Consider the following 121,896-nt stretch of genomic DNA (forward strand, 5'->3'; position numbering starts at 1 on the left):
GCACATCCATAGCATAGATTTAAAGCACTCTTATGCCACTTTAACAGTCATGGCTTCCCCCTTCCCTCAATGAATTGTAGGAACTGTAATTTTCTGAGGGTGCTGACTTCACAGAGCTACCATTTCCAGCTCCCTTATCAAAGTTCAGTTCCCAGGATTCTCCATGACTGTTGAAAAGGAGTAAGAATGTTTTAAAAGTATGGTGCGTCAGTTCATGTGGGACATTGGCTAAACCGCTTGGGCCTTGTGTTTCCTCACATCAATAGTAAATTTGGCTTACTTTGACTATGGGGTTGCGGCGCTCATCTCGCTTTCAGGCCGAGGGAGCCAGCGTTTGTCCACAGGCAGCTTTCCAGGTCACGTGGCCAGCATGACTAGACTGCTTCTGGGGCAACGGGACACTGTGATGGAAGCTAGAGCGCATGGATACACTGTTTTTATATACATTTCGATCGATGATCAGTAGAGAAGATAAGAAGAAAACAAAACACAGTGAAATACATTACGTAAACTATTACATGTGCTGATTAAAAACAATGGGAGATGTTAAAAGGCAACGAGAAATATAAAACAATTATATTAAAATGGCTTTAAGAAAAAGAAAAAGCAAGGTCAGGTGTTAATAATTCTAAAATTAAGACGAGATCCTGCACTGACAAGGCATTGCTGCTGCACAAAAAACCAGCTACCTTGGCAGTGATCTCAGGAAACTGGTCAGCCGAAAGGTAATCAATATAATGGTTGGTCCATTTGTTTTCTATGTGTTTGGCCACCTCTCAAGATATCACCTAATTCAGCAAGAGGGTTCCTGAGATGTACACAGCTTTGCAAGTGAGGAAAATACCCTTCCTGCCCCCCAAAGGCTATGCCATGGCCAGATGTACTTTACCCTGCTCTACACAAAGAAAAACTATGAACCATCTCGCTTGTCATTATTTGCTCTGACCAGAAGTTTATTTCCAGAAGTTATGGATGAGAGTCGACCCCCTTGAATCCTGAAACCGGGAATCCTTTTTAATTGTTGGTGCTAAGGACCGAACATCGTCCTGGGACGTATTCTGTTTTTTGCGGGTTGGGGATTCAAAGTTTAGTGATGAAGAATATGCATTACGTACAGTGGGCTGCATTTAAGTAACCAGAATAGAAAATGTAAGCTAGGGTTGAGCCTCTTGGCAGCCTAGCTAAGACCAACCAGCTAACCAACCAACCATTTTTTTTATCAAGTGAAAGGCTAGAGGGTGTATAGAGTGTTTCTTCATGCCTCTGTAAGACTGCCTTGGCTTCTGTGGTAGTCAAGGAGAAAGAAGCTCTATTCTCTTTGCAGCTGGCGTAGAAAATGGGGGGCGACTGGAGAGAAAGGACTAACTTACATGGACTTCTTAGGCACTTACGTCTGTTAAAACACTTGACATTGGACTACTGCAATGCGCTCTACGTGGGGCTAGCTTTGAAGGTGACCCGGAAACTACAACTAATCCAGAATGCAGCAGCTAGACTGGTGACTGGGAGTGGCCGCCAGGACCACATAACACCGGTCCTGAGAGATCTGCATTGGCTCCGAGTACGTTTCCGAGCACAATTCAAAGTGTTGGTGCTGACCATGAAAGTGCTAAATGGCCTGGGTCCGTATACCTGAAAGAGCGTCTCCACCCCATCGTTCAGCCCGGACACTGAGGTCCAGCGCTGAGGGCCTTCTGGTGGTTCCCTCACTGTGAGAAGTGAGGTTACAGGGAACCAGGAAGAGGGCCTTCTCGGTAGTGGCACCCACCCTGTGGAACGCCCTTCCATCAGATGCCAAGGAAATAAACAACTAAACAACTGAAATAGACATCTGAAGGCAGCCCTGTTTAGGGAAGTTTTTAATGTTTGATGTTTTATTGTGTTTTTAATATTCTGTTGGGAGCCGCCCAGAGTGGCTAGGGAAACCCAGCCAGAGGGGCGGTGTGATAATAATAATAATAATAATAATAATAATAATAATAATAATAATAATAATTTTATTGACTTGACTGTTCTCTGCTCACCAAAAATTACCTGAATACAGCCCAGTATGCCTCTAGCATTTCCAGCTGAGCATCCATCCCAACTTATCTGCCTGGAGGTTATACACCATTGCTCTTTACTGAGCATTAATTCAGTTCGCGTGAGGGTTATATGCCAGCATCTAACCAACGTTGCTGTTATCCTACAGTTTCCAGTACTATTTTCCCAACACTTTTCGTCTGGGGTGGGAGGCAAGCGTGCATGTTTACCAATGGCGCCAAATCCATTTAAACTGAGCGGCCTACATCGGCTGGTGGGTATCAACGCTCCAAGCACATGCGCACACATGTTAAGAACATGTATGAATTGTTGGGGGTGGGAATCACACCAAAGATCAGTCACTGTATAGCACTTGGGTGCTGCTGGGAAGCTCAGAAGCAGGGCTTTGACGGTAATATATTGTCTGTAATCTGCCCTGGGTGCTGTCTAACTATCAACTGGATTTTAATTGGGAAGCCCCTTTGCGAATCAGTTTTGACTGCGAAGGGGGACATCATACACCTTTCAAAAAATAAAATAAACTAATGAGCAAGCATTAGTATTGTCCTATAAAAGGATGATGATGATGATGATGATGATGATGATAATAATAATAATAATAATAATAATAATAATAATTTATTTATACCCCACCCATCTTGGCTGGGCTTCCCCAGCCACTCTGGGTGGCTTCCAACAAAATATTAAAATACCGTAATGCATCAAACATTACAAGCTTCCCCAAATGATACGAATGCTCTCTATTCATGGTTTCATAACAGTGACCCACTCCCCACCCCCACCCCAAAATAATGTGGTCTACAAAAATGGAGACAGGAGAGCATTGCTGTGCCACGGTGGAGCCAGACTTCTGGGGTTATTCGTTTGCTCTCCTGGGGGGGTGGGCGGTCAGGCGCTCCTAATCATTAGGCTAAGCCCCTAAAACCTGATTGCCTCCTCCTCCCCATTAGATTGGCAAACAGCTTAAGCAGCAGGAGCCGAGATAGGCCTGGCTATATAAACTTTCCCAGGCATCCTCCCTGGACCAATCTCCTTTGCCAACTGTCCTTCAGCCAGAGCCATCGGTCATCCATCGTGGTCGTGATGAGGAGCCAGCTTTGCCTTTTCGTCTTCCTCCTCTGCCGTTTGTCTGCGGTGCAAGGCTCCATCTGGGCATGGATGCACTCTCTGCCACACGCTGCCAATGGGGTGCCACCTCGCAGGGACCCTGGGTCATCATCCGGCCAGGAGCTGAAGGTAAGCATCTTTCCCCAACCTTAGAAAACAGGTCATCTTTGCCGTTTCATCATGTGGGCTCTCTAGCTTCTAGCAATGAGGAGGGAGGTCAAGTGAGTGGAGTGGGGAATCTGTCCTATTAATCCTGGGATAGGGAACCTGTGGCTTTCTGGGTGTCGCTGGCCTCCAATTCCTTCCCCCCCCCGACCATTTGGCCACTTCGGGTGGGGCTAATGGGATCTGATGGGATCCAACAGCATTTGCAGGGCCACACCATTAATCTGGCAGCGACTTGACTCCCACAAATCTGTTTCCAGCTCCAGCCCTCACCTAGGCACTTCCAGTGTAGTTATAAAGCAGAGAGTGCTTCTGAGCATGTTCAGAGTGCCAGACTTTATTCTTCTAGAAGAGAGAGGGGGGTGCAAGAGGAGAGGTGGAATCATAGGGAGAGAGTGTGCAGGAATGAAGAGGAAGACTAGATTGCACTGAGCAATAAATTAGCTCTGATAATTTTTTTAAAAAGAAGGCTCTGAGTTCAGGTCCACCTGGAAGCTATACTTTCTGCCCTAGAAGCCCTCTCGTTGAACCCATATAAGTAGGGTGCTGGTTTTAGTTGCTCTGGAGTGAGAGATTTGTAGACACAGAGGCCACCTGGTCACAGATTTTCCCACTAAAAAGAGATGCATTGTATTTTTTTTGTTTGAATTATATCAATTATTTCTAAATTTGCATCTGTATAGATAAGCATATGCTTCTTTTTTGCAGATATGTTACCTGTTTTGTCCTCTCTTTTTTTTTTTGGCAAACACAAGCAGCCACCCTAACGGGGAGTGAATACTAGCAAATCTATTTTACACCTCCACATTTAGGCTTGCCCTGTCTCCAAAAGTGAAAATCAGGACACAGTTGAGCTTTTTTTTTGTAAAACTTGAATTTTGGAGCTTTTAAAAAGGCATTTCCAGCACAATTTAACCCCCGTCACCAGTTTTCCAGGACATTTGCCTGATTTCCGAAAAATAATCCAGGAGGCCATTTTTTGAGGCAAATCCCAGGACATGTCCTGGAAAATCAGGACGTATGGCAGCCCTACCCACATGCATCTACAAAGTCCAGTGTGGATGCCATTTTTTGTGGGTGTTAGTTGATGCTCCCTAAGAGCTGGAATCTCTCTCCAAAGGACCCAGCCTCTGTGCAAATTTCAGCAAGCTTCAAACTGGTAGTTCTGTCCAGCTTTTCTGCCATTGACTCTATCAGGCTGCTGGAAATCCTTTGCCAGCAGCCGCTGCCATTGTTTAAATCATGGGTAGGCAAACTAAGGACCGGGGGCTGGATCCTGCCCAGTCGCCTTCTAAATCTGGCCTGCGGACGGTCCAGGAATCAGTGTGTTTTTACATGACTAGAATGTATTCTTTTATTTAAAATGCAGCTCTGGGTTATATGTGGGGCCTGCCTGGTGTTTTTCCATGAGTAGAATGTGTGCTTTTACAGTGGTACCTCGGGTTAAGAACTTAATTCATTCTGGAGGTCCGTTCTTAACCTGAAACTGTTCTTAACCTGAAGCACCACTTTAGCTAATGGGGCCTCCTGCTGCCGCCGCACCGCCGGAGCATGATTTCTGTTCTCATCCTGAAGCAAAGTTCTTAACCTGAGGTACTATTTCTGGGTTAGTGGAGTCTGTAACCTGAAGTGTATGTAACCCGAGGTACCACTGTATTTAAAATGCATCTCTGGGTTATTTGTGGGGCATAGGAATTTGTTCATTGCCCCCTCCCAAAAAAATATAGTCCGGCCCCCCACAAGGTCTGAGGGACAGTGGACCGGCCCCCTGCTGAAAAAGTTTGCTGACCCCTAAGCTTAGCAATTGGCACTGCTAGATCATGCATCTGACCCCCATCTTTCTCCATTCGCACTGCAGGCGGCCGTGTGCAGCCACGAAATAAACTGCCCCCGTGGATTCTTCTGTGACCACCACTTTGGGCTCTGCCTGCCCTTCAGGCAAGAAGGCGAATTCTGCCGACGGGATGCCCACTGCACCCTGGGACTTAGCTGCATGTTTGGCAAATGCCAGGAGACTCTGCCCGGCGGCCAGGAAGGTAAGCCATGGAGGGGGCGGCCTGTTTTGCAACGTTTCTTTTGCACCTCGCAACAAAGGTTAGGCCTTTCAAAGTAAGGAGCCTAAATATCTAATTGGAGCTCTAGTAGCTCAGGGAACAGGCATGTAGTAAATATCATTTGTGCATCATGTTCTCTCTGGAATTAGGAGGGGCAGGGTTTTCAGACTTGGCTGAATGAAGACCCAGTAATTCATCAAGCTAGAAATCTGCGCTCTGCTATGCAAAGTCCGAAAGGACAGGTCTCTGCCCCAAGGAGCTCACAATTTGAAATCCAGCACAAGGGAGGCAACAGAAAAAAGCAAGGGAAATTGAGGCAGAGGGGTAAACCATGGAGTGAATACATTTTGGGTTAGAAGTTACAGTACCATTGACTGTAACTATTATTTATGTATCATCTTGTTCTTGAGGGCTTGGGAGGAAATGGACAGTTTAATGTGGGTCCGTTCGTTCCTCCCCCTCCCGAAGTTGGACTCCCATCTCCCATCAACCCTAGACAGCAAGGCCCATAGTTAGGGAAGCTGGGAGTTGTAGTCCTATAGCATTTATTTATTCCCCCTTTAAAAAATGCATATGTTTTCAGGTACTTTCATTTTGAAACTAATTCGGGGGAGGGAAACTAATACATCACAGATTAGCAAAGTGTGCTAGATGTCTAAGACGCCTGAGAAACAGTTTCTACGCAAATGCAATTCTGGTTCTAAACGCAGCAGAAGGGGTCTCTATAGTATAGTGTTTTTTATAGTATAGTATAGTGTATTTTAAAATGGGGTTTCAGAGTTTTTAGGGGGTTTTGAATGTTTTATGTAGTTTTTCAATTTCATTGTTCTGTATGGGACAATGACAATAAAGATATCTATCTATCTATCTGTCTATCTATCTATCATCTATCTATCTATCTATGTATCTATCTATGTATCTATCTATGTATCTATCTATCTATCTATCTATCTCAGGTTTGCAAAAAATGTGCTTGATGCTAATGATTAAGGGCAGCTCAGGTTTGCAAAGTATCATGCCGGATTTTCAAAGATTTCAAGGCATCTCGGCTTTGCAAAATGTGCTAGCTTTCGAGGTCCGTATCGCCACCCTCAAATGCGTTTGGGTTCTCAATTACTCTCCTTTCCTTGTCTCTTGGAGGTGCCCGCTGCCAGGACGATTTGGATTGCTCTCCCGACGCCTGCTGTGCCCGCCAGCATGGAGAGAAAGTCTGCAAGAAAAGGCTCCTCTTAGACGAAGGATGCTACGTTCCCGAAGGAGGGATTGCATTCAGCGTCAACCAGGTGTGCCCCTGCCTAGAAGGACTCGTGTGCAAAAAGATGTCCCCTAACCGAGAGTAAGTACACTGGTGTGGACTGGAAGGGGGGGGGTATGGCTAGCAACATATCGTGAAATTGCTTCCCCTCCACCCTTAAGCAAATAATTGCTTTGCAGAATGTGGCACGAGAGCTCCTCCCAGATGGGTGCATTCTGCAATCGTGCTTTTCGTACCCATAACAGGGCATCATCGATGGTTGATTTATCCCTGCTTTGTTCTGCAATGTGCCTCCACACACTGTCGCTGTCTCGAGCGGGAAGGGTGCAATAAAAGCGAGACAAAAATTAACCGAAACATTTGTGGCATAAAAAAGGTGATGGGGTTTCAGCGGAGAGTTAAGGGGTATATAGAAAAGAAGCAGTGCCAACGCTGCCCCAACACTTTTTCACAGGCGTGAATGGCATTGAAAATGGGAACGTGGGCGTGATAGCCCTGAAAATATTGTGAGCACAAATCATCATCATAATAATAATAATTTATTATTTATACTCCGCCCATCTGGCTGAGTTTCCCCAGCCACTCTGGGCGGCTCCCAATCGAGTGTTAAAAACAATACAGCATTAAATATTAAAAACTTCCCTAAACAGGGATGCCTTCAGATGTCTTTTAAAAATAAGATAGCTGCTTATTTCCTTCACATCTGATTTGAAGGCATTCCACAGGGTGGGCGCCACTACCGAGAAGGCCCTCTGTCTGGTTCCCTGTAATCTCACTTCTCACAATGAGGGAACCACCAGAAGGCCCTCGGTGCTGGACCTCAGTGGCTGGACGATGGGCGTGGAGACGCTCCTTCAGCTATGCTGGGCCGAGGCCGTTTAGGGCTTTAAAGGTCAGCACCAACACTTTGAATTGTGCTTGGAAACATACTGGGAGCCAGTGCAGATCTCTCATGAAAAGGGCATGTTGGAAATCTCAGGTTCATGGCCCGAACCAGGCCTGCCAGATCTCCCCATGTGGTCTACCACACTGGTTTTTTTGGGGGGTGTCAAGCCCTGCCCTGCTCCTGATGTCATATATGATGTCAGAGGTAGGGCAGGAAAAGTCATGCAGCACCTCACAGAAAGCAGGGTTTTTGTGACGCCATTGTTCAGATTATTGTTGGCTCTTTCAAAAATCTTTCAAATGCACTTGCTGATGATGAGATGAGTTGATTTTTGGCCCTTGCAAAGGCACCAGGCTTTGCAATTGCTGGCATTGTCAGCTGATCAGCAGTTCCTGCAGAACCCCGAGCCTAGCAAGTGTTGCTGGTGTGCCTTTGTCCACGCCGCACCATTTGGTTTAAAAGGAAAATGGGTCACTTGGTGTCATTATTAATGTCAGGGGGTGGATAGGCTGCCAGCCCCATCCGTCTATCAAAGTTGGCCCATGGGCAGTGGGGCAGGGGGAAATCCCTCTGGCCAGGTCCACTTCCTTTCCTCTGCACTAGATCATTAGGTGTGCTTGATTATTATTATTATTATTATTATTATTATTATATTGCTCGATTGACAATACGTAGTACGCACCTGGCTAGGGTACGCACTAGCCTACATCTTAATCACAGAACCTATTTTAATCTGAGCCACAGCCAACTCCAGAGGCTAATGTGCTCTGTCTCCTTTTGCTACCTGTCGAAGAATGCTGTGTGACATGAAAATCTGCTTCAACAGTAGACACTCCTATTAAAAAAATTTCTCTCTCTTTCCTCCCCGCAGGGCCTCATTTGAATACTGGTCGGATAAAATTGTCTGGAGATGCCAGAAACAATAGGCAAGCAGGGAGTGTGGATTAAAAAAGCAAAACAGAGCTGTATTTATTCCATGTAAATAACACTGTACATAAAACTGTTTTTTGCCCTCCTCTTTCTATTGGACATTTGTAAATAAAAAATATCTGAGTTGTCGCCAAGTAATGCAAGGACCAGGTCATCATTCCACCCCGCACTCTGTAATTTTTGTTTTTATTTAATGAATAATTTGTACATGAAAGTAGTACTTGAAGTTCGTGAATATGCAGATTTACAATAAACTGAAAGCATCATAAGGTTGTATGTTGTCTTGAAATCAGTTATTCCAAAGTCTTTGGAACATAGCCCCCTTTCCCATAAAACTGTTTGACGGGTTAACGTGTATTGAGTTACATTATGCTAATCTAATCATTAACAGTGATTAACATTGGCCCTGCCTGCAATCTGGCTGGACTCCAACTCCCATCATGCTTTGGGCTGATGGGAGTTGGAGTCCAGCAACATGTGGAGAGTCACAACATCCCCATCCCTGGTCTAGACTAGAGAATGATATTCTTAGGACTATAATAGGTGCAACAGCTCCATCTCTTTAAATGCAGATCTATCCGCAACCATGGTGTCTCCATGATTTGTAGAATTTACTTCCCCTGGAAGCCCATTAAATTGTGAGCTGGAATATTTTCCATTCTTGAAATACTTATTTAGCACTTGGGTTTTTACCAGATATACATCTAATTCATCTGGATTATACTTTTAAAAAAAATTATTAACGAATATTCTGTCAAATAGGTTTTGGTGGGTTGTTGGTACTTTAAACTGTAGTCAGTTTTCCAAGATCTTAGGATGAAGGGTGAGATATGCAAATGAAATGAAGTGAATACTTGTGAGCACTTAGCTACCCTTTGCAGAGAGAGCCATTTTTATAAGGTTGTTCGTCACAGCAGGAAAGGCAAACACCTTCAACGCACACATGTATCTTCCAGTTGTGTGTGCTTTAAAAGCAGTGTGGGTGTTTACTCTGAGGCAGAAAAAGAGTACAAGCAATCCTTCTGGGCAGCTGGGGGTATAGCTCAGTGGTAGAGCATTTGACTGCAGATCAAGAGGTCCCTGGTTCAAATCCAGGTGCCCCCTCTTTTTATGTCTAATTCAGGAGTTTCATTTTTCAGTTAACAAAATAAATAAATCATGTTCTGTCTCTGCAAAAGAGCACAAATACGCTGCTCCAGGCTACGTTCTTTTCTGTTTGTTGTTCCCATGACGCAGTTTAATAGCGATTTGTTAAATCTCATAATCTGTGTAGTGCGAGAAATTAAAGATTTCTGTTCAGCTGGTTACAGGAAGGGTGGGAAGTCAAAAGAAGAGATGCAAATATTAATTTTTCAGCTCCGTAAATTCTAATGTTAATTGACTCATGCAGGTTTTCCTGCAAGGCTTGATTTGCTGAATTTTGAGAGATAACTCTGACAGAGCATTTGAGATCCAGGGCTATTTACTGATCACGATTCTGCTTCAAAAGCCTTATGGCTTATCTGCAAAAATTTTACCGGCAGCAATCATATCAAAATCACTCGGTCTGTCGCAAAGGTCAGGAGTTTAAAAGGACAAGAATGGGAAGAGACAGGACTAAGTATGGCTGCGGTGGCGGGGGGAGGTAATCAAAAAGCACACTTAAAGCACACACAAAAATACACACACACACACACACACTCAATCCTGGGAATTGTAGTTTATGTCACAGCTAAAATGGCCGCTGTTTCTTTAATGCTTAAAAAGCTGGGTCAGCATGAGTCAGCGGCCTACACCGGGTTGTATATATAGAGTGAGAAATGTTTGGTGTTGGTTTGGTTGGTTGGTGGAAGCTGGTAGTGTTGTTGTTTGTCAGTCGCTTTTGCAGAAAGACCTTAAAGAATAAAAGCAGAAAGTACTCTACAAGGATACTTTTCTTGTGGAGTCTTTTATGCCGACAAGGGACCGAGGACCAGGCTGAGGCGACAAAGGGAGGTCAGAACCCTTTCCTTTTGCTTTTTGCAAACACTGACAGGTTATGGGCCCAGTGTTTCTGAGCATGTGCAGAGTGCAAAACGACTGAAAGCATCTCAGCAGGGAGCTGGTGAGTCCCAGTGGTGTATGGAGCCGGCGGCTGTGCGTTGGAGCAGTTGGTGGCAAGCTGTAACTGTTTGCAGTTGGAGTGGCTAGGATCTGGCAGCAAAGGCCTGGGTGGCGAAAAGGCTCTCCTTCAGCACCAGGCACTCAGCTCCCAGGCGGGCCTTGTATACAGCAAGCACAAGAAAGGAAAGCACAGTACCTGCCTGCCTGCCTGTCCGGCCTCCCACTTGTCTGTCCATTTCCCAACAGCAAGGGCTGGCAGACTGGCTGGCTGGACTTCCTCACCCACTTGCTTGCTTGCTCCGAGGCCGTCTCAGCTCCTGGCATCAGCACTCCCTGGCCAGCCCCAGAGACATCATTTGCCTGGGGAACTTATCGCCAGGGCTGCTGCAACAAACTGCTTTGGGAGGCAGAGACGTGAGAGGGCATCAGAGGAGGGAGGGAAGGAATGAGGGATAATAATAATAATAATAATAATAATAATAATAATAATAATAATATATTTATACCCCACCCATCTGACTGGGCTTCCCCAGGCACTCTGGGCGGCTTCCAACAAAGTATTAAAATACAGTGGTCTGTTAAACATTAAAAGCTTCCCTAAACAGGGCTGCCTTCAGATGTCTTCTAAAAGTCTGGTGGTTGTTTTTCTCTTTGACATCTGATGGGAGGGTGTTCCATAGGATGGGTGCCACTACCAAGAAGGCCCTCCGCCTGGTTCCCTGTAACTTGGCTTCTCCCAGTGAGGGAACTGCCAGAAGGCCCTCAGCGCTGGACCTCAGTGTCTGGGCAGAACAATGGGGGTGGAGATGCTCCTTCAGGTATACTGGACCAAGGCCATTTAGGGCTTTAAAGGTCAGCACCAACACTTTGAATTGTGCTCGGAAACGTACTGGGAGCCAGTGTAGGTCTTTCAAGACCGGTGTTATGTGGTCTCGGCAGCTTCTCTCAGTCACCAGTCTAGCTGCCGCATTCTGGATTAGTTATAGTTTCCGGGTCACCTTCAAAGGTAGCCCCACGCAGAGCGCATTGCAGTAGTTCAAGCGGGAGATAACCAGAGCACGCACCACTCTGATGAGACAGTCTGTGGGCAGGTAGGGTCTCAGCCTGCGTCCCAGATGGAGCTGGTAAACAGCTGCCCTGGACACAGAATGGACCTGCGCCTCCATGGACAGCTGTGAGTCCAAAATGACTCCCAGGCTGTGCACCTGGTCCTTCAGGGGCACAGTTACCCCATTCAGGACCAGGGAGTCCTCCACACCTGCCCGCCTCCTGTCCCCCCAAAACAGTACTTCTGTCTTGTCAGGATTCAACCTCAAACACACACATAACTCTACAAAAGCTGGGGATCCAGTCATGGTTGACAAGATGCCTCCAAGGGCCTGAAGGCAGCAGCTCCCTTGCTGCTATTGTCCGCCTCCCAGAATTGAGTTTTCAGTGATATAATAATTGAACATGGGAGTTCTACTGAGTCGTGTTCACTTATATTCGTACCGCCGCCCCCAGACAGAACCCACAAAAAGCCCTTTGTTGAAGACCTGGACCTAGGCTTCCAAAGAACAACACCGACAGCTGTAGGATTACAAAGCCCACCATGCAGCGCGACTGTGAATCAAGCGCAGATGCGCAATGACAGACCCTGATTTGTATTAAATACAGGCGGGGTTGTGCTGTGAAGGAAGAAGCTGGGAAACCAACAGAAGGGAGGGGGGAACCAAGAAGTCCCCCCACACACACACTGCGGCCACTTCATTCAAGGCAGGAGCAGAAGGTTAGTGTCAGGTGTGCATGTAGGAGCCAGGCCCTGTGATCAGTAGGACTTTGCAGGACTGGGGCCTTCCTAAATTTGTTCTGAAGAGGCAAGGCGTGGCCGCACACGTGAGGCCGCTTGGTAACTCACAGCACCTGGTGGCAAGAGCCGGGAAGGGATATAAAGTCAGCATTTCCCTTCGGCTCTTTGCCACAGCAATATGTTCCCTGCTTTGCTGCGTTTGGCTCCTTGACTCCTCACTTCTTGATCCTTGGACCTCTGACTTCGTGACTCCTTGCTTCCTGACCCCCGGACCCCTGACTTCCTGACTTCTTGCTCCTTGATCCTTAGACCCTTGACTTTGTGACTCCTTGCTTCTTGAACCTTGGACCCCTGACTTCATGAATTCTTGCTCCTTGATCCTCAGACCCTTGACTTGGCTTCTTGACTTCCGTCTCTCTGACCCTCGGACTCTTGGCTTCCTGACTCCTGGCTTCTGGACTTCCATTCCTGCTCCCACCCCGCTATCTTGCCCCGGTCCCGACGTCCCCAGCTGGGACTTAGATCACCCGTGAACCAGACCGTGACAGTTAGTGGTCTGGGGTCATGTCAGGATGAAGACCTGTTGCTATTTCTGCAGCAGGGTCCCTGTCTCCTGCATCCAGTCAGCATGAAAGGGGAACTTTGGGGCCACAGGGGGCGAAGCAAAAAGTGCCAACCCCTGGTTTAAGGTATGGCGGCAGATGCCTATGCTCCTATGGAAATCAGTTCTTCATTCAGAATTATGAAGGCTGGGGTCTGTATTTTTGGAGGGAGGGCTGGGGCTCACCGGTAGAGCACCTGCAAAAAGCCCAGCTTCAATCCTCGGAAAGCACAAATGCCCCACCTGAATCCCTAGAGAGCGGCCGCCAGTCAATGCTGAGACAATACCCAGCTGGAAGGACCAATGGCATGACTCAGCATGAGTCAGCTTCCTAGTCTCCTTCCCCTACTCCTGGAGCCAATCCCTAACAGCATCTGCTCTTGGGATGATCAGAAAACAGCTCAGACTTCAACAGGAGCCTTCTGCCCCTCCATCAGCAGGGAGGAAGAGAGAGAGAGGATGGCAGGATGAGAGAGATTGGACAAAGTTTGGACCAAGTTCCGTGGCCTCACCTCTTTCTTCCCAGGGAGATGGGCTGTTCTCTGCCAGCCCTTGTGTGTCAAAACCCAAAGGCAAGATATCTTGAGTAACCCATTTTGCAAGAGGCGAGGAGGCAATCGATCCGGGACAGGAGGGATGTTGCTGCTGGAAGTGTCTCAAGTTTCGACCAGTTTCTTAACAGGAAAGTTTAGAAAGAGCAGCCCAGCACAGAGTCGAGAGAAAAAGGCCAGGCTAGAACCAAGTGTCATTTTTTCCACTATTTGACTATTGATCAAAAAACCTTAACTGTATTTTATATAATTGACTTTTTATTTGTATATTGTATTGTTGTTTTATTGCTAAGGCCAGTGGCTGATGCAAATAAAGATTCATTCATTCAAAACCAAGTGTCACCATCATCATCATCATTATTATTATTATTATTATTATTATTGGCAGGCCAATGCTGTCCACAAACATGACATGAAGGCTTGCAAAATCAACCCTGCCGGTTGGGAATCCCTTGCAGATAACCACAGTGCCTGGAGACAGGCAGTCAAGTCATGTATCAATAGCAATGACCAGAGGAGAAATGAGTGCTGGGAGAAGCTCAGAGTGAAAATGCCATCGTTCATCTGCAATAGCACAACCAGATGCCTTCATCTGCCCCAGCTTCAGCGAAACATGTCTCTCCCGCATAGGTCTCTACAGCCACAGCAGGAACTGCAACCTTCCAACAGCTTGACCTCACCCCCAAAGGCACCCTCCTCCATTTTCTCCTGAGATGACGGATGCCAGCCATCATTATTAACATTTGTTGGCCTCTCTATGCAAAATACTAGAAACGGTTCAGTAAGACAAAATAAGGATGACATTAATTAAAAGCGAAGGACAAAAATGCTAAATGGGTCTCCATTTGCACTGTACATTAAAAGCAGTATCATACCCCTTTAAGGACTCAACGCCTCCCCCCCAAAGAATCCTGGGAACTGTAGTTTGTCAAGGGTGCTGAAAGTTTTTAGGAGGACCCCTCTCAGAGTGCAATTCCCAGAGTTCCATGGGAAGATGGATTGACTGTTAAAAGGGACCCCTGACCGTGACCGACTCTGGGGATCATCTCGCATTATTGGCCGAGGGAGTTTCTGGGTCATGTGGCCAGCATGACTAAGCCACTTCTGGCGAACCAGAGCAGCGCACGGAAACGCCGTTTACCTTCCCGCCAGAGCGGTACCTATTTATCTACTTGCACTTTGATGTGCTTTTGAACTGCTAAGTTGGCAGGAGCAGGGACCGAGCAATGGGAACTCACCCCGTCGCAGGGATTCAAACCACCGACCTTTTGATCGGCAAGTACTAGCTTTAACGTGCCACCCACGTCCCTCATCGCTAAAAGGTGTATATAACAAAAGAACAAGTACCTGAGCTTGTCTTTCCACCTCCTCCGAAGGCTGCATTTACTATAAATTTACTATAAATTTGCTATAAAATACACTCTGAAAATGCTCTGCAGTGCTCACAGTGGAAAAAGCTCTGCAGCGCCGTCGTCACCGATATCGTCACCGTTATCGTCACCGTCACCGTTATCGTTACCGTTACTGTCATCGTTATCGTTATCGTTATCGTCACCGTTACCGTTATCAATCCTGGGAACTGTAGAACCCTAGAAGAGCTACAATTCCCAGCATCCTGAACAAACTACAATTCCTAGGATTATTTTTTGCAGAGGGAAAATGTGTTTTAAACAGTGTGCACACAATTCCTGGGTTCTCCCAGGTCGCGAAAAGAACAGTTGAGCGTTATTTCATGGTTGCCTGACACATTTTGAAAAATAAAACCACCCACAGCCCAATTAAACCTTCCACGTGATATCTGTGACTGGATCTTCCCAAGTAATGTTTTCCCCCAAAAGCAGCTGCGGCTCTGTGTGTGTGTGTGATATTTTGATCAGGGTTGTGGTGTTGGGGGAGAGGGATCTGATATTTTTCCCAGCCACCCACCTGCCCACCCCCACCCTTTCTGCAGCCCAATTTCAAATCCCTGCCCAAAATTGCTATTAGCTATGGAGGGAAAGCATGTCTGGATTCAGCCCATTTCATCCATTCATCCATTGCAAATCGTGGTTCTGGGGTGGGGGGCAATTTGAGTGGGAGCTGTAGTTTGTAGTTTGACACACCACACCAACACCAACACACACACACCAAAGCTCCATGCTGCTTGCTTTTAGGAAAATATTATTTGGGGAGATTCAGTCACAGATATCTCCCAATGTAATGTCAGGTTTGCGGGGGGGACGACAAATTGGATTTCTAGTAAGAAATCAATCTTCAGATAATAATCATTATTTTCAGGCCCCTGTCTGAGGCTTTGCCTCTCCAGCTTTTATCCTGAGTTAGACTGTGTTTTAAATTTCATTTAGGCTGCGGGAATGGCTCTCTGCTCATGTTCAGAGGCTTTGCAGTGATTAACACCTGGAGCCTGAGGTTCCAAGGCTTGAGATGCAGCTAAGATTCTTAAGGCAGTTTTTTAAAACTTCTGAAAGAGCACATTCCACCGGACATGTAAGACCCATCAAAGTCTGGCTGATTCCAAGAGACAGGAAGGGAAAGACTCAGTGTGGTGAGATGCCCTGGGTTCAAATCCTCCCTCAGCTATGAAGCTCACTAGTGACCTTGGGCCAGTCACCTTCTCCAAGCTGAACCTACCTCACAGGGTTGTTGTGAGGGTCACCATGGGGAAGGGGAGAACAACGCAGACCACTTCAATTTTATTGGAGGAAATAATTTTTTTTAAAAAAAGAGAGTGGGTTTGTATTTATTTTCTTAGCGTGCATTTTATACGGTCTCTACTTTCCACAGGACTGTGGGGGAAATAGAAGCTTAACGTGTTATTGAGCAGAGGAAATGGCCACTTCCTGCCTTGTCAGAATCATACCACCACAAAACCGTGACAAGCTGTTTAATTCCACAAAGAACATGCAGAAAACAAACCAGGTTTATGGTTTTGAAAAAGGTTTTCTGCATGGTCACCTTCCAGATTCCAGGATATTTTTTTAAGAAATAATATTGTATCGTTGGCTTCTTGTTCACCAAGTAAGCAGCAATTGTTGCCTTGGTCCCAAAGGGTACCAAATAGCCAGGAAGGTTTTTTTATATTTATTTTAAACCCACCTATGTATATGGGAGCGTGGCCAACCGGGGGACGGATTTGACCTAGGCCTCAAATTTAGACAATATGTTTTTAAGCGTGCTCTCATGTTTAGAGCTGCACATTTAAGTAAATAAGAGATACGTATTAGTAAGAGACTTTTTTTTTGTCAACTGATACAGATTTTGTCATTTTTGAAGCATTTGAAATGTCCATCAATATTAAAAAGAAAACAGTTCTGCTGCCTCAAGGTTAGACTGAGCCAAACATGTCCCAACAGACCAATAATTAGTGCATATGCACAGAAAAAGCATGAGGGGGAAGGGGTTTTTTTTGTTTTTAAGAAACAATTCAGATTTTTGGTTTTGTCTTTCATATTTTTTTTATTTTTTATGACTGCTTGGGGGCCTCAAAAGCAGGAAGCGACCCAGGCATTTCTGAATTTCTGAGTAAACCACAGTGTATTGTTATAGTTAATTTATTTAGTATTGCTTTTCAGTTCACAGGGCCTCCTACTCTGGACGTGGGTGGTGCTGTGGTCTAAACCACTGAGCCTTTTGGGCTTGCTGATCAGAAGGTTGGTGGTTTGAATTCCCGTGACGAGGTGAGCTCCCATTGCTCTGTCCTAGCTCCTGCCAACCTAGCAGTTTGAAAGCACACCATTGCAAGTAGATAAATAGGTACTGCTGCGGCGGGAAGGTAAACGGCGTTTCTGTGCGCTCTGGTTTCCGTCACAGTGTCCCGTTGCGCCAGCAGCAGTTTAGTCCTGCTGGCCACATGACCGGGAAAGCTGTCTGTGGACAAACGCTGGCTCCCTCGGCCTGAAAGCGAGATGAGCACCGCAGCCCCATAGTCCCCTTTTACTGGACTTAACCATCCAGGGGTGCTTTACCTTTTCACCTTTAGTGTAGGGAGATGTCAGTTGCCAGATGTCTCCCTGTGGCACTTTAACGCACACATTACCATGGGCAGGACTTCTGCACTGTAGCGGGTTGGGCTAGATGACCCTCGGGTTCCCTTCCAACTCTACAATTCTACGATTCCATTATTCTATGCCTCTAGTCAGCTTTCATATCGAAACCAAATATGAGTCTTGCGGCAACTTAAAGTCATGGTTTGCCCAGACCATGGAAAAATTAATAATTACAATTTGGATTACAATTAATTTATTTTAGTTTATTATTTTTAATTGGATTGTGATTCGGATATGTTGATTGGCTGTTTTTATTGGAAAATCAATAAAAATGATTTTTAAAAAGGTCATGGTTTGCCAGTGTTTCTCCTACTGAAATCAGGTTCCATTAGCCAATATAAGTCCAGCCAAATCTTGGTATAACAGCAATTGCTTACTTTTTCGGGGTGGGGTTTGTACAGCTGGGGAGGGAACAGTTGTAGCATTTGTGTGGTGCCTATGACAGTTTCTCCGATTTGCCAATGTGCCCTAAAAGGCCGATAACCTCCCGCTTAAAACCCCAAAAGCCAGAAGGATCATGAGCAAATAATTGTGAAGGTCAACAATACCAGCACTTTGGATTGTGCCAGGAAACACACAATGTTCAACACTGGTAAGTGTGCAGCTCAGTGCAGCTCACTCTTAGCCAATGCACTTTGCACAAGTTGAAATATTTAGGGAGTCTTCAATGTGCTGCAGGAGCAGCATGAATAATTTTATACTACACACAACACAAACACACTTTTAAAAAAATGTACCGGCATTTTCTTCAGCCAAATAAAAGCAAAGAGAGGGTCCCAGATTAGCTTACCAGCGTCAGTGATAAAACACCCCCTGGCCTAAGGCTTAGAATCTAAAAGGCACAGCAGAAAAGGAAAAGTGATTGGGAGGGATGAGGGGAGAGGAAAAACCCAATGCGATAAAAAGCCAATACAATGTGCACGCCCCTCCACCCGCTTTAAATACCAGACTTATTCCTTTGATGGGAAGGGTAAGACATTCCGGGGGTCTCCTTCTGTTCCAATAATTTTGTAGCACTAAAGACAGCAGGGGAGCCAACCTGAATAAAATATTTGGGTGGGGATAAGCCCCGCCTCACATAATCGATCACACACGCTATTTGAATGCCAATGTCCATCAACTTGGGGGGAGGGACCCGGGCATAGCTGTCAACTGTTCCCTTTTTTAAAGGGAAATTCCCTTATTCCGAATAGGATTCCTCGCAAGAAAAGGGAAAAGTTGACAGCTATGGAACCGGGTCCCTCAACTATTTTGTGGTTGTTGTTTAGTCGTTTAGTCCTGTCCAACTCTTCGTGACCCCCTGGACCAGAGCACGCCAGGCACTCCTGTCTTCCACTGCCTCCCACAGTTTGGTCAAACTCATGCTGGTAGCTTTGAGAACACTATCCAGCCATCTTGTCCTCTGTCGTCCCCTTCTCCTTGTGCCCTCAATCTTTCCCAACATCAGGGTCTTTTCCAGGGAGTCTTCTCTTCTCATGAGGTGGCCAAAGTATTGGAGCCTCAGCTTCAGGATCTGCCCCTCCAGTGAGCACTCAGGGCTGATTTATTTCAGAATGGATAGGTTTGATCTTCTTGCAATCCATGGGACTCTCAAGAGTCTCCTCCAGCACCATAATTCAAAAGCATCAATTCTTCGGCGATCAAAGAAAAGGAGGGGACATTTTATCATAGGTGGTGGGATTGTAAGGTAATTTTAAAAATTTGGGAAATGATATATAATGAATTGAAGAAAATGTTCCATTTAACATTTGTTAAAAAACGTGAAGCATTTTTATTAGGGTTTGTAGGGAAAGATCTGCCAAAAAAGCTGGAAAACATCTTCATGTATGCGACAACGGCCGCAAGAGTTTTAATAGCACAAGGATGGAAGATTGAAGAAACCCCAACTAAAGAATCATGGCAAGAAAAATTGATGGACTATGCAGAACTGGCAAATCTGTCATACAAGCTATGGGACAAGGATAACTGTGACTTTAAAGATGATGGGAACCCTTTACAAAGTATTTGAAGATGCAACAAAGCGAACTGGACTCCTTGGCTGGTTTTGAATAAACATTCACAAACTTTTTATTGATAATTATTACTTAAATAGTTTGAGGATCTATACAACTTTGTAACATGCAGAAAACAGCATTTTTAGAGAAATCAAGGACTGGAACTGAGGGAAGTGGGGGGTGGGGGGGGTTCTGTGGGGGGAGGGAGGGGGAGGGACGAAAAAAGGGGGAAAATATGGATGATATGTTTCTGGATAATATGTTTTGTTTTAATTTTGAATAAAAAAGTAATTAAAAAAATTCTTCGGCGATCAGCCTTCTTTATGGTCCAGCTTCCATACATCACTACTGGGAAAACCATAGCTTTAACTATACGGACCTTTGTTGGCAAGGTGGTGTCTCTGCTTTTTAAGATGCTGTCAACTATTTTATGGGGGGTGGAAAGACTCCTAGCAGTTGGTTCCTAGGACAGAGAGGGGGGGTTACAGGAGGCGAGCCCCGCGCTTTGCCCGGAGCAAAAGCACTTTGCACATGCTCTCCTCCCCCCCCCCCCGGAAAAGAACTTTGCCCTTCCTGTGCGCCGTTCCCCCCAGTATTTGCCGTTCTCACCCTCAGACAGCTGCCCTTGCCCGGGGTTCCCTCGCGCCGGAGGAGTTCCCCCACTTTGGAAAAAAGAAGAAGACAATCCCTCCAGAGAGGGAGGCGCGCAGGAGGAGGAGGAGGAGCCGGAGCGCGCCTCTCCCCTGGCCGCGTCACCGGCCGAGGCTATAAAGGGAGGCTGGCGACAGGGCTCGCTTAGGCGGCTGCGGGGCTCCGATATGGGGCAGCTCTTCGCGAAGCTGCTGAGCGTTTTCGGAAGCCGCGGTAGGAACCCCCCGCGCCTTCCCACGCTTTCTCGTCGCCCCTGCGCCTTGCCTCGTCCCCCCTCCTCCTCCCTTCTTCTCCTCCCGTCCCCTGTTTTCCTCTCTTTCCTTGCAAACTTTGCATCCATCCTCCTTCCTCCACCTCTTCTTTTTATTGACTTTCCTTTGTGTGGTTCGCTTTTTCTCCTTCCCTGGCGGCTTTCCCACCCCCCTTGCTTCCATTCCTCCTTTTCTTTTGCTCTCCTCTTTTGGTTTCTTCCTAGGCTGCCTTCGTTTCTCTTGAGTTGCTCCTCTCTGTTTTGTTGCTTCTCTCCCCCTCTCGCCAGTTTCGCCTTCATCTCTCTCTCCCCCCCCCCCTCGTCTTCTCTCCGCGTTTGTTTTGTTTTGGTGTCCTTTCTTCAGTCACTTTCTCTCCCCTCGTCGTCCCCTTTCATGGAATTTAAGGCCATCTGGGAGGGTGAAATGGAGGGGAGGGGGAGACGAGCCCTGACCTTTTCAACACACCAGAAGGAGGGCTGCTTGGGCTGCTGTGGAAAGAATGGCTTTTGCTGCGAGTTGGGTGCAAAGAGAGTTGGCACGGTGGCCTCGTTTGCACTGCACATTTAAAGCACTATGATGCCACTGGATTCCCCCAAAGAATTATGGGAGCTGTAGGAAATTTCAGGACCATTTGAACAAATATGGTAATATTAAAAAATTAGAAATTGCTTGAAAGAAACAAATAGGCCTAGGATTAAACTAAGTTATAATTAAATAAATGGGATTTAGAATATTAAGAAATGTGAATAAGACGGACTATAATTGGAAGTTGTTTTAGTTTAATAATGATATTGGAAAGCTGTTACTTTCAACTACAAGGAAACTCAGAAGGGAGGGACTGGAGGAAGTCGACCAAGATGTTTAAAAGGTTGGATTTGTAAAGAATTAAGTTTGTTGTTATTGTTTATCTGTTTATTGTTCCTTCTTTGTGTGTGTGTGTGTGTGGTGCCTGAATTGTGTTATCGGTGGAAAGAGATTGCCATGTTATGAAGTGGAAGGTGGCAGAATGACACTTGTGTGGGCATCTTCCGTCCAACGATCTACTTGAGATTCCTGCATTTCAGGGGGTTAGACTAGATGGCCCCTGAGGTCCCCTCCAACTCTACAGGGTGACTGATCCTGAAAGCTTGGAGGGACGTTGCTGTTGATCATCTATAATGCAGCGTTTTCTCTGAAGCAGTTAGCATCTTTCATGTTTCCTTGTGGGCTGCGGTGTACAGAGTCAGCTGACGTATGCATAACTCAATATGTGCCTGGCACGATTGCTAGGTTAAATAACTTCTGTCTGGTGAGGGCAAAAAAACAGTGACTGGATTTGTGTTATTAAGAGGGCAGGCTGGGGTATGTGTGAAGTGTCTGGTGTGTGTGTGTGTGTCTTAGATGCAGAGGAGGAGAAAGTCTGTTGGGGAACAGATGGGATAAGGGAGCGAGCAAAGGCTGCCTTTGACAGCCGCGTTTAAATGTGAAGTTATTGGGAGGAGGAAAACCTGTAGCTCTTGTACCTCTCAGTGCATTTTCCATTTGAATCCAGACGGACAATAGAGCAAGTGGATCTAGACCAGGCATGTCCAAAGTTTGTTTCAGGGGCCTAATCTGGCCCTCTGGTTGGTTTAATCCAGCCCCTGTGACAGTTTATAGTTTATTTCTTGAGGTAAAATCCTAAAAAAAACCTCAACAATTTCAATCCTAAAAAAAGGTTAACAACTTTGGTCGGCCCTCACGGCCCTTCACTTCATCAAATCTGGCCCTCTTTGAAAAAAGTTTGGACACCACTGATCTAGACAAATCCATTTCCTTGGGGAAGCCACCACCCTCCTCCTGGTGACTACAGGAAACTGTGGAAGGTTCAGAGGTTTTCTTTTTTGTGTGAGGGGGACGGCACAGACCCTCTTGTTGTCTGTGTTTGGTACAGCTCGCTTGCTCAGGCAGGTGTTTGGTGGCAAGAGGATTTTCCATCCTTTGTTCAGACCATCTTTCATGTTGGTGAGGCCCTTTTGTCTGACAATGAAAAAACTGCTTCTGCTCAGAGCCTTTTAAGACCTTGGGGGGTGGGAAGTGATAAAGACCTCTTTGTGAGAGATTCGTGTCTTGCACACCACTTGCATGCTGGCAAGTTTTGCATTTCCGCTTCTAAATACACGTTTATACGCAGAGGTTCCTTCACGCTCCTGTAGAAACACTTGTGATCGCATGTGTTAGTAGGAGAATATTTTCCTGTGAATATTTTCACAAAGCAGGCACAAACCTGCATGTAAGATGCACGCATACTTGCAAATGTGTGCAGGCAGACCTCATTCAAAGTGCTACAAACTGGTGTGTGTGCATGTATTGAACACACAGCTGTCCTGAGCCAGAGAATGCAGCCTTTTTCCAACCTGGAGTCCTGCAGAATTACAGCTCCCAGCAGCCTCCACTAACAAAGCCATGTTATGGCTGATGGAGGTCGTAGTCCCAAGCCCCAGGTTGAAGGAGGCTGTCAGTGTTCGAAATTAGCCAGGTGTGTTTTGCACCTGACACCTCCACCATCTGGAGGTGCATGCCTGGGGATCATTGGATCGGGACTGTTTTTACCCACTGACACCACATCCTGTAGAATTCTGTCCGTTATATTTTATCTGCACGATCGGAATGAATTTCTGGAACCAAAATGCTTTTTCTGTGCAGCCTGAGCAGGAGCAGTCGCCATTAATAATAGCCAAATATACGTATATGTGGGCTGTTTCTGGATCAAGCGACTTTTCTTCTTTGAAGATCTCAGAGCTGTTAACCTAGCTCCAGGTTGTCATCTGAACTAGCCAGATGTTTAACTGAGAATCAATCACAGCCAGTTCATCATTTGGAAAATAAAACATTGGAGCCACCTTGCCCCAAAATGGCAACTATACATTCTCTTGCCCTGCTCCTCACCCTCCCTGGGTGCTCTTCCTTAGCTAGATGTGTCTTTGAAGTGTGATGATGCCTCTTGCTTGCAATGGATGGAGAGATTTGTTTGTTGAAAGCTCTGGCTTCTGCGCAGCTGGAATTTAGCCTACTGTAGGCAAGAGTCTCATCCATTGCTGTACAGTTGTACCTTGGAAGTTGAACAGAATCCGTTCCGGAAGTCCGTTCGACTTCCAAAACGTTCAGAAACCAAAGCGCAGCTTCCGATAGATAGATGATAGATAGATAGATAGATAGATAGATAGATAGATCGATCAGCTAAACCTCAAGGAATCTGCATTCTGGGATCTGAGAGGACCTAGTGGGGATTCAGCTGAAATCAACAAAGTGCTTTCTCTTGGGAGGACTTCCCCACCCTACACTTGTTTTAGAAGTCCGTCATTCTCTCTCCCTTTTGGTTTAATGTAGGTCAGGGATGGGTAACCTTTGGCCATCCTGCTGTTCCTGGGCTCCAGCCCCCATCACCCCTAGCCAGCATGGCCCAAGGGATTATGGGTACTGTTGTTCAGCATCACTGTGAACGCCACAGGCTACATCCCTGATGTAGGCGTCACTGTGTTAGCTTGTGTTGCAGTGACAACAACAAAGATTACAGTTGTACCTTGGAAGTCGAATGTTTGGGAACCAAGGTGCAGCTTCTTGCAGCCAATCAGAAGCCACAGCGGACATTTGGGTTCCAAAGAATGTTCGCAAACCAGAACACTCACTTCCGGGGTTGCGGCGTTCGGGAGCCAAAACGTCCCAAGTACCAAGGCATTTGGGATCCAAGCTATGACTGTACCTAGTTTGCACCTGGCCCCTGGGAGGCTCTGCACGAGCACATGTGGCCCTTGGCTGAAAAAGTTTCATTAATTCCAATTTTTGGTTTGTGTGTGTGTGTGCATACATGCCTCATGTGTTATTTCTGACGTTTGAGACCATGCAGTTAATTCTTCACTTCTTCACTTTTAATTTGTAAACCGCCTTTCTATACAAGGCGATTTATAAGCTGAAGAAACAACAAAATACACAGCAAAGACCACACACCTCATAACAATCTGAGCCAATGCAAACAAGTTATAATAAAATCATAACTTTAAAATAAACTACATGTGTATATCAAATAAAGCAATATCCATCATCCATTAGAATATAATAAAGCAAACAGTAAAATTAAGTTTCAGCAAATAATAATTGAACAGTTGCAACAAAGAATTACTAAGCTACACTTAATTAAAGTAACAGCAAGTCGTAATGCATAAAATACCACAGAACATAACAAAACCACTAATGGAGTCTGTTATGTGAGGCCAGTCTTGGGCTATGTCTCTGGAGAAAACCAATTCTTCCATTGTGTTGATTCTTTACCTTGCAGTAGAATTTCCTTCCTTCTCCAGAAAGCAATTTAACTGTTTATCTGATGGAGCCACCAAACACTTTCTTAATAGGTAGGGAGCTGATATTTTAAAACATGGCTCTTGGCCAAAAACAACAAAAAAGCCTTTCTTGTTACCTAATCTGGCCATATATGGAATTTTTACCCTAGCCGTATGTGGGAGAGGGGGAGAGACAGCTTATCATCTACAACTTGCAGCGTAAAACAAACTTTTCCTGAAATGTTCATGAACTAAAACACTTGTCGGGTGGGGAGTTGTTCACTGGAGTCTTGGCTTTTAACCTCGGCCATAACCAGGTACAACCTGTTCGTTTTGTGTCCCGATTTCTTCTGTGTACTCTGCTGCAAAGTTGGTTTCTAAAGTGCCCAAGGGATGGAACGGAGGAAAGTGAAATTCCGTTCGTACCTGATTTTTTTGCTGATAGGAATAGAAAGAAGCATAAAGGCCATATGCAGCTTGTGCCAAACTTTTCCCTTGCTCCAGGCATCCTTTGGACTTCACAATTGTGTGCTCTGATGCCTTTGCTACACTGGCTGGGGGGTTGCAGGAAATGCAACATTTGCTTCCAAGTCTTTGCTTTGTTGTAGCTTAAGTTCAAATTGTGATTCCTCTTTGAGCTCTCTAAGGTTCTTGGTAATGCAAGGGGCAAGTACAGTGATACCTTGGTTCTCAAATGCCTTGGTACTCAAACAACTTGGAACTCAAAACTGCAAACCTGGAAGTAAGTGTTCCGGTTTGCGAACTTTTTTCGTAAGCTGAACATGCTCTGTTTTGAGTGTTACGCTTCCGATTTGAGTGCCACACTTCCATTTTAGAGTGTTATGTTGAGGTCTGTCTGTTTTTGCTTTTTATTTTGCGTTTTGGTTTTTGAGGCTCTTTATGTTTTGTTTTTGTGACTGTGTGGAACCCAATTCAGCTACTGATTGATTGATTGATTGATTGAGTGTCTGCAGTACATTGTTTATTGCTTTTGTTTTATGGATCAATGGTCTCGTTAGATAGTAAAATTCATGTTAAATTGCTGTTTTAGGGGTTGTTTTCAAAAGTCTGGAACAGATTAATCCGTTTTGCATTACTTTCTATGGGAAAGTGCGCCTTGGTTTTGGAACGCCTTGGTTTTGGAATGGACTTCCAGAACAGATTGAGTTTGAGAACCAAGGTACCACTGTAATGAAAAAAGGGAGCGACAAAGTAAGTGCACACACTGCAGTCCATGTGTTGGTTTGCTTGGCTCCTAATACTAAGTCATGGTTTGTTTTTGAAACCAAACAAACCATGGCTTAATTACCCCAAATTTGGATCCCGCCCCCCAGCTCTTCTTACCTTATTCCTTTGTAGTTTGGTGAAAAGTTTGGTGGGGTGGTCGTAGAAACCATGGTTATGGAAGGCGACTGGGGTCACACACATAATGCCACAGTTAAAACAATCAAGGTTCATAACCCAACAACAAACCATGGCTTCAGATCATGGTTTTCATAGAATTGTAGAGTTGGAAGGGATGACAGGGGTCCTTTGTTGGCAGTAAAGACACCACACTTAAAGAGGCTGGACGGGATTCACACAACACTAAGCTAAGGTTTAGTAAACCATAGCTTGGTGTTATGTGCAATAACAAAAGATTGCTTGGTCGGTGTGGATGCCACAGCTTTGGAAATATAGAAACAGAGCTGGACCCATCCTTGAGAGAGACCCCCTGGTGGACCCACTCATACATCAGTGCGAGTTTCTCCAGTGTTGGTGCTCCTCCGATCTGTGCCAAACAGTTGCTATTTGAGTTTGATTCATTGTTAGTAATTTGTAATGACAGCTCCCCGGCGGGAGGGCGGGGTGTTGTGTGAGGATGCAAGGCTGGGTTGATGGGGCCCTGGCAGTTGCACAAGGATGTCTAGAGAGGAACACATTGGCATGGGGAAAAGCTGAGTTTGGGATGCTCCAGGACATATTATGCCTGTTGTTTGTTGTCTTCCAGTTAAACTATTCATGTATAGCCATTGTTTCAGCTGCAAAAGGTTATGCATGTATGACAACCAAGCGTCTTCGCATAAGAAACTTTCTGTTCCTGTTTATAAGAATGCTGAATTGCTCTTTGTCGCTCAAACTTGGGCAGCATGGTGGTAGTCTTCTTGTGCACAGGGGAATATGCTAGCTAGAGGATGATAGGTTTCTGTTTTACTGCCATTGCTGCCAAGGAGAGTTTGGGTCTTGCAGTTTCCTTTCCTAACTCTTCCTTTTTCAGTTTGCTGCTTTGAAAGTGTGCAGAAAAAGGGGCACTTTGCACTCCAAGCAAGGTTAGGAAACACATCTCTCTCTCTCTCTCTCTCTCTCTCTCTCTCTCTCTCTCTCTCTCTCTCTCTCACACACACACACACACACACACACACACCCTACACACACACGCCACAAACAATATTAGCACATGCACATTTATGGCATAGATGCAAATCTAGAAAGAATTACTGTAACCTAAATAGAAATTCAGTCTATTGTGCCAGAACAGGGAAGATTTTGATCAGGAGAACCCAACATCGCTGCTCGGTCTACTCTCTAGCTGCTAACTATTGATGATTGGCAGGTTCAGCCCCCCTCCCTCCCCCTTTCTGCCTTCTTGGGGTGATTGACATTTCAACTGGACTTAGATAGGCAACCCTTCAAACGAAATATACCAGAGGATGAGGAAGTAAAACTCATGGTCACCTGAGAGAGGTGAGCTCCTTGGAAGAGTTTGAGAAAAGTCACGTTCACCTAGTAGTCAAAAGTCGAAACCTGATTGGGATGACTGACTCAGACTGGTAGAACTTTCAGAATAGCTGTGAATAAGCATGTTTGGTACATGTGTGGAGTCTAAATTTGGTAAAAAGAGCAAAGTGTTACTGAAGTGGCCCATGACATTTCTGAGGAGTGGGGCACCCCTGGAAATCTCTTAATCAACTACAGTAGTACCTCAGGTTCGTTCCGGAGGTCCGTACTTAACCTGAAATTGTTCTTAACCTGAAGCACCACTTTAGCTAATGGGGCCTCCTGCTGCCGCTGCGCCACCGCTGCACGATTTCTGTTCTCATCCTGAAGCAAAGTTCTTAACCTGAAGCACTATTTCTGGATTAGCGGAGTCTGTAACCTGAAGCATATGTAACCTGAAGCGTATGTAACCCGAGGTACCACTGTACAGGTGTTGTTGTTGTTGTTGTTTAAGGTTGTGCATGCAAATGATTCTAGGGTGAAGGTAAAAGTACCCCTGACCGCTAGGTCCAGCCGCGGACGACTCTGGGGTTGCGCTCTCTGTAGGCTGAGGAAGCTGGCATTTGTCCACAGACAGCTTCTGGGTCATGTGGCCAGCATGACTAAGCCGCTTCTGGTGAACCAGAGCAGTGCACGGAAACGCTGTTTACCTTCCTGCCGGAGCGGTACCTATTTATCTACTTGCACTTTGATGTGCTTTCGAACTGCTAGGTTGGCAGGAGCAGGGACCAAGCAACGGGAGCTCACCCCGTCACGGGGATTCGAACCGCTGACCTTCTGATCAGCAAGCCCTAGGCTCTGTGGTTTAGACCACAGCGCTACCCACTGAGTCCATAAAAACAGTATAAGGCTGTGCTCCCCCCCCCCAGCCATGATTTCATTGGTGATATTGGGCAAAAAGCTACCCTTCAACTTTACTTTTTCTCTAACTCCCCGATCACAGTTCAGTGTATGGACCAGTTAAATAAATCTCAAACTGTATTTTCCTTAGAAACTTGTTTATCAAAATCTTGAACATCTGTTGTGTTTTATTCCCCTCCAGAGCATAAAGTAATAATTATTGGCTTGGACAATGCTGGGAAAACCACCATCCTCTACCAGTTGTGAGTACCTCCCTCACACATTGAATTTTTATTTATGTTCAACTTACTGGTTAGATATGAGGGATTCTGTGAAGCATGCACACCATACATTTAATGCAACCACACAAAGAATCCTGGGAACTGTAGTTTAAGGCTGCTGGGAATAATAGCTTTGTGAAGAGTAAACTCCAATTTTTGGGGGGCGTTTGCTTTAAATGTGCTTTAGATGTATGGTGCATACACAGGTTGCATTGGAACTTGGTGCAAGACTGAGCCTGTTTCAAATGTCAGGGCTAACCTGTGCCTCACACATGGGGAGAGTCATACAGGAGGAGCAGTCATGTTTGCACATTGCAAAAAGCCACTCTTATCTTGATGCAATGCCTGCTGAGCAGTTGCTCCCACTTTTCTTCTCACGAGATGGGGAGTAACAAACCAGGACGCCTTTGCTTCCTGTTATGTCTGAACCAGGACTCATGGTTTGTTCGGCTTCCTGATAGCAGCCAACAACTGACTAATAATCGTTGCTTGATAAGGAGAAGACAATTACTGATTTGGACATAACAGGAAGCCAAGGCTTCCTGGTTAGTTTCTCTTGTTCACACCCAGTAGAAGTGACCAGGCAGTGTACACTTGCATGTTGCTTGTTCACAATATTGTGTGACGCGCAGATATGGGCCTTTTGTACCTAAATGGTGCAGTTTAATTCACTGTGGGTAGCACTTAGTATGGGATCTAAGAGGACCTAACAGGGATTCAGCTGAAATCAACAAAGTTCTTTCTGTCGGGAAGACTTCCCCATCCTACACTTGTTTTAGAAGTCCGTCATTCTCTCTTCCATTTGGTTTAATGTAGGTCAGGGATTGGTAACCTCTGGCCATCCAGTGGTTCCTGGGCTCCAGCCCCCATTACCCCTAGCCAGCATGGCCCTAGGGATTATGGGTACTGTTGTTCAGCATCACTGTGAACGCCGCAGGCCCTTCATCCCTGATGTAGGCGTCACTGTTGATTTTTCCATTCCACCTTAAGGAACAGGCATGAGATTGTTGCATGTCACATGTCTGTTTACATTCCAGCACAGTATGCTGGGAACTTCCGTTTGTGTATAGCTTATGCTTTTGCTGTTCTCTCCAAGACGACATGAGAGAGAGACGATATGTTCTTCCTGGGCTCCAGCCCCCATCACTCCTAGCCAGCATGTGGCCCACATGTAGCCCTCAGGCCTTGGGTTGAACACTGTGATGTGGAATGTTATTCCCAGGGAGATTCTTCTGGCACCTTCATTATACTGTATACCTCTAGGAGCCAGGCAAAAGCATTCCTCTTTAACCAGGCTGTAATGGCTTTAGGGGTTGCTTGTGCGTAAGTTACCGCCGCTCTGGGCTAGGTTGGCTGGTTAAACCGTTTCTCGCTGGACAGCCATCCACTCCGTGGCTGTTCAGTCGCTGGCAGAATCCGTCAGTGGGCGTTTCTTAAACCTCTTCCAGCAAAGAAGCTCTTTGACGCCAAGTCGCCGCCTACTTTCCCTGCGCGGAAGTCTTCTGCGCAGGGTGGGTGTGGGCAGCGGAGGACCTGTGCTCTCCTCGCTGGTCTCCTGCGAAGAGTCCTGGAGCCCCCTCTCTGCTTCCCCCATCGGCCCCCCTCTATCCCTGGTGTTGCGCTGATTTTCTTCCCCAGCCGGAGACCTGCCTCTCTCCCTGCTTGGCCCCTCTCCAGCATCGCTGTGGAGCCTTGCCTCCTCCGCTAGTTCCGATGGCAGTTCCCTGACACAGGCCTTTGGCTGATTGACATCCAATGCGCTTTAAAAAATGTGTTTGGGAGGGGCAAATTCTTGAGTTTTTTTAAAAAAATGTGTTTTGTATTTTTATATTGTGATTTTATCTTGTGAACCACCCTGAGACCTGCAGGTATAGGGCGGTATACAAATTCTAACAACCACAACAACCTTTTCCCATTGGCCTTTGTGTATTGCACAAAGCTGTGTATTGCACAGCTTCCCAATGCCAAGGCAGGGTTATTGTTGCCGGAAATCAGCCTTACCCTCCAGTCTGGACCCTTCCAAATGTTGGTGGCCTCCCGTCAGCTTCACCCACCATGGCCAATCGCCAGGGAAGATGGGAGTTGTAGTCTAGCCACTTCCATAGAGACTCGGGTTGAGGAATCCTGTGTCACAAGCCTTCCCAGCATCTCCAAGGTGTTGTAGATTGTTAATCGGAGCCAGGGGAGGAAGGCCAACGTGTCTCATAAGCCCAGCTCATTTTTGCAGGTTGGAGGGTGGCGAGGTAGCTGTTGAGGGCTCAGGCGGCTTACTTCTCTGATCTCCTTCCAGCCTAATGAACGAGGTCGTGCACACATCTCCTACGATTGGCAGCAACGTGGAGGAAATCGTCCTGCGCAAGACACACTTCCTGATGTGGGACATTGGTGGGCAGGAAACCTTGAGGTCTACTTGGCACACCTACTATTCCAACACAGAGGTGAGCTGCATGGGCTCAGCCAAATAACGCGAAAGTAAATTAGGGGGTTGGGACGCGGGTGGCGCTGTGGTCTAAACCACAGAACCTAGGGCTTGCCGATCAGAAGGTTGGTGGTTCAAATCCCCACGACGGGGTGAGCTCCCGTTGTTCGGTCCCAGCTCCTGCCAACCTAGCAGTTTGAAAGCACGAAGTGCAAGTAGATAAATAGGTACTGCTCTGGCGGGAAGGCAAATGGTGTTTCTGTGCGCTGCTCTGGTTCTCCAGAAGCGGCTTAGTCATGCTGGCCACACGATCCAGAAGCTGTCTGCGGACAAACGCTGGCTCGCTCCCTTGGCCTATAGAGTGAGATGAACGCGCAACCCCAGAGTCGTCCGCGGCTGGACCTAATGGTCAGGGGTACCTTTACCTAAATTAGGGAGTTAGACTAAACATTAGAAGAATTTCCTAATGGCACAAGCTGCTTGACCTTGGAAGATGCTCTGCCTTATTAGCAGAGGCTAGGTGGCCAGCTTTTATCAGGCATGCTGTCGCAGAAGTGGATTTTCTGGACTGGCAGTGGGCTGGACTTAGATGACCTTTTAGGCACTTCCCAGTTCTGATTCCATGAAAAGAAATATTGCAGTGTAGAGAAGATCCAGAATGAGTGACCCTCTGCCCTAGAAGACATCACATCTCCCTGTCAAACTACCTACCTAGATGCAAGCATGATCCTCTCAACTCATTCACCTTCTGCAAAGCAACCTGTTCCATCCAGATTGGGGTGAGATTAGCAGAGGGTTAGGTGTTTTACAGAAAAAGGTGCCTGTAAAGAAATGCAGATTATTTGAGCCATGTGCAGTTAGAAGAAGACTCCAAGTGCCCTTCTAGGGTCACTGGCCAATTAGACCTGGGCGGCAATTCCTTCCCAATATAAACTAGGGCTCCAGGTTCCCTGCCTTTGAAACAGTGACTAAGACTGAGCTACGGATCATGTTTCGACTATGAGCTCACTAAGTTGCCTTAGGCAAGTTGTGCTGCACTCAGTCTCCTGAGCTCCCACTCGCAACCTGAAGTGCTGCTGTCCGTTCACAGCCTCCTGGCCTGCTGTTGTGAGATCTAGGTGTTAGTGGCTGCTTAACAGTTCTGGTTGGAGAAGAGCCATAACTCAGTGAAGGACATGTTTTGCATGTGGAAGATCTCAGGTTTGGTATACCAGGTAGAGCTGAGACAGATGATACCCCTGCCTGTCAATTACAGTGGTACCTCAGGTTACAGACGCTTCAGGTTACAGATGCTTCAGGTTACAGACTCCGCTAACCCAGAAATAGTACCTCGGGTTAAGAACTTTGCTTCAGGATGAGAACAGAAATCGAGCGGCAGCGGTGTGACGGCAGCAGGAGGCCCCATTAGCTAAAGTGGTGCTTCAGGTAAAGAACAGTTTCAGGTTAAGAACGGACCTCTGGAACGAATTAAGTACTTAACCAGAGGAGCCACTGTACCTGATGTCACAGTGACATCAGGTGACCTGTTTTCCTTCACCTGCATAGTTACAAAAGCACACCAGCTGATGGACTTTCAGCAGGCAGCTTGCTTCACACCTGACATCATCTCTAGGGCTAGTGGGTATGGCTTGGCCAAAACTTCCGTTTAGGCCAAATGAGGTGGCTCGGCTTGAGTTTCTCCCCAACTTGCTGCAGACAACACTGGGCTGGAAGGACCAATTTCTGACCTAGTGCAAGTTTGGAAGGCTGGTGTCATGAACTTAGTTCATTGTGTTCCGCACTGCCTGTCCTGGAAATTGTCTCACGTTGCAATGCAGTTGGTGGCCAGTTCAGGACATCGTGACTCACCTGCTATCTGATGAACAGAAGTATCTGTCCCCTCAACTTGCGCTGTTTGAAGTTCCAGCGTAGAAAATGCACACAGTAATTGTGAACCCAAGTGTCAGTGGTTTGCAGAGGCAACGCGTTAATTTGAGCAAGCTGAAATTTAAAAAAGAGTAAACCCCCAGAAGTTCCAAGGTGGATTATAACTTTGATCTGATTTTAAGGGAAGATGATATTTACTTGTGCTGTATGCTTGCGTATATTATTGTACAGTCATACCTCGTGTTGCGTTTGCTTCAGGTCGAGCATTTTCAGATTGCGTCCCGCGGTGACCCGGAAGTACCGGAAAGGGTTACTTCCGGATTTTGCTGCTCGCGCATGCACAGACGCTCAAAATGACATCACATACATGCGCAGAAGTGGCAAATCGCGATCCGCGCACACGCGGGTTGCGTTCTGTTCATGTTCTGAATGGGGCTCCAGAACGGATCCCATTCGCAACCAGAGGTACCACTGTGGGTGCAAGCGTTAAATAGCTATTGACTCGGTATACGGTAGATTCCTCTGGCGAAAAACCGTAGCTCAGTCATTGTGCAATGCTCTGCATGAATAAAGCCTCATAGTCCCTCTCTGGCATCTTCAGGTAGAGAGGGGAAAAGACAGACCCTTCCTGAACCCCCAGAGGGTCACACGCAGGCTGTATAAATAATACCAACCCAGATGGACTCACAGTCTGACTCGGTCAAAGGCAGTTTTCCTTGTTCCTCTAATGGTATTCACAGTTGTCTCAAACCCAAATAGCCGTGTTCTGTCTACTATTTTATCCCTCTTGGCATATTTACATTGCAAAATACCTTCCCTAACCCGTGCTTAGCTAGGCTTTGCGAGCCTTTCTTCCCAGGTCGTTGGGAATGAGGCTAAAATAATATTTTGTTGGGAGGAACGAGACTTGAGCTCTGTCTGCGTCACACGCAGCTCTCCGTCTGCTCTGGCAGAACAAAGCCAGGCTGAGACACGTCCGTTTGACTGCCAAGAGGACATTCTTGACATTTCTAGAAGCAGAATGTTCCCGCCCCCTTCGTTTCCCCCAACCACCGTCTATGTGTTTTCTCAGTTTTTGCCCAGGCACCAAATCAACAAAGGAAGACAATCTACTCACCCAAAATAAACCTACCCCTTTTAAAAACAGTTTTCACACCAATTATGTATCGCTTATGGGAGAAGTTGAGAAAACTCGATGGCCCTGTATATTCTTTCTCTCCCTACCCCTCCGACAAAAATTTAATTCGGTACTCAAATACCTTGGCATGTATAAATTGAGCAGTTTTTGTTTCTGTGTGTGTATGTTGCATAAATTTGATGCTGTTTATGGCAAGCGACCGGGAAGCGCCGTAGCTCAGGGGTAAAACATTTGCTTTGCATCTAGAACAGGGTTTCCCAAACTTATGTTTCCAGCTGTTTTTCAGCTATAGCTCCCATCATCCCTCGGTACCAGGACCAGTGGTCAGGAGTGATGGGAATGGTAGTCCAAAAACAGCTGGAGACCCAAGTCTGGGAAACCCTAATGTGGAAGGTTTTAGGTTCAATTCCCCACATCTCCAAGTTGTGTTGGGAAAAGACTCCTATCTGAACCCCCATCCCAAGAGCCGCTGCCAACCTGTGTAGACATGGCTACATGGACCCAGTGTTCTGACTTTGTATAGGGCAGATTCCAATGTTTCTAAGCGGCAGAGCCAGGAGCTATACAGAGCCTATAACCAAATTCCTGCTCAGCCATGACCTCTGCCATCCACTCCTTGGCTTTTTTGAGGTTTTGCCCAACTTTACTTTATGTTATTTTTTCTTCTTCTTTTCCCCTCTTGTTCCATAAAATTTTATTTTTTCATAATGCAGTACAGTGGTACCTCTGGATACGAATGGGATCCGTTCCAGAGCCCCTTTGCATCCAGAAGCGAACGCAACCCGCAACTGCGTGTCTGCACTTGCGTGGGTCGCGATTCGCCGCTTCCATGCATGCGCGTGACGTCATTTTGACCGTCTGTGCATGCGCAAGTTACTTCCGGGTCGCCGCGGAGCGCAACCCGAAAGTGCTCAACCTGAAGCACATTCAACCTGAGGTATGACTGTACAATAAAAAAAACCCCAAACAAATCCAAATGAAAACAAAAACTGGAGGTGCAAGGTCTTCTGCTACCACAAGGGGGCTCTCTCCAGCCCGCCCACCCCCCAATTGGCCCAGGAGGGGTTTGGAGGAGCCCCCAGAACATTGTGCAGAAGAGGAGATTGCCTCATTTTTTTTACATGCCATTTGAAAGACTAAAAAGCTGGACTTAGGAGAACTTCAGGAGAGGGAGGTCTTTCCACAGAAGTGGAGCCTTGTGGGGTGGGGGGTGGGGAGAGCTTCCCGACAGGGATCGAACAACAGCACCCAGCCTTCTTAGGTTTTAGGTTTCAGCCCTGTAGCTTTGGATTCTGTTGCCGAGATGAGCTCATAGCTTTTGGTGCTTTCTGCTTCCTTTGTAGTTTGTCATTCTGGTGATCGATAGCACAGACCGCGAGAGGCTGACAGTGAGTAAAGAGGAACTGTACAAGATGCTTGCTCATGAGGTGAGTCTGCCTTGCCACACAGCATATAGAGGGACGGTGAGGCTGTTTTGCAAGCTGTATATTAACCGTGAGCCAATGATGCTTGATGACAACCAAAATTGAGGGTTCCCATATTTCAAAAAGCGAAAATCAGGACAATTTGTTGAGCTTTTTTTGCGGGGGGCAAAGTTGTTGAGCTATCTATCTATCATCTATCTATCTATCTATCTGTCTATCTATCTATCTATCTATCATCTATCTATATCTATCTATCTTCTTTCTTTCTTTCTTTCTTTCTTTCTTTCTTTCTTTCTTTCTTTCTTTCTTTCTTTTTCTCTCTCTCGATTTGGCAAGAGAGAGAGAAAGAGAGAGGAGTTTGTGAGCTATTTTTAATTATACAGTGGTACCTCGGGTTACATACGGTTCAGGTTACAGACTCCGCTAACCCAGAAATAGTACCTCGGGTTAAGAACTTTGCTTCAGGATGAGAACAGAAATCGTGCTCCGGCGGCGCAGCGGCAGCAGGAGGCGCCATTAGCTAAAGTGGTGCTTCAGGTTAAGAACAGTTTCAGGTTAAGAAAGGACCTCCGGAACGAATTAAGTACTTAACCCGAGGTACCATTGTATTCGCCAAAATCTACACTACCAACATGGGCTGCCATACGTCCAGATTTTCCCAGACACTTCAGCGATTTCCACCCAGACACTGCTTCCGACTGTAGTATTCCGGCCATGTCCGGGAAATTCTGGACATAGGGCAACTCCACCAAAGTTGCTGGACTAATGCTGCCTAAAGGCCTGACTTGCACGTGGCGATTGAGATGGCAGAGGTCTGTGGTGGTCCAAACGGACTGTTTTATTTCAGACTGGGCGAGGGTCTCATTTTCAAATGTTCTGCTCTGGAACAATCACCCCACAAGTAGAAAGCTAGCTTAGCAGGCAGCAGGTTGTGCAAGAGCCTTCCTCCCTGGTGTGTCTTTGCAGGGAGTCTTCACATGGCAAGCAGCGGCCTTCTCCCCATGCAAATAAAGATTCGTTCATTCATTCCCCACCCTGGAATAACACATTCCATTCTACCATCTCATTCTGCTGCCTGTGTGTGTAGACCAGGCTTGACAGTTGAGCACAAATTGCCTCAGGGAAGAGGCCAAATATTCATTAAGGTGCTTGATGATGCATCTCCATCAGAAGTGAGCAACCTTTGGCCCTCCAGATGTTGCTAAATTTCAACTCCCCTAGCAATGACAAGGGATGATGGGAGTTGTAGTAGTTTAGCAACATCTGGTAGGCCAAAGGCTCCCCACACCTGAGGTGGCCAGGAAACACCTAGTTATTTTAAACAAGTCCAAGTCTTAGGAGCAGATCAGTTGTATTGAAGGATCTTCTTGGTATACTCTCAGAACCTTTTCCTATCATCTTTGAGAAATCCTGAAAAACGGATAAGATGCCACAGGACTGGAGGCAGACAGTGTTCCAATCTTCAAAAATGGAGGAAAGGAACATCTGGAAAACTACAGGCCAGTCAGGCTGACTTTTGACACCAGGAAAAAGATATTAGAACTGATGTTCAAGCAAGTTAAATTGTAAGCATTTTAATAACAATGCAGTGATTAGGTGCTCACATGAATTTGTAAAGACTGAATCCCATCAAATTAATTTTATTCCTTTTTTTTAATTGGTTTACTAGGCTAGTGGATTGTGAGAATGTTGTGGAAGTAATTTATCTTGATTTCAGCAAAGCACTTGACAAAGGGCCCACCACATATATTGGTTAGCGAACTGGCTAGATAATAATCTCAGGTAAATTCAAGGCAAATTGGTTAGATAATAATCTCTTCAGGTAAATTGGCTAGATAATAATCTCCTCAGGTAAAGTCACAGCAAATTGGTTGGATAATAATCTCCTCAGGTAAATTCACAACTGGTATGAGCAGCCTAAAATCACCCAGTGAGCTCCATGGCTGAGTGGGGATTTTAATCCTGGTTCGACACCCTAAGCGCTACACAAGCTGGTCAGACAAATAATTCAAATGCTGCAGGTACACAGAGTTCAAATGTGTATCTTGCACAAGTTATCTTCTGGTGTCCTAAGATGGACCTACATTTGGTTACTACAAATATTAATTAGGCTGTCTAAGAAGCTTTTTTTAATGGCGTGACTCCCATATCTTTAAGCTGTTAGTTTTATGAGTCAGTCCTATGCTTTTGGGTGGGCAGTAGTGTGGGTCAGAGCTGGACGTAAAGGGGGAATTTTCTCCTTCCTCTCCCCAGGACCTGCGTAATGCAGCTGTGTTGATTTATGCCAACAAGCAGGATGTCAAAAATTCCATGTCTACCTCTGAAATCTCAAACTTTCTTACCTTGAGCTCTATCAAAGACCACCCGTGGCATATTCAGGGATGCTGTGCACTCACAGGAGAGGGGTGAGTACCACCCATTTAGGCCTGTTTCGTAATCTCTGGTTTGAAATGGGCTTGTTTTAAACTATCAAAAAAATATGATTAGCCACAGTTTGTCAGGTCTGGATGAAATGACAAGGTGTAGCTAATTGCAACAACACTAGAGGGAGGGAGGGAGGAATGTGTGATCCAAGGGCTCATGGTAGTTTGTTCCTGTCACAGTAAAACAAAATAAACGAAGCACCTTCCTACATCCGAGATCTGGTGCTTTTTGGTGTTTTCTAGTGCTAAAACCCTTAATTTGTCCATTAAAATTGTTTTAATTGTCCAAAACCAGCTGTTTAAAAAACAACAACACACACACACACACACACACACACACACACACACACAAGTATTTATATATAAAAGAAACTGCAAGTTACAATTGCCATCTTAAATATTGTGAGATATATGTTGCTTTTCCATGGTTTTTTAAAAATAATTTTAAGCTTTTATTAATGCTTTGCAGGTCTAAAGACCTCAGTTCATAACTTAGCCATTTTAAAAGGATGTTTTTAAGCAACTGCCTGTAGAACAATAGGATGCATAGACTTTGACAAGGTTTGCAAATTTAGCAGAGCTCGTGTTAACCATGTTTTTATTTCAATAAACCTTTGCTACTTCACCAATTTTGCCCAGAATTTAGTTTAAAGGATCCTGGGACTTTAAGTCTTAGGCACCAGTGTTTTTATCTCTTACAAATCTGCATCCAGATTGTGGGGCAAAGGAGACATAAAGGGTGGGACAGAAGGAGGAATTCTATACAAAGTCTTGTTTTTTTCTTACGAACATAAATTCGTTTACTGTAATCAGTGAAAACTCATATAACTGATCGGAGGTTTCTCTAATCTGGTGACTGCCCTAATATTTTTCTAATTGAAAAATATTGTCCATTCCGTCCCCCACTTTAGCCAACTATTGTTATTTCTGATAATGTGGCTTCACCATTTTTGACTCGGGGGTCATCTTCAGTTCTGCTTGTCATTGGCCTAGAAAGTAAGAATCCGAGAGGTTTTCCGCTTTTTCCGTGCTTTCTATAGTTTGCCACTGAATTGGAGCAAATGCCAGTCTGCAGAAAAACGGATTGATGTTTGGTAAACAGCACGTTTCCCCGAAGGAAAGTAGGAGAGCAGGTTGGGTGAGTCCTCAGTCTGGGTTTAGGATGGAGATATGATGAGAAGAACAAATTAGGAGGAAGACAAGGCACTTGTCCCTTGGCAGACAGCAGTGATAATATGGGTTGGTTACTAGGAGCTGTGCTTTGTGATTTCCCCATCGCTAACTCTTTCTCTCTACTCCCTGCAGCCTTCCAGCTGGTTTAGAATGGATGATTTCTAAAGTTGCAGCCAAGTGACGTCAGCCAAAGCTGCTTTTGGGAAGAGGAAAAACAAACTTCTCCATGTATTTATTTCCATTTGGGTTTTTTTTACAAACACTCAGGACTTACTGGACCTTGACACTTCCCTCCCCCACTTTTCTTCCCAAAGCCAACAGAACTTGATTTTATACATTTCTTAGAACATGGACCATTATAGAAAGCGATTGTGAATTGTGCCTGCAGAGATGGGGGAGGGGAGCTGCTTCTTGGACCGACTTTGCCTTACGAAAAGGGATCATTCTTCACAGCACGGCGGAAGGGAGAAAACTTAAAGGCTTTACTCAAGCACACCTTTTCAAAATGTCAGCCTTGTTTGGGGCGGGAAAAGGTTATGAAAGAGCTAAGCATCAAAAAAGCAAATAGTGCCTTCAGCCTTCCTGAAAAAGAAGCATGCCTTGCTTTTATGATTGTGGGATCAACACAAACCGTATGCCTTGACCTTTCGCTCTGGGCTCTGACATACCTGGGCTGGGCTTCCCACATTGAGAAGATGCGGAGGAGACTTCTGGAGCTGATTCTTTGTGTTCCCAAAGGGTTGTTCCCATTTCACTGTGGATAAGTAGATGACAGAACAATCTGGGCACTGAGTTGCTCTTTGGTGCTTCTCTTCCAATCCGTTTTTGCTAGAGTCCTGACCTCCTTCCTTTTGCATGCGAACCTGGCTTGCCGAGATTGAGAAAGAGCTATCTCAGCCGCATCTTCGGAGGGGGATTTCTCTTGACGTGCCAAGGCAAGTCTGGGACATGAAATCTGTAGGAAGCCGTGGTGTACACAGAAAGCAGTTCCAGTAAGAGTGGCAGAATTTTTGTGTGGGGGGAAAAAGGTCAACCACTACCATCGTAAGCTAAGCAAGGAAGAAAAACTTGCTAAGTTGGCATGACAAGCTTATTTTTAAACCTTTGTGCAAACACCAGGAGAGTTTGGAGGAATGGGGAACAAGAGTTCACATGTGACTGAGCCCCATCACTGCCCGGTCCTGCTGCAAGCCACGGAGGTTGGGGCCAGACTAGACATGGCTGGTGGTACCCAATGTTACTCCTACTCCTACTCAGAGGAGACCTATTGAAACGAATGCACATAATTTGCTTAGGTTCGTCATTTCAACGGGACTGCTCCGTGGAATTTCGTCGGCCACAACCCCCTGGCGACTGTACGCCTTGTAAACAATTGTTTTCGTTTGCAATTAATATGCAGTTTTTGTGAATGTGCTTTACACATGTAGCAGAATGAGGCAGTACAGCAAACGGGACCATTTGGACTGCAGATGAGGGGGTATTCAAAAGTGGCATCCCTCGTGTTTTTTAAAAAAATCCTTTTCCCGCCCCCCCCAAAGAAAACTCACATATGAGAGAGAATATTCTGGCACAGCCCTTTTGCCTGCTAAGCCAGTTTTCCATTTGTGTAGTGTTTTACAACTATAATACATTCAGAAGTGTGATTTCAGGATGCAGTCTCGAAAGGTGCAGGCAACTCAACTGTGTGACCAGCACATGCTGCTGCATGTGTAGGCCAAGACATAGAAACTAACATGTAGTGCCTCGGTTTCTCCAGCGTGGTAAATGGCTTTGGAGGCTGTACAATATGCTTTATAAAGGTACAGGAATTATGTAGTCTGTAACTGGAAAGTTCTGCTGTGTTTTAACAGAGAAAGATTTCCCGCTCTCACTTTTTAAGTGTTCTCCCATTGTGGGTTTTTAAAAAAATATTTCCAGACATGATCTCTTTGGAGGGTTTTTTTTAATTAAAACATTTCTTTATTAAATGTGTCCTCGTATTTTGCACATTCGTGACTTGCTACTTACTGCCAGATCTTCCTACAAGCAAAACCTTTGCCCCATGTCGACCCAAGCCACAACTGTGTGTGACTTCCTGCCCCACCGCAGTATCATATGACTTATCAAGGTCCTATGCAACTTGCACCTGCAGATGTTAGCAGCTGCAGAGTGGCATCACAGTCATTCCTTGCCTGGAAGCCTACAGGTGCTGAGGTTGGTAAGCCTCATCCGAAGCACATAACTCGGGTTGGTGCATCAAATCTTAAAACTGGCTTGTGGCAAACCGTATTTTCTGAGCAGGCTAATAGTGTCATCTAGAGCATCTCTGATCAGGCCAGTCCTCTGGCAGGTGGATAGCCTGCCTTTTATTCCCCTTGTATACATTCTGAACCTCTGCCCGGAGGTCTTCTCCTGGACCTGGTCAGCTATCTGGCTGCTGAATTCTGCACTAGCTGCAATTTCTGCATAGCTTCCAGAGGCAGTCCTGGATCGAGTTTCAGTTTATTGGTTTTCATTCAGTCCATTACTGAGCATAGACGCCAGTCTAGCACATCCATTGTCACACCTGGGGATGTAAAGGAGAAGTAATGGTAAGTAAAGGGTAAAGGACCCCTGGACGGTTAAGTCCACTCAAAGGCAACTATGGGGTTGTGGAGCTCATCTCGCTTTTAGGCCGAGGGAGCTGGCGTTTGTCCACAGACAGCTTTCCGGGTCATGTGGCCAGCATGACTAAACTGCTTCTGGCGCAACAGAACACCATGACAGAAACCAGAGCACATGGAAACGCTGTTTACCTTTCCGCCGCAATGGTACCTATTTATTTACTTGCACTGGCGTGCTTTCTAACTGCTAGGTTGGCAGGAGCTGGGACAGAGCAACGGGAGCTCACCCCGTTGTGAGGATTCAAACCGCCGACCTTCTGATCAGCAAGCCCAAGAGGCTCAGTGGTTTATACCACAGCGCCACCTGTGCTGCATGCCCACCAGCACATTGATGACAATGCAGTCCAACTTCCCCAGAGGACCCCAAACAGAATTTTAATTAGAACTTAGCATGGGGGATAAAATCAACCCCTGTGATAGTCCACCTTAGAGGACTCATTGGGCTGACCAAGACCCACCCTCGGGAGACACCCATCTGCAAAGTAAGGCAGTATGACCTATTCCCAATTCAGATGGATAGCTCAGTTGGTTAGAGCATGGTGGTGATAAAGCCAAGGTTGAAGGTTCCATCCCCGTAATGGGGTTGGACTAGATGATCCTCGGGGTCCCTTCCAACTCTCTAGCCGCTCTAGAAGGATACCAGGGTTGATGGTTTTGAAGGGATCAAGTAGAATCAACAGGGTCACATTCCCCATCTGTCTTCTGACAAAGGCAACAAAAGTAGTGTCCTTTTCCAAAGCCAAACCTGAATCCCAATTGAAATGGATCTAGGAACTTGGTCTCTCTTTTTTTTTTTAAAATGAATATTTATTAGATTTTCCAATTTTATATAAACACAAAAAGAAAAAGAAAAAGAAAAATATTAAAAACAATTCAGTTTCAATAACAGTTTTTCAATCACATGTTTCTTTGACTTCCTCATACCTCCCCTTCTTGTTCTCTAGTTCACCTTATTAATTCAGCAAATCCTAATCTCTTAACATTCCTTTTAAAATAAAACCTTATTTTCCATTCAACTTTTTTTAAATTTAATAACATAAACAATTATAGTCCCCATTATCTTTATCATAACAGCTAGAGACCACCAAAGTTCAAACCAACATCTTTTCAAAGTTCATTAATTTTATAATATTTCTGTAGATAATCCTTGAATTTCTTCCAATCTTCTGCTGCCTTTTCTCCCTGGTCACAGATTCTGCCGGTCATTTCTGCCAGTCCCATACAGTCAATCAGCTTCATCTGCCATTCTTCCAGAGTGGGTAGATCTTGAGTCTTCCAGTGCTTTGCTATAAGTATTCTTGCTGCCGTTGTAGCAGACATAAAAAAAGTTCTGTCCTTCTTTGGCACCAGATGGCCGACTATGCCCAAGAGAAAAGCCTCTGTTTTTTTCAGGAAGGTATACTTAAGTACCTTTTTCATTTCATTATGGATCTAGGAACTTGGTCTCATCCAAAAGAGCCTGGATCTAGTAAGGGTGATGGGAGTTGTAGACCAAAACATCACCGGGGCATGGAAGGCTGGCATATAGGGTACTTCAGGGGCTTCAGTCAGTCTTGTGTTCATTTTGTGGGGAAACGGCTATGCAAAAAGACGACCTGTTGGTAGGAAAAGTCTCTCCATCCCACCAGCCCACCCCAAATCTCTCTCAGGCCACTAAGAATTCACTGGGGGTCCTGCAATGCTGTAACTTTGCATACCACTTATTAGGAAGGAATTCCGCTGTGTAGTTTTGCATCATGCAAAGCTTCTTGCCTTCCCTTCCTTGCTTGTGGTTGATCTCATCCCTGGTCATGCAACAGGCACGGCTGGCCCAAGACATTTCAGCACCTGAGCCGAACCCCAAAATGGTGCCTCCCTCCCTGCCTGGGAAGATCTACATCAAGGACAAGCGGAGGAGTGCGGAGAAAGACAACCCAACATTGGGATCTGATGACCTTGCCGCCTGAGACAGTCGCCTCATCTTGCCTCATGGGTGGGGCAGCCCTAGTAACAGGATAACTTGATAGCCCTGGAAAAACATGAAGGCTTGCAAATCAAGGCTGCTCAGATCTTTTACAATGGGAGATTTGTAATCAAATATTTGGCAGGTTATTTTGAGTCAATATCAAAGCCTCACTACAGGAAAAACATGTGGAAAACAAATATTAACACAGAACCCTGACTACCTTCTTGCTTTTGTGTCTTGGCTGCTCTGCTATAATTAGAAAGTACTTTTTGAGTTGCCAGGAGGCTCTTGGCCTGACCCAGGGCTCATCTGCACCATCACAAATCTCGCTTCACACCTTGCCTGTTCCTGCATTTTTGGACTAGGAACTACATGACATTTCTACTGTCCGGCTGCCATCTTGGGTGTTGTGGAGCAAAACACCACTTTTATCCTCACCTGTAGTAGTGCAAAAAGGTTTTATAAAATGATAACGGGATGTTTTCCCTCATAATGTGTGTTTAGCCTATCAGTCTACCCAATGCTATTTTAAATACAGAAAAAGAGGTGCTGGAATTCACCATGAACACCTCCCTTGTTCTCTTATAATGACAATGGTGCCCACCTGAGAGATGCTGAAACTGAGTTCCAGTGAGTTCTGGTTAAAAAAAAATCCCTGAGTCTACCAACCTGGAAGCTTTGTAAAAAATTATTAATAATAACAATGGTTCAGGTCTCTAAGCAGAGCATAAGATTCAGCTCTCAGTATTGTTTATAGAAGTCGTGGATTTTGCTGGGATTGCGGTTTGAGGTGCAGGTGTGGCAGAATTAAGCAATATATAGGGTTGTCAGGTCAGGAGTATCCCAGACCCCAAGATTTAAGGTCCCAAACCTGAGAACTAGGGGTGGCCCCTGGTGATATCATTAAGCATGACACATTTACCACAATTCAGCACCTGAAAAGGAAGTGCAGAGGTATTTGCAACATATGCTTGTTGTGAACTGCTCTATAGTTTGGTGGTTTCCCCCCCCCTTTACTTTTCAAATGAATCTTTCTTAAATTTCTTTGATCGTAAAAACTAAAAAAAAGATGAAAAAACCAATTAGATGCAAAGAACGAGAGTCACTAACAGGCTTAAGCCACCTCAGTGACTCCCCATTTAGGTGCATGACTGCGTATAGTCATGGCGCCGGGAAATAAATAATTCGATTTAAACCGCGAAAAGGGTGCGAAAAGAGCAAGGAAAGCAGCTAGCAATCCCAGAAGCCTTTGCAACTGCAATCCCAGAAACCTTTGCAGCAACCATTGAGGTCTGGGGAGTTTTGAAGGTTGGGAAAAGAGGTTTGGAGGGAACGTTTGTGGTGGAATTTGGGGTTTTTTTGGCGGAGTTTGACTGACAGCCACCATTGCCACCATTCATGCCTGTCTGGTAAGTGCTGCTGGTCCCGCCACCCCCCCCCGGGGTTTCCAGAGACTTAAGAGGTTGTTTGCAGGCTTTTTAGATGGCGTAAGTGGAATGTCGCCTGTACAGTTTCCTTTCTCCTGCTTATATTTCCTTCACAGTATTTTCAGGGTTTTAAGAGGAAGAAAGAGCTCCAAATATCTATAGTCTAGTGCACATGGTATAAATAAATAAATGCTTCCCGTGTTTCCTCAAATGAGTCCTTTTATCTTTTGTCCCCTGGTTGCCGTTAGTTTTTGTGGTGTGTTTTTTTCTAAAATAGTACATGGCTATTTTTTTATATTTTAATTATTATTTTTTTACCACTTGTCAATATTTACGCTCTGGTGCGTCTTCCAGCTCTGAGCTGCAACCACTTACACTACAACTCCCCACCTCCCAACTAATAACCCCTCTTTTTCCTCATGTCCGTTTGAGACTTCGGAGGCAGCCTGTAGCTAATGGCAACAGCTAGGGAGGCATCGCACGACCTCCCCAGGCCTCACAATAATGGCAGGGGGCTTCTCTTGCCATAATTTATGATTAAAAATAGCTGTATCATGTGTACAAATGGGTGGGCGGATGTCACAGTATAAACTCAGGTATTTGACCTTCTGTTACCTGTCTCTGAACGAAAAGGCAGAATGGACGGTACAGGTAGATGTATTTAGATGTATATTTATAGATGTATATTTATTTAGAAATGTCAGCTGGCTTGCACATAAAGCTCTGCAGTTCTCTTCATTGTTTTCGTGGCAAGTGGGGGTTGTGAGGAAGCCTTCAGAGAGCCATACGGCATCCCCTCCAATATTTCTCCAATAAAACAATTTTATTACAGTATGTATATGACAAGCCATCTGACTGGGTTGCCCCAGCCACTCTGAGCAGCTCCCTACGAAAAATTAAAAACACAATAAAACATCAAACATTGAAAACTTATCTGAACAGGGATGCCTTCAGGTGTCTTCTAAAAGTCAAATATTTCACATCGGACTGGGGGCAAGCATTCCTCAGGGCCAGGGCCAGATTTACGTATAAGCTAAACAAGCTATAGCTTATGGCCCCACTCTCTTGGGGCCCCCAAAAAAATTTAAAGGAAAAAAAACCTGGATGTACATTTCCAAAATATAAGATAAAAAACAAAATAAAACCTACATACAGCGACAGTGTTTTGTGTTGTGCAGGCTCCTATGATGTAAGTCATGGGCCCCACCTGCTAGCCTGCTCCCTAAAATATCACTGGTTTGCTCATTTCTAAATATAGGGTGCCTACATTCTGCATGGACTGGTTGCCTATTAGGTCCATAAATTACCATATAGCATATATTCAACACAAAAACCAGCAACAATTTGTTGTTGACAAAGGACAGCTAGACATATAAAGGGCCCCATCAAACCTAAATCCGGCCCTTCTCAGGGCAGGCACCACTATGGAGAAGGCCCTCTGCCTGTTTCCAATGAAAATATAGTCATACCTCAGCTTACAGACGCTTCAAGTTGCGTTTTTCAGGTTACGGACCTGCCGAAACCCGGAAGTACCAGAACAGGTTACTTCCGGGTTTCAGCAGTCGTGCATCTGCAGAAGCGCTAAATCGCGCTTTGCGCATGCACAGAAGCGCCGAATCACAACCCGTGCGTGTGCAGATGCAGGTTGCGAACGCTGCGGGTTGCGAACATGCATCCCACACGGATTATGTTCACAACCCGAGCGTCCACTGTAGGGGCATCCTATTCCATCCATGTGGTGTGATGGGAGCAAAAATTGTAGTGAACTTCATTCCCAAAACCCATAACAAACTACAGCTCCCAGGATTATTTGGGGGAAGCCATGGGTTTTAAACGTTTGGTGTGGATGTGTCCTTTGTGCTCATCCTTCTTTGTGCAAAGACCAGGCCTTCTCTCCCCATGTTCCCATGTCGAAGTCTTGTATGCATGTATCAAAACAGTAGTTATCTGCTGCTTGCCCTACCATTCTTGGATTAGGAGATGGAGGCTGTAGCTTCCTGGTGAGCTGTTGTGCTCCAGCTTTTCTTCTTGAGGATTAGCTCCTGTTACTTGCTAGGCCCCATGCTACAGTTCATTCATGTCCTAGTCATTCAATTCTTCTTCTTCTTCTTCCGCCTCCTCCTTCTCCTCGCTTCACTTTGTGAAGAGAACTCACCAAAACATCCCCACGCTGTGACTAATTGTGTCGCAGAAAACATCAAATAGGTGAATGAGCCACTTCTGCACCCATGGTAACAACTTCCAGAGATGGTTTGTTTTTGCAGGAGAAACAGCAAAGAGTGTTGTGGCATCTTACAGACTGGGACATTTATTATGACCTAAGTTCACAAAAGCACCTGCCATGTGCTGATCTTTAAGGTGCCGCAAAGCTTTTCCTAACCATTTTCTTCCACACCCATCTTCTAAATGGCATTACAACGGAGGGGTTAGCAGTTGTTATTCAAGACTACAAATCCTCATTATGCCTCTATGGTAAAATGACAATGTGTTTTTTCCTGGTAGGGCTCCAGAACATTTTGCAACTGCATGCTGGCAGAAGTTCTACATGGCAAAGGGCAAGACGTTTTATGCATTTATTTCTTTATAACAATATTTGTAATATCATAAAAAATATCAAAGCAGTTTACAACAACTGTAAACAAATAGGGACACACATAGAAAAAACAACAACATCCAGGTTAAAAAAAACAACACAAATACCAGAGAATATTAACTATGAAATATTTTCTTAGTTGCCTGCATAAGCCTAGTGGCACAGAAAAGTTTTCAGCAAACATTGAAAGATTACATCAAAAGGCACCCGCTGCATTCATGCAGTTGAAAGCACATTTTGTGGTGGTTTTGTTACTTGTGGTTTCGTATTTACTCCTGCCGTTTTTGTTGTGCATAGATGCTCTTCTCCAGGCAATGCATCCACAGGAAGTTCTGGGCAAGGCAGGATGCATCTTGCAGGTGTCACTCACCTGTTTACTTGGCTGTATGATTTGTCCTGGCCCAGAGCAGATTTTGTGGTGAGCAACCCCACTTACTCCATTTTTAAAAATAATTTCATGATGTCATCATGCATTTATGAGCATTCTGCAAGCCAAATGACCGTGACTGAATAACTTTATTGTTGTGATTTGAAGGGGTGAGTCCCCAATCGTGGAGATAGACAATATACAATGCAATATATTTGGGAGTTCAGGGACATGTAAGCTTTTGAGTTGAGGGGCATGTGTGGTTGCCTTCATTTTTAGTGCTTTGGCCTACATTGGCTCCCAGTATGTTTCCGAGCACACTTCCAAGTGTTGGTGCTGACCTTTAAAGCCCTGAACGGCCTTGGCCCAGTATACCTGAAAGAGCTTCGCCACCCCCATCATTCACCCGGACACTGAGGTCCAGCGCCGAGGGCCTTCTGGCTGTTCCCTCACTGCGAGAAGCCAAGTTACAGGGAACCAGGCAGAGGGCCTTCTCACTAGTGGCGCCCGCCCTGTGGAATGCCCTCCCATCAGATGTCAAGGAAATAAACAACTACCTGGCTTTTAGAAGACATCTGAAGGCAGCCCTGTTTAGGGAAGTTTTTAATGCTTGATGTTTTATTGTGTTTTTAATATTCTTTTGGGAGCTGCCCAGAGTGGCTGGGGAAACCCAGCCAAATGGGCAGGGAATAATATTATTATTATGGAATGGGGAACTTGTAACCAACTCCAGGACCACGCTTTATTATTTATTGCTAGCTTGGACAGAAATAAAGAACAGATTAAGGAAGTGACAGTGTTCCCCTTTTGAGTCTCAGGGAAATGAAAGAGTCTGGGGCCAAATACAACGTAAAGGCCTTGCAGAAAGGAAACTCTAATTTTACAGCACCCTGTTGATGCCTTTTGATCCAAGTTGTCTGTTAAGGAGAGCATTTCCTCCCCACCCCTGTTTTTTAAAGCACAAGTGTTGATCCTGCCCATTTAAGGTGCTGGATCCAACCCGGAAACCAGTTTCACACAAGACAAACGTGGAAATGAGCATCTTTCCCACTTGTATCACATGGGACAGCGACTGCGAAACGCAGGTGTTGCAGGCCGGTTTAGGCGCAAATTGGTTTAAGCCAAATATGCGAGAATGCCTCAAGACTTCCCTTTTCTTTTTTTGCATTCATTTCTCACTGAACAGCATTGCATGGCTATGCTCCCAACTGGCCACCAGAGGGCAGGCGCCCCCCCTGTTTCATCCACCTCCTTTGCTTCTCTGTCTCTCCCCCTCCCTCCCATTCCAAGCCCTGCTCAGCTGAGCTTTGACAGTTTCTTGCTGCAGCCCCCAAATGCTGGGTTTTCTGCCAGTCGAATTCCGTCACAGACCAGGAAGAATCTTGCGGGATCTGCTCATTCCTCGCCAGGAGCCTGGAGGTGGCAACTGCTGAGAGAGAGGGAGCCCGGGAGCCGAGGGGAGAAACTGCTTGGGGAGGCAGAGCGGAAAGTTGTTGCCAAGAAAAGGTGGCGCTTTGGAGGGTCATAGGGATGCACCCTGAATCGCTGAAGATTTCGTGGGGAGCCCTCGTCCTGCTCTGGCTGCTGCAGGAGGAGGCTGTGGGGTCAGCAAAGGAGAGGCGAGCAGCAGGTACCACCCACATCTTCCGGGGACACTGCCACCCTCGTGTGACACTGTGTGCAAAGTGTGGACAGAAGTGGGGTGAATGCCAGGGATGTGTATGGCAGAGAGCATGCGTGGGGGGGTGTAGCTGTGAGTGGAACAGGGATCCGGGCATGCTCAGGCAGCTTGAGAAGAGGTGTGAGCATGCAAGGGGAGGCAATGGTGAATAGGGAGCAGATCTGTGAAGGTGCGTAGACAGGTGTGCGAAATCAGGATCAAATGTGATAAGGTGATGTCTAAGCCTGTTAACATTTATGATGGATGCAGAAGTGGTGGGTGGGCATAGGGGTGAGGGAGTACATGATTCAGTACGTGCACAAGTGTACCGAAATTATTTGGACCCGCGAACAGAAAGGGTTTAGAGTAAGTGCATGCCAGACAGGCATATTATCAGTATATGAAAGTCCTCTATCCCTGGAAAAACACATGCGTGTGCATTCAGGTGGTAGGGCTCGCAGCAATGAGTGTGAGCAGGTGTGCTGGTGCCTGTGTGTGCACTTGGTCGCGGCTGTGCATCACAATTCTGCACAATTCTTGTGTGCACGGCTTTGCAATGTTCCTGCGTAGCGCTGTGCACATCAAATTGCCCGTGTGCTTCTGGCAATTTTGCACCGGTTTTGTAAACAGCTTGACGTGGTTTGCCAGGTTCAGCCAATTTTGTAAAGGTTTCCTTTTCTTCAGGTTGTTTTGGGTTGCGCTGTCCACACGCGTTGGAAATCCAGCATGCCGTGCTTAAACCCGCAGCAGGAGCCCACTGGTATTGGCTTCGCCGTGTGAATCACCCTTTTGAACAAGCATGTGGTAGGGAGGTTGCCTCCAAATGTTTCATCTGCAGAGCTGCTGCACAGACTCACCCCTCGGCAAATGGTGCTCCTGCTTACAGCCTTTGCCCCAGGCTACCCATTGGAAGAAAGTGGTTTTGTGTATTTGGGGCAGAAGCTGGCTGTGCACTACACTGATTGGCTGGGGGCTTAAATGACAAGCCCACCTCCACTGGAGCAGAATATATATCAGATCCATGCAGAGATTTAAGACACATACAATATATTATTTCTAAAAGGCAGGCAGCCCACCTGATTCAATGATAAGCATTGTAGGGAGACTTCTTTTTATGTTCTTCTATCCTGACGTTTGCCAGGATGTCTTGCACTCGTATGTATAGCAGAATATAAAAGTCCATGCATGTGTGCCAGTGATCCCGTTATATGTATGTTTGTGTACTTCTGTCAGCCTAGTGAGTTTATGCAAAGAACCAGGTGCCGTTGTGTGTGACAACGATGGCAACCACCAACTCCCATCTATGTGGCATTTCAGATCGATGTTACAAAACTGCCCAGCTAAATTCGCTGTGGGTGGTAAGAAATGGCAGCCAGCGCCTGTATTGAATCACTCAGATGAGTGGTTCATTAAGACCACAGTTTGGGCTAAAGGCAAAGTTGCTGGCCTCACATTCAAGAGTTGTGCTGGCTGCCCTGAGGAGAACGCACCGGTTTCCTCGCTGCTTTTGCATGTGTACGGAAGCAAAAGTGCAGAAGCGTTTACTTGGGCCCTTTTCAGCAGGTATTAATGGGGACCAGTTCCTCTGTGCATGAAAGCAGGATTCAGGCATGTCGGTGCAGCGACAGAGATGGTGCATCTGTTTCCTCCTGTGTGTGTGTGTGGCAGTAAACAGGTTTGCATTGTGCACATGGCGACAAGTGTGAATTCACTGCCTCGAGATGTACTGTGACAGCCAAGAGGTGTAGATGGCTTTAAAATTGGGTTGTGGAAGGCAGGTCTATCAATGGATTTATAGTCCTTACTGTTTCACCTGCTGGTTGTATCTGTAGTTTGGGTGTTTTTTTAATGGCTGTTTTTATGCTTTAATTGTGAACTGCTCCAAGAGCACAAAAGGGATGCAAGTGCAGGATAACTAAATGGGACCCTCAAGGTTCAGAGGCAGCTGGTTGGGTGTTAAGACTCATCAAGTTGGAAGGGCCCCTAAGCACCATCCAGTCCAGCGGTTCTCAACCTGTGGGTCCCCAGATGTTGTTGGACTATAACTGCCATCATCCCTGAGCTCTGGCCTTGCTAGCTAGGGGTGATGGGAGTTGTAGTTCAACAACATCTGGGGACCCACAGGTTGAGAAAGGCTGAACCCTGCAGTGTAGGAATGTTGCCCACAGCTGTCCCTGGGTGGGCTTGAACCACCAACCTTCTGGTTAGCAGTCAGGCGCACTAACCCATTGTGCCACAGGATTAGGGGAGTGAAAGGCAACCCGTAGCAGTGGGAAATTGCCTCCAAGCTCTGCTTTACAGAGGCATCTGAGTGATCACTATTGGAAACAGGATGTGAGGCTGCATGGGTTCTTGGACTGATCCAGGAAGGCTTTCATTATGTTCTCAAATTGTGGGAGCTCCTATGGATGTATTGAACTGAGCCGTCATAGAGCGGAAAGCTGTCGTAGACATCCCATGTTGCATTCACAAGGTACAATTTGGAGAAACGATACACACATTTTTGAACACACAGTCCTCCAAAAAAAGAGAGTCTTGTGGCAGCTTTAAGATTCATTGTGACATACTGTTTTGAGGACTAGAGTCCACTTGATCTGATGCATAAAGCGCTGTTCTCAGTCAGTGTGTCTGAGCAGTGGGGCCAAAAGGCAGTGAAATGCAAGGGGGAAATTTGTGACTTGCCATATGCAGAACCAAGATATATATAACATGCCCTCCCAACATTTCTCCGATGAAAATAGGGTTGTTGTTGTTGTTGTTGTTGTTGTTGTTGTTGTTGTCTGGGTGGCTTCCAACATATATAAAAACATAATTAAACATCAAACATTTAAAAACTTCCCTATGCAGGGCTGCCTTCAGATGTCTCCTAAAAGTTGTATAGTTACTTATCTCCTTGGCTGGGGGGGGGGGTGTCGCATAACTCCAAACCATTCAACATTTCTCCAATAAAAATAGGGACGTCTTAACGAAAAGCATGACATTCCAGGATCAGATCAGAAACCGGGACAGGTTCTGTAAATCTGGGACTGTCCCTGGAAACTAGTGACACTGGGAAGGTCTGATATAATGTAAGAACAGATTGAACAATTCACAGAAGCCATTGTAATTTAGCTATGCTTTGTTATACTGGTTTCACACGAGTAGAAGGAAAGAAGCCCACAGTTCTGATTAGGTCCCGACTGAGTCTAATCAAATTTGCTGATATGCTTCTTGAGTTGAAGAATGAGGACTTTGAGGTCAGCAGCAGGATGTCCTGAGATGCTGAAATGCCCTCCTATATGAATGTTACCCTTAAAAATGAAAGATCTGTGTCTATTTATTTCTTTATTTGCACAGAGACAGACCTGTTTGTCTGACATAGACAGCAGAAAGGCACTGTTGGCAGGTGATGCCGTTTTTCCTGTTTTGGGATGAAAGGGCGAATGAGACCCTGATGGTATGGAGGATGTTATTAGCTCCTGAAATAGCGCTGGCATCTGGGTTAATTGCATAGCCTTGCCCCTGAATTTGTATCTCTGCTAGGTGTTCTGTTGCGGTTAGTGAATTAATAACCAGTTTAGATTAGGAGAGTTGCCTTTAACTGAGAACAGACTCACCATCCAAGGACTGTGTGAGAGAAACGTCATTTTCCTGTGAATGAGCTACAGACACAATTGATGATACAGTGGAACAGTTTTAGCTGGGAGCTTATTACTATTTTTTATTAAATTTATATGCCACCCTTCATTTAGAGATCACAGCTTTAGGGGACAGCAGGCCACACACTGTCACTTTATTTTCTAGGCCTGCCTTCATCTAGGGCAGAGATTTTGAACCTTTTTGAGTCCACGGCTGCCTTGACCAACTACATTCTTTCTGCGGCACCCCTGTGGGGCTCAAGAGCCCAGTTGTTTGGTTGTTTGTTTGTTTTTATTAATGATTTTCTTGATTTACAAAAGTGTGTGCAATGTCTCTCTCTCATATTTTCCCCCCATGTAACATTTTTACAAATCAGTTTCATTTGTCGAAACATTAGGAAGAAAAGGGGGAAAGATGTGGAGTGGGGGGAAGATGGGGTCGGGTGGCAATGTTTCTATTTTACTTACTATATGTACGATTTGGTGTCAGCGTTGCTTGTGCAGGTTCTTTGCTGTTCACTTGTGTTTCTTTGGTGGTGAGAGAGGTTGGGGTTGGCCTAGGGTGTGGCTGTTCATTTGTGGTTGGCTGTGGTGGTCTTCGTTTTCATGTGTGAGTGGGGTGGGTGGGTGTTTTGGATCAGGTTAGCCATATTGATTTGTATGCTGTTGGTGGATTTTTGTCGTCTTGTTGGGCTGTGTATGTGATAAAGGAGAGCCATACCGGGGGGAAGGTATCTTCTTCTATTTGTCCCCGTGTCAGTTTCAGTTTATTGGTTATTTTTTCTAGTAGGGCTGCTTCCCATACTTATTGGTACCATATGGCCCATGCTTACTCCTGACTGGTCTCTCCAGTGTCTGGCTATGATGCTTCTGGCTGCTGCAAGTAGGTGGGTTATGAGTTCTTTGTAGTGTAAGTGGTCTTGGAAGATGTTTAGTAAGGCCAATTCTGGGGTGATTTCTAATACTTGCTTGGTTATTTTACTTATTTCTCGTATGGTTGTTGTCCAGAATAGTTGGATTTTGGGGGCACTCCCACCACATGTGGAGGTATGTGCCTGTGGAGGTGCAACCTCTCCAGCATTTTGGTGAGGTTCCTGGGTGTATTAGCGCTAGTTTTCTTGGTGTTAGGTACCACCTGTAGGTGAGCTTCAGAGTGAGTTGTTTTCTTTTCGTTGATATGGATTTAAAGGAGGGTATAGACCACACTAGGAGCCCAGTTATGTCAACCCTTGCCTGCAGAGCGGGCAGCCTCTCACCCTTTCTCGATCACCCTCCCTTGTGGAGTGTTCCCTCAGTCTCCTCTCCCCTCTCCTTGGGAGTTCCCTGGGCAGCCGCTGCTGCCACCCCTGTCTCTGAGCTGCCTACCTCAAAGACAGGTGCTTCCTCACACTGCCCCACAGGGGCCGGGGACTTGTCTGTCCATCCCCAACAGCAAAGGCTAGTGGACTGGCTGGCTCCCTCACCTGCTTGCTTCAGCTTCTGGCAACCAGCACCCCCTGGCCAGCTCCAGAGGCACAACTTGCCTGCGGAGCTTCTGGCCAGGGCTGCTGCATCAAACAGCTGTGCAAGCTTTTGGGAGGCAGAGATGCGAGAGGGCATCAGAAGAGGGAGGGAAGGAAAGAGGGGCAGGAGCCAGTGTTGCCCATGGCACCTCTGACCATCATTCAAGGCACCCCAGGGTGCCACGGCACACTGGTTGAAAACCACTGATCTAGGGAATTCATGCCTGACTTGCTAGGAATTCTTTAGATTCTTTGCTGGGGATTGGGTCCATTCCAATTCTACAGGTCCATGGTTCTACTGTATAACTTTTAGGATATGTTCACATTAGGGGCTTAAAACACAGTGAGGTTGTCCCCGCCTGCATTTCAAGTCGCATTTGCACAGTATTGTTGTACAGAGAGGAGGAGGAGATGTTTTCACCTGACGCACATAACTTGGATTATTTCCCTGTCTCTGCAATTCCATGCTGAACTCATATTCACGAAGCTTCCTTCTGTTCATATGTGCACAAAGGCTTAAATACAAAGTGAACACAGCTTAAGTTTTCTAGGCCAGTTGAAGCTGGTTTCAGGGGGGAAACCCACACCAAACAGTCACATTTCTCAAGAAACTACAGGATTGGGGCTAATGGTGTGTGTATGCTGCTTCAAAAGCTATCCGTGGGAACATACGGGAGAAAGCGGCAATGCGTTCATACCCATGGAAACTTCGGAACAGCTCATGGATGACATCCCCTACTTGCATCTTCGCTCTGAAATAGGCAAACCAGATGAATCATCCTTCTAGCTCTGCCTTTATTTTTAAGATTTTATTTTTAAGATTTTCAGTGTCAGAGCCTGCCCCATGAGACAGCTGTCGGAGAAATGGACCTTGCTGGGTTCAAGACAAAGCTAGATATAGCTAGGAAGACAATTTCTTTGTCATTTTCTTCCCTTCTGATGCCTTGTGGTTGAGTCACACATTCATTTCTTTGAGTGGCAGCCTCGGGCCTGTAGCCAAAGAGTTTGTGGTGCGAGGATCTAACAGGGATGGAAATCAATGCAGAGCAGCCAGAACAACAAACAGAAAGATGTGTTTTACCGTTATTTAATTCTATCACTTCTTAGTGAGCAATTGAGGAGAATACTGTCTGTGGGCTTTTCGTTATAACCCCGTAAATTAAAAGCATGGAGACTCACTGCCTTGATATGAAAGCTGAGAATTCAGGGAGAGGGAACTCACATAGTCTTAAGGAGGAAGAGGGCTCCACAAGCCCCCAGCCTCTGCAACGGCTGCAAACCTGGACAGCCTGATTCCTACTGACTCCCTGTTTGTTTCAGCTTGCACTAAGTTTAATCCTCTTCTCGGTATCCCATCACTCACCCACATTTTGGGTGGTTTCTGGTAAGATGTCCTGAAAGAAGGTATCCACTAGGCTTCACCGAGGCTGCATACACACTGCAAGGTAAAAGGTAAATGTCAGGTGATGGTGTGGTTGCTCGAGAGCAAACAGGCAAGACTCCAACCTGTCTTTCCCAGGCTTTATTATCTGTACAAACTATCTTACAGTGCAGAGCGTCACAAGTCCATGTCTGCTCAGTCGCTAGCAGAATCTGGGAGTGGGCGATCCTTATACCTTCCCCAGCATAACAGTCGTGTGACCCCCATCCTTCTCCTCCTCTCTCTGCGTGCAAACCTACTGCGCAACGTGGGCGCTGGCAAAGGGGGACTTGCCTCCCCTCCCCTTTGCCCAGGCTTGGTGTTGAGGCTCTCCCTAGCATCTTCTGTTCCCTGTGCCCCTTCTCCACTGGAGGCAGGGCTTCTCTCCTAGCCAGAGGAAGAACTGCTTCGCAAGATCTTCGGAGGCTCCCTGTAACACAACTGCTCTTCCACCTCTTGCCTCTGAGCTGATGGCAGTTCCCTGACAGTAAAGGTAAAAGACCCCTGGACAGTTAAGTCCAGTCAAAGGCGACGGTGGGGTTGCAGCACCCACCTTGCTTTCAGGCCGAGGGAGCCAGTGTTTGTCCACAGACAGCTTTCCGGGTCATGTGGCCAGCATGACTAAACTGCTTCTGGCGTAACGGGACACCGGGATGGAAACCAGAGCGCACGGAAATGGCAATTACCTTCCCACCACAGCGGTACCTATTTATCTACTTACACAGGCGTGCTCTCGAACTGCTATGTTGGCAGGAGCTGGGACAGAGCAACTGGAGCTCACCCTGTCACACAGATTCGAACCACTGACCTTCCGATCAGCAAGCCAAGAAGCTCAATGGTTTAGACCACAGCGCCACGCACGTCCCTTTTATACACACTGCAAGCACACTCAAAGCAGCCCCCTCCCAAAGGATCCTGGGAACTGTAGTTTACCCCCTCACAGAGCTACAATTCTCAGCTCCCTTAACAAACTGCAGCTCCCAGGATTCTCTTGGGGCTGGGTGATATCCTTTGAAGGCACTTTAAAGGTATGGTGTGCTCTCAGCCTGAGGTTCAGTGCATGCTGCTGCTATCCCATTGCCAGTCACGAATCAAGATACAGCTGCCAATCTAGTCAGCTTCAGCCACTGTGTACACATGCCATCTTATCCTACAATCAATGGATGCTGAGCACTTGTTTTTTCCTACGTGGTCCACATGAAATCTAGGTGTGATGTATTTTTGTGTTTTTACACTGTGAATGTGAACCGCCCTGTGGTGATGTATTTTTGTGTTTTTACACTGTGAATGTGAACCGCCCTGTGGTCCTCGGATGAAGGGCAGTATAGAAGAAGATGATGATGATGATGATGATAATAATAATAGTAACAACAACAACAACAACAACAATAATAATAATAATAAATCTATTGCAATTTTTTTGTCCCTGAAAAGTGCTTCTGGAGAAACTGGTTTCAATCTGAAAATAAAAGTCCATTGTAGGTGGATTACCACATTAACCTGCAGTGTGTCCATTTGAAAACACCACTTTCTCCTTTGTTCACCTAGGGAGAGGAAAAGGTGTGGATAACCTAATCAAGGGGCGGACTTTCAAATGCATATTAATTAACAACACCTGGCATTGTGGGTGGCAGGATCTAATGATTCTAGATTGAGAAAAAAACTACATTTTTCGGCTGCAGATGGGTTAGTGAGTCTGTTTTCAGCTTCTGCGTAGCAGATTGCAGTCAAATCCAACAAGGCATATTCTTGCTGGTTAGTAAGCTTAGGGTCAACTGACCACAGAGCTGTATTGCTGATAGGCCGAGATTCAGACTAAATAAATGTAACTAGGGGGACGACTATCATATAATTGTTCATCACCTAAGGAGCAATGAATGAACAGGACTTTTGAGGGAGCTCTGCAAAAGTATCTCATCTTCATATCCTTCTGTAAGCAGAGTTTCTTCGTCCAGGTGTATGCGAAATTTCAGGGCCCCTCGTTCTTGGAAAGCACCTGAACAATTTTAGTACATCTGTCAGCAAGTCAAGAAGGCCAGAACATCTTTTCATAGACAGCAAAGGTTATCTGAGTCAAAAACAACTTGGCATTCTCCAGCATCACTTTAAAACATCCCAAGTTCGCCCAGATCCTTTGCCTGCAGCCCAATTTCAGCTGGAAAACCATGTAAACAGGAAAAGTCAGCAATGCGTGGCCAGCAGGAATGAGTCTCGTGGTCCTTTCAGTGTTTGCCTGTTTCATAAAGTCTGTCTCAGCTTAATATTTTCACGCCAGGAAATGAGAGGGAAAGCAGCCAAACCATAGAGACTGACTAAGCCAAATGGCCTTCTAGGCTTGATTGGGAAACGAAAGATAGGTTGTGACATCATCATACTCAGAATTCTGCCCCCCTCAAACAGCAGCCAATGAAGTGAGGCAGGGGTGGCAAAATTCTGATTGAAAATGATGTCACTTCTGTCGCATCATGCATTTCTTTCATGAGATGTTACCAAGGAAAACAGAATATTTTGTTGTTGTTTTCTCATCTTGCCGTTTGCCGCTCTGTGATATTCTGCAGGAATGCGGTGGCATGAGTAAAAATATATATGGTTGTGTACGCAGTGATTTTGTGAGGGGTGGAGAACCGTGTCTGTTGCGGTGAACTCCTTGGAGGTAGGACAGGGCATAAATATAATCAATAAATAGGAAATGATATTATGCTGATGTTCAAAATGGCAGAAGCAAGGTTTTGAATGATACAAAGCTCTTCTTGAGATGCACTTTTGCAGTTGGAGAGGACAGTTCTGGTGTGGCACAAAATGCTCCGGTGAGGTCAAATAATTTCCCACCCAGTTACAATGTTGTTGTTTAGTCGTTTAGTCATGTCCGACTCTTCGTGACCCCATGGACCAGAGCACGGGTTACCCAGTTACAATAACTCTTTCTAAAAAATAAAATAAAATTCTACTCTTTTACTCTCAGGCTGTATAGACACTATATACCATTAAAGCACATTCTTTCCCTCAAAGAATTATGGGCACTGTAGTTTGTTGAGGGTTGCTAACTCGGTAAGGGGTAAACTACAGCGCCCAGAATTCTTTAAGGGAAAGAATGTCCTTTGAAAGTGCTGCAAAGGTACAGTGGAGCCTCTAGTTATGTACCTCTCTGGATACGTAACTTTCAGGTTACGAACACGGCAAACCCAGAAGTGTATACTTCCGGGTTTTGCAGCATGCACAGAAGCGGCGCCTCTGCCTACGGACTTTTCGGGTTGCAGACATGCCCCCGGAATGAATTTAATTTGTATCCGGAGGGTACACGGTATAGTGTATGCACAGGCTCAGGCTTGCACACTTAGAATCCTAGAACTGTAGAGTTACAAGGGTCTTCTAGTTCAACCCCCTGCAATGCAGGAATCTCAGCTAATGTGTCCATGAAAGAGGACCACCCAACCTCTGCTTAAAAACCTCCAAACAAGGTGAAATATACTCGGAGTCGAGCATGGATTTCATGCTCTTTATTCAGCTCATAGTGGTGAGGAAGAATGGAAGTTCCCCCAGAATGTCTGCTTTATATACATTATTTACACAATGGGCCCCATGTGATTGGCTAATTCTGGGATTCACCTGTAGGCCAATCAGGTTGCAAATTCACTTCCACCTGGAGCTGGATTGGGTGGCTCCTGTGGACCAATCAGACTGCTGCATTCTGGACCCTATTGTTCTAGGACCAATCAGACTGCTTCCTTTTGGATCCTATTCAACTCAGTACATAACAGAAGGAGAGTCCACAACCTCCCAAGGGAGACCGTCCCACCATTGAACAACTCTTACTGTCAGAAAGTTCTTCCTGGTGTTTAGGCACAATCCACTTTCTTGCAACTTGAAGCCGTCGGTTCGTGTCCTTGCCTTTGGAGCAGGAGAAAACAAGCTTGCTCCCATCCTCCATGTGGCAGCCCTTTTAGGTATTTGAAGATGGTTATCACATCTCCTCTCAGTCTGAGTCTTATCCAGGCTAAACATACCCAGCTCTTCCAACCGTTGCTTCACATCAGACAGGACATGGAACACAATCTATACGTGACTATAATATTCATTTCACGTTTTAGAAATCAAAAGCTGACGCTTCCAGCCTTCTCAACATTTGATGGCCCAGTATAATCCAGGATCAATTCGTGTGCTCTATGCTTTTTAAAACCAGCTAGGCCTCTGAAAGTCTGATCTACAAAAAATAAAAATAAAAGGTTTCCTTTCCATTACGACGGCCTATTTTTCCTCCCACCCCACCACCCCTTGCCAAAAGCAAGTGTCCAGGGCCTGTTTCCATCGCCATACCACTCTTTGCATCAGTCCAAAACATCTGGATTCCCAGGGCCCTCCTGGAAGCCACAGCCTAAATGCAGCTTTGTGGAAGGAAGCAGGGCTAAGATGAATATATGCCACGGCAGCCCTCATAAGAAGGAGCGGTTCCGGAGAGGAAGACCAGAATAACATGTCTGCTGTGTGACATTGGTTCCTTATTTCTAGTGGGCAGATATGGTGGCCAACGCCTTGATTTAAATTGGCACGCCACAGAAGAAGCCTCTCTGTTACAAGGATTTGAACAGGTGACGCGCATGCATGAAGTTTTAAAAGCGAGCTCACAGTGTGTTTACTGAAGGCATCTTTCGATCCCAACCGTTCTCCAAGGAATTTAAGGGTAGCTTATGCTATGTACTGAAGTTCTCACCCTGGGCCAGCAGGGGGATACTGTAGATAGTTTTCACTCAGGTCCACATATGCAAATAAGGGATTGAGAGTGAAGTTCAGTGATTGGATAGTTACAGAAAATGGTTACTGTTGTGTTCTTGTTGTTGTTGTTTAGTCGTTTAGTCGTGTCCGACTCTTCGTGACCCCATGGACCAGAGCACGCCAGGCCCTCCTGTCTTCCACTGCCTCCCGCAGTTTGGTCAAACTCATGCTAGTAGCTTTGAGAACACTGTCCAACCATCTCGTCCTCTGTCCTCCCCTTCTCCTTGTGCCCTCCATCTTTCCCAACATCAGGGTCTTTTCCAGGGAGTCTTCTCTTCTCATGAGGTGGCCAAAGTATTGGAGCCTCAGCTTCACAATCTGTCCTTCCAGTGAGCGCTCAGGGCTGATTTCCTTAAGAATGGATAGGTTTATTCTTCTTGCAGTCCATGGGACTCTCAAGAGTCTCCTCCAGCACCATAATTCAAAAGCATCAATTCTTCGGCCATCAGCCTTCTTTATGGTCCAGCTCTCACTTCCATACATCACTACTGGGAAAACCATAGCTTTTACTATACGGACCTTTGTTGGCAAGGTGATGTCTCTACTTTTTGTGTGTGTGTGTGTGTGTGTGTGTGTGTGTGTGTGTGTGTGTGTTGTGTTCTAGTGGAGCTCTATATAAGCAGGCTGGCTGAACCCTTCACTTCAGTTCTGTTCTGGCCTGTGAATAAACAAGAGCTATTTGAAGAATCGCTGTGTCATCTGAAGTGTTCACCCACAACTTAACAGCTTACATGGACCCCTTACCGTGCGCTACAATCTTCTTATAACAACAACCCTTTGAGGTAGGCTAGGCTGAGAGTGTATGACGAACTAAAGGTCATTCAATCAAGGTGCTTCCAGGCAACCAGGGTGTTTACTCAGCATTTGTGGTGATTTGTTTGCTAGGAGGTTAGATGACGTTGGGCCAGAGCAGGTGTTATCCCATTCTTTCCAGGGCATTTTCCTGTCACTTTCCCTATTGCAAAATAAAAATAAAAATCTGACCTTTTGGGGATTGTTATACAGTGGTGCCTTGGTTTACGAACTTAATCCGTTCCAGAAGTCCGTTCTTAAACCAAAGCGTTCTTAAACCAAGGTGTGCTTTCCCATAGCAGTGGGGGACTCAATTTATAAATGGAACACACTCAACATTTCTGCTTCCAAGGCAAAGTTCACAAACCAAAACACCTACTTCTGGGTTTGCAGCGTTCTTAATCCAAGTTGTTCATAAACCAAGCTGTTCTTAAACCAAGGTACCACTGTAATTGTGAAATCAGCTATAATTGTGCAACACAAATTAGATGGTGTTATGGTTGACTCCTATCTGAAAAGGCAGTCTAGAAGTGACCTATGTTTTGTGATTCAGTGAAGATTCAAAATCCTGCCTTTCATGGACTATATGAGAAAGTATTATAGTCAGGTGAAATTGCGGGCCGGATTCGAGATGGAGCAGCCGTAGAAAAACTATTAAGTAACTGTATTAGAGGGATTTCTGTAATAGAAGAGTTTGATATATAACGCAGTAGAAAAGGGTTTGAACAAAAACACACTGTGGAACTGTGAGCAGGAAGTCAGTTTATGAAACAATGTAATTATTCGATTTGAAGTGAAATTTTGGAAATTTAATTTTAAAAAGGATAATACAAAAAGGAGGTTCAAATCCTGGTCATTGACACACTAATCACTGCGATTATTATCTCACTGTTATTCTAGAGTCAAATGGTGCGCTAGAAATAGTGAGAGGGTGCTCTTTAGATCGTAATGTGACTTTTCTTATTTCAAAAGGTGGCAAACCAGAACTTCATGCCTTGGAATGGGCCCTTATTTGCTTGGAAGAGTAGGATGAATTGCTTGTACACCAGTTTCATTTATAATGTTTAGTATCTGGTAATGGCTGAATACATGTGGGCTGGTTATTGCCCTATCTCTTGTTGTAGCCAGAGTTTTAGTACCGTAAGGAGAGATGCTCAACTCAGGAGAGGCAACTCATTGCCCCGCTTGTGGCCTTCTCAAGAGGCATCTTCTAATGTTCTTAACTTAAAATGTACCTTCAGACAACCTGCTTGTCACAAATATATGGGGTGGGAGTGAGAAATGCCATCTGTACTTTCTCAGAGGCACTGTTGCCTGTCTGGTTGTTTTGCATGTTCTAGGAATAACGCCTGGCACCAAAAACTGAGTTTTAAAGTTATCACCGAGCGTATTTATTTCAGACCAATGAAAGCCTTCAAAATCCTGTGCCAAGAAAAACCTTCATTTTGTAAGCTATAATTATACCGTGAATCATCTATACAGCGCATTTCATAAACAAGATGCTTTGCAACTACTAATTGCCATTTATATAACGTTTTTTAATTTGCAAAGTACTGCATAGGCCTGATTAGGTTTGTCCCTTTTAGTAACCTTCTGGTGTGGGTTAGTGCTATTCCCGTTTTACAGATGGGTGACTGAGGCCAAGTTGGAGCTGCCTAAGGCGCCCCAGTGACGCACGAGAGAGACAAAACCCCTTTGACAGGCGCCAAACGCATTTTATAAAGAGCCCAGAAGAGGTTGGGGTGTGTGTGTGTGTGTGTGTGTGTGTGTGTGTGTGTGTGTGGCAAATACATGCCTTTGCTACAAATCCATATGCCAGGGGTCAGGGACCGACTATGCCAGTTATTTCCAAAGGCTATGGACTTGGGCTCCCTTGCTTCATTCTCAGCTCTCCTCCACCCATCCCAGCATCAAATGTTCTGAGCATCTGAAATCTTGGCATCCGGTCTGCTGTTGCTGCGCACGAGAGTCAATGAACTAATCCCAATCCCTGGCTTTAGGAAAGGAACAGAAGAGGATGAGTGAGACCTGCAACATAATGTTGCAGTGCCAAGATCCAATGGGTCATCACCAGAGGCATACCTGGGTTCCTTTGGCAAGGAGCTTTCTCGGTGCCCCCATGTCCCTTGAGCCCTTGACAGAGGAGCCGAGCAAGAGTGGAGAGGCATGATTTTTGCACCACCACCCTGGCCTGCACCATTGGTGGGGGGTCAACCTGGCCAACCCCTAGGTATGCCCCTAGCCCCGCCCTCCTTAACAATTTCCCATGCCAATCCTTCTTCTACCCAGTTTTCCATGTCCTCTCCTCTGCCAAAACAGCCAGGGTGCTTCCAGATGACTTGTTTATTGCGTATTCATCCCGGTTCGTTTCCATGGAGGTAAGGTAAAGGTAAAGGGACTCCTGACCATTAGGTCCAGTCATGGCTGACTCTGGGGTTGCGGCGCTCCTCTCGCTTTATTGACCGAGGGAGCCGGCGTACAGCTTCCGGGTCATGTGGCCAGCATGACTAAGCCGCTTCTGGCGAACCAGAGCAGCGCACGGAAACGCCGTTTACCTTCCCGCCAGAGCAGTACCTATTTACAGTGGTACCTCGGGTTACATATGCTTCAGGTTACATACGCTTCAGGTTACAGACTCCGCTAACCCAGAAATAGTGCTTCAGGTTAAGAACTTTGCTTCAGGATAAGAACAGAAATTGTGCTCCGGCGGCGCAGCAGCAGCAGGAAGCCCCATTAGCTAAAGTGGTGCTTCAGGTTAAGAACAGTTTCAGGTTAAGAACGGACCTCCGGAACAAATTAAGTACTTAACCTGAGGTACCACTGTATCTACTTGCACTTTGACGTGCTTTTGAACTGCTAGGTTGGCAGGAGCAGGGACCGAGCTACGGGAGCTCACCCCGTCGCGGGGATTCGAACCGCCAACCTTCTGATCAGCAAGTCCTAGGCTCTGTGGATTAACCCACAGCTCTACTTTATTATGCATTCACTCTGATTTCTTCGCAGGGAGGTTAGACGACGTTGTGTCAAAGCAAGTGTCGTCCCACACTTTCCGGTGCATTTCTCCACCACTTTCATTTTTGCAAAAAGTCATAACTTTGGGGGAAGCGAGTGTGTTGTGCTGGAGCTCCCGATCCAACTGCAATTGCACAACCTGGATTTCCCGGTATGTGATTGAATCCCACTGAAAAATAGTGACAGCCTGGAAGCACCCTGGCATTCCATGCCCACTGAGCATGCTCACTCCTCATTGGGCTGCTTTGTACTTCTGCAAGCCTTGGGATCTCCCCTCCTGATACCTCCCTCTTGCCCATTGTTGGTCCTGTTTAGGCTACATAAGGCCCAGCGCTCTCCTTCGAAGTTTGGAAACAGAAGGAATTATATCTCTGCAACAAACCACCTCACAAAGCCATGCACAAAGGAAGACCTAAAGAACAAAGCAGCAGCTTTTTTGGGGATGGATGAGGCATCTGCCCCTGTAAATCTCTTGTGGATCAGTGAGGGTCCTTTTGACAATGAAGGGCATTTAATGCACCCAGGTTTGGCTGGCAGGGAAGGAAGGTTTGTAGCAGGGTCATTCCTGCAGACAGCCTCACATCCCTCTCTCTGTTTTCCGTCCGGGCAACCGAGAGTCAGTATCAGTTTAAGGGAGCCAGTGTGGTGTAGTGGTTAAGAGCAGTGGTCTCGTAATCTGGGGAACCAGGTTCAATTCCCCACTCCTCCACATGCAGCTGCTGGGTGACCTTGGGCCAGTCACACGTCTCTGAAGTCTCTCAGCCCCACTCACCTCACAGAGTGTTTGTTGTGGGGGAGGAAGGGAAAGGAGAATGTTAGCTGCTTTGAGACTCCTTCGGGTAGTGATAAAGCGGGATATCAAATCCAAACTCTTCTTCTTCTTCTTAAGGGCACAGTTCAGACAGGCAGAAGCACTCACAGAGCATGTGAAGCAAGGCTGGTGTGGAATGTGGCCTTGGCTTCTTGGAGACATCCTCGTACGCTAAGAAATCATTCTTCGCTTTTCTTCCTCTCCCTACAGCTTGGACCCAGAGAGATGTCTCCACAGTTGGGATAGAACCTCATTCCTGGGAGCGAAAGACTCGGGAAACCTCGCCAAGAGACACGAGGACTCGGATCAGCGAAGATTTAATTGGCGGGAGCCTGGCTATTGACACTTTGACGGACAATGAAACACAGATTGTGGTGAGTGTCACATATAGGGAACAGCACGTGAGCCAAGGATGTGTCAGTTGGGCAGAAAGTTTTCTGACTCGAGTAAGCCTTGTTTACTTTGCGAAAAACATGTTTGGATCGGATAGGGCAGGGATCAGCCACTGGCAGCCCCCCAGGTCAATTCTGAACCAAAGTGTGGTGTCACTTGGACTTTTATTTTATTTTGTGTGTGTGTGTGTGTTTTAAAGATGTTGGGAGTTCGCTGCCTTGCAAGAATTGAAGTTGCATTTTATTGCTTGCGTTTTGTATTTGCTTTGTGAGCTACCTCGGGGTCCCCCCCTCTTTTTTTTGCCCAAAAGGCGGACCAGAAACCCACTCTTAACTAGTTTTCTCCCCCACCACCTGAGTAAGCAGTTCTGTCTCTCCTGCCTCTCTCTGTTCCCCCAAAATTGCTGGCAGATGGAGGTGGCAGCACAACAGCCAGGAAAAAAGGAAACGTCTTTTGTCACTCACAAGAGGCGTTGTTGTGAACCCCCCGCATATACGCACAGGAACGTTCCTTGTTTTGATGCTGTGTCGCTAAACAAAGTGCAGCAAATATGGGTAGGAAAAGCAGAGGAGAGGTAGCACTGAGGAAGAGATTTCTGCACGTCACCCCAATCTTTGAGCAGCGAGAGGCTCCATTAATTCCAAGCACCTTCCCAGGACTTGGTTTCCTTAAGGATGAAGGTCAGCAGAGACTGGGGTATCTTTAATAGATATGTCCAGTGCTTTTTTTCAGGGGGGATGCAGGAGTAAGTCTACCCCATAACATCTTTGTCCTTTTGTCCATTTACTGTGTTTATTTTTCCTGATTTGAACTATAAAATGGTGATTTTCTGGAGTCAAAATGAGAATACCCCTAAACATTTTTAAAGGAAAAAAGCACCATATATGTCTTTATTTACACGTATATACAATCTGAGCATAGGAGAGAGGGGCTTGTAGCTTTAAGACCCTGACAGATCTCGCTTCTCCGTTAGTCACAGCTTTGGATCCAGCACAGAGCAATATCTATCTATCATCTATCTATCTATCTATCTATCTATCTATCTATCTATCTATCATCTATCTATCTATCTATCTATCTATCTATCTATCTATCTATCATCTATCTATATCTATCTATCTATCTATCTATCTATCTATCTATCATCTATCTATCTATCTATCTATCTTTCATCTATCTATCATCTATCTATCTATCTATCTATCTATCTATCTATTTATCTATCATCTATCTATCTATCATCTATCTATCTATCTATCTATCTATCTATCTATCTATCTATCTCTATCCCCCTCCAGTTTCTAGCATCCAGCTTTTCAGCGTTCTCACACACAACCTAGCAACTAGGTGAGGGGGTGGGGGAGAAAGCCCACACATTAAGCCCTGGAGAGCACGGTCACTTGGTTGTAGTGATTGCAACCCAGCTCATTTGTTGAGATGCACTTAAGTGACCAGCTAAACAGAGGTTCACCAGCCTTTTCTACTGGATTCTAACACTTACTGGATCACAGGCCTGAAAGGGACGCAACGATATCATGCAGAGCAATGCTCCCCATGCTTCAGGTTACATACGCTCCCCATACCTGAAGCATATGTAACCCGAGGTACCACTGTATACTTCCCTGATGTACAGTTACTGCAAAGACCACATTTTACCCAGTGTTTCCTAAAATGATTATGCCAAACACTTCCCTTTGTTATGTAAGCCCACTGAAAACTCTACGCCAAGGATATTTTTGGTCACATTTCATTGAACATAAAACTTGGTTTTGTTCTCTGCTGTTCTGGTCCTAAGGGACAACTTAGATGAGTCATTGGAAATCTTTACATTTTTATATATATAAAAAATAACCAAACCGTGTGGAAGGTTATACAGTGGTACCTCGGGTTACATACGCTTCAGGTTACAGACTCTGCTAACCCAGAAATAGTACCTCGGGTTAAGAACTTTGCTTCAGGATGAGAACAGAAATTGTGCTCTGGCGCTGCCGCAGCAGCGGGAAGCCCCATTAGCTAAAGTGGTGCTTCAGGTTAAGAACAGTTTCAGGTTAAGAACGAATTAAGTACTGTATTACGATTGTGGTGCAGAAGGAGGAGGAAGAGGCCACGGTTTTGCAGTTCCAGAGTAGGATCGGGGGGTGGGGTGGGGGGGTAGATCTGGGTTCAAATCCCCACTCTGCTATGAAGCTCTCTGAGTGACCTTAGGACCAGTTACTTTCTCTCAGTCTAACCTACCTTAGAGGGATGTTGCTGAAGATCAGACATAGGCAAACTCCAGCCCTCCAGATGTTTGGGACCACAATTCCCATCATCCCTAGCTAACAGGACCAGTGGTCAGGGATGGTGGGAATTGTAGTCCCAAACATCTGGAGGGCCGAGTTTGCTTATGCCTGCTGAAGATAAAGGGCTTCAGCGGTGAGATCCTTCGGATTTACAGTGGTACCTCAGGTTACATACGCTTCAGGTTACATATGCTTCAGGTTACAGACTCCGCTAACCCAGAAATAGTGCTTCAGGTTAAGAACTTTGCTTCAGGATGAGAACAGAAATCGTGCTCCGGTGGCACGGCAGCAGCAGGAGGCCCCATTAGCTAAAGTGGTGCTTCAGGTTAAGAAAAGTTTCAGGTTAAGAACGGACCTCTGGAACGAATTAAGTACCACTGTATTAGCTGCCCTGAGGTACTACTGTATTAGCTGCCCTGAAAGCACTTGTGGGTAAAGGCAGGATAAAAGTAAATAAACGGCTGTCATTTTCTCAGCCTAATTAGGCCCCACCTGAAATGGGATTCAGAAGTATCGCTCCTCTTTTAAAGCCACCCAAAGCCATTCCTTCCTCCTGTGGGAGTGAGTTCCACCGTTTAACTATGTGCTGTGTTTAACTAAGAATCCTGTAATGGTCTGATGGCTGACAAGAAGAGGCAGTGTGGAAAACTTCTGCTCAGACTGGTTGTGGGAAGGTTCATGCACCTCTGTGATGCGTTGGGAAATGGAAGAGCTCAGGAGGCGCTTGATTGTAGCAGCAGAGAATTCCCCTGAGTGGCTCAGATCAATGGCGCATTGCTTCTGCGCTTTGGAATTAAGAGTGTGAGCCGTGTCTAGATGAAAGGGGAGCGAATTCTAATGAGTTGAAATCAATACAGAAGCGCGGTGGGTGGGGTGGGGGGAGGACCCGCGATGCACACTTCAGTGGTGTGGCGCCAGCAATCATAGCTGCGAAGTTTGCGCACTCTTAGCTGTCAGCAGCTGGTGCAGAAAGGGAGAGGCTCAGCCTGATTTCAAGCCATTATCGCTTGCTGTGGGGCGCAGAGATGTGGGGGGCTTGAAGTGTTGACATGCCTGCACAGCTAGGATTTCAAGCTCAGGCACAGCAATGGGTCTTCCGCATGGGGAAAAAGGATTGCCGGTCCTTTTCAACCAGCCTCTGCAGCTGTGCCTTGAGCAGGAGCTGCTGGATCAGCGGAAATTAGCAGAAAGATGGAAACAAGGCCGCCCTTTAAAAGCGCTTTTTATAAATGAGAATTCAGTACTTCTTCTGGCTCTGGGAAGAGTTCCTCCAAGGCATGGGTAGGCAAACTAAGGCCCGGGGGCCGGATCCGGCCCGCGGATGGTCCAGGAATCAACGTGTTTTTACATCAGTAGAATGTGTGCTTTTATTTAAAATGCATCTCTGGGTTATTTGTGGGGCATAGGAATTCATTCTCCCCCCCCCTTCAAAATATAATCCAGCCCCCCACAAGGTCTGAGAGACAGTGGACAGGCCCACTGCTGAAAAAGTTTGCTGACCCCTGCTCCAAGGCATGATTGATGAAAGAAAGAAAGAAAGAAAGAAAGAAAGAAAGAAAGAAAGAAAGAAACAATACATTTGAAAAGAACGTTCAACCCACCAAGAAGAAGAAGAAGAAGAAGAAGAAGAAGAAGAAGAAGAAGAAGAAGAAGAAGAAGAAGAGGAGGAGGAGGAGGAGGAGGAGATAAGCAAAACCACAGCATTGAAAAGCATTGGGCTAGAGACCCAGACTGTGTTTATTGGATTTCGTTCCCATTCAAAACAATGGGACAACTTAGTCAAGTCGCATTGATTTCATTGGGAACTAATGACTAGTCCACCCCATGCATTTGTGATGATGGGTATGTGCTCCAGCATGCTCCCTTGTGTTGCTGCCATCTTGTAGTTTCTTGAGAAATAATTCCTGTTTGATGCATTCGGCTTCTATCCGATCTGGAAACATAAGCCACGGTCAAGCTGAGGTGCATACATTTGAGACAGTTATTGCACGTGCTCGGATGACAGCTTACTTTAGCTGGCATGGGGAGGGGCATTGTAAGTTTGGGGAAACAAATCAGGTAATGTGCATTAGGTGAAGACATCCCTGCCCTCGCCGTTTACCTTCCCACTGCAGCAGTCCCTATTTATCTACTTGCACTGGTGTGCTTTTGAACTGCTAGATTGGCAGGAGCTGGGCCAGAGCAACGGGAGCTTACTACCATCACAGGGATTCGAACCGCCGACCTTCCGATCAGCAAGCCCAAGAGGCAAGCCCAAGGGCAAAAAAGTTATTATCCTCCTACCTGCAGAGAAAGGCCATCTTATCTTCCTTTGGGAGGGAATTCTGCAATTAGGGCTGCCACCAAAAAAGCCCTGTCCCGCGTTTGCACAAATCACACCTGCCTGGGTGGCGGAATGCAGAGCAGGGCCTTTGAAGATAGCATAAATTGAAGGGCAGGTTCATGGAGATGAAGATTATCCTCTGCTCATTCTTGCAACTCAAGCTACAGCTGACAGTTTAAAAGTTGGCAGCCCTAAAAGACATCTCTAATCTATTCTAATTGGAATCCCCAAAGCAGAATAAGTGATAGCATTCTGCACATAATTTTATTATGTCCTAAACTTAAAGCATCTCTAATAAATGCCTGGTGGACCTTTTCCCCCCTGGTCCTTTTAAAACTACCAAGAACAAACTCCATAGATGTCCTAGGCAGCTTGTCACTGTAGCTGGACTCTTTTTAGGATTAAGAAATTTAAAAAACGAAACCTGCCTTCCTTTTGCTAGATCTGGTTGAAAGGGAGAAAACCAGGAGGAGGGAATTTATGCTGGAGGCAACGGCACCCCAGGAGGCCTTGGCTGCTGCCCGAGGGTGTTGGCTCAGAGCAGAATTCAGCAGGCTTTGCTGAGACATTGGCAGAGGCAGCATGCCAGCATCTCCCAAGCAGGCATTGCCAAGTGGAACTCAGCGATGGGTGGTTTTGAGAAGCGAATGGGTGTCTCCCCAGAATGGAGTAAGTCATGTATGGTGTGTGTCATGTGCCTTCTCATGGGTGTGACATTGGTAAGACCCTGATTATAGCTTCTTTTGGGGGGAAACCAGGGCCTCTTATTTCATTACTAAATTTGGGTCCTGCTCTGCTGCACTCGCAGTCCTGCTGGTGTTTCAACGCTCCGCTCCTTTTCTCTCCTGACTTACCCCAATCTCCCTTTCCTGTACATTTTTGGAATGACGCAGCCCTTTGAGTGTAGTGAAATGAAAACTCAGGCTTGAGGAAGAACCTGCTGCCATGGGTCCTTTTTGAGGTGCCACAGGAGCCAAGAGAAGGTCAAGCCATTTGGCAAACCCTACTTCCTACTCATCTTTCACTCTCATCACTGGCATTGCTTCTTATAAACACGGGGTGCATACTGCATATATACCAGACATTTTTTAAAGGCGCTTAAGTGCATCCCCAACGCCCAATAATCCTAAAAACTGTAGTTTGTCAAGGTAATTGAAGCTCTGTGAGCAGAGCCCCCCCCCACCAAAACTGAGTTCCAGCACCTCTCAGGTGGGCTGCACACTACAGTGGTACCCGGGTTACAGACGCTTTAGGTTACAGATGCTTCAGGTTACAGATTCCGCTAACCCAGAAATAGTACCTCGGGTTAAGAACTTTACCTCAGGATGAGAACAGAAATCGCACGGTGGCAGTGGGAGACCCCATGAGCTAAAGTGGTGCTTCAGGTTAAGAACAGTTTCAGGTTAAGAACGGACCTCCAGAATGAATTAAGTTCTTAACCCGAGGTACCATTATATTGCCATTATAAGACATCATGGTGAGTTCCAGCATCTCTTTTTCTAAAAGAATAGCACTGTCTGTGAGGCTTAAACTACAATACCCAGGATTCTTTGGGAGCGGGGAATGTGCTTTAATTGTATGATGTGTACACGTATTGATATTAACCTGGCAGAGGAACAAAGGAAGGGGGGGAGGCTTAAGGAGGAATCACAGAATTGTGGAGTTAGAAGGGACCCTGATGATCGTTTAGTCCAGGCATAGGCAAATTCGGCCCTCCAGATGTTTTGGGACTACAACTCCCATCATCCCTAGCTAACAGGACTAGTGGTCAGGGATGATGCGACTTCTTGTCCCAAAACATCTGGAGGGCCGTTTTTGGTTATGCCTGATCTAGTCCAACCCCCTGCAATGCAGGAATATGCAGCTGCAGGAACCTGCAACCTTGGCATCATCAGTGCTGTGCTCTAACCAACTGATCTAAATGTATGTTAATGGAATAACAAATAACCCATCTTACTTTGCACAGGTATCAAATTATGTCCTTTGCTGAATCGGCTTGATACGGTCTATGCAAGCTTTTGCCTTTCACAGAACTCTTTGTCAGGCCTGGGAACAGAAACTCTGCGTGCCTCTGCATCAGCTGAACCTTCCATTCCATTTGTGTGTGTGTGTGTGTGTGTGTGTGTGTGTGTGTGTGTGATCAGAGGTTATTTTAACTTGTTTTGTAGCTCCTGTCTTTTGACCAGCGTAGAAACCCTAATCTCCTTGTGTTTCCTGGAGGATTCCGGTTAAGTGATGCCTTGCAGGGGGAAAGAACTGATTATTCTTTTTCAGCTAGAAAAACGTAACTAGACTTCACCTTATTTCCCCTTAACGATCTTGCTTTCCCTCGATTTCCTCTCCCTCCCCTCTGCTTGTTTTCTTTCTCTCTCCTCTTCTTAATTCTTGCTGTAACCAAGTCAAGGTGGCGGATTGGGACATAGTCGTGATCCAGGGATGAGGTCATGATGGACCGCATGCTGAAGTGTGAAAGCAGCCAAGTCCACCCATCCCTGGCATTTGCTGTTTTCATTTGTTTTCCCCTCACTTATTTTATTGAGAACACATTTGGGAGCTTTGTAGCGTGTGAGTGTGTGTTTGTGCGCACAAAGGAGCAAATGGGTCACTATGGGTGGCGAGGACGACTGTCCAAGCACCCTTTTTGACATCTCACAGATGCTCATTTCCCACCTCACAGACCAGGGTTATGAGAAAAAACTGCTCCTTTTCCCTTATGGCATGGGTAGGCAAACTAAGGCCCGGGGGCCGGATCCAGCCCAATCGCCTTCTAAATCTGGCCCACGGACGGTCCAGGAATCAGTGTGTTTTTACATGAGTAGAATGTGTCCTTTTATTTAAACTGCATCTCTGGGTTATTTGTGGCTTTTAATGTTCAATAGACAATAGTCTATTAAACATTAAAAGCTTCACTAAACAGGGCTGCCTTCAGATATCTGGGTTTTGGCCATTCTTTTGTTATTATAACTACTTAATTCCTGAATCCAGGTCACAGGCTCACCCTATTCACACCTTAAATGTGCCCTTAAGATTTCCCATTTCCTTCAAACTTACAGAGAAATATTTGAGGTCATTTTGAGAAAATTGTTTCAGGACTTTTCTGTGGGTTTCAGACATGTGGTTTACATGTGGTTCACATATTTGTATGTATTTGCTTGGTACATTTATGAACATCTATTTTATATATATATATGAGATCTTAAAATTCTTATAACACCAGACATACCTCAAGCTATTCATCTGAACAGAGGCTCTTCCCAGATCTTAACCCCCAGAATTTGCAGTGTGTGTGTGTGCTAGGACTTAGCTTTGAATATGTGAAGTAGCAAAGAAGAGAGTGCCTCTGGGTTTGTGCAGAGTACCTTTCCTGCACCAGTGATTAAGGGCAGCCATCATGGAGGTTCCCCATTAGTTGGATAGGACGCGCACTGCCCATCAGCAAACTCTAAGAGATGGGGGGATATTGCCAAATTCACTCCCAGACCCAAACAGAGCTGGCTTTGTTGCAAGGTGGCTGCTTCAGGGAGATGAGGAGCCATGTATGTGCCCTGTGCCCTCAAAGCCAGCTTGCTGCCCTCATATGTGATGGGAAATGCTGTCCCGTCACCAGTATAGAAATGAGTTTGAGTTCCCAGGCTGGTCAGCTTCTCCATGTGGGATGAGAGGGGCCGGCACCATCTTTGCCTCAGGTGGGAAAAATTATTGGGCTGACCCCTGCCCTAAACCTACAGGCTGAATGCTCACAGGGGCGGGAGGTGAAGCGTCTGGAAGAAAACTAGCCCAGTAGTTCCTTGAGGGTCAGAAATGGATGTTCTGCTGAATCCTGCAGGTGAATTAAGCTCATTGCTGCAAGCGAGCTGCAAGGCAAGGATTTTGGGAGGGCTATTCAGGCAGGCCAAAGCAAGAGGACAAGGAAGCCTGATATATCTGCTCGGGTGTGTGGCAGGGTCCATCAGTCTCCTCCGCAGCCTTGCAATTTGGAAATTAAGGGGCTTCCAGGCTAGTAGGGAAGTCCACCATTTTTTTTTATTTGCAAATTAAGCACTGTGAATCCTTACCTCCCCGCTTCAGAAAAGCAATTGTTTCTTTCTTCTTTTTTCAAGGGGGCTTTCTGGATCAAGTCCTCCAAGTTAATGCTCTTGCCTTGAAGCACTGGCAAGGCCGATTCCGAAATTAACACCCTTTCCCAACAAGATTGGAATCAGGCTAAAGAAACAACAGCCAAACTGCTGAAGTCCTTCATGGCAGATCAGCCCCTGCTGTGAAGGCCACATGAATCTGTTGGTGGCATTCCAAGACAAAGTTTGGCTGGGATGGTGCTTCATTTCAGCCGGAGCTCAGCCGCAGGACCTCTTTGCAACATGGAGTCAAAGTGGGTCATGATGACCCAGGGTGAAAGTGTGGGTCCGAAATCCCTGTTTGGAAAGAGGGGAATCATAATAGATGTTTAGAAGAATGAAGAGAGAAGGGAGTCGTTCTGACTCAAAATAATAACAACCCCACACTTAACAACCTAATAATCTTGGGTTTAGCTCCTGAAATCTTTAACAACAAGCAAGTTGAAAGGAAGCAAAAGCAGAACTTCTTGATGTCGTGTGCTGTTAACCCAGGAAATTCACTTGCACAGGAAATTGTGCTTGCTGCAAACACAAATTGCTTTTAATGAAAACTTGGAAGAGAGGTGCGTCATACACTTAACGGCCATGATAGAAGTGAAGGAAATAATTGAGTGTCGTGCTGTGTTGATTGCTCCACCAGTGCACACATTTTAGTTTGCCAGTTTCAGGGGGTGCACAGGGTGAGGGGCGGGGGAAAGCCCCATTGTGCAAGCAGAAGATCTTGTGCAGAGCCTCTGCCGACCATACTTGTTAGGTGAATCCTGCCCACAATTTCACTTTGAGGAATGGTGCAGTGGGTTAGTCACTCAGCATTCAGCAAACTTTTTCAGCAGGGGGACGGTCCGCTGTCCATCAGACCTTTTTGGGTGAATGCTACATCTGCTGCCTTCAAGCCACTATGGCTCCTTTTTCTGCATCCTCAAATAAAGCTATCCATTCAGCTTTGTAGAGCAGTGAAAGAGTTAACCAAAGCATCCCAGCAATTCAGTCCCAAGATGCAGAGGTTGATCATGGAGCAACTGAAGGTCTGTTTCAAAAGGAAAGGGCCTGGTCCTTCCACCCTCCCTCCAAAATCAAGAAAATTTGGATTCCTCCTCCACCGCACATTACAGGGAAAGAGAGCTGGAAAAAAATATGGGGGGGGGGAGGGGAGAACCTCTTGCCACATTAAATGCTTCTCTATAAATAGAATTCCTATCCTTTTCCCCATCACCAGGTTTGAAAAAAAGTGGTCTCTTTGGGAAATATAACTAGATCACACAAATGGAAGCTATTTTCTGTTTTTCTCCCTCTCATTCTCTGCCCCCAAGCCGTTTAAAGGAGCAACGTCAAACAGTGGAGGCCCCATGTGGCAGTCTCTGTTCATCGTTGTAGGCCAGCTGTCCTCTGTCTGGTGCCTTCCAGGTACTTGGGACTACAACTCCCATCAGCCCCAGTGAACACCCTTTGTCCTGTTAACCACTAGGCCGCACCTCTAGGTTTTCACCACTGGACAAAGGCAACATCAAGCTATAAGCTGCACCACACAGTTAAGAACTTGCCTTTCTTTTCTCATCACCTCACACCCAATGATAGTGCTGCTCAGAGCATACCCGTTGAAACGAACGAATCGGAGTTGGTCATGTTCATTAACTTCAGTAGGTCTACTCTGAGTAGGATGACCATTGGGTACAACCTCCCCCCCTTTTTTTAATGAAATCATTTCACACATTTCCACCTGCTGGACATCAAAGTGTATGGTGATCAAATGATGTGTCTGCATGTATGGGTCAGGCCTCAGTTCTACTCTGATGCTCTGTTCATAGGGCCAGCCCTGCCATTAGGCAGAGTGGGGCATTCTTCCATTCTCCCTGAACTAACCTGATGCCCTGAGGCACACTGCGGGGTGTTGTCCCAACCACCAGTGTTGAAATAAGATAACAGCTGCCAGCCTGGTTGGATTCCATTGCATGGACTGGGGAACTTGGTCTCGGGCAGCAAAATTTCCTAGGGCCTGCCAGGTCAATTAACACATGAACCAGCTGGAACCTCTGCTGGATTATTATTTTTTAAAGTTTTACAATTCAACCACAGAAAACGTTTACGTAAGCCATGTCAGAATATTTATAGTCATTGGCGATTGCACCATAGAATTCCCATAAAGGGCTTCATAAAATTTTGTTTAATAGCAGCTGGTATGAGTTGATCTTGGACTGGTGCGATGTGGAACTAACTCTGTAACCCTATGCATACTTGTCTGGGAGTAAGTCTCATGTTGTAATAATAATAATAATAATAATAATAATAATAATAATAATAATAATGGAACTCAGCTTCCAAATAGGCATGCACAACAGTTTCCCCTTGGACACAGAGAAGATTCTCCCTAACCCAGCAGAGATATTCCTGAGGATAGAATAGAGAACTACATAGAATAATTGTCGCTGTTTAGTCGTGCCCGACTCTTCGTGACCCCATGGACCAGAGCACACCAGGCACTCCTGTCTTCCACTGCCTCCTGCAGTTTGGTCAAACTCATCATAGAATAATTAGAAATACATAGACTATATTTCCAGGGAATATGGGAGGTGGTTAGAAGAGTGCAATACTAGGGTAGCCTGATGCAGAAGAAGACAAGGCTTCTGCAAATTCTGAATGCAATCTGCAGCTGCTGAAATTCTACACAGCTGTTAAAGGTGTAGGAGCTTTGACCTCTTTTTCATCCAGTGTGGTGTAGTGGTTAAGAGCGGTGGACTCGTAATCTGGTGAACCGGGTTCGCGTCTCCGCTCCTCCACATGCAGCTGCTGGGTGACCTTGGGCTAGTCACACTTCTCTGAAGTCTCTCAGCCTCACTCACCTCACAGAGTGTTTGTTGTGGGGGAGGAAGGGAAAGGAGGTTGTTAGCTGCTTTGAGACTCCTTAAGGGGAGTGAAAGGCGGGATATCAAGTCCAAACTTCTCCTCCTCCTCCTCCTCCTCCTCCTCCTCCTTCTCCTTCTCCTCCACCTCCTCCTCCTCCTCCTCCTCCTCCTCCTCCTCCTCCTCTTCTTCTTCTTCTTCATCATCATCATCATCATCATCATCTGCCCACCCTCGCACACACATCTGGATGTTTCGATGGGAGATGAACTGCTTTGGCAACGGGTGCGCCTTATCCCTGTAGTTACCACAACTGTTTCTCTCTACTCAGGAAGACAACCACAACTACTATATATCTCGAACGTACGGTCCAAGTGAAGCGCGAGCCAAGGAACTATGGGTAGAAGTTACAGCAGCCAACAGGAGCCAAGTCAAAGTCCATGGAATCCTCTCCAATACGCATAGGCAAGCCTCGGTGAGCATCTCTTTTCACCTGTTGGCTATGTGCTTACCTGTCTATGTATCCATTGCTACCAACAACCTGCCATTGCATTTCCAGCCACTTTGCTTTGGTTGTCCTTTCCCTCCAAACCGCGATTAGTGTCCAAGATTTTGATAGAAAATAGGTGAAGTTTTACGGTACAGGGAAAAGCTGACTAGAAAACATTCCATCTCGTCATATTTTGGCTTCCCTCTACCTATGTTAAAAAAAATTTGAGGGCTGAAATGCGAACATCTTCTTTTAACTGCTGTATCGGCATAAGGAAACGCAGGTATTTCTGCACATAACACAAAACACTAAACTATGGTTTGTTAAGCTATGGTTTAGCAGGTGTGAGACCTGACAGGAAGTTTAAGTGTGATTTGCTGTTGGTTTATGAGCTTTGGTTTGTTTTAATCATGGCGTAGTATTACGTGTAAAACCCTCACCCTTTCCTAACCATGGTTTGTTTGATGATGCCACCCAGACACTCATCTAACTACAAAAGCACAAGGGAAGAGGAGCTGGAAAACAAAGTAACATGTTGGAAACAAGCCATGGTTTCTTTTACTGCCTGTAGGACAACTTGTGATTAACTCATGGTTTGTTAAACAAACAACTTGAACAAACCATGGTTTAGCACTATGCTGCTAACTAGCCATTCCTGAGCTCCTATGAGGTGTTACCAGCAAATCAATACTAAAACATCTGCTTATCTTATAACTGCAGCAGCAACATAAATCAGCAATTGTGTTGTCAGCCTATTCTTCTCTGCGCAGGCATCTCACAGAATTCTAAAGCCTTGGCCATTGATTTTTCTAAACTCATAAACTCTTAGTCACAGTCATAGCCAGTTTATTTAATTACCGCATTTCCTACAAATACATTTGTGCTCAAAGCAGTTTACTGAAAACAGTCTAAAATGCGATAGAAGTGGAGGAACCATAATAATCCGATACAAATTGTATTACTACAACGTAGCGCAGACATAAACCTTAACTGAAAGGTTAATTTACAAAATACCTTCACATCCCGGAGAGGTACTGAAAAGAAAAGAAAAATACAGAAAGATTGCTTATCTTCACTGTAGCGATAGCATATGTTGTGCAGGTATTGTATGAGTTAACACCATGTGTTTTTTGTCTGGGACATTTACATAAACACAGACCTACACCAATATCTTGGCTGTGTTGTCCTTTCCCCCTCCACCCAAATGGATCATATTTTCTCCAATATTTTGAGTGAAACCTTAAAATTAAATGAACTTCCAAGGGGAGGGAGGTGGAGACTGCACATAACAATAGAGCCTTTTTATTATAGGGGAATACACGGAGAATAAAGTGTTGCAAGTTAGGGGGAATAGTTTTATGAATTTGTTGGATCACTTATTATTTGCACGAATGAATTCACACAAGGGTTGCACTCCTCCATCAAGGGTTTCATCTTGAGAAGAGGAGCCCATTTGTGCCAACATCTTGCCCTCCACCAACGAAATCTGTACCCCAGGAATGTGAGCTGTATTTCCAGTAAAGCCTCACACAAGTGTAGTAGGATTCAGCACCTTAAGAATCTCAGCCTCGTTTTATATACGTATAATAAATGGCAGCAAAGATGGGCTGGAAAATATACCTGCAGTTCTTGACAAATTCTCAGAAGCCAGAGGAGGGGCTGGGGTGTAACCCCTGTATTTTGCAAAGCTCCTTGCCCCTCTCTGTGATGAGCAGAAACAGAATAAATTATGCCAGTAGGTAAATACATGCACATCTGCTTAATTTGCAAGCATTTAGTTTAATTACTGGCTTTCCTTGGCACAGAATCTGGATTCCGTCCCCACCATTCCTTAATGCTCAAGCCTATATTTGTACGCTTACAAGTTCCTCCATTTGATCTTGAACCCTGTGGAAATTTGGGGTCGTGAACACGCTCAACATATCACCCAACAAGCCTCCTGTCTTAACGCTGTTATTCCCATCTATCCTCCTACAGAGAGTCATCCTATCATTTGACTTCCCCTTCTATGGGCATTACCTGCGGCAAGTCACCATAGCAACCGGAGGTGAGCTTCACTGGGTACCACATTGGGTTTAAGGGATGCTGGTTTTTTGCAAAGATTTTCAGAATACTGAGGGGGGTGAGGAGTGCCTGTACAAAGGTACTAGAAGCAACATGGCAACGTCCTTTGTGATATCCCCATTCCTTTACCCTAAGTGCTTGGACTGCAGCCACTTTGGGTGGGAAGTGTGGGCCTGGTTTTGCCCCACTCCGGCCAATCTCACTGTTGCCTTTCCAGCAAGACTAGGCTCTATACTTCTGCTTCCTGAAATGGGGGGGGGGGGAAAGCAGTGATTGAAGGGGGACACTGAAGTGAACCTGCAATATGATAATTTATTTCACTTACTCATGTGCCCTGGCCTGGATTTTCCACATAACATCATAGCTGTCAACCTTCCCTTTTTTTGCGGGAAATTCCCTTATTCAAGCACCGTTTCCCGCTGCTTCCCATTGCTATCCCGGATTGTTAGATATCCTGTAGACTGTCCCCGAGAAAGGTGAGGCTGCTGATCCCTTATTTTCAAATCTGAAAGTTGACAGTTGTGCATAACATCATTGGGGAACCTGTGACCCTCCAGACTACAACTCCCATCATCCCTTGTCACTGGTCTATGGTGTTTGGGGCTGATGGGAGGTGGAGTCCAACAGCAGCTGGAAGGCTGCAGTCTCCTGGCCTAGAAGGAAAGCAAATTGATAATTACCAGAAATTATTCTCATTCGTATGCTCTCCCTCCTTCCAAGTAGGGTGTCTGTGTGTCCTATTTTTTCCCAAGGACAGCCCTCTATTTGAAAAGCTGGCCAGTCCAAGTCCAGCTTAGAGATAAAGACCCATGAGAAGGGAGGGCAGGAGGGGCCTTAACGTTGCTCACCAGCAACCTGGACAACAGACTTAGTGGGCACCCAGGTCACCTGGTCACATTCTACGGAGAGATGTGACTTTATTTCTATTTAAACCATAGCAATAATTTCTGCTCTTGCATCTTGAAATATACTCTGAGTCGAGTGTGGATTTCATGCTCTTTATTCAGCTCATAGTAGTGAGGAATGAAAGTTCCCCCCAAATATCTGCTTTATATGCATTATTTACACAATGGGCTGCACATGATTGGCTAATTTAAGCACAAATTCGACCCACAGCTGTGAGGCATTTGCGAGCTTTTTTGCGGAGAAAGTCCTGTTGCTCCGCCGTGACCTCCCTGCCAATTTAGATACAGTGACTGAACTGGAGGCCCCTCGACTGACTTCAGGTCCAGTGTTGGACCATTTCGATCGGATACTCCCTACTGATGTGGATGGATTCCTCCAAGTTGGTAGACCCACCACCTGCCTCCTTGATCCGTGCCCGTCTTGGCTGATTAGGGAGTGTCCAGATGTTGCGCGGACCGCCCTGGTTGAAATTATCAATTTGTCCCTTGACACGGGGACATTCCCAGGGCAACTGAAGGAAGCAGTGGTGTGTCCACTCTTAAAGAAAACTTCATTAGATCCCTTAGACCTATCCAATTACCGCCCAGTTTCAAATCTTCCATACCTGGGTAAGGTAATTGAGAGAGCGGTTGCTGAACAGCTTGGTAGGTTTCTGGAGGAAACATCGGCATTAGATCCATTTCAGTCCGGTTTCCGTCCTGGTTTTGGGACGGAGACAGCTCTGGTTGCCCTAACAGATGATCTCCGTAGACAACTGGATCGAGGCGGGTCAGGACTGCTGATCCTTTTAGATTTGTCAGCAGCCTTTGACATGGTCGATCATGATCTTCTGGACCACCGCCTCGTAGATGTGGGGATAAAGGGCATAGCCCGTAACTGGCTGTGCTCTTTTATCTCTGGTCAGGGACAGAGGGTGGCACTAGGGAGGGAAATGTCGCCGCGCCACTCCTTGGTGTGTGGAGTGCCGCAGGGTGCAATTCTCTCCCCGATGCTTTTTAACATCTTTATGCGCCCCCTTGCCCAGATTATCCGGAGCTTTGGGCTGGGCTGTCACCAATATGCTGATGACACTCAGCTCTATCTGCTGATGGATGGCCACACTGACTCGGCCCCGAACACACTGACCAGATGCTTGGAAGCTGTGGCTGGATGGTTTCGTGGGAGCCGATTGAAACTAAATCCTTCAAAGACAGAGGTCCTATGGCTAGGTCGGGATGGCATGGGGATGAGGGACCAACTCCCTTCTCTTGCGGGGGCCCAATTAGTGCCATTGCCTTCCATTAAGAGTTTGGGTGTTGTCAGGGAATCAGGAGCAGGAGCACTGGGGAGAGAGGATTGGGAGAGCGAAGGGGAAGAATCCGAGGGCAGCGTAGGGGAGTATGACAGTGGCCCGAGAGATTCCATGAGCTTCTCCAGCGAATCAGAAGATTCCCAGAAGGGGGCGCCGATGGTCAGGGCAAGGGGGGTCCCAGGGGGGACGCACCAGAAACAAGGAGCCAGAGGGGAACCCCAAAGCAGCAGTGGAGGATCAGGACCAGTTTCCCCACCAGAGCGTAGTGGGGGGGAGGAGTCACATGTGTCAGGAGCAGTGTCTCCTCCAGAGAGGGAGTCAGGGCTGACCACGCCTCCAACGGAGGGGAGGTCAGTTGCAGCTAGCCCCCCCGATGGGGGAAGCAGTGACAGCAGCAGTGGAACGGTCAGGAGGAAAGTTGCTGGCTGGGCGCGCGCGCCAAGTTCAAATGTGCAGGCGCGCGGAACAGCAGGAGACCCGGATGGGGAACCAGCTCCTAAAGCCCGCCGGAGGGAGGGAGAAGGCTCAGGGGAATCAGCGGGAGAAGAGGCTAGAAAGGGCGGAACCCCGGCGGGCAGGCGGACCCAGAGGAGGAAGGAGCAGCGGAGAAGGTGGAGCAAGGCTAGACTCTTAAATTGGTGTCAAGGGGGAGGAGACTCAGACGGAGCATCAGTGGTCTGACACTTTAGACGTGGGGCTGCGCGCTGCGGCTCTGGAAGTGAAACTGAACTTCAATAAAGGCTTTTATACTTAACAACGAAGCAGCGTTGGTCCTTTGTGAGCTGGGACCTAGGGTAGCCCTGACAGTATGCTCCGTCTCTCATAAAAACCTCGCAGCGTGAGTTGGTGCAGCGAGGGGCAAGACTTGGTGTTTTGCGAGCTCACGAAGATAGGCAAAGATGACTACAGAGAGCCAGGTGAAAGAACTGCAAGAAGCAGTCACGACGCTTTACGCGGAAGTAGCAGCATCCAGGAAAAGAGAAGAAGAAGCAGTAGCGCTCTGCCGGGATCTGCAAGCCAGGTGGGACCGTTGGGGGAAAGAGGGGCTGCCAGGACCCAAACCGGAGGGAGTTGGCCTCGGGAAGAGGGGGGGCAGCCTGGTGGCGCACTTTGATGGGAACCTGCAGCAATACCCTAACTTCAGAGCTGACGTGGTTTACGCGCTCAATTTGCTTCGGAAAGACTTTAGAGATGAGGAAGAGAAGGTGGGCTTCATAATCACTCATTTGCATGGGGAAGCAAAAGCGTGGCTGCGGAATTTGTGGCGCGAAAAAGACCCTGCCCTCAAAGATTCCGATGCATTTATCAAAGCTATGGACGCTTGCTTTAAATCTACGGTAGATGTAGATATTGCTCGGAGGGAAATGCATGGACTACAGCAAGGGAAAGCGACGGTGAGGCAGTATCACTCGCGCTTTTTTGCCTTACTGAACGTGCTGGGCTGGGAGAAGGACTCCATTGCTGTCAGAGACCTGTTCTGGGAGGGGCTAAGTGGAGAGGTGAAAGATGAACTGGCAAGAGGAGAAAGACCCCAAAATACCCAAGAAGTTGCCCAAAGAGCGTTGGCAATTGGTGTGCGCCTGGAAGGACGTAAGGGAAGCACCCCAGCCAGGACAACCCCTTTCTTTCCCAGAGAGGCGGGGCGGGCGCTGTCCATGCCTCCTTTGGGAAGGGGAGAAGAGCCGATGGAGATTGGTGGTGCAAGGGCTCAGACTGCCAGCAGAGCCCAAACACCGGGAGCAGTCAAGGGGAAGGCTCCTAGAGGGACCAGGAAGTGTTACATCTGCGACAGTGCACAGCACATGGCCAAAGAGTGTCCCCAGAGGCTCCAGAAGCACACTGCAGCCTCAGCAACAGTAAAGGGAACAGGTGAGCAGCTGAAACAGCTGCAGGGGGAAGAAGAAGCCTGGTTGGAAACAGAGCCACTGGGGCCCAACCAGGCAAGTCAGTGAAGCAGTCCCCAGAGATTTTACAGCCCACAGACCCCCTCCCACCCAAACCAGTGGTGCAACTCACCGCATCGCTCCAGTTGCCCAATGGGCACACCATGCAAGTACCAATAACCATTGACTCTGGGAGCAACGCAGACTTTATTGGAGTGGACTTTATCAAGCAACATCGCATAGCACTCATGCCAGCCACGATGCCCCTAAACGTCGTCACGGTCGATGGCAGGAAGCTACTGGGAGGAGAGGTGGTACAGCAAACACCACCGATGGTGATGCAAATTGGAAACCACCGCGAAGTCATCAGCTTCAACGTCACCCACCTGTCGGACACGCCCATAGTGTTGGGTATGAGTTGGCTGGATAGGCACAGCCCGGCATTGGCATGGTACCAGCGGCAGTTGACCTTCTGTTCCTCCTACTGCGCAGAACACTGCATCCAGACCCGCCAGGAGGAGGAGGGGCAAGAGGATGAACCGCAGCTACACCTAGGCATGGTGCAAGCGGTACCCAACAAGTACAAGGAGTTTTTGGAGGTCTTCTGCGAGAGGGAAGCGGATAAGCTGCCTCCCCACAGGCCTTACGACTGCAAGATTGACCTCCTGCCGGGAGCGACGCTGCCGACTGGGAAACTGTATTCCATGTCTGAAGATGAACTGCAAGAACTCAGGGAGTTCATAGATCACAACTTGAAGCGGGGGTTCATCCAAGAATCTAAAGCAGTGGGGGGCAGTCCCGTGTTTTTCGTGAAGAAGAAGGACACGCCCCAACGGAGACTCATAGTTGATTTTAGGACCATAAATTCCAAAACAAAGCCCGCAGCATTCCCCATGCCCAAGATCGACGACCTGCTCGCGACGGTGAGGAAGGGACGGATCTTCACCAAGTTGGATCTACGAGGGGCGTACAACCTTATACGCATGCGGGAGGGCGATGAGTGGAAGACAGCCATGTTTACACCTTTAGGCACCTATGAATATCGCGTAATGCCTTTTGGTCTGCAAAATGGCTCCCATACCTTCCAAGCTTTCATGCATCACGTGTTAGCGGGACTCCTCTACAAGAAGTGCGTCTGCTTCCTGGACGATATCCTGATCTTCTCGGAATCGCAGGAGGCTCACGAGAGGGACGTCAAGGAGGTCCTGCAGAGGCTACGGGAGCACAGACTTTACGCCAAATTAGAGAAGTGCCAGTTCGACATGACGGAGGTGGATTTTCTGGGCTACAAGCTGTCCGACAAGGGACTCGCCATGGACAGCGCCAAGGTCCGCGCGGTGTTGGACTGGAAGAGCCCGCGCAATCGGAAGGAGGTCCAGAGGTTCGTCGGCTTCGCCAACTTTTATCGCAAGTTCATCAAAGGGTTCGCGAAGGAGACGGCGGCCATCACGGACACCCTCAGCTCCAAGAAGAAGAAGTTCACCTGGACGGACCAGGCGGAGCAGTCCTTTCGGAGACTCAAGCGTCTCTTCGCGTCCGAAGAACAGCTGCTACATGTAAACCCCAGCAGACCAATGAGGGTTGAGACGGACGCCTCAGACAGAGCAGTGGGGGCCGTCCTGTTGCAGCAAGATCCGCAAGGGGAATGGAGGCCGTGCGCATTCTACTCCAGGAAACTCAGCAAGGCGGAACAGAACTACACCATCTGGGACAGGGAGTTGCTGGCCATTCATGCAGCTTTCAGGGCGTGGCGGCACTTCCTCGTTGGAGCCAGACACACAGTGCAAGTCCGCACGGACCATAAGAACCTGGAGTACTGGCGCACGGCGCGGTTCCTGAACCAGAGACACATCCGCTGGGCGGAGTTCTTTGCGGATTTCGATTTCCGGATAGAATACATCCCGGGAGACAACAACGTCATGGCGGATGCACTATCCAGGAAGCCGCAGTATCTCGAGGAAGCGGCGCCGGTGGCGGCCAAGCACATTTTCGCACCGAAAGCGTGGGCGTGCGCTTCAGCTGCCGTGGACCTGGACGCGGTGCGTCGAGCGCTGCAGACGGATTCGTTCGCACAATCCAAGATGGAGGAGGTGCGAAGAGGCACAGCGAAGGACGACGAGTTCCAGATACGAGACGGACTGCTCATCCGCAAAGGGGCTCTCTACGTGCCCGGAGACGACCTCCGCGCGAAAGTCTTGCAGCAGCTACACGACGCGCCCAGCGCTGGGCACTTCGGCAAGGACAAAACGGCGGAATTAGTAACCAGAGACTTTTGGTGGCCCAAGGTGAGGGGAGAAGTCGCGGATTACGTCTCCAGGTGTGACACCTGCCAAAGGGCCAAGCCAGTACACAGGAAGCCAGCGGGTCTACTAGAACCCCTACAGACGCCGCTCGAACCGTGGGAGAGAGTGGCCCTGGACTTTGTCACAGATCTGCCCAGCTCGCGAGGCAAAACAGCGGTGCTCGTGGTCGTAGACATGTTCACCAAGATGGCACACTTTATTCCGTGCGCGAAGGTGGCCACAGCGGAACAGACCGCCAAGCTGTTCATAGACCACGTGTTCAAAGCTCACGGCTTGCCGCGGTCCATCCTGTCCGACCGGGGTCGCCAATTCGTCTCGAGCTTCTGGCAGAAGCTGCTGGGCATCCTGAACGTCAAGATCAACTTAGCGTCGGCACGACACCCGCAGACCAACGGACAAGCGGAGAGGGTCAACGCCATCATGCAGCAGTACCTGCGATGCTACGCCAATCAACAACCCTCGACCTGGGTGGACTACCTACCGCTGGCCGAGTTTGCCTACAACAACACGAAGCACGGGTCTACGGGAGTGACACCGTTCTTCGCCAATAATGGGCGGCATCCCAGAACTTTCCCAGGGTTAGAGACGAAGGGGGAGGGGGAGCCAAGGGGAGCAGAGCACTTAGCAGCAGAGTTACAGGAGGTCCACGAGCAACTCCGCAGGCAATTGGAACTGGCGAAACACGCCTACAAAATGCAGGCAGACAAGCACAGGAGGGTCGGGGAGGACATTCAGGTGGGGGACTGGGTCTGGTTAGCAGCCCAGGCAGTGCCGGCCAGGACGCTAGCTAAGAGGAAGCTCAAGCACAAGCAGCTGGGACCTTACCAGGTCGCGGCGCAAATCAATCCAGTGGCCTTCCGGTTGACACTCCCGGAGGGCTCCAGAATGCACCCAGTCTTTCATAGGTCAGTGCTCACACCCTACAGGGAACCCCACAGGTTTCAGGCGACAGGGAACGCGCCAGACACACTTAGTGAATCTCCGAAGAGGGAGGGGTCACGGAGGGCGACGCCACTCAACGAGGTCACGGAGATTTTGGACTCGAGGTGGGGGGAAGAGGGGGTGGAATACCTCCTCGCCAGGGAAGGTACCCCAGCCAGTGCCAACAGGTGGGTACCGTGCTATGCCGTGGAGGAGCACTATCTTAAAGACGAGTTCCATGCACTCTTCCCACACAGACCTATGCCGGCAGAGTATTTCGACGACTGGCTCTTCACGCCCACACTGTCAGCCAGTACGTTCCAGGGTTTTTCATCAGCTGAAGAGACGACGCCAGACACTAGCTCCTCGGAGGGGTCTCTCTCGGGGTTTGCCACAGACCGCTCCTATTGGTGGGACACTCAACCGGAGGTGGGGTGGCGCAGGGAGCTGCTGCGGGGACCTTTGCAAGCTGTCTCACCAGAGGTACCCGGGGGAGGGGAGGACATGGACGTGTTGGGGGAGGATCCTGGATTCGAGCACATCAGCAGAGAGATGGAAGCAGAGGAAATCGACGTCGACGAGCCCGTTGCGGTTGGGCCGGATCCAGTGGACCGGCTACACACCAGGGGGGAAGAATGGTATCCCGCACTCACACCCACTGGACTGGAGCACCCGGAACCCACACCCGAAGAGGGGGAGGGGGGAAGGGGGGGCTTCGAGGGGGGGATGGATGTCAGGGAATCAGGAGCAGGAGCACTGGGGAGAGAGGATTGGGAGAGCGAAGGGGAAGAATCCGAGGGCAGCGTAGGGGAGTATGACAGTGGCCCGAGAGATTCCATGAGCTTCTCCAGCGAATCAGAAGATTCCCAGAAGGGGGCGCCGATGGTCAGGGCAAGGGGGGTCCCAGGGGGGACGCACCAGAAACAAGGAGCCAGAGGGGAACCCCAAAGCAGCAGTGGAGGATCAGGACCAGTTTCCCCACCAGAGCGTAGTGGGGGGGAGGAGTCACATGTGTCAGGAGCAGTGTCTCCTCCAGAGAGGGAGTCAGGGCTGACCACGCCTCCAACGGAGGGGAGGTCAGTTGCAGCTAGCCCCCCCGATGGGGGAAGCAGTGACAGCAGCAGTGGAACGGTCAGGAGGAAAGTTGCTGGCTGGGCGCGCGCGCCAAGTTCAAATGTGCAGGCGCGCGGAACAGCAGGAGACCCGGATGGGGAACCAGCTCCTAAAGCCCGCCGGAGGGAGGGAGAAGGCTCAGGGGAATCAGCGGGAGAAGAGGCTAGAAAGGGCGGAACCCCGGCGGGCAGGCGGACCCAGAGGAGGAAGGAGCAGCGGAGAAGGTGGAGCAAGGCTAGACTCTTAAATTGGTGTCAAGGGGGAGGAGACTCAGACGGAGCATCAGTGGTCTGACACTTTAGACGTGGGGCTGCGCGCTGCGGCTCTGGAAGTGAAACTGAACTTCAATAAAGGCTTTTATACTTAACAACGAAGCAGCGTTGGTCCTTTGTGAGCTGGGACCTAGGGTAGCCCTGACAGGTGTAATCCTTGACGCCTCCCTTTCTATGGAGGCGCAAGTTACAGCAACAGCCAAGGCGACATTTTTCCACCTTCGCCGCATCAAGCAGTTGGTCCCTTACCTTTCCCGCCCCAACCTGGCCACAGTGATCCATGCGACGGTCATCTCCAGGCTTGACTACTGTAATTCGCTCTATGCGGGGCTGCCCTTGAAGCTGTCCCAGAAACTCCAGCAGGTACAGAATGCTGCAGCGAGGCTCCTCACGGGGTCTCTGCCATGGGAGCATATTCACCCAGTGCTTTTCAAGCTGCAGTGGCTCCCGGTGGAGTACAGGGTCAGATTTAAGGTGCTGCTTTTGACCTTTAAAGCCCTTCACGGACTAGGACCCTCGTACCTACGGGACCGCCTCTCCTGGTATGCCCCATGGAGAGCCTCAAGGTCCATAAATAACAAAGCCCTAGTGGTCCCAGGCCCTAAGGAAGTTAGATTGGCCTCAACCAGAGCCAGGGCCTTTTCAACTCTGGCTCCGGCCTGGTGGAACGCTCTGCCTCATGAGACCAAGGCCCTGCAGGATCTGATTTCTTTCCGCAGGGCCTATAAGACAGAGTTGTTCCCCCTGGCCTTTGGCTTGGAGCCAATTTGATTCCCTCCCTCGCTCTCTTTCTTTTTTCTTTTCCTTCTCCTCCTGCGATGAGGCTACATTTTAATATTTTAATGTTCCATTATTTTAATGTTGTATTTTAATTTTGTTTTTAAGTTGTAATCATTAATCTTGTTTTATTATTGCTTGTAAGCCGCTCTGAGCCCGGCCTTGGCTGGGGAGGGCGGGGTATAAAAAAAATTATTATTATTATTATTATAATTCCTGGATTCTCCTGTAGGCCAATCAGGTTGCAGATTCACTTCCACCTGGAGCTGGATTGGGTGGCTGCTGTGACCAATCATACTGCTGCATTGTTCTAGGACCCATCAGACTGCTGCATTCTGAATCCTATTCTTCTAGGACCAATCAGGCTGCTGCATTTTGGATCCTATTGTTCTAGGACCAATCAGACTGCTGCATTTGGATCCTATTCAACTCAGTACATAACACATCTATTCATAAAAAATAGCACATGCAAATTGTGTGCAAGTTCTATATGCCCAGCTCCTCACTCACAATGCAAAAGTGACCGCCCTACTACCAAGCTCAGCCAATAGAACACAGGGCTCTTCATCTCAGAATCGTAGGTTTGAGCCCCAATCTTGAGTGAAAGATTCCTGCATACTAAGGGGTTGTACTAGATGACCCTCGTGGTCCCTTCCAACTCTACAATTCCATGATTCTGAGATGCTTCAAGAAGCTCTGGAATGAGGGGCTGAAAGAGAAGGCAGGCAAATGGCGGCCAGAGGGCATCCCTGATGTCCAAGTCACTTCGTGGGCTGCCCACAGTCAAGCAGAAGAGCACTTGCTTTACACACACAGAACGTCCCAGTTTCAGTCTCCCAACATTTCCAGGAACGGCTGGGAATGTTCCCTTTTGGAGAGTGTAAATAATACTGAGCTAGATTGACCAGTTGTTTGATTTGGTATAAGATAGCTTCAGCTCCGTACGTTTCTGTGTTCACGAGACCGGGCGGATCGCAGAGCAAGCGTGAGTCACAACCCCCATCGCTTCTTCTGAAAATCTGTTCTGCCTCAACTCATCCTTCTGCCCCTCCTGACCTCTGTGGACCTCCTGCGCTCCCACTTGTGGCGACATCTGGAATCTATCTGTGGTGTTTACTGTAACTTCTCGTTTCTCCACCTTCCTTGCCGTCACCTCCGCCGCCCAGCTGGCAGCAGCTGTGCTGCTAGCCTAGCTCTGAGGACTGGAATGGCTTGCCCCCCCCCCCGCTCTGAAATCCTGCAGCCTGTAGGTTTTCAGCACAGCAGCGAGCCTTGAAAGGTTTCCCTCGTAGCTGAGCAAGGTGGTCGGCTTGATGATTTTATGTCTTCACGCTGCTGCTGAAGCAAAACCCACCTCCCCTCCCCTTCTCCCACCAGAGCATTGATGCCTTTGGTTTGGTGGCTAGCAAAGTGGGTTTTATTTATTTGTTGCAGTGCATGTTTAATAATAATAATAATAATAATGATTGATTGATTGATTGATTGATTGATTGATAGATACCCCGCCCATCTGGCTGGGCTTCCCGTCCTCTGACGTATGTGATAGGGGGTGCATGTTCCTCTCCCCTCGTTCTCCACAACAACCCTGTGAGGGAGGTTAGGCTGAGAGATGGTGACTGGTCTAAGGTCACTTAGTGAGCTTCATAACTGAGTGGGAATAAAAAATAGAGTGGTCCTGAGTTGTGTGTGTGTGTGTGTGTGTGTGTGTGTGTGCGCGCGCGCAGCAGGGCTTCCGTCTCCACTGTTCTAGAGCCATCCAATCAGCAGTATGAAAAGGGAGCCTTTTTAGCCACTGAGAAGAAGTTTTCTCACCCTTTGTGCCCATTGGAGCCAATCAGGAGATGAGTCAGCCACTGAGGATTGGCTCCTAGGGTCGCTCTGGAGAAAACGCATGGGAATCATAGAATTGTAGAGCTGGAAGGTAGAAGAGTTTGGATTTGATATCCCGCTTTATCACTACCCGAAGGAGTCTCGTAGCGGCTAACAACCTCCTTTCCCTTCCTCCTCCACAACAAACACTATGTGAGGTGAGTGGGGCTGAGAGACTTCAAAGAACCAGCCCAAGGTCACCCAGCAGCTGCATGTGGAGGAGCGGAGACGCAAACCCGGTTCCCCAGATTACAAGTCCACCGCTCTTAACCACTACACCACACTGACTTACATGGGTCATCTAGCCCAACACCCCGCGATGCAGGAATCTTTTTGCCCACAGAGCGTTGAGGAGGAGTGATTCTGCATGCTAAGCCTTTAGGAATACAGAAACGCCGCAAGGTGCATCTGTTTCCACAGAATGGTGTGCAATGCAACTTCAAGGGAAACACAAGTTAGGTTACTGCCCCTGAACATATGGAAAAAAGAATATATGGGATGCAGCAATGTCTGGGCGTCACACCAGACACAGGAGGGCAATTAAACGCATAGCAAACAGAGACACCTTGCAAAAAAAGGTAGACCTTGTTGTGTTGTTGTTTAGTCGTTTAGTCGTGTCCAACTCTTCGTGACCCCATGGACCAGAGCACACCAGGCACTCCTGTCTTCCACTGCCTTCCGCAGCTTGGTCAAACTCATGCTGGTAGCTTTGAGAACACTGTCCAACCATCTCGTCCTCTGTCGTCCCGTTCTCCTTGTGCCCTCCATCTTTCCCAAAATCAGGGTCTTTTCCAGGGAGTCTTCTCTTCTCATGAGGTGGCCAAAGTATTGGAGCCTCAGCTTCAGGATCTGTCCTTCCAGTGAGCACTCAGGGCTGATTTCCTTCAGAATGGATAGGTGTGATCTTCTTGCAGTCCATGGGACTCTCAAGAGTTTCCTCCAGCACCATAATTCAAAAGCACCAATTCTTTGGCAATCAGCCTTCTTTATGGTCCAGCTCTCACTTCCATATATCACTACGGGGAAAACCATAGCTTTAACTATACAGACGTTTGTCGGCAAGGTGATGTGTCTGCTTTTTAAGATGCTGTCTAGGTTTGTCACTGCTTTTCTCCCAAGAAGCAGGCATCCTTTAATTTCATGACTGCTGTCACCATCTGCAGTGATCAGACCTTGTTACACCAACCACTCAATATTCTCAGAGGAGGGGTTACGTTAAGTAATATGTTTGAATGTCAGATGTATAAGTGTAGGTCTAGAGACAATGGATAAAGCAAACATCATTAGCTGGATAAGTGTTTAATGGTTATTGTATTTGTATTTGTTTGAAAAACCAATTAATTTTTTCTTTTCTTTTTTTAAACTGAAGTCACTCTGAAAGAAGTTACTGCCACTCTCCAAATCATTTGCCCATGTATGTGTACAGAAAATAGTAGACCTAGCTGAAAGGCAGGACATGGAGATCTGCATTGATTGTTGCAACACATTCCTAATTATTATTATTGTATAATTGTAAGATTCTAAGAAGGTTGTGTACTCTTAGAAGGGGTTGCGGCTGTGAGGGCGTGTAGCTGTAACTATCCTGAAGAGCCCCTGCAGTTCTGATTCTGCTTCCACTGCTGTCACTGCAGCACTCTGGCTCTCTAGAAAGTGACCCTGGGGTTCCTAGGAGTCTGGTGAAGAAGGCAACAGGATTGTAGATGGTGATATAAAATAGCTTGGCTCCCTCCCTCCCTTGGTCTCTTTGCTAGGCTTCATCTTCATGGGGGACGTCATTCATCGGATGCTGACAGCGACGCAGTATGTTGCACCTCTCATGGCAAACTTCAACCCCAGCTACTCTCGAAATTCCACCGTCAAATACTTTGACAACGGTGAGTCCTTCTCACGTGCGCACTTGGGGAAAAAAATCATTGTGAGCACTTAGTATCTCCCGTTTCGTTTAACACTAGAACCAGCCTTTATTTTGCAAAGCAAAATGTGAAAACCCAAAATTCTCTGCTTAGGTGCTTTTCGCACAGGTCTGTTTGTTTTGCAATTGAGAGGTATAGCTGGACTCTAGTCATAGGAGCCAGCTCCTGGGGGAAGAGGGACTTTGGAGCCCCCCCCCCTTTTTAGGGGACCAGGTCCCATCAATATTCAGAGGGTGTTCAGCTCCGCCCCCTGACTCCTTACGACATCGCATACATGATAGGACCCTCGTACCTACGGGACCGCCTCTCCTGGTATGCCCCACGGAGAGCCTCAAGGTCCATAAATAGCAACACCCTAGTGGTCCCAGGCCCTAAGGAAGTTAGATTGGCTTCAACCAGAGCCAGGGCCTTTTCAACACTGACTCCAGCCTGGTGGAACGCTCTGCCTCATGAGACCAGGGCCCTGCAGGATCTGATTTCTTTCCGCAGGGCCTGTAAGACAGAGTTGTTCTGCCTGGCCTTTGGCTTGGAGCCAATTTGATTCCCTCCCTCCCTTTCTTTTTTCCTTTCCTTCTCCTGCGATGAGGCTACATTTTAATATTTTAATGTTTCAATATTTTAATGTTGTATTTTAATTTTGTTTTTAAGTTGTGATCATTCAACTTGTTTTTATTATTGCTTGTAAGCCGCTCTGAGCCTGGCCTTGGCTGGGGAGGGTGGGGTATAAATAATAATAATAATAATAATTATTATTATTATTATTATTATTATTATTATTATTATTATGTCAGGAAGTCGTGTCAAGCCCCCTCATGTTGAGAAGCTGGCGCTTCTGACTATAGTACCAACTCAATTTGCCTTTATTTCACACTTACGATATTGATAACTCCCATTATCCCTAGACAGCATGCCCAGTGTTCAGGGATGATGGGAATTGTAGTTCAGCAATGTCCACAAGGCACCAAGATGGGAAAGTCTGGGTTGGGCTAATCTATGGGCAAGTGGGTGGCCCTGCCTTGTTCTTGGCGGAGAGCATGGCTAGTTGGTTTATGAGTTCCTTCCTTGTATCTGTGAATGATAGCAGAAGTTTCAAGTTCCTAGTCCCCATGCCAGCTGTTAGGGTAAACCAATGGCCTTCTCATATCACCCCTTCTCCTGCTCTTCTTCCTCTTCAGGGACAGTCTTTGTGGTTCAGTGGGACCAAGTGTACCTGGAAGGAAAAGAAGACAGAGGCTCTTTTGACTTCCAGGCAGCTCTGCACAGTGATGGCAGAATAGTCTTTGGCTACAAAGAGGTGAGGGGAGTTAGTTTCTGGGCTCAATTCAAAGTGCTGGTTTTGTCCTATAACACCTTAGGCAGCTTGAGACACCAATACCTTAGAGACCGCCTCTCCTTGCATGAATCTACCTAAACCAGGCTCATTATCTGAGGCCCTTCTTTGTGTGTGTGTCCGTCCCCATCCCTCCGGGGAGGTGCGGGGTGGCGGCGGCAATATGAATATAGGCCTTATGGGTGGTGGCTCCTGGTTGTAGAATGCTCTTCCCAGAGTGATGTGCCTGGAACCATCATTGGAAACTAACCTTTGCCATTGCAGGTTGAGCACTTTTAGTCAGTGAATGATCTTTTATCTTTTGGTTAAAAGATAAAATATAGGTCAGGGGTCAGCAATTTTTTTCAGCAGGGGGCCGGTCCACTGCCCCTCAGACCTTGGGGGGGCGGATTATATTTTGAAGGTGGGGGAAAAGAATGAATTCCTATGCCCCACATATAACCCAGAGATGCAATTTAAATAAAAGCACACATTCTACTCATGTAAAAACATGCTGATTCCTGGACCATCCGTGGACCAGATTTAGAAGGTGATTGGGCTGGATCCAGCCCACAGGCCTTAGTTTGCCTACGCATGACAGCACAGAACTAAAAGGTGTGGTGAGACTCCAGTTCTTTGTTGTTTCCTCTGCTAAGAAGTTCATCAAAGTCTTAGCCATTTAGGAGCAGAGACACTCTAAGAGTGGGTGTGGAATTACCTTTCTTTAACGCCATGGATGGGATTTTCTAAGCCTTCTTTCCCCTTTCCTGGCTCCAGATCCCCATGTCTGTCCTGGAGATTAGTTCTACACAACATCCCGTCAAAGCTGGACTCTCAGATGCTTTCATGATCCGTAACTCCTCCCCTGGCGTGCCTGGTGAGTCTGGGCTATTTGGAAGAGGAGAAGGATGGGAGTGAATCCCTAGACAGGTAGACTTATTGGTTGGAGAGCTCCAAGTTCAGAGGACCAGTTGCTGAAGAGCCGCAGAGGGTGATAGCTATTGTCCTCCTGTCCTGCTTGTGGGCTTCCCATAGGCATTTGCTTGGCCACTGTGGAAAAGAGGATGCTTGACTAGATAGATCGTTGCTCTCCTCCAGCAGGGCTCATCTGAGGTTCCTCCATTCTTCTGATGGGTTCTTATCTTAGACAGACAGTGCCAGGGCTGAGTGACATGCCTACCACCATAAGCCAACAACCTCCAGCCATAATCTCCTACCCCTTGTGCAGTAAGCAAAAGGGAATATGCATTCCAAAGAAGAGAGCTCAACTGGTTATTGGCCAAGTAAATACCGTATTTTTCGCTCCAAAAGATGCACCTGCCCATAAGACGCAGCTAGTTTTTAGAGGAGGAAAACAAGAAAAAAAATATTCTGAACGAAACAGTGGATGTGTGATTTTTGTGGTTCGTGCTGTGGCCACAGACAGTGAGTTTGGGGTAGCCCAATGCAAAAATCCTGAGGATCCATGTGAATCCGTGCTTTGTAACCACGTTTTTGCGCCATTGTGGCCCCACGCAACAGTGGGTGCATGATTTTTTGGGTGCAGGCTGTAGCCATGAAGAGTTCAGCTCCAGGGACTACACAATTGTTCCATAAGACGCACAGACATTTCCCCTTACGTTTTAGGAAGAAAAAAGTGTGTCTTATGGAGCGAAAAATACGGTAAATACCCAAAGAAGGGAGGAGCTGGATACAACATTGTCCAGGGATCTCCTGCTATATAGGGAGTTGGGGTCCAAAAAGCTTTCTTCCAGCCCCTAAAATGCCAGAGGTGCTCCAAAACTGCTCACGAGCTGTACAATCATATTTAACCGTGCAGAGATATGCATGACTGCAATATGAGACTGCGCCCCACAAGACAGAGGGCAGAGACCCGCTTTAATTGAATACCCCCATCTTTGTCTTTTTTTCAGAAGCTCACCGTCGGACCATCTATGAATATCACCGAGTGGAGCTGGACACCAGCAAGATCACTAGCACATCGGCTGTGGAGTTTGTGCCCTTGCCCAGTGAGTCGGAAGCGCATTATGAAGCATGCCTCTAGCACACTGAGTCTCAAGCACTGTTGTCATGAGTTAGATAAGGATGTATGTGAGGAAAGCCTTCCTGGGCGTAAAGATGACAATACGAAGATGCATTTATCAGGGGGTTTTGAAGAGAAGGGAGCTGTTCATATTCCTTCTTTGTGACTAAGGGCATCCCTCAGTTCGCTCTTGCCTTCTCCCACTTCCCCACTTGCAGCCATAGCTGAGTATAGCAGAAAGCCTTGAATTTGAGGGAGACAACTGGAAATGTGTGCATAGATTCTCCTCCCTGCTGAAGTCTTGCAGCCTAACTCCACATTAAGTTAGTGTTGTGGCTTGTAGCCACATTGGAGGATTTTTTATAAAAAAAATCTGCTCTCCATCAAAGGAGACCATGCTGAGCTACATGGACACAGGAAGGGAAGGAGATGCTCCACACTGACTCAGACCGCTGCACTGAGTGGACGCAGCTGTCCAGGTGTTCAGGGACACGGGTGGCACTGTGGTCTAAACCGCTGAGCCTCTTGGGCTTGCCGATCGGAAGGTCGGCGGTTCAAATCCCTGCAATGGGGTGAGCTCCCGTTGCTCTGTCCCAGCTCCTGCCAACCTAGCAGTTTGAAAGCACGCCAGTGCAAGTAGATAAACAGGTACCGCTGTGGCAGGAAAGTAAATGGCGTTTCCGTGCGCTGTGGTTTCTGTCACGTTGTCCCGTTGCGCCAGAAGCTGGCCACATGACCCGGAAAGCTGTCTGTGGACAAACACCGGCTTCCTCGGCCTAAAAGCGAGATGAGCGCCACAACCCCATAGTCGCCTGTGAGTGGACTTCACCATCCAGGGTTCCTTTACCTTTTACCTTTACAGGCAAGAGGCTTCTGCAGTTGTACCTGAAGATGCCGGGGACTGATCTTGGGTCCTTCTGCACTCAAAACATGTGATCTGCCACTGAGCTATGGGAGATCTTCCCTGATCTGACTCAGCATGTGGCAACTCCAGACGTTGGCCACTAGAATGTGACAGGGAGACCAAAGTGGGGGCTGACTGCAAGGTGGATTTTTGACAAGGGTCACATCCACATCATACATTTAAAACACATGGCTCCACTTCTCTAAAGAATCCTGGGCAGTGTGGTTCACCTCTCACAGAACTATTATTCCCAGCACTCTTAACAAGCTACAACTCCCAGCATTGTGTGTGGGTTTTTTTTTGGGGGGGGGAGCCATGCACTTTAAATGTATTACGTGGGTGTGACCAGAGGCTTCTGGTTGTTTGTCACTGCTTTGCAGACATTAAAAAACTGGAAGCTAGCTAGGATGCAAGATCCCATTGATTAAAGTGGGGAAAGCCCCCCAACAATCATGTACAGTGGTGCCTCGCAAGACGAAATTAATTCGTTCTGCGAATTTTTTCGTCTAGCGAATTTTTCGTCTTTCGAAGCACAAAATCCCATAGGAATGCATTGAAAATCAATTAATGCGTTCCTATGGTCAAAAAAAGTCCAAACAAAGCCAAATTTGGTACAACAAGAGTTTATTAAGTGCTCTTTAAATTCACACATACTGTAAAGAGCATTTCAAAATTCAAACCCAGAATTTTTTTAAAAAAACAGTAGAGTGACCCAGTGGTCACAGAAAATCGTAAAAATGCAGAAAAAAACCACAAGCTTCCAGATTCTTGCAAACCCCTCCCCAACTGTTCCCCCACCCACCCAGCACACAGAAATTCAAATCCAGATTTTTTTAAAAGAACAGCAGAGTGCCCCAATGGTCACAGAAAATCATAAAAATGCAGAAAAAACACACACAAGCTTCCAGATTCTTGCAAACCCCTCCCCAACACCAAGTCCTTGAATTCCAAACACCCCAACCCAAAATCCAACCCCCCCAAAAAAAGTTTTAAAAGCTTAACTTACCAAATGGCTGCAAAAGAAGTTTTGGAAAAGCTTCAAAAATCACCAAAGTCTTTAAAAACCTCAAAAAAGGCTACTATGTACACTGCATTCTATGAGTTGCTCCTCGAAGTCAAGTCGCAACTGTATTAACGGTGTTAAGAAAAAGGAAACAAACTTGCAAGACGTTTTCGTCTTGCGAAGCAAGCCCATAGGGAAATTCGTCTTGCGAAGCAGCTCAAAAAACGGAAATCCCTTTCGTCTAGCGAGTTTTCCGTCTTGCGAGGCATTCGTCTTGCGGGGCACCACTGTATTCAACCAACAGCTGGTTTTTTGTTTATTTATTTTTTTAAAGACACATTCTCTAACATTTCAATGGCTTTTCATGGACTTGGTTTATTGTAACCCCATTTGTGATGAAGAAGGGGAAGAATGAAAAATGAAATGAAAAAGTAAAAAGGGGAAATAATAATAATAATAATAATAATAATCAGTAAGCAGTCTTCGCAGCAGCACATTCTGTACCTTCCACTCCTTGAGATGCATCACAGAGGAGATGGTTAAAGAGATAGCATTTAGCCCACGAGGACAATGCCAGGGAAAACAAAAACGTCCTGCTTGCCTCCATAAATACCCAGCGGAGGATAAACCTGTCCGGGAAATGCCAAGGTTATGCGCTTAAGCCATATCTGTTGGGTGTTTTATGACACCCCAAACAGCAGGCTCAGTCTGCTGCAGCACAGGCTATAAATAAGCGCTCTGAAATTGTGTAAAAAGGGGGGGAGAAGAAAATAAGCCGTTGTTGTGTTAAAAAAACCCACCCCCCCACCCCCCCACAAGTCTTTTATGACCACTTTGGAATGAGGACCAAAAATCAGATGAAAAGAGTCTATGGCACGGATGTGGCCCCCAGGCCTCTCTGTGGCCCTCAGATCTCCCTTCAAGACACGCCCTTCGCCGGCCCCTGCTTCACACTTCAGGTCTTTTCACCCAGCTGGAATTGCGTGTTTGAACTTGGATAATGACTCTCCAGTTGTCTGGTTGCAGGGCAGAGAGCTCTGTGCGTAGAAACTAGTCTCCTGTACAAGGGTAAAAAAAAAAATTGGCTGGTCCACCTGCTTTTAACTCTTGCCCCACCCTGATTTAAATCAGAGTCTCTATATTTTAAAAAAAGCGTGGATATGTAAACTTGTAACTATTAAAAATGGAACGGGGGAAACGATTTTCCTACATGTTGCATTTCATACCCCACCTTACGTCCAGAGAGCTCTAAACTAGGCACCCCCAACCTTTGGTCCTCTAGAGGTTTTGGACTACAATTCCCATCATCCCTGACCACTGGTCCTGTTAGCTAGGGATCATGGGAGTTGTAAGCCAAAACATCTGGAGGGCCACAGTTTGGGGGTGCCTGCTCTAGACGGTATACGTCTTTCTCACCGCCTCCATAATAACCACACAAAAACCAGATTTTTTCATATACATAAAACAAAAAGTTGTTGCAGTGGGGCCACTAGGTATTGGTAGGTGGCAGTGTGCTTTAGATGGCAAGGCGCATCACGTCAAAATGTGTTAAAAGCCACAGAACTGGCAAAATTGACATATAAGCTACGGGACAAGGATAACTGTGACTTTAAAGATGAATGGGAACCCTTTACAAAGCATTTGAAGAAGCAACAAAGCGAACTGGACTACTTGGCTGGCTTTGAATAAACATTCACAAACTTTTTATTGATGATAATCAGCTAAATAGTTTGAGGATCTATATAACTGTGTAACATGCAGAAAACAGCATTCTTAGAGAAATCAGAGACTGGAACTGAGGGAAGCCGGGGTGTGTGTGTGTGTGTGGATTTTGTGTGGGAGGAGGGAGAAAAAATTGGGGGGGGGATAAGGATGATATGTTTCTGGATAATATGTTTTGTTTTAATTTTTAATAAAAAAAAGTTTTTTTAAAAAAAATGTGTTAAAAGCCAACAGCCCTATACATTTGGGAGCCCTCCTGCGCATTACGCTGAGTAGGGCCCTAGACCTCTGCCCCCAAATCCTGCCTTGATGGCACCACTAAGCTGTCCGTGCCTTCCCTGTTTGGCCTTAAGAGCTGAGATGGAATGGAAGTCATGTTGAGACACTTGCAGGAAAATTTCGGATCTAAGCAACAAGCGAGGGGTGATCGATGAAATCAGCGTGAAACTATTTTCTTCGGTGACATGCCGAATGCTTCTCCCTGAGGGAAAAAGGCTTGTTAAAATCCGCTGCCAACACAATGGAAGGAGATTGGGATACATCCCCCACACCCCCGTTTTGCTGTTATGAATAGAATCACAAGTGCTTCCAGCTTTTTGCTGCTACTCTGAGAGATTGCTCCGTACCAGTTTGTTCCAGGAAAAGAGGAACAAAAGGTTTTTTACTTTTAAGTTAGGAAACATCTCGGCTTACCCTCATTTCTCTTGAATTCTGGGAGGGTGTCCCTGGCCAAGACCTTGAGAGTAGGGTCAGATTTGCAGGGTGGGGTGAGGAAAATGGTTTCAGATTAACACACAAACTTTCTCAGCAGTCAAGGGAAGAAGGTTCGGCACAGAGTGGCCACTTAGCACCAAAAAAGAAGGCCGGATTTGCATAAAAATTGCACGCACTAACTTTATTTATTGCACATTATATGCCAGCTTCCCCCCACCCCAGGAGCTCAAAGTGCCAGACATAATTATCTCCCCCTCCTCATTTAATCCTTCACAACAACCCTGTGTGGTAGGTTAGGCTGAGAGACAGTCACTGGCCCAAAGTCACCCAGTCAGCTTCGTGGCTGAGTGGGAATTTGAACCCTGGTCTCCCAGGTAGCCGACGCGGGTGGCGCTGTAGGTTAATCCACAGAGCCTAGGACTTGCCGATCAGAAGGTCGGCGGTTCGAATCCCCTCGACGGGGTGAGCTCCCGTTCCTCGGTCCCTGCTCCTGCCAACCTAGCAGTTTGAAAGCACGTCGAAGTGCAAGTAGATAAATAGGTGGGAAGGTAAACGGCGTTTCCGTGCACTGCTCTGGTTCGCCAGAAGCGTCTTAGTCATGCTGGCCACATGACCCGGAAGCTTGGCTCCCTCGGCCAAGAAAGCGAGATGAGTGCCGCAACCCCAGAGTCGGCCACAACTGGACCTAATGGTCAGGGGTCCCTTTACCTTTTTGACTCCCAGGTAGCCAGCCATCCAACACTCAGAAAGCACATCTTCCAGGCTGGCTTCTGCGTTGGCTCCTCTCATTTTGGAAAGCAAGTTTTGGAGCTCTCATGCTTTTCCTCTTTCCCTTTGCAGCTTGCCTCCAGCACCAGAGCTGCGAAGTTTGCACCACATCTGACCTAACCTTCAACTGCAGCTGGTGTCATGTCCTGCAGAGGTAAGGCACGCAAATGTGGGAGGGGATGCACATTCGCACCTCGAGAATCAAATTAGCTCCCTCTAGTCTTGTCCTATTTATGGTGCATTTATGGTGCAGCTAGGTAATTTTAGACCCTGGGACTTAATGAACTCAGGGTGGGGGGGTGGGAAGAAGGAGCCTCCCTCTTTAGATGGCAATGTCCCTTACTTCAAAATGTGGCAAGGCATCCCTATGGGAACCCTTGTACTCATTCGACTGAGCGGCCGGTTTGTATTTCTGCCCCAAAGTCCTGTCTTGATTGCCCTGCACCACACTTATTCAGGACTATGACAGAATAAAGATGTAGCAAATATTTTTTCGTGGGGAGGGCGGTTCAGTTACAAGCTTTTTCGAAAGCAAGTTTAGGAAAGTATGCACTGGCTACCAATTAGTTTCCGGGCCCAATTCAAAGTGCTGTTTTTGACCTATAAAGCCTTAAAACGGCTCAGGACCGTAATACCTCAAGGACTGCCTCTTTCCATATGAACCTACCCAGACCAAGGTCATCTTCTGAGGCCCTCCTTCGTGTCCCTCCTCCTCGAGAGGCCCGGAGGGTGGCAACACGAGAACGGGGCCTTCTCTGCAGTGGCTCCCAGTCTGTGGAATGCTCTCCTCAGAGAAGTTTGCCTGGCGCCTTCATTACACACCTTTCGGCACCAGGCAAAAACATTCCTTTCCAACCAGGCGTTTGGTCGATCTGATCTACATCCTATGCCCTTTTAAAATGTGGGTTCTTTTGTGGGTGGTGGTGGTATTGGGCTGTTGTTTTTATTTTTATTAGGTATTTTGTGGTTTTATATCTTGATTTTATTCTGTGAACCACCCTGAGACCCCCGGGTATAGAGCGGTATATAAATTTAATAAAGAAGGAGGAGGAGGAGGAGAAGAAGAAGAAGAAGTAGAAGAAGAAGAAGAGGAGGAGGAAGAAAAATTCTAGCGGCTTCGTGACTTAGCGGAATGGGGTGTCTTGTTTGTAGAGCAAACAAAGTGGGAAGTGCCATGAGAAATGGGGAGTTAATCCACTCCTTCTCAGAGTGCCCAGAACCAGTGTTGTAACCAGATGCAAAGAACAATAGTTCGACTGGGAATGGAGGATGGCTTTGCTTTATTTAAATGAAGCCTTGGCTTTTGCTTTATTTTGATTCCTTGTGGGACATCCACTGACAAACTTCTGTGTCATTATAAATGAACAGTATTTGAGAATTCTGCATATGCACTAAGGTGGTAAAGCATCATGCTACTGTGAATTTATAGCTTGTTCCTCACCACCGACTTGGGAGGATCTTAGTTGGCACACATCTGTCTCAGGAGACAGTGGAGGGGTGTGCCTTTGGGGGTGAAGTCAAACTGTCGGGCACCTACTGTGGCTGGAGAGACATGTTTTGTTACAGCTGGGTCAGATGAAGGCATCCCGTTGTGCTACTGCAGACGCACCATGGCGTTGCTTCTCTCTGTGCTTGTCATTTCTCCTCTGGTTACTGCTGCGGATGCATGGTCTGTAAGTCTGTCTGTCTGTCTCCAGGCACTGTGGTTGTCTGCAGAGGGATTCCTACATGGCGGGGTCGATGATGTTGCCTGCCTTCATGTCATGTTTGCATTTTGCTATTTGCCTGCAGAGGGACACGGGTGGCGCTGTGGGTTAAACCACAGAGCCTAGGACTTGCCAATCAGAAAGTCGGGGGTTCGAATCCCCGCGACGGGGTAAGCTCCCGTTGCTCGGTCCCTGCTCCTGCCAACCTAGCAGTTCGAAAGCACGCCAGTGCAAGTAGATAAATAGGTACCGCTCCGGCGGGAAGGTAAACGGCGTTTCCGTGTGCTGCTCTGGTTCGCCAGAGGCGGCTTAGTCATGCTGGCCACATGACCCGGAAGCTGTACGCCGGCTCCCTCGGCCAAGAAAGTGAGATGAGCGCCGCAACCCCAGAGTCGGCCACGACTGGACCTAATGGTCAGGAGTCCCTTTACCTTTACCTATTTGCCTGTAGTATGTTGGGAAAGATGGAGGACACAAGGAGGAGGGGACGACAGAGGACGAGATGGTTGGATAGTGTTCTCGAAGCTACCAGCATGAGTTTGACCAAACTGCAGGAAGCAGTGGAAGACAGGAGTGCCTGGCATGCTCTGGTCCATGGGGTCACGAAGAGTCAGACATGACTAAACGACTAAACAACAACAACATTTGCCTGCAGCTTAGCCTGCCCAAAGCGCCCCGATATTTGATATGTGACCAGCTGCCCAAGATGTGTGGCTAGTCTTTACAGTTTGAGTCTTTGTTTTTTATTTCTTTTTATTGTTTTTATTTTTTTACCAACAACCAAAACACAAACAGTGAAAACAAACAGTGAAAACCCCCAGGCGGCTGATACATGGGGTATACATAATCAATAATAACATATTCAAATCAACCATATGTACAATTCTGTATACCTTAACACTCCTCCCTCCACAAGCTTTATTTAACTTTTAACATTTTAATTGCCCCAAACTGTTCAAACCTGCCCAGTTTGAGTCTTTAATATCCAAGATGACTTGCAATATGATTTGCAGTACAGTCGTACCTTGGAAGTCGAACGGAATCCGTTCCGGAAGTCTGTTCGACTTCCAAAATGTTCGGAAACCAACAAGCTGCATTTTGGGGGGCGCTGCCTTACTGTGCACCCCGTGTACTGAAATCCAAAATCAGCCTATGCAGATGCAAACGGGATGCAGTTTCCCAAGTTTTCCATCTCTCTTGAAGAGTAAGGTTAAGCTGTTCTCCAGCAGAGACAGAAAATCCCATCAGCAAGAAGGAACATTTCAGAGTCTTCCGGCCCAGCTGTGTTGGCATGGAGTCGCCCAGTTCCTCAGGGAAAGCCCTTTTGGTCTCCCTGCTTGTTACATTCGCTTGTTCGTGTATCTGGTACAGTACACCCATCTGGGGATTCCGATTATAAAACCATATACTTAAAAATAACCTAGCCCTCCCACACAGAATTGAGGCCAGATGCTCCTATTGCTAGCTTTCTACTGCTAGTTCTGTAGGCATTTTGAAGGGAGCGCACTCCTTACAGAGAACAGGAGGCCATAAAAGCCGCAAAATGCTTTAGCAACCCAAGGAGCCTGGGTGGTGTTGTGTTTAGGGGAAGGGACTAGGCTGTGTTCCTTAATATCTCCAGGAAGCGATATTTTTATGGGTACTTGAAAGAAGCCTTGATTGCTAACTCATAGAAACACAGGAAGCTGCTTTCTACACGATCTGGCATAGACTCTCTCGAAGGCCTACCTAGGGATGTTGAAGATTCAACCTGGGGTTTTCTGCATGTAAACCTGACGTTCTACCACTGAGCTATGGTGCATCTAACTTGAAAAATAGTTAATTTTTATATATTTCTAGTTCTGGTGAAATGGGTAAGGTTTCATAAGTGCATGTCTTTGCATGAGAAGATTCTTGCATATCTCAGGCCTGGTTTCTTCCTAGCATAGGAGCCAACTCCTAGGGGCCGAGGGGGTCTTTGCCTCCCCCATAAAATATTTGAGAGCCCCCCACAAAATGGTGTGTGTGCACCACATCATGTGATCAGTTATGTGGGGTGTGGCTTACCTGTTGTTGTTGTTGTTTAGTCGTTTAGTCGTGTCCGACTCTTCGTGACCCCATGGACCAGAGCACGCCAGGCACTCCTGTCTTCCACTGCCTCCCACAGTTTGGTCAAACTCATGCTGGTAGCTTTGAGAACACTGTCCAACCATCTCATCCTCTGTCGTCCCCTTCTCCTTGTGCCCTCCATCTTTCCCAACATCAGGGTCTTTTTCCAGGGAGTCTTCTCTTCTCACGAGGTGGCCAAAGTATTGGAGCCTCAGCTTCAGGATCTGTCCTTCCAGTGAGCACTCAGGGCTGATTTCCTTCAGAATGGATAGGTTTGATCTTCTTGCAGTCCATGGGACTCTCAAGAGTCTCCTCCAGCACCGTAATTCAAAAGCATCAATTCTTCGGCCATCAGCTGTCAAGTATCAAACATTTTGCAATCTCCCATGGGGAACAAAACACTGTCGTCTGTCTTCCTCCTGCATCGTGTGCAGTTCTTCTGCATTTCTACTTTTTGCTAAAGCAACACATGTGCAGGGAAGCAAAAAAGATACCAGATCGTCCCAATACACACAACACACACTTATTCCTTGGGAAAGCCATGGCAGTGAAAATGTCACCAAGCGGGTCTATATTTGTAGGTTAGATGCATACTTGGTTACACGCTTCTCTTTTCTGTAGGTGTTCCAGTGGATTTGACCGACACCGTGAAGAGTGGTTGGAGTATGGCTGTGACCAAGAGGTAAAGTTATAGTCAAAGTACTTAAAAGTATGAACGTATGCAACCCTGAGTTTCAAACTATTGATACCCCCATTTCCTAAGAGGCTGAAAGTCCTAGCTGGGCAATCTTTTTTCAGCCAAAGGGCTGCATTCCACTTCTACATAGCCGTAACATTCATTATAATGGTGGAATGAGATTCAGTCGATTCGCCCTTATTAACACAGGGCCATGAGCCGTAATAATAACCCAAAGTGTTTGCAGATTAAAGAAAAGAAAGAACACAAGGGAGCCTGCAAAATTTTGCAGCAAAGTGTTCTGCTCGCATTCTGTTCCCGCTTCCACACAGTTTTCCATGTTTTCCTGCCAACAACCCGTCAGCATTCCATGCTCGCTGAGCATGTTCAGTCCTCATTGGGTTGTTTTGGGAGCTTGCCCCCCCACCTGACCCCAAACCATTCCTAAATATTTTTAGGAAATACCTCCCCTTGCACATGGGAACATATGCAGAGAGAGAGGGATCAACGATGTCCACAGTGTTGGGAGTAAGGAATGAAAACAAAAGCACAGGCAAAATTATGGCAAGGAAGCTTAGTGCAAAAAAAACAGAACACAGGAAAGGAGATGGTTGGATGGATAAGTGTTTAGTGGTGTCCAAACTTTTTTCAAAGAGGGCCAGATTTGATGAAGTGAAGAGCTGTGGGGGCCGACCAAAGGGCCAACCAAAGTTGTTGAGATTTTTTTAGGATTTTACCCCAGGAATACCACAGGAGCTGGATTAAACCGACTAGCAGGCCGGATTATGCCCCCGAAACGGACTTTGGACATGCACTTTTAAAAAATGGCAGCCAAGCAATTCCAACTGCTAGGGATGGGTGAATCTGCCCATTTTAGTGTCTCTCCATTTCTCATGGTTCTGTTCTTAAGATCAGTTCTCCAGTCTTTGCATCAGTTTAAGATTATTTTTTTTAAGCTTAAAACAGAGTTGGTGGACATTCTGTAGCCTCCTTCTGAAATCCTCTTAACTTTTCAGACCAGAAATATTCCAAGGGTGGGTTGGTTGTTGCTTTTTTGTTGAGCTTTTTGCTGAGCTATTGTGCAAGAGTACCCCTCCGTAAAGCAGTGTTGTAATGTGGCAACACGGAGGAAGCATTGCAGAATAACTAATAAAATTGAACGATGTGTGTATGAGGCCAGTATAAATAAGTCTGCCACTAATGCGCTATGATTGTGTCAATGGCATGTGGCAGAATACATCCACAAAGAAGCACCACCACCACCAGAATGACCGGTTCGGGCTTGTCGTTTCAGTTAGAAGAGAAGACCTGTGCCGACTTTGAAGACGATGAACATTACTACTCAACACCTCCCAGCGACAGTCCCTTCACACCACTCAAAGAAGACGTCACCACTTCTTCTTCCCACTTTGTCGACAGCCTAACTACAGAAGGTACCAGCCAGGGTCAAATGCTATGGTTGGAGTGGGAAAGGGAGGCCTCAGGAAGATGTTCCCCCCTGTGTTTCCCAAACTTGGGTCTCCAGCTGTTTCTGAACTACAATTCCCATCATCCCTAGCTAGCAAGACCAGTGGTCAGGGATGATGGGAATTGTAGTCTGAAAAAACAGCTGGAGACCAAGTTTAGGAAACCCTGCTGTGGATTATTGTGTATTCTCTCAGATCCATGAACAAGTTTAGTTAATTTTCAGCACCTTGAGAAAACCAAATTTGCTTGAGGTGAGCAGTAATAGCTAAACTAATCAGTTAGAAGTTGATCTAGGCTTTTCACACAGTTATAAATTAGCATTGCATTGGCTATACATGTGCAAACACACTTTGAAAGTCCCATTGCGCTGAATGTCTAAATTTAACATTTGGATGAGTGGAAAAAGACTGATAGAAAAGTGTGGTCTTCTTGCTCCAAGCCCTCATTTTAGGTTGGCTGGAGGCATCGCTTCCAGAGAGAGACCAGAGACCTTTCGTTTTTGAAATTAACTTGTGGAGATCAGTGTGTCATGGTGACTGTGTAAAACAGAACATCACCCCAGACTAATTAAGTTTCCTCCAGCATGAGAAATTATGTCATATTCCCCAGGATTTTGTGCATAATATGCCTAGGTTAGCATCAAAACCACTATTCCCCTCTGTGGTTAGCAGCAGGTACCAGTTCAATTTTGCTGTTTAATAGTCCCTGTTGCAAGCTGCTAATTAAAATAAATAGAAAAGAACATTAGTAGTTGCCCTTCAGCAGTGAAGGAAGGAGAGGAAAGAATTATTTTGTGACTGAGTTGACTTTGAAAAGAGCTAATAAAATATGAGGGAAGAGCCACACTGATGGTTTCCAGTTGACTTTTTGATTCCGGGCAGGGAAATATTTTTATTTTTATAACAGCGTATTAAAGCATGTTGTTAATTTCTTAGCTTGGTTTGAGACAAAACAAATGCACACACAACAGCCATCACCATGGTACTGGGCCTCAAATCTCCCTGGGACTCTTACCCTCTGAAAAGGCATCCAAACTGCACTCGTGAGGTTATCAAAAAAGATGATAACATATGTATGTATGATGGTGTGAGACTGATAAAATGATGAAACTTGTACGTTTATAATAGGAATGTTTTTCTGGTGGTGAAATTGAAACATGAAATAAATCTAGGCCAGCTGCGAAGACATCATAGAAGCCTTCTTTCAATTTTTATCTTTTATCCTTACAGTCCAGCTCCTTGGAGCCAGCTAATGGAGATAATATTTATGAATGTGGCTGACATCCTAGTTATTTGGATGCCATTTGTGCCTTCCCCTCTTGCCTATAAAAGCAGAGCCCAAATAATTTCTTCCAGGGGGTGCTGTTAAGTGACAAGAGGAGAGAAGATGTTTCCTTCTTTCTTACTCATTCCTTCCAAAGAAGCTGAGCAGTGGTAAAACAGGAGAGAGAGTTATGTCCTTGCTCAAATGACCTCTCCAAGTAAATGCTTCATGCTTTTCTGAATAAGCTGTGTAAGCAGACAAGTGGATGAGCAGATGGTCTTGCTTGAAATCCTGTCTTCACAAGCATATGAGAGAGAGAGAGTTTGGTTTTTTAAAAAGTATTATTCTTTGGAATAATACTAATCTTTTATAACATGCAGATAGTGCTAATTCCATACAGTGGTACCTCGGGTTACATACGCTTCAGGTTACATACGCTTCAGGTTACAGACTCCGCTAACCCAGAAATAGTGCTTCAGGTTAAGAACTTTGCTTCAGGATGAGAACAGAAATTGTGCTCCGGTGGCGCAGCGGCAGCAGGAGGCCCCATTAGCTAAAGTGGTGCTTCAGGTTAAGAACAGTTTCAGGTTAAGAACGGACCTCCGGAACGAATTAAGTACTTAACCCGAGGTACCACTGTATAGGGATATAAAGGTAAAGGTAAAGGGACCCCTGACCATTAGGTCCAGTCGTGATCGACTCTGGGGTTGCGGTGCTCATCTCACTTTACTGGCCGAGGGAGCCAGCGTACAGCTTCTGGGTCATGTGGCCAGCATGACTAAGCCGCTTCTGGCGAACCAGAGCAGCGCACGGAAACGCCGTTTACCTTCCCGCCGGAGTGGTATCTATTTATCTACTTGCACTCTGACGTGCTTTCGAACTGCTAGGTTGGCAGGAGCAGGGACTGAGCAACGGGAGCTCACCCTGTCGCGGGGATTTGAACCGCCAACCTTCTGATCAGCAAGCCCTGGGTTCTGTGGTTTAGACCACAGTGCCACCCGCATCCCTTACATAGGGATATAAGAACCATTAAGTATGGGGCCAGCCCTACCATTAGACAGAGTGAGATGACTGCCTCATGCAGCAGATGCTGGGATGTTGCAGTGGTAGCCCCCTGGCTGTTTCTCCTGATTCTTCTGGCTATACCCCTCTGTTGGAGAGGACAGAGCTGTACATATCATATGGCCTGGCCTACATCCCTGTAACTAGCCAACGGCTCTCAAGTGTGGTGAAGGATTCTTTCCTGTTGCTGGTATTGAAATAAGATTCAGCCACCAGCCCAGTCACCTTCTGTACGTGGAGAGGTAGAGAGAGTTGGAAGGGACCACAAGGACCATCTAGTCCAGGGGTCAGCAACCTTTTTCAGCCATGGGCCGGTAAACTGCCCCTCAGACCATGTGGGGGGCTGGACTATATTTTGAAGAAAAAAATGAACGAATTCCTATGCCCCACAAATAACCCAGAGATGCATTTTTTAAATGAAAGCACACATTCTACTCATGTAAAAACATGCTGATTCCCGGACCGTCTGCGGGCCAGATTGAGAAGGCGATTGGGCCGCATCCGGCCCCCGGGCCTTAGGTTGCCTACCCCTGATCTAGTCGAATCCTCTGCAATGCAGGAATATTTTGCCCAACGTGTGACTGAGATTAAGAATCTCATGCTCTACCGACTGAGCTGTCCAGCTTCCTTTCCTTTTCATCCTGTTGCTGCTTAACATTTCAGCAACCCATAACACAGCAAATCTGCAATTAATGTGCAGAATATTTCTTTCTCTGTGATTCTTTCTCCTCTTTAGGAGCCAGCTCGACCACATTAACCCTTCATTTTCCAAATAGTTTTGCCTTTATATCTGTTTCTTCCTCCACCTTTCTTAAATTGCAAGTTGGTGTGGGGGATCATGATCCACAGTGCATCAAAGGATAAAGGATTTTTTAACCCTTTCCCCGCCACACACACACACCACAGCCACCTCCACAATATTTTGTGAGTGAACACCTGGCTGCAATTGTCTGCAAGCAGAGTTGCTATTCCCTACCTGCATAAAACAGAATAGCAAACACTGGATGCTCTTAAATGGATGCTTCCACATCTGGAAGCAACAAAGTTCCCCTTGTAATTTTTAACTATTCATTCATTCATTCATTCACAAAACACATACACAGCATAACAGCAATAACAAGCAAAATATCGAGCAGTTAGATGGATGGAGCAATTAAATGCCACAATTAAAAAAAACAAACCACAGTCCTCCACAGCCAGGCCTATAAGCAATTTATTAATTCAATACCACATTTAAACCATGATGTTTTTGGAAAGTACCTTGTTTTCAGGATTACCAGCCAGACTTAGGAATCTGAACACCCGAAACCAGCCTACAGTGGTAAGACTTTGCCAAAAAAAACTTTGCCAAACCAGCCTACAGTGGTACCTCGGGTTAAGAACTTAATTCGTTCTGGAGGTCCGTTCTTAAAATGAAACTGTTCTTAACCTGAAGCACCACTTTAGCTAATGGGTGCTCCTGCTGCTGCCGGAGCATGATTTCTGTTCTCATCCTGAAGCAAAGTTCTTAACCCGAGGTACTATTTCTGGGTTAGCGGAGACTGTAACCTGAAGCATCTGTAACCCGAGGTTCCACTGTATATCCTCTTTTTCTTATTGTTTTTGTTTTCTTATAGATGATACGAAGTTGAACCAAAATCCAGAAGACGGTAAGTGCCTAATTATTTCTTGGCCTAGTGGATATGCAAATGTGTGGGAATGTCCATGTTCTGGGGATGTGAGGTGTGCCCTGAACTGCTGTTTCACCTGGGATGACCATATGACTAAAGGTAAAGGTAAAGGACCCCTGGACGGTTAAGTCCACTCAAAGGCGACTCTGGGGTTGTGGCGCTCATCTCGCTTTCAGGCCGAGGGAGCCGACGTTTGTCCGCAGACAGCTTTCTGGGTCATGTGGCAGCAGGACTAAACCACTTCTGGCGCAACGGGACACCGTGATCATAGAATCATAGAATCATAGAGCTGGAAGAGACCACAAGGGCCATCGAGTCCAACCCCCTGCCAAGCAGGAAACACCATCAGAGCACTCCTGACATATGGTTGTCAAGCCTCTGCTTAAAGACCTCCAAAGAAGGAGACTCCACCATACTCCTTGGCAGCAAATTCCACTGTCGAACAGCTCTTACTGTCAGGAAGTTCTTCCTAATGTTTAGGTGGAATCTTCTTTCTTGTAGTTTGGATCCATTGCTCCGTGTCCGCTTCTCTGGAGCAGCAGAAAACAACCTTTCTCCCTCCTCTATGTGACATCCTTTTATATATTTGAACATGGCTATCATATCACCCCTTAACCTCCTCTTCTCCAGGCTAAACATGCCCAGCTCCCTTAGCCGTTCCTCATAAGGCATCGTTTCCAGGCCTTTGACCATTTTGGTTGCCCTCCTCTGGACACGTTCCAGTTTGTCAGTGTCCTTCTTGAACTGTGGTGCCCAGAACTGGACACAGTACTCCAGGTGAGGTCTGACCAGAGCAGAATACAGTGGCACTATTACTTCCTTTGATCTAGATGCTATACTCCTATTGATGCAGCCCAGAATTGCATTGGCTTTTTTAGCTGCCGCGTCACACTGTTGGCTCATGTCAAGTTTGTGGTCAACCAAGACTCCTAGATCCTTTTCACATGTACTGCTCTCAAGCCAGGTGTCACCCATCTTGTATTTGTGCCTTATTGTGCATTATTGTGACTTTTATAACGTTTGTTATTTATTTTATTATTATTCCTTTTTGTCATTGTTTTTATGGTTTTTTTTAATGTGACGTATTTCTGCCCTGGGACTGTTTGGCAAAGGGTGGATTATAAATAAGGAAAGCAGATAACTGTATCCCCAAAAGCCAATGGCCTGGCAGGTTTACGATGTCTCTCTCACACAAGACACGGCAAGCTGGCAGTTTTATTATTTCTAGTTTTATTAAGTAATTACAAAGTCTCTGCAATCTGAGCTGTCTTTGCTCAGCCCTCATTGGATGAACCAGTTGGCTCTGCTGGATGACATGTTCTGCGCCAGCAGGATATTCTCCACCTTTTGTCCCACTTCTTGCTGGGCTTACGTTGCTCCCCCTTCAGCTATGAGGAGATTTGGGTTCAGCCAGTCCCTTCTCCTCCTCCTCTTGAGCAGAGTCTAAACATGGCCTTTCCTCTGCAGCCTGCTCTGTCGGCTCTGTGCTGCTTTGAGAATTGACAGCCAGCATTCCAGAGCGAGAGGGGCTTACATTACTCTCAATGTGGGAAGGAATCAAGTTTCTACTCCCCTCAGTCTGCCCTCCCTCCTCTTCGGATTCTTCACTGTCTGTCTGGGAGGGAACATCCCTGACATGGTGTTATGTACTGAGTTGAATAGGATCCAAACTGCAGCAGTCTGATTGGTCCTAGAACAATAGGATCCAAAAGGCAGCAGTCTGATTGGTCCTAGAACAATAGGATTCAGAATGCAGTAGTCTGATTGGTCCTAGAACAATGCAGCAGTATGATTGGTTGGCAGGAACCACCAAATCATGCTCCAGATAGAAGTGAATCCACAACCTGATTGGCTTACAGTAGAATTCGAGAATTAGCCAATCATGTGCAGCCCATTGTGTAAATAATGTATATAAAGCAGATACTTTGAGGGGACTTTCATTCATTCCTCCTCACCACTATGAGCTGAATAAAGAGCATGAAATCACTTTGCGACTCTGAGTATATTTCACATGGCCTGGCTCAACCATATCTTGGAACGCCTAACTTTAACTGAGATCCACAGTGGTTTTTTAGTCCACCCTAAAGGCATTGTTAAAGGGATGCGGGTGGCGCTGTGGGTTAAACCACAGAGCCTAGGACTTGCCGATCAGAAGGTCGGCAGTTCGAATCCCCGCGCCGGGGTGAGCTCCCATTGCTCGGCCCCTGCTCCTGCCAACCTAGCAGTTCAAAAGCACGTCAAAGTCCAAGTAGATAAATAGGTACCGCTCCGGCGGTAAACGGTGTTTCTGTGCGCTGCTCTGGTTCGCCAGAAGCGGCTTAGTCATGCTGGCCACATGACCCGGAAGCTGTACGCCGGCTCCCTCGGCCAGTAAAGCGAGATGAGTGCTGCAACCCCAGAGTCGGTCACGACTGGACCTAATGGTCAGGGGTCCCTTTACCTTTAAAGGCATTGTGGGTAATGGTACCCACAAATGGTGCACCTTTCAGCCTCTTTTTGATAACTGAACAAACAAAGCTCGCCTGGCTGATCCTTGTGGGTTGTTTTTTTTCTTTTGTTGTGGCTGTATTGGCGTAATTTGCACCTTATCCCCCCAACCCTTATGAAAACTTCCCCTGAAGGTTTGAGAGACGACTTCCCTGCAAAAAAAGTAGAATCCCAGCTCCATACAGGAACCATCGTTGGAATTGTGTTGGCAGTCCTGCTCATAGCAGCCATTATTCTTGCTGGGATCTACATCAGAAGCAACCCTACATCCCACGCTGCTTTGTTCTTCATTAAGGTGAGTTTAACAGCATAGTAAGCCCCATTGAAGGTTGCTTCCAGGTGAGTGGGTGTTAGATTGCTACCCAAGAGCCACTTCTCTCTCAACACTTGAGAGGATTGCCAGTAAAATAAAATTGTGACCCAAATCCGCCTCTTGATCCCTAGCCAAGTGTTTTCCCTGCTGCAGAGTGAAATTCTCCCTGGAGATAATCAACTTGAAAAATGGTTGGGCATTGAGAAAGAAAATGACAAACCTTTAGGTTACCATCTCCTCGATCTTCTCTCCAGGCTGGTCTTCACCCGTTCCCTCCCTCTTTGGCACCATCTTAATTTGATATGTTACCCCAAATAGCATCAGAATTCCCCCTCCCCATGTTGTTTTGAAAATAAAGTTTTGAGCACCAAAATCAGTACTTGCTGAATACTGCTTCACAGATTTGTATGTCCTATATTTTCCGCGTTCCATTTGTGGCCCTCAGCAGCAGTCCTAATGCTCTGAAGTGTACCTAAGGCCCTATACCTGAGCAATCTTTGCAGATGCTATTCAAGAAGAAGACACTAAAATATAGAATATAAATTGGTGATGGCTTTACCTTTGAGGCTGTCATTTTCATGATATTACTTCTACAAATATATTTATGCATCTGGCAGAATTAGAAAGGAGGAGGGGGAAGGAACTCTCCCAAATACGCACAGTATTTCTACAAAATGAATAAAACTTACTTCCGGATAATCACTGCAATCCAGAGCCCTTTATGCAGTTTGATATACACACAAAGAGCTTCTGTGTGGCCAAACTGCCCTGTTTTATTTTTATTTTTCAAGCAGAGGAGATAGTTCTCTGCAGGGCCTGTGTATGCTGCCATGTCCTTCCTTTTCTAGGGTCTCTGGTTGAAGTCCTTCTCATCACCTGCTTACCCAATCTGTAAATGCAAAAGATTAAACCTGGGACTTGTATGCAAAAGCATAAGTTTTGCCACTGAACTGTGGGCCTCATCTTTAGGAAGGACAGCTCTGTGCACAACAACTCATGCACATATCAGAAATCACTAGATTGGTTTGAGAATGTATGGCAGCTTTCCCCAACCTGGGGTCCTCCATGTCAGGAATGTGCCCCCCCCAAGAGCACAGGGGAAGAATTAGACTCTGAAATTGAACTAAGTGAACCAGAGATTGACTCTGCAGATGAGACCTGGCTGACAGAGTCAAGGAAGGGCAGGTCGACCCCCTTTCCCAGGGAAGACTCTGTTAGTTCTCAAGAAGAGGGAGAGTTGGAAGACAGCCAGAGCATTGCTAGGCAACCAGCAGATAAGCAGAGGTCTGAGTCTTTGTCGAGTGGAAGTGGGGAGGGGGCAGGCCAGCCTCTCAGTCCTTGTTCTAGGCGACTGCATAAGATCAGAGGGCAACGGAAGGGCAAGAGGGGAAAGGCGGGAGTTTGCCGTCCTTCCTGCTGTGGGAGGGGCGAAAATTCAGACTGTCGTAAATGCAAGCAGGCGAGAAGCCGTGCTCTGGATGTGTCTTTTTGTAAATAAACGTACCTAAAACTGCTGGAGAATCATTACTTCTTATCGTGGCTTGATAGACTGCCAGAGGTCATTACACGCCAGATGTTTTGGACTGTATCTCCCATCATCCCTGATCACTGGCTTTGCTTGGTGGGGATTGATGGGAACTGGAGTCCAGAAACACATAACTTTAGGAAGGCTGATGTAAAGTGTGTATGTGTGCAAATCGTGACAGCCAACCCTTTTCACATACTGACGCCCTTCTTTTCTTCACGCCACAGCAGAGACCGCACCAGTGGCCTGCCATGAAGTTCAGAAACCACTCGATGTACACCGAAGTGGAGCCATCTGGCCACGAGAAGGAGGGTTTCGTCGAAGCGGATCAATGCTGAAGAATGCGTCTTCTTCTTTTTTTAATTGCTCTCGCACCTTTAAAACGTCACCTCCCGTTTCCTGTTTGTTTCACGATGAGCACAACTGAAGAAATAGCAAAAAGGGGAAAGTAAACACCTAAAGAGCCCCCCAGAAAAGAATTGAAATGGATACAGGAGGACCCAAAAGGCATGCAAATTTAGCGTGTGGCTCAGGGTGGTTTAGCGGGGAAAGTTACAATGGAGTCGAAGCTTTTATTGCAGAGAAGCCCACTTCATATCGGTTGTTTTCAGGTGTAGCCATCCACGGCTGATTTCAGTGCCAGGGAAAAGAAGTCTAAGTCTGCACTCTTCCTGATTTTCTCAGGCACCTGAGCCGTATGGTAAAGAATATGCTTTTTTTTGCCTCTGTGTGTTATGGAGGGTATTACGCATAATTTTTTAAAGCCCCCAAACGGTGGGAAAACAAATACATTAAACTGTCCAAAGAAAGGTTAGGAATAGGGGGAAATCTAGGCTTCTGGTGGGAGAGATTGAAGTTTGCCTTCTGAATAAACCCTAGAGAGATGCTTACGGATTACAGTTAACATGGAACAAGCTGGCCTGACTCAAATATCTCAGCGTCATTGCAGCACTTACTGACATTTGTGGCTTGTGGGGAGCTTAATCTGGGCCTGAAATGCCACCTTCATATTTATCGGTAATGGCGGTATAAATTTGAGCCACAAGAAAGAAAATATTAATTAAGGAGGCCTTGCAATTGACAGTCATCACCCCAGCCGGAGGATAAAATACATATCAAACTTGGCCTCAGACCCTGAAAACAATAATATGGTTTGTCTTATTTCTGCTGTGAATTACCAACTCCACCTCACAATTGGCTATATGACTTAGCTTTCTTTTTCTGGGTGTTTTTTAAGAATGAGTTCTAGTCATTGGTTTCATTAGTACTTTATGAATGAGAAGGAGAAAGGTCAACCTTATCTCAATGAAGGGAACGGAGGGAATTAAAGCAGATTCTCTCTGCCCAGTCTGTCTGATCCTACTAACAATCAGATTTTAGTTAGGAAGCAAGACCTGGTCTTTTTCAAGGGAGTCTCGTGGCACATATAGAGATTATTTTTTCTTGGAAACGGTGACGTTCCTGTTCTGTCCACTTTATCTTGTATGATGGTTACCCCATATGTTTTCCCAGTGGGTTAGGGTGATAAAATGTACTTGTAAAATTCTGGTACACATTCCTGAAAGTGCTGCTACAGGACAATCCCCCCCCCAACTAATCTGGATACAACACTACGTGATGTGAGGCATGGTTGTCAGTCCTAGATTATCCCACTAGCTCCAGTTACCTCCCAGGAAAAAAAATCCACATTTAAAGTCAGACTGTAACAAATATTTTGATGTTGAAGTTATTGCGAGCATATCTGTATGGCCACAAGAGAAATATGTGCCTGAGCAAAATTTGCACATATCCTAAGGGCTAGCTCACCTGTTACGGCAATGCAGGGTGACCGCGATGACCCACACTTCTTATCCCATTTCTTCAGGTAATATTTTGAGGACAAGCGATGTGACTCCGTCACATTCTGTGTTTGCTGCTCTCCCGGCATATATCGACTGCCCTGTGCAGGGAGGCGGGAAAGTACTGGCGGCATGTTGACACTCGCTGCATGATACGCCTGCTTTAAAATTACCGGGAAACTCAGGGAAGAGATGTGTGTCGGTAAACTGCCGTGCAGAAGGGAACAAGGAGTTTAGCTGTGAGAGTTCAAAGCAGGCTTCTCCAACCTTCCAGGTGTGCTGGGTCAGACCTCGCATCAATCCCAGGCAGCACAGCTGGGGCTGATAGGAGGCAGCGTCCCAAACATCTGGAGGGCGAAAGCTGGTTTAAAACAAAAAATGTTGTACTTTGCCATTTCTGCATATGGACTGGGGTAAAATAAAAACAGGCACAAACAGCACCACAGCAGCCGGGCTGCCTTGGTTGGAGAAAGAGAGAAAAAGCACCGAGAGGAATTATTATTATTAATTATTATTATTATTATTATTATTATTATTAGTGGACATGTCTCCTAAACCTATGTATCTATGGGTGTCGTAGCTTCATTCCATATCCAGGCTGAGCCTATCTGTCCCAGGGGTTTCCTCAGGAGCTAATTATCTAATGTATAGTACGTAACTGATTTTGTATAATTCTATAACCGTGTAGAGATATAAATGCAGGCAAAGTATAAATGGGGCTATTACCAGGGTTGTGGCGTTTTCTCCCTGACCTGACTTCTTATTTTTATTTTAAGAAAAGTAAAAACGCATGCATAAGATGCAACACAGTCCAGCAATGCATCCCAGTGGAACTTTTTAAGCACAGTATGTACCGTATTTTTCGCTCTATAAGACGCACCAGACCACAAGACACACCTAGTTTTTGGAAGAGGAAAACAAGAAAAAAAATATTCTGAATCTCAGAAGCCAGAACAGCAAGAGGGGTCGCTGCGCAGCGAAAGCAGCAATCCCTCTTGCTGTTCTGGCTTCTGGGATAGCTGCGCAGCCTGCATTCGCTCCATAAGATGCACACGCATTTCCACTTACTTTTTAGGAGGGAAAAAGTGAGTCTTATAGAGAAAGAAATACGGTATATGCTAGCCTATTTATCACAACCACTGGTGTGCTGTATGGAGAGTGGGGTGGCGGCGTAGATAAGATCCCTGAAAGAAAGAAACAAACAGGATTTTATATTTGTTCATCAAGCACTCTTATGCAAAAGGTGGACCACAGTCATAAAGGCATCTTCCGGACGTGGACAGTTTTTAGTAGCAGACAACCACTGCTGTTCTGTTTCGAGCTGTATGTGGAATGGCATTGTGCTTTCAGAGCCAGGACTTCTCAAACTCTGTAGTCAAGAGAGCAGGCCCCTTTCCCTTTTCTCAGCCTCAGATATGTGAGTGTGTGCATATTCACCAGGACCATTGCAGCCACGTACAGATTGCCAGCTTAAAACTACAGCTGGGTCTTTCTTTTCCTCAATTCGGATCAAAGCTGGTTTGGAGCGAAAGAGATCAAAATGCAGTATTTCATAAGAAATGGCAGGATTGATACAGGATAGGATATGGATTGCGGATAATGTCTTGTGTACGCCACTTCTCAAATAATGGAAGCAGAGTAAATGCGTAGCTGTCAACTTACAGATTTGAAAATAAGGGACCAGCAGCCTTGAAAATAAGGGACCAGCAGCCTTGAAAATAAGGGACCAGCAGCCAAAATAAGGGACCTGCAGCCTCACCTGTTCCAGGCACTCCAGTCTTCCTGTCCTCCTGCAGTCTGGTCAAACTCATGCTGGTAGCTTCGAGAACACTGTCCAACCAACTTTGTAACCAGAGGTTCAACTGAATAGACTCTGAATCACATGCACCACAAGGCCTATGCAGCCTCAACTTAAGGTGGCTCCCCAGCCTGGCTTTGCACTGCAAAGTTTGCAGCAGCACGTGCAACAAAATGGCGTCCAGCCTTCAAAAAACCCCTCAGCTTGCATTAACTAGCCACACACAAGGCATGCAAACTCCACCCCCAGTCGTTCTTAGACTTCTTATTGGGTGAGCAACACAGCCAAGCAACACAGTTGGAGCCTCCCTCCTCCCTGGCCGGCAGGGAGGGAGGGAGAGGAGCTGCTTCCTTTGAAATTTAAGGGACATCATTTAAGGGACATCAATAAGGGACAGCAGCGGGACATGGCGCTGGAATAAGGGACTGTCCCTTCAAATAAGGGACACTTGACAGCTATGGTAAATGAGAGAGTGTGTACACAGTCTGTGGGTGAGGGAAGGATTAAATAAACCCTTCTCCTTTCACAACATTCCTGATCATGATTCCCTCCCTTGCTGCAATTTAGGGCAAGAAGAAAAAAAAGTGATAAGGGTTGATTTCAAGAAAGTAGAAACAGACCATAGAGAAGAAAATGGCTGAAGCCATTTATACAGACCATAGTTGGCCAGAATAGCGATGTGACAAGCTATGTACACCTGGGGAAATTGTGCAACTGTTCCACTGAATTTTAAAAAGTTGAGTTTTCTGAGCTCTGAGTGGGGGAAGGAAGCTGAACATGAGAGGTGGTTGTTTAGTTGCTTCATAGTATCGTTACAGATGCCCTGTAAAAGGCAGTGAAGAAATTGTAGCTTTTTCGCAGATATAATTCCCAGTGTTGAAATAGCCAAAGAGTAGGGGGAAAGGATTTAATAAAGAGAAGCACAACTTGAGATGTAGTTCTTCCACTCTCCAATATAGACATGCATTCATAGGAGTTTTAACAAGGCTTTTTCAGGGCATTTCAGCACTGCATTAGAACTATAAAAACAGACACTGTGTGTCCTGGGCTGACATTTCAGGTCTCAATGCTGGCCTGAGAATCTCTGCTGTCTCCATGTACCTGTTGGAAGTTCACGGCTGGGTAAAGAATCTACATGTGGAATTGCAGGTTTTAGATGTGTTGACCACATCTAATTCTGTAAAATAAAACAAAAACCATGCAAGAGCTTCCTGTAAGTCAAATGACCCATTCAGTTCATGCCCACAGCAAATAAGATATGAGCACCAAATTCATTATCTCTCATAACAATGCAAAGCCTACTTTACTTTCTTGCATACTTGAATTTACAACATAATTCAATGTTGAGGAGCGTGGGGTGGAAAAGCTTGTGGCAAGATGTTTGGTACGGATTGTCTGCATGGAATGCAGTGTTGATACTAATATATAATATAAAATATTAATTACTTGTACTTTTGGGGATTGCTTTGGTTTTCAGAATAAAAAAGAGCAAAGATCATGACTGATGTGTGTTAAATTGAAGAATTTTCATTGTTAAGATTCGCCCATATGGTGGTTTTTAAAAGCAAAGCAATACATGTATCCAGTGCACACAGTCCACTTTGGAGAGTGATTTCTATGTTAATTCCTTGTCTCACCCATCACCTGCCTGCTGCAATGCTCAAATTACAGGGGAACAGAAGGGACCCAGCCTCTCAAACTTTTTGTTTGTTGTTGTTGACAGCCCCCCTAGCTACCATTTTTGGAAGGCTATAAAGGGGAGGCTGTAATTAAGCTAAAATGTAGATTTCATTAAGAACCCCCTACCTTCTCTCTCACACACCACCTTCTGTGGCAACTGTTAGTGCAACCCTAGCCATGCAGTCTACACCTTGAGGACATACATGTGGCTTCCTCCCCCCCCCCAAAAAAAGAGAAAAACCCCATTGCTCTGTCCAGGGATTCCCACACTTTTCTTCTTCTTAGGCGAGTAAGATTGTCTTCCATAAACACGGTTTTAACAGTGAGTCTGTAAGTGACCATGGAGGCCAATTCTGGATCCACACGTCCTTCCACAGTGGGGACATAGGTTTCCAGGCGGGAGTTGATCAAGGTGAGGGTTTGTCAAGCGTGCCTTCCTCTTAGCACATTTCTCCCTTTTGTCCTGAGTTCGAGTGTCTTCAAAGTCCACAACACCTTTGGTAAAGGCTGTTCTCCAATTGGAGCCCTTGCAGGCCAGTGTTTCCCAG

General features: G+C 46.5%; 3 protein-coding genes and 1 long non-coding RNA gene across 7 annotated transcripts; 3 read left to right on the forward strand and 1 right to left on the reverse strand.

Moving 5' to 3' along the window:
* Window positions 1–821: 821 nt before the first annotated feature.
* LOC310748092 (dickkopf-related protein 3-like) lies at window positions 822–8,687 on the forward strand. Its single transcript, XM_083583643.1, has 5 exons — window positions 822–831; window positions 2,994–3,279; window positions 5,174–5,351; window positions 6,510–6,705; window positions 8,382–8,687. The coding sequence occupies exons 2-5, from the start codon at window positions 3,127–3,129 to the stop codon at window positions 8,434–8,436; spliced, it is 582 nt and encodes a 193-aa protein (XP_083439769.1). The 5' UTR covers window positions 822–831; window positions 2,994–3,126; the 3' UTR covers window positions 8,437–8,687.
* Window positions 8,688–20,258: 11,571 nt separating this feature from the next.
* On the forward strand, window positions 20,259–40,988 carry ARL5C (ARF like GTPase 5C). Its single transcript, XM_083583681.1, has 6 exons — window positions 20,259–20,367; window positions 28,500–28,560; window positions 30,869–31,016; window positions 35,345–35,428; window positions 37,679–37,830; window positions 39,154–40,988. Exons 1-6 carry the CDS (start codon window positions 20,322–20,324, stop codon window positions 39,200–39,202), a joined length of 540 nt encoding a protein of 179 aa, XP_083439807.1. The 5' UTR covers window positions 20,259–20,321; the 3' UTR covers window positions 39,203–40,988.
* Window positions 40,989–44,904: 3,916 nt separating this feature from the next.
* Window positions 44,905–118,332, forward strand: PLXDC1 (plexin domain containing 1). Of its 4 annotated transcripts, XM_083583167.1 has the most exons (16): window positions 44,905–45,017; window positions 47,926–48,046; window positions 49,323–49,625; window positions 65,790–65,953; window positions 77,862–78,005; window positions 79,998–80,067; window positions 93,171–93,293; window positions 94,508–94,626; window positions 95,419–95,518; window positions 96,555–96,650; window positions 101,848–101,929; window positions 106,191–106,251; window positions 107,540–107,678; window positions 111,654–111,686; window positions 114,329–114,489; window positions 116,260–118,332. In XM_083583167.1, the coding sequence occupies exons 3-16, from the start codon at window positions 49,526–49,528 to the stop codon at window positions 116,368–116,370; spliced, it is 1,503 nt and encodes a 500-aa protein (XP_083439293.1). In that variant the 5' UTR covers window positions 44,905–45,017; window positions 47,926–48,046; window positions 49,323–49,525; the 3' UTR covers window positions 116,371–118,332. The 4 variants fall into 4 exon arrangements, with proteins under 4 accessions (XP_083439293.1, XP_083439292.1, XP_083439294.1 ...); XM_083583166.1 differs by lacking the exons at window positions 44,905–45,017; window positions 47,926–48,046 and having other exon boundaries at window positions 49,286–49,625; XM_083583168.1 differs by lacking the exons at window positions 44,905–45,017; window positions 47,926–48,046 and having other exon boundaries at window positions 49,286–49,625; window positions 116,263–118,332.
* On the reverse strand, window positions 55,846–58,515 carry LOC310748175. The gene is made up of 2 exons (XR_014541161.1): window positions 58,058–58,515; window positions 55,846–56,212 (listed from the first exon to the last, which is right to left on the reverse strand). It is a non-coding gene; the product is annotated as an uncharacterized lncRNA (long non-coding RNA).
* Window positions 118,333–121,896: the final 3,564 nt, after the last annotated feature.

The sequence above is a fragment of the Podarcis filfolensis genome, assembly GCF_964270895.1.
Source record: "Podarcis filfolensis genome assembly, chromosome: 13".
NCBI lineage: Eukaryota > Metazoa > Chordata > Lepidosauria > Squamata > Lacertidae > Podarcis > Podarcis filfolensis.

Coding starts and splice junctions, on each gene's coding strand:
- ARL5C (XM_083583681.1), top strand. CDS start 20,322: ATGGGGCAGCTCTTCGCGAAGCTGCTGAGCGTTTTCGGAAGCCGCG. Junction 20,368..28,499: donor GAGCGTTTTCGGAAGCCGCG/GTAGGAACCCCC, acceptor ATTCCCCTCCAG/AGCATAAAGTAATAATTATT. Junction 28,561..30,868: donor ACCACCATCCTCTACCAGTT/GTGAGTACCTCC, acceptor ATCTCCTTCCAG/CCTAATGAACGAGGTCGTGC.
- LOC310748092 (XM_083583643.1), top strand. CDS start 3,127: ATGAGGAGCCAGCTTTGCCTTTTCGTCTTCCTCCTCTGCCGTTTGTCT. Junction 5,352..6,509: donor TCTGCCCGGCGGCCAGGAAG/GTAAGCCATGGA, acceptor TGTCTCTTGGAG/GTGCCCGCTGCCAGGACGAT. Junction 6,706..8,381: donor AAGATGTCCCCTAACCGAGA/GTAAGTACACTG, acceptor TCCTCCCCGCAG/GGCCTCATTTGAATACTGGT.
- PLXDC1 (XM_083583167.1), top strand. CDS start 49,526: ATGCACCCTGAATCGCTGAAGATTTCGTGGGGAGCCCTCGTCCTGCTC. Junction 65,954..77,861: donor ACAATGAAACACAGATTGTG/GTGAGTGTCACA, acceptor CTCTCTACTCAG/GAAGACAACCACAACTACTA. Junction 101,930..106,190: donor TGGTGTCATGTCCTGCAGAG/GTAAGGCACGCA, acceptor TCTTTTCTGTAG/GTGTTCCAGTGGATTTGACC.